A 115,590-nucleotide genomic window follows, 5' to 3' on the forward strand; every position below is an offset into this window, starting at 1 on the left:
TTTAACGTTATATATAATGCTGCTATCACATGTTTTCAATTACATATTTCACTTCATTCTTGGAATTTCTTTTTAAAATGTATTTCACATCCCACAACATTTATACATGTGAAATAGGGCTATGGTTGAACAGTATAAGCCCCCAGCACAAGAATCCAAACAGGCAGTTAAAATGCCAACGCTTGCAATAATTAAACTTAGTTTGACTATTATTAATCATAATTATTTATTTGTTGTAGTAAAACCATAAGACCAATAGATTCATTAAAGTCTCACCATAATTTAATTATGGTATTTGTAGTAAAACTGATGTATTACAAATTAATCATGCAAGCAAACAAGTTTTTTTTACAGTTTTCATTTTTAATTAAAGTTGGACAGGATAAAGAAAAAACTGATTTAACAACAGATTCACAAAGTTAGAACAAATATTTACACATAGATAAAAATACATATTTACAATTATACAAAATCATCATAAGATCTTTAAACACAATAGCACATATATTCCGAAAATGTTTAATAAAAGAAAAATAAAACAGAAAGAACACACGCTAAAATGTCCCACAAATATAAACAACTGGTCGCACAGAACTTGAAGTGTATCCTGCATGCTTGCACATCCAAACCATTCCTATATTACAAATGTCAAAGCTTCCGTCAATGTACTTCCATTAGTGTGGTTTGTATTATCCGTACAATTAGTCTCTGGATTGGTATGATCAGAAGTCTCGGAGTCTGTTTTCTCTGTAAACCGGGTGTCCATGTCTTCATTGTGACTGATGTTAGACACCATGAAATCAGACTCCCCCTGGGAAGGGATCATAAGGCTAGTCGTGCTGGATTCTGGACCAATGCTGGAGTGTGAAAGGCCAGTGTTAGTTTGAGCGACAGACTCAGCACAGTATGCATTTGCATGGTCCTGTGTGTCCGTAGAGTCAGAGTATCCTGCCAGTTCTCTTCTCAGATTCTGTGCACTGTCCATGTATCTCTTACATAGTTCTGCATCAGGCATGTGGTAGGCATGGATCTCTGCCAGTTTCATGTAGATGATGTACAGCGAACTCAGGCTTTCTTTGTCCTCCAGAGCTGCTGCCAGGGCCAAGTGGAAGTAGCCCATGGCATCAAACGGATCCTGATGCAAAAATACCAATGAACATTCTTTGATATGTATCTGTACAGCAGATGCTATCAAATAGAATTGTGTCTTTAAACAGTCGCTTTGATTTAAAACATGTGCTCTGCTGTTTTTTTCATTCAAAAGGCACTGATGTGTCTCAGACTTATGTAGAAATATAAGTTTATTATTTTTAATATGTAAAATGGATAATTATCCATGCACGGAAAGGCTCTCACCTTTAATTTGTATAGGGTCAGATCAGCCAGTCTACAGTACACTTTAACATTGTACCGAACATCAATGGCATGTTCCAGTGCAATGGGGCAGAGTGAAAGAGACTTCAGGTAGTAGTTTTCAGCCATCTCATACTTCCCTAAAGAGAAGTACACTGATGCAAGACGATGGAAGGACACTCTCTCATTCAGAGGCACATCTGTAATAAACAAACATAGCACTTATAGCGAGCTGTGGAAATGACATTTCCACATACATTTATGCTCAACTTGGAGAAATGAAGAAAGGAAAATGAAAGGGGTCGTGTGACATGGCTAAAACTAATATTATTGTTTGTTTCTGATGTAATGCATGTGTGTATACACGATTAAGGTAAAACACTGTATTTTCCTCTCTGAAACGTGCAGATTTTTACGAAGCTCATCGCTGTGCTGTGATTGGCCAGTTAACCAGTGCGTAGTGATAAACTGAATACTGTAAGCGTGTGACGGAAACTAACACCTCTTACCATATTTGGACCATCAGATTCCAAAGCAACTGTGCTGACAGGTACGCTCACCTTACTTGCACATATATTTGGGTGGTCTTAGTCAAATCATACCACGAGTTTACCAGTTTTTTATGGGGGTGCGGCTACACGAGGCGCTTCAGGCAGGTCTGGGTGAGCATTCGCTTTTAGATGGAATGCATCCTTTGTTTCGACACTTACATTTTTGCAATTTTACTTGTCTAATACATGCATGGGCAACTTATAACACACCAAAGACACAGAAAAAACACGTTTTTGCACCGTATAACCCCTTTCAAATAATGTTAAATGTATTCAATGTTAAGATAACAGTGATTGTTCACTCAAAAAAAAAAATCTGTCCTCATTTACTCAACCTCTTGTCATGTGAAGCCTGTTATGTCTTCTGGAAAACACAAAAGAAGATATTTAAAGAATGTTGTTAACTGGCTCCTATTAACTTGCATTGGTTTTGTGTCTATAATATAGTAGTGAATGTGGGCCAGCGCTGATCGGTTACCAACATTCTCAAAATATCTTCTTTATTGTTTTGCAGAAGGAAGAAAGTCAGACAGGTTTCTAATGACAAGAGGGTGAGTAAATGATGACAGGATTTAACATTTTGGCTGAACAATCACTTTAAATGTTGAAATTAGTTTGACAGCAGGACCGTGCCCACGATGGAGCCTCAACAACCTCTCGAGGGGCATTGAGATGACTTAAAATTATTTAAAATACAAAGGATATATGGATTAGTGTCTTATCAGTCATCTTATCATATATGCCAAGCTCTGGAATATGTTTGGGTAAAAATTGTGCAGGGGCCTGCAAATATTGCTATGGACAATAGGGGGAGATTTGTCGAAAAAGAGCTTCAGTCCTGTAAAGGAAATGTGCCTCCAGCAGGGGGAGAAAGAGACCAAGGTAACGTCACAATTACACACACAGGCACATTTAAAATAATAGTTCACTTTCAAAATGAAAATTCTGTCATCATTAACCCATCCTCTTGTCATTACAATCCTGTACTACTTTGTTTCTTCCGCAGAACACAAAAAAATATATTTTGAAGAATGTTGTTAACTAGCCCTCACTTGCATAGGTTTTGTGTCTATACAATAAAAGTAAATAGGGGCCTTTGCTGTTCTGTTATTAATATAGCTTCTTTAGTGTTCTGCAGAAGAATAAAGTCATACAGGTTTGAAATGACAAGAGGACAACATTTTCACTTTGAAGGTGACCTACTCCTTTAATTTGTCTTGTCATTCATAGATTAAACATACTCAATATATATTAGCTTTAGACTCCCATAACATCCTTACAAAAACTCATATTCAAGAAAATGTAAAATTATATTTGTTTATAAATAATTTTACTGTAAACCAAGGAGTTGAAGTGTAACAGGTCTTACCAGTGGTGGTGCTGACCTGAACTGCGAGTGTGGCGTATTGCAGAGCCTCTTCATACTGTTTGTGTTTCATTAGAAGTTCTGTGAGTTTACACAACAGCCTGAACTCCGAGTGCACATCATTAATACTGCGGGCAAACGGCAGACTCCCATCCTTGTTTAAAAAAAGTACATCAACTTTTAAGCTGAATAAAACCATACTTAGTTACACAGTACACATTTCCATAACTCAACTCCATCATCATTTATTTAAAAGAGGGATTATTAACGTGATTTAGAGTTATGTGTATCCTAATAATATCTGTTGTGAAATCAAGGTGAAGCATACCCTGAAAAAAGGTAGAGCAGCTAGGCGGTTTCTGTGTCCCTTGAAAAACACATCTCCCGCCTCCTCATAAATGCTCATAGCAAAGCATGGATCATTCATCTTCAGGGCTGTCTTTACTGCTGCCTGTAAACATTTGTTTATGGAGAAAACGGTTATCAAAACAGCAGATAATATATATGATAATGTAATAGTTTTACTTTAAGGATTACCAATAATGATTCATATAAAGATTAGTCTTTCCATATTACTGTTCAGATATGTAAAATGATAATGCTGAACAATAATTAACATCTGTCCTATTTTACCTGAAGGTACATGTCAGCCAGCTCATCCTCATGGATCAGATAGTAGATACGGCCCACCTGCAGCCACGTCTCAGACTCTTCCTGTCTTTTCCCCAGATCTATGGAGATCCTTAAGCTTTGCTTTGAGTAATCAAGAGACTTCCTTGAAGACCTACAATGGTTTTTCTACATTACAATCGTGGAAATACCAACTGGCCCATTTGCAATGTGTAACACTCAAACACTAAAAAGTATACAGTCATAATGCACTTGTGCCGCTTACGTTATGTGTAATGTACAGTGTAGCTCTTACTTCTCTGTGTTTAATGAGAGATAGAGGGTGCTGAGCATCTCCAGATATTCTCCTTCTAGTTTTTTGTTTTTTAGAGTTCTGCATAGCCCCACACAATGCTCATAGTAAACAATACACTGTCCGTATAGCAGCAAGTCAGCATAATGACGACTTAGAACATTTGCCACAACCATCTGACCTGCAGGTGAAATATTTTTATTATTATTCACATTACCAGAATTAAAGGTGTCATGAATTAAGAAATACATTTGAATATGAGCTTACATTAAATATATTTTAAATGAAACCTTATCGTATTCAATCATAAGTCTGAGAACTGAAGTTGTCCTTGTTACTGAAATTACAATTTTTATTGACACCAGGCCCAGCGAACAGCATGTCCTGGAATGAACCTATCAATGTCGTCACCACCTTGACAGAAGATTATCATTGACGACTTCTCTAGCCCCGCCCACTGGTTCGCGATTGGCTTAAGCCATGAACACATAGTGCAGACTCCCACATTTGTGATGATTGACAAACTGGTAACCATAGCGACATATTTTTCAGCTAAAGTTTTGTTTTGATCGTCAGTTTAAACTAAACCGCTGATACGCTGATTTGCAGTGTTGCCATTTTAAGCTTGTTGTTTGGTTGTAGATCACAAAAGCGCGGCTCTTAGGTCTTAATAAACGGTCAGTAGCAGATTTTGAGATTTTTTGTAAAAAAATATAAACTATTTGATTTTTAAGGTTATCTTTCATCTTGTCTTTATTTTCTTCTTTTTTCTGTGAAGATCTGGCAAGCCTATCACTTTAGCGAAGGGCTCTCGAGAGCGGCTAGCCCCGTGTCATATGTGCAAAAGTGAGGACTTATTTTACTGTTATTTTTATTTAGACCGACCAAGCAACAAACATGAAAAATATTGTGCACCTCCTGGTTGTGGAAGAACACAGTCGCTTCCTTCGGATTCTGATATTAGGAATGCGTGGTTGAAGTTTATTTTTAAAGACGTTCTGGCATTATTTAGGAATTATGTAGGTGACATCCCGCAAGTAACTCTTTCCCTGCCACTGACCAGATTTAAAACATTGACTTAATGAGTACACCAGGATCAACTTTCATAATGCAACTCCAGAATATGTTCCTAAAAATACAAGCAGAATTTTTTTTTATCTTGTTATACTCACTGTGCAAATTTTTGGCATTAATGGCAATAAGTAGACCCATCTCATAGCACAGCCTGACTTCCTGACTCCCTCCTCTGTCCTTGAAGCTCCTGCCCAGCCACAGAAGAGTCTGGACGTGCTCCTCGTCCGTGGGGCTCTCTGAGAGAAACTGGTAGAGTTGTAGGGAATTTAGCAGAAAACATTCTGCCAGGGTAGAAGCCCCTACAGACAGACACAAGCAACCCATGTTAGCCAGGGCCAGCGCTTCATTCCTCTTGTTCCCATTCTCTCTGGAAATCTGCAAGGCGCAATGGAAGTTTTTGGCACCCTCTTGAACTCTTCCCTGTTTGCGGAAGCACAGGGCTAGGAGGTTGTAGACCACCCCACGCTGTGCCGGACTGTCTGTTTCATTCAAAGAGTTGAGCAATGGATACAGGGTGGACTGGGCTTTTTCGGGTTCCTCCGTTAGAACCAAAAGCCAGGCCAGTAGTATAGATGCCTCAAAGCCCTCCTCCTCATTTATTTTCCTCCCCGCCCGGGCCGCCTGGTGGGCAAAAGGCACAGCTTTTTCTAGAGCTCCATGCTGCTGGTAAACACCAGCCAGGCAAATGCAAAGATATCTTTGAGTCTTCAGATCTTTCCCTTGGCTAGCTATGGACAAGGCCTGCTGAAGGTAAACCACAACCTGTGCAGGAGGCACTGAGGTATTTTCCTTCCAGTGGGGATTGAGTCTGGCTGAGTTTTTAATAAAGAGTTCAATTTTCTGGAATGCATCGTCCAATGAATGTTCTTGTTCTGAGTCCAGGCTTATAGAGGCTAGTGTAAGATAGGGCAAATATTTTTTATGATACAGCCTGCACAGCATCCAGTTAAGATCAACTGGGGCAATAGGTCTCTCTTCATCAGCAGACAAAGTGATGGTAAGAAACTGAAGTCTCTCAACGAACGGCAAAGCATCCTCTACTTTCCTCAGGCGAAGAAAGAGTGACACGCAGAGGTAGCATGTCCGAGCTTCAAGGTACTTGTCCTTTTCGATTATGGCTTTGTGCATGATAGGATTGAGGAGCTCAAACTCATCCGCGGAGCAGAAGTTGTGGCATGGAAGACACAGGATCAGTGCACTGGCCTTCTCCAGGGTTAATCGCAACTTGTCCATCATCTTCTGTTTCAGATAAACAGCGGTGAGATTGATGTACAGGGCAATCAAAAGTGGTTCATCATCAAAACCATTAACAGGCACTTTCAATGCCTCTTCAAAATATACTCGCGCCTGGGAAAATTTCAGCTTCTTGGCGGAGAGCCTGCCTAGGAGGAAGCAGGCTCGCCGATGGGCCCACAGCATCCTGCCTTTCTTAGCTACTTCTCGCAAGTTTTCCAAATGCTGAAGAACCTCGTCCTCTGAAAGACCACTGAAGACAGCGTCCAGGAAAGAGTATCGGAGGTCATAAAGAGTCTCCAATGAGTCCTGAAAATGTTCCAGGTTTAGGAAGGTCAGGATTGGGTCAGCCATCTCTGCTTCATCAGCCTCCCAGATACCCTCATCCATGAAAGTTAGAGGATCTTCCTCATATTCATCCATCTCTCGGAAGGTGTCCTCCAGGCTAAACGGGAGCACTTCGGCATCTCTCTCGAGATGATCCCGAGAGGCGTAGAATGACGGCCGTGGAGAAGAGTTGTAGGGAGTTGTGTCACTCTTTTCTGATATGGTACTCTTTCTTGGATTTTCTACTGGTGTTTTCTGCTCTGTAGGTTACACAGTAAAGATGAAAATTTTGATTACTACACAATTGTTTAGTAGAAATTACATAAGATAAATTGTTAAGACATTTATAGGAGCAGATAAAAGTCCATATTTACTTGGTGACATGTTCATATTTTTGACGAACAATCCCTTTTGAAATGGCTTACCTGACTTTGGATGGTTTCTAATATAAGTGAAATCAGAGTCATCCAGTCTGTCTGCAATATAAAAAGTAAAGTTATAAACATTATCAACAAATGACAATAACATCATTGTGTCCAAATCTAAGGGTATCTCCCAGAGAGGCAATGGATCATCTCTTACCTAATCTGTACACAGTGCTTATGTCAGAGTAGAAGAGATTCCCCATCACATCAGACTGGCAGGACTCAAAGCACGGGTTAAGTTTACACAGTGCTGCCCTTTCCTCCTCACTCAGAAAGACCAATTGTCCATTGCTGTGAGAGTCCAACAAAAGCAACATTATCAACCACATGACTCTCATTCGAATCTCTTCATCACATCATCACATAACTTCAGCAAGCCCCGCCTTCCAATTCCTGCATCGCCACCAGCTAGACAGAGGCACATTCAGCAAAGGTCAACAGAATAAAACAGTGTTTGCCGGCTGGATGCTTTCATCTGATATGTCAGGGTCGCTGAGAGACACGTCAGATAAATAGTTTTACAAAACATAGATGTTGAGCACACAAATCTGTAAATATTAAAAAATTTCATTAACTGTTTACTTACAGAGGTTTTATATTCTCCGGTTTTACATGGGCCAAGTGAACAAAGCCCATCTCTCCACTGGTGAGTTGTTTTCCTATAAATATGTTCACAGAATGGAAAAGAAATCCCTCGATCTTGATAATGTCGCCCTGGTGTAAATGCAGCTCATCTTTAACCACCGGGTAATGGTCCACTATTGCCACACACGTCCCCACCACTAAAAGGAAGGTAAAAGAAAGCACACATTTATTGTTACACCAAAAGTTGTTTGTGATTTAAATAGAAAGGTTGTGTTTAGGAATGCGTATCAAGAACCTCACCAATAGAATGATCAAAGAGGCTTTCTGTAACCGAGATCCCTCCTGCATTGCCTGGATACTTCTTAAGAAACCACCTACAGAACAAACACACTTTTTGTATTGCCAACCCATATAATTTTATGTTCAAACATAGTAGAATAAAAATATTTCGAGCAAAGTAGTGACCAGTCAATTGACCCTCGGCGTGGAGTTTGATTGACAGGCGACGGATCAATCATAACAGCGATATTATGCACCCCCTGTTGCTATTCGCCAGTTTGTCCGATAATCAAACCAAACAGTTGAACTGGCTGCACATTATCCGGTTTTAAAAAGTCCTTCGCGATTGTTGCAGGCCGTCACACCGTAAAACAATGATCCCAGCTAAAAATGAATCTTAGTTGTCATAATGTACAACAATAAAGACTTCTTGAAACAGACTCATACAAGAAGACTTGTCCAGAGTTTTCCCTTACAAACTGATCCTACATGATCCGTGCAAAATTTTGTTAACTTAATTCCAAGTCACTTTCACATCCTAAATATACACCTCAAATGCATTTTTCTGGCTGAAAGTACACGTAATTTTTTCCTGAAATGATTATTTCACGATATATACTATTCAGTGTAGTGGGAGCGCTTTGGCTGATGTTGGACATAGCAAAAGGGGGGCAGCATTGCAAAGGGTTAGTTGAGTACACATTGTACATTGTAAGAATGTGTATTAGGATGCCAGTTTGACTTACTGATAAAATGGATAAGGGAGAGGTTGCGTATCATGCAGGGGCACTTGACCATGTTTGCCTGTGGACAGCTGTGTTCCTTCCCACATGGGCTCTTGACCAATGTCTTTCACCATGATCAGATCATTCCTCGTGTAAGTCAGCTCATCTTCATCCTCTCTGCAATCACTGTTGCCTAAAGCCTTGGCACAGAATGTTCCTGCAAACAGTTATGAGACCATTCAACTGCTTTCATATTCACTATCTGTTCTTATTTCATATCTCTCTGTTGGCTTCTTTCTAATCGCAATCACCATTTATTCTGTCTAAAACAGATTTCTCCTTAACTCATGTTTTCTTTTAAATGAAGTGTAAAAAGCTCATTGTGGATTCTTAAGGTTCTGAAAGTGATATACAGTTAATAAAACAAATGTTTTCATATGTCAAGGATTAGCCGAACAGTGTCTTCCATAAATTGATGTTATTTTTTTTACAGGGATTACACAATCCTGGGACTAATGCCAGATAACTTTATCATTACTGTTTTGAATAAATCCTACAATCATGAAAAGCCAGTCTTTGATATGAATGAAGTTGTTGAATGATTCACGGAAGACAGATATTTCATATGCAAACAAAATTCAAGGCAATGTTGTGTCTACAAACAGAAAAAGATCTTTGAAAACAATGAGTCGGCAGTCACATTTTTATCCTATATTGTTTCCTAATGTGACCTCTAAATAGAATACAGAGCAGTCTTTGCAGTCTTTCAATAGTGGACTTAAGAGCCGAAGAACAACATGTAAATCTGTCCTTGTAGTTGCTGTCTGGTTAGAAGGAAAGTTCACCCAAAAATGACGTTCTGTCATCATTAACTCACCCTTAAAGTGATAATTTACCCAAAAATCACAATCATGTCATTATTTACTCACCTTTGAGTTGTTCCTAATCTGTATAAATGTCTTTGTTATTATGAACACAGAGAAAGATATTTGGAAGAATGATTATAACCAGACAGATTTTGCCGTCCATTGACTACCGTAGTAGGAAAAAATACAATGGTAGTCAAAGGTGCCCCAGAACTGTTTCCTGTTCTTCATTCCTCAAAATGTATTATTTTGTGTTCAACATAACAAAAAAATAAAAAAGTATTTCTTAAAACTGTTGGAGTCAATGGGAGGGAAAATCTGTCTGGTTATAATCATTCTTCTTAATATCTTTCTCTGGGTTCTTAAGAACTAAGACATGTATACATACTTAGAACAACTTGAAGGGGAGTAAACGATGACACAATTTTCATTTTGGGGTGAACTATCCCTTTAAAGGCGATGTTATTGATTCTTAATCGCCTGCGAGATGCGATAAGTCCTTACCTTCCTGTGTCAGGAGTCCGAGGTAAATAGTAGCTAAGTGATCCTCATCCACTGTCACACAGATCTCCACATCACAGAGCAACACAGGGTCCAGCCACAATAACTGGTCACACAGAAAGTTCTCAAGACATCTTGCCACGTATCCTGAATTACAATAGAGCAACCATTATATTCCATCAGATTCACAAAAACCTGTTTCATTATATGTATTGATACTAACCTAGTTTCAAATAAGTAGAGAACTTCCAGATCTCTTCAATGGTCTTGAAAGTGATGACAAAGCTGTCCTTCTCAGCATGAACAGACACCAGTCGTGCAGAAAGATCCTGTGTGCGGCATCAACAATCACCATGATTGAATAAAGACTGAAATAATCGATAGTAACAAGTTCATCAATGGTGCCAGTGGATGATTCCTGAGGATACTTCAGTGTCTGACCTTGAACAGATGTGCGACGTCCTGGCTGCTGCTTTCTACAACCCTGAGTCTGGTGCGTAACGCCTCCTGAAGCTTAACATCCGGCTGGACACTAGATCGTCGCCTACCGCTGAATAATAAAACGAGATCTCCAAGACAAAAATAGGAGCTGAGTTAAGTATACATCACAAATCCAGATCCATCTATCCATCACATTAAAACTAACATTTACTGTATGCTCTTGTGGCGTAGGGTGTGATACTTCTCAAAATATGGCAACAAGATTTTTTTACAGTAGCAGCAATGACCGCATGGCTAAAAACATACCATTAGAGAAGAGATTAGACTAAGTGTACACATTAAAGGAAGTCTGGCATTAGTCAATAGGGTGTGCTTAATGAGTGTAGCCATTAAAGGCCATTATAGAGAAGGCCGCCATCGTTTCCACACAGGTCTGCGAATACCTGGAGAAAAACGCTCTCCTGAAGATATGGTGCTGCTTCCGCTCAATGCCTCCTTCCTACTCCAGTTACTCCCTCTGCCTTCAGCCTCCACCTCTGCCTCCGCTTCCTCATCTCCAAATGGCAAAACAAAGGAAACTGGGGTCAAACACAATTTTTTGGAGTGCATGTGGTCGGTTTGTAGTTCCGTAATTTGAATAGAACCTCAGAACCACCTGTTATTTATTCCGGTCACACTAACATAACTCATAAAAAACCTTAGCCTATGGCAAATTAGAGAGTTAAGGATTATTAAGGATACTTGATGTGTGTTCCTTCCATGTTAATATAGTTTTACTATTCAAAACATGATATTGATACAATTAGCATGTTTCTTAATAATATAATCAGGGATACATTTACAATCTCTTAAGCCTCGGCTCATAAACAGGAAGTGCAGACCATATCATAATGGGTCTATAAATATCAGCCTGAATGCTTAAATAATAGCCCCTTTCTCATTTCCGGATAGTTATGACTTTCCCAGCTTTGTCCATTGAAAGGAAAGGATGTTCCAAACAGTTTCTTAGTACAACATTTATGTAGCTCAACATTTTATAAGTTGATAAAAACCTTTATGATATTAGAAGGTAATCTATAGTCTAATATACTAAAACAGTAGAACTTTACAATAAGGTTCAGCATTAGTGACATTACAGTATGTTAATAACCAAAACCTTACTGTAAAGCGCCATAACTAAAACTTTGTGATTGTCTCACGGTTTACTCAAGAAGTCATCTTACCAGCTGTCATGATGTCATTGGGTGGAAAGAGCTCACTGACGGCTGCTAAAGTGTATGGAGGGTCATTCCATAAGGCATCAAGCTCAGCAGGTGATATCGCTATTGAAAGGGAGTGGGATGTTAAGGGATTGTTATTAAATTAACTACATGAGAAATAAGCAGAAGCTTTTAGGGTAAATGTGGAATCGGTCTGACGACGAACCGGAGGAACATGTCATTACCTGAACGGAGAACGAGACATAATAACAGCCCTCATGCCGGCATAACACAGACTGAAATGTGAAAGAACAATGTGCGCATGCAAACAATGACAAACACGTTGGCCCTCATAAGAATCGTCCTGAAACCTTGCTTGACTTCATCGACGTGCAGTATTGGAAATACTCAGGGACCATCAAATTAATACAATCTATCCATTTGCTATTTATTAGTTAACAGCTTAATAGTATATTATCTAAAATCATACAACCAAAAATAATATGTATCATAACTCACACGACAACAAAAACAACAACAACAACAACAGTACAAATTTGGTCACAACAGGCGATCAGAACAGAGACAAAAACACACAAACCATCACACAAGGGAGGTGCACATCCAGCATTACCTTCATGGATAAATCTATTACCCATGACTGATAGAAACACTGTGATGTCTCCCTGTCAAAGTTACTCTTTCTTCTCATGGCACAAATCTATGAAAGCCAGGATGAGACCAACCTGAAAACAAGAAGCAGTTTCTGAGGCACGGAACAGGACAACAGCAGCATGCCATGATGTGTACAGCCAGCTTCAATAGTGCCCGCTAGAAGACAGATCCACTTTAACTCCATGGACCGTTATTGATGGAGTCGCTCATCTCCCTCTCTCTCCCTCTCTGTCTTCCTATCCATCTTCCCCTTGCCTTGTACATAAAACGCACGCTCTCTAAACTTCCATCAATATCATTCTCTCTCTTCCTGTCTGCGTCCGCTCCGCGGATGAGTGGAGCACTCTGTGCTGCTAGCATGTTTGTGTGGGTTTGTCAGTGCCTCTCTGTGCCAGGGCTTTTCTGGAAAGCGAGAGCAGCAGCATTCTCGCATTGCTGACATACGGACACAACAGGCCCAGTGAGAAACTTGCTCACAATAACAAATAAACATGTTGGAGTTGAATAAACCGGTGCTTAACTCTACTCTGACTTGAGGTTTGTTCTCTTTTGTTGTACTAGCATAAGTATCTTGCCATCATCACTTCTTTTCTACGTCATTTTCCATCAGTGGGAAGTTGGTAAGTTACAGTAAATTCTTAAAATGCAGCCTTTCATCTCTTTAAAAAAAGGTGCTACAAAAGGTTCTTCATAGCGATGCAATAAAACAACCATTTTTGGTTCACCAAGGGTCTTAAAAGAACCATTTCCTTCTTACTTTTTATAATATATAAAACGTTATAGGATGGTACAAAAAAGTGAAACAGAAAGGTTCTTCGGATGGTAAAGGTTCTTTCTGGAACCATTCAGCCAAAAATGGTTATTTTATGCCATATGCATCTATGGCATCGTAGAGTATCTTTTAAAATTCATAATACATTTTTTTGCCTTTAAAAGTCATTTCACCTTAAAATTGTTTGTGAAGCCAAGTTCAATGTAAAGTAATAGTTCATCCAAAAATTGTAATTCTGTCATGCATTTATTCACCCTTATGTCATTTCAAACTTGTATGACTTTCTTTATGTAGAACACAAAAGAAGATATTTTGAAGAAAGTTTGTAACCGAACAGCACTGGCCCCAATTCACTTCTATTGTATGGACACAAACCAATGCGCAAAGTGGGTGCCAGGTAACATTTTTTTTAAATATCTTCTTTTGTGTTCTACGGAAAAAAGAAAGCCATACGACTTTTGAAATGACTAGAGGGTATTTCAGCACAGAATTTTCATTTTTGGGTGAACTATCTTTAAAGCAGCTAAGAATGCGTTTAATTCCCTGGGAATGCATGAAGTGAAAAAAAGTAGATGTATATGCAACACATGAAGTTTTATGGAAAAATATCCAAATGAGTATGATGTAAAATATTTTGCACATTCAAATCATATTCATAAATCCTTATAGTGTGTTAAATAGTCTCTCCTTGTCTAAAACCCCACTGAATGTGTTTCCCTGTCTTAAGTGCATAAAGAGGATCCTTATCTCTACAGAATAATGCTGATCATCTCAGAGTTCGGTACAGAGAGGACTCAGTCAGATTCTAATTCAATTTGTGATGATCCCATGAGTCTGAACAGCTGTAAACAGCAAGGAGGCATTTCTCAGCACAGCTCCTTAACACTCACAGCATCTCTCTTCATATTCAACTCAAATTTAAACGCATTTTCTTCATTATCTCACATCAGATAATATTTTACAGTGGGAACACCAGACCATACAGTGCTACTGCAAAGACTACCAAAGTACATCTTCAGAGAGCAGATACCAACATTAATAACTTTATTCAATAAAGTCATATTTTAAGAATATTCTTAAGGACAACACAGCCTCATGAAATGTCCTTATGGCTCATAAATTTAACGGAGAAGTAGAGCATTTTTTTTGTAGGTTACTGGCTCAGTGTGTGTGGCTGTCAGTGAAAAGAACAGGGAAACGTGTAACACGAGTAAGGGCTATTGACTCTAAGTTTAGAACGACTCCCTCCAGAGCCCAAGCTGTGCCCGCTGTTGCTATTAATTAAATAGGGTGAATAACAAGTTCTCAAACCCAGTCAGTAATAAAGCTTTTGGCAGTAAGAGGAAGTAAATAATCAACAGTTTGAGAGAAACACAAAGAGATAGAAAAGAAGACAACCATCTCAAGTTCAAAAAGTAAATGTACTGTTTGTCAAACAACTTGACCTTCTTTTACAGAAACTGTAAAATATATTTATGGAACAATTTCGACTAATCACACAGTTACACACACACAAACACTATATTCTAACCAAAACACATTTGCCTTTGAGAGAGTGAGGGCATACCTCTGTCCCGTTGACTCCCGACTGTGAGCTCGCACCTCTGTCACTCTGTGTTCTGAGGAGTTGGTGACACTGACTGGTCACACCGACTCAAACTAACTGTCATTATCCCGTGTAAAACTCCTGTAAGAGAGAGAATACACCAGAAGGTGTGTGTATGAACTTGTGTGTGTATGCCCTTGTGGCATGTGTTTAGAGCTTTCGCTTAGGGAAGTATGTTAACTCCTCCCCAAATGATATGGTTCTTTCTCTCCCTCTCTCCCTCACTCTGAGTCTAGCCCTCTTACCCCCGTCCTGTTAAACTCTGGGTCAGGTCAGCAGGGTGTTGGAAAACCATCAAAGCAGAGTAGAAACAACCAGTCAATGGCTCAGCCAATCTTACTTGGTCATAAGGAGTCATGAATGCAAGTCATTTCTTTGAACATGTGCAAAAATGGAAGGAATGTTTTCCTTTGACAGATCGCACTGTAATCCATCTGGTAAGACTTGTTTTTCATGCATCATAAGAAAACGCAACTAGAGTCACTATCAAACTCAATACAGGGCGTGAGATACGCCCTCTTGCTCACATTCCAAGGGTGCCTTAGACACAATATCCAGACTCGTGTTTGTGCATTCCCATCATTCACTCGGTACAGATAGCAATAAGGATTTTAAATCTTCTTTAATTGATTATTTATTTTTCCAAGAACCTCCAGTGCTTCATCATCAAAAGTGCAGATAACAGACTGAGGAGCCTTGGGTCAGCTCATTTCTTGAGTTTACCTTAGTTAAATATAAACCAGAACAGACTATTGTTGTGCTACTAAATTCACCTTGAGAGCAAATGTTACTACAGTGTTGCTAATTCCTGACACACAGGGCTCAGATGATCTGGGTTAATAGCATTACACATAGTCTATACATTGTACTGATCTTCACTACACTTTTGATTTGTTTTCTTTTGTGCTTCTCATTTACTGACTTTTATACATGTAATGATTTAAATTATAATTACATTGTATAATTTAATGTTTAATAAATTAATTTTGGTTTAACTTTACAAACGGTGTGGTCTCCCTTATATCATTGCTACTGTGAGCCAGGTAGTCGTGACAATTTTAAAACAAATAATAAGAGAAAATCATGATGTATGCTGTTGGAGCCATCTGGTTATGTGTCTTAAAGGTGGACCTTTAATGGTTACAGTTTTAACCTAGAGTATGTTGGCTATATGTCCGCATAAATATTCCAATCTGTATCTCTTTGTACTATTATTATTCAAAAGGTCTTTATGACATTTTGTTTTTATGTAGCGAAACCTAATAAACTGCCTATAAAGCTTGGCTTGTAAGTTACTGTATCCTGGGGCAGTGCACGCAGGGGAGGCAGTACAAGAGAACATTCCGGTACCCCTTTGCACCGATGCCCTTAGGAAGAGCAACTTCCTGTTGTTGTGGACTCTGTCATATTTCAACACAATGGTATATCCAATGCCTCTGACTAGCTGCTCGGCCCTCTGCATCCGTTGAAAACACTCATTCATGGTACAGAGTGCACTTCAGTAAAGATTTACAAACGTCGTAAAATCAAAGCTTAGCTTATAAAATTCTGTGACTAACTATACCACGGATGAATAGTCTTTCGAAAGTCACTGTTCATAAGTGAAATCACAACTATTTATTATAGCAACTATGTGCTGGATATAGTGTGGTGATAAAGATTATATCCAATCATTTAGTAGAATGGCCCTGTTTCAAGATTAAACTGTGATTAAAAATATTATTATGTGTTCCACATATTCTATGTAAAAACAGGCCCCCCACTAAAATTCAAGTGTCCTGGGACAAATGTAGCCCCAGTTGCCATACACCATCAGTTTAAAGATACGTCTACTTTAGGCATCTAGTCTCATCACAGGGCCTGGTTACCTCCACCAACCGGAGTTGGCCCTGGTTACATGAGGAGTATTCATATCACACAGATAGTAGGTGTCGACTTTTGCAGCTGACGAGAGAGAAAGACTGTCTATTCCCAATAAAATGCTGATGCTATGACAGGCAGAAGAATGCTGACTGTCTGCGCTGTCTATCTCATACACTAACCTTATGGCCCTGTCAAAATATCCGACTGTGTCAGGCTGAAAGCACTGCATGGTCAGGCAAAGAGAAAAGGCAGAAAAAAGACATAGAGAGACAGAAAGAGGAAGAAATGAAGAACGCAAGTGGCGTCTGTCACATCCCTCCATTGTGCTGTTTCCTCTTGGCTTTTGTTTCTGTATACACATGACAGTAATGGAAAAGTAAAATGCACAGCCTTTGGGATAGAACACAGAAAACACTAATAGACTTCCTGTTGAATCCTATTAAGACTGTCTCTCTCTTCAAAAGCACAGGACCCTGTTTTTCTTTATGGAGCACATATGGGTCTATGAATTTATGTTGTGCAGAACAAAGTATAAACAGGCGAATGTGGTCTAATACATTTCTAATAAGCACTGGCATTAAGTTATTCATACTTATGTATTACTGGGCATAATAAAATAAAATTTTCAGAAAGAGGTGATTACATGTCAGGTTAGTATGTACAAGGTTGAGATTCAATCTTCTGTGGTGTGTAATGAAACAGCGCCTACTAGTGTACGTTTAAAGTAAAACACATGAAAATTGAAAAACTGTTCCACCTATGTGGAATGATCTACCTGCTGCTACAAGATCTGCAGATTCTGTAGCCATCTTTAACTAATGTCTGAAAACGCATCTCTTCCGACAACATCTGACTTATCTGTTCTGACTCTATTTTCTTCTATACTTCTATAAAAAAATGAATGAATGACTGGTTCTGTATACTGTGTTAGGTTATATGAGTCTTCTTTTTTTGATTGCACTTATGCTTTTGTTGTACTTATGCTATCCCAATTGCTTCTACCCTTCAGAGACTGTCATTGAAACGAATACAGTATCAAATCATTGATGAAAAACTGGGATGTGATAGTAATTTGGTTATAAGTGTGTTAATAATAAGGTCAGTGAACATATCCTTCATATCTTTCTAACATGGACGTCTAGATCAAAAGACTATACACGATAAGCTGTTTTAGAAAAATAAAACTAACAGAAAATCAAAGCAGAATCGACTTTACTTTTTATCTCAAGTCCATGGCTTGTTAGGTAAACAATACAATAAGATTATTAACTTAATCTATGACAGGCTGGCAATAATAACTAAGTCTATGTACCGTGCAATGACCAAACATGTATAAATACATGAAAAGAGTGCATCTAACATCGTCTCACCCCGAAAAACGCCATCCTTTAACACAATCGTTAAATCCTAAATGTTTTGAGATACTTTAATCATTTTTAGATTTTGGTTGAAGCCCATCTTCAAATCTTACAAAGCATGTTGTGATGACGCAATAAAATCAAAATGACACTAAGATATAATTGGCTGGGTATGGATACCTCTTACAATTATTAAATAAGAATAAATAACTTAAATAGAGATTTAAAAGTATTTTAAGCTAAATTACATGCATATGTATGCAAACATTATTATTTGACCTCATTTTATAACGTTTAAAAAAAGCTTTCGAGGCAAAATATTTTATTACGACATATTTATAACTAAATAAACACGGGATTTGTTCCTGTAACAGTTAAATATAAATATTTTGAATATATGAAATTAATCTTGCTGTCGAACACGTCCCTAAACTAATCTAATTATGTTTGTTACAATGTGTTTATATTGACTCCGCGTCAGAGGGCGCTATATATCCACCTATGTCATATTCTGCAAAAACCCAACCCTATCCATCAACTTTCGCCCTCCGTGACCCAGTATCCCACCTGCTCTGCGACCGAGCGACGCGACAAGAATAGATAATGTGCACTCGAAGAAGGTTTCTGAAATGTAAGCAGCATGGGTTATAAAGGACTCGCACCGGTTCCACGCGACGCGAGCGGTGTGGATGGGGTGTGAGGAAACACGCTTCACGGCTCTGCCTGACGTCACCCCAGCAGCGAGCGCGTCCATAGATGTGACAGTACAGTGACAGCGCCTCGTCCACTGTACACTGACTGTCTCAGGCATACACACGAGATACAGCAGCAGAAGAGCAGGAATGTGACCGGGCAACATTCCGCGTTATTTACAATTCGCCGTCCGCCCTATACTGATCCAACATTACACGGGGTGCAGGACTTTAAACGCTGCGTCCACTGGGAAAAAACACCGTTCATATTATTAACCAGGTGTTCAATGCCCTCCTGAGGTCCGAGGATCGTATTGGCATATTTTCATTTTGTGTTATTTATTTCTTCAGTTATTTTCTCCACTCGACTGTGACTTCAAACTGGGGTTCAATAACTGGGGATTTTACTGGTGGAACAATAGACGGTCGCCGATATCTGGATCATAAATTGTATTGTTGGATTATTGTGTCTCCAACATGAACACGAGTGGTGAGTAAATTCTTTCCTTGGTCTACGTTCAACGACTAAATCAGTACAAAATAAAAAATAAATAAAGCAAACCCATTTTGACCTTGTGAAATAATAACCATTTGGGGGTTGACTGACCTGCCCTAAAGACATTCTCAAAGAATCGGGTATTTAAAATAATAATAGTAACAAAACTTACATTCACACTACACTGTTGTTCTTTGATCTGTATTTTGTTCGACTTTTGGTCATTTTTGAAGTTGCAATGATGTGTCAGGGGGATACTTGACCGTTTTGCTCAGGTTTAACTGTGGGAAATGACTCTTGACAAAATGTTGAGATGTTATCTCATTAGGAAGCATATTTCTTCTGATTGTTCAGTCCATGTTTTTAGTGCCAGTTAAGTCAGATATTGGATACGTTCATTAACTTTTACATGTAATGTGATTTTGACTGATGGATGAAGTTACATCGTGTTGTTGTCCAGATTTCCGTAGGCTTGTGCGCTTCTGTCAGCTGATGTTGCAAACGCATGACCGCTTACAATGATCCTTTCATTGGGAAAGTTCAGAAGGAGCTAAGAATACATCCAAATAAACCACGGATAGATCATGAATTACTTCATTCCTTTTGTACATCAAAACATTTCCTTTGTTTGTTGTACCATCTTAGCAAAGCCTTCTTGGTGTATGACATCTTGAAAATTCAAAACAGTTTTGCAGGAAGCTGTTAAATTGTATTTTCAGTTGGTGAGCAGGTCTCAGATCCACAGCTCTCCTCGGAGTTCAGGGTTCACAGCTTCAGGCACTGCTCAAAGCACCGGCCGCTCTGATAAAACAGTATCACATTGGCTGATTGAGCTTGCCATACTCTTTCAAAGCCATTTGCTTGTCAGCTGGGGACAGGGTTGCTACCAGCCTACTACCGTATGGAGGGCGAGGGTTTTCAGATGCACACAGATGGCAAGAGAATGAGCGGTCAGCCAGGCTCTGTCTTGTGGCAAGGAAAGCACTAATTGGAACGTTTCCAATAAATGAACAGACATGCCTAGTCCACAAGGGACTTGGGACCTTTTATTCCCTGCTTTACAGACCATGCACAGATAGTTTACAACATCATCAAACATTTTGTGCACTTTTCTCATGAGCATGAATGCTGCAAGAATAGTGCAAAATTGCTTTTTCACATTTGATTTAGTTCAGTATTTCTCAGTTCTCATTCTTTAGTGAGGAGCCATAAACAAATTACATGAATGACATCAACTCCCAACTACCGAGCAGACACATGGCATTTGGATGGAGCTGCAGCCATGCACAGTGCAGTGTTGTACGCTACATTGGGCATGATGTAGCCTTGAGCCAATGAAAACACAGAGCAATTACACAGAGGTCACTCAGTCTCTCTTTATTTACTCTTTCCTGCATTTCTTGTGGTCAGCTGGCTTTATCGGCCCTCCACTTTTAACAACGCAAGGTTGTGGGTTCGATCCCAGGGGATTGCAAGTACCTATGTAAAATGTATAGGATGAAGCAATGTAAGTCGCTTTGGATAAAAGCGTCTGCCAAATGCCTAAATGTAAATGTAAATGTGAGTAGCAGAACTCCGCTGTAATTTGGAAATATTATTCTTGCTGCTCTTTTCCATAAAACATATAATTGTATGTATTTTTATAATGAGGAAAAGGCTTTAAAAGTAATATTGGAGAAAATAAAATACCTTTGTTTCCCCCATGGTTTTTTCACCATTTATTCATCAATGGATGACTTGATCATCGCGTGGCTGCTGATATTAGATTAACTTCTTCTAATTCCATTAATATCTTTACACTAATTTCTGGGTTTTCTTTTTTCATGTAAAGCTGTTTTGAAACCATTTAAAATTGTAAAAAGTGCTATATAAATAAACCTGACTTGACTTGACAACAACTTGTAACTTAGATATGTTAAAAATGACCAACTTCTGGGAATATATATGGCTGAACTTACTGAAGCTGAATTACACAAAACATGTCTAGGGAGCTCATCAGATGATCAAGCCATCAAACACATGTCTTGAAGTTTAACTGAAATCCCAAATCATTAACCCTGAGAGCACACCAGAGGCCAGCGCGGGTCCTTGAGGCCCTCAGACCTCATTCTAAGTGACCGTGGGTTTGGCTTGTTTGAGTGATCATCTTCCTGACAGGGTCATTTCAGCTCCTGTTCCTCTTATGTAACAATAAACATTTATCATTTTTGGATAGGTTCTCAAGAGGCTCAGTTCTTTTCAGATAGTTTAAACTAAATAGATCAATGACTTTGGAATGTTTTTATTAGTCGGCTAACCTTGAACACATAAATATTGATTAACGTCAATCATTTTATGTTCAGTACAATATTCCAAATACGTTGGATTCTGCAGCATTATATTTTAGATGAAATACCAATGAAGTGAGCAACTACCATCACCAAAAATCTCTTAACTTTTTATATCTTCTATCACAACATATTTCTGACACAGATTTTAGTCCTACCTCTACAAAAAGCCGTAGATCTCTGATTTCCGATAATTGGAAATGCTGCAAGTAACTACAGCTCACCCAAAATGTTCAGACTTTTTAGATAACTGAAAAGCTGTTTCCTAGTTTTTCTGAATACTGTGCTTTTGAAGTTAAAGATGTGGGGGTGTTACTTAGAATTAATTGTATCACCGGATTTAAACATCTTCACCCGCCGCTGATTATTGTGTAGGATACGTGGACTCTGTCTGGCCACAACGTATTTACACCTCACTTCTGCTCAGCTGTAGAGGAATTGAGATCAGCCCTGTCACCTCCACTCTCCCACAATCCTCTGTGACACTAATCCCCAAGAGGCTCCACCGCTTAGGGGAAGAAATAGCTGAGACCCCTTAGCTCCATTGGTTATCACCTTACACCTTGGGCCAGATGTTACAGGACATTTGCTTAATAAATAGAAATCTTTTTGTCTTTGTACATGCAACATTCTATTTTATTATATATCTTTTTAAAATATGCAATATACTGTAAGTATATACAGTACCATTCAAAAGTTAGGGAACACTTACTTTATTTAGAGTTTCCACCTTTTGGAATAATAGTAAAAACATCAAAATTGTGTCTTGTAGGTCTTGTAGCTGTGGGGATTGTGTTGTGACTAAAAGCTTCTAAAGAAATTAAAACTATTTTAGATTGTCGCATCTTCAAATTAGCCACCCTTTTACAAAAATTTGCTTTCATGCCAAAATCATAAGCATATTAAATAAAGATTATGTTCCATGAAAATATTATGTAAAATTCCTACTGTATATATAACATAACTTAATTTTTGTGAGTGGATGGAGCACAATCGCTAACAAAAATGGCTGGAAAGAGGTCCACAAACTTCGCCCGCTGCTGCCCGCTCTTTGGGAAGTACCCACTCAAGTTTGGTGTCTATGTAAGGCTTAGAATTTCCGCTTTTTGGGTTCATCTACTCTCCAAAACATCATTATAGCTGTAAGCCTAAAGAGATCAATAAAAAAACAAGTTTCTTCTCAGCAACTGGCTGCTATAGCACCTCTGCTCTGATGGACAACTTTAAAAAGGCGATTTTCTCAATATTTGGAATTTTTGGCACCCTCAGATGCCAGATTTCAAAAGTATCTTAGCCATATATTGTCCTAGCCTAACAAATTCATTTATTCAGCTTTCATGTTCAGGGTCACAAATGTCTTTTTTCTTAATCTGATAGATTGTCAACATGCTGTGTATCTAAACCATTGCCAATTTAGAAAAAAACAGTCAATCAGTCAAAATGTCTGTTCTTAGTAGAAAGTCTCATTTGTTAAAACTTTTATTAACAAAGCATAAGATGTATCCATCTGATTTAGGTGCCGTTTAAAACTTTAATCCTAAAAGGGTGTGTGTGTTTTCTCCCTTGATCTCTGTACATATGTTCTGGCAGGGATTACACAGTCTCTGTTTACACCTCGCCAGAGGGCCCACTCTTTACTGAGCTTCTTACATAGACGCCCGAAAATGACAGATGAATGAATCCTGAAAGACGTATTGTCTTTTAATAACATGTAGTTTATTCTCTTTTCAGCTGTCACTTCTGTTTATTTGTTCATCATTCATATGCGGAAGCTTATAGAGCCCTGCCAATCTTTCAGGCACAAAGAAAAGTCAAGCTTTACCATACATTCTCCTGGTTGTGATATACCGAAACGAACGGCTTTGTACGTTTTTTTTGTTTTTGTTGCTGTTATCTGCTTTTAACAGCATCATGACTATGCAACACTCGAGTCTGTACTGACAAAAGCCATGGACTTAGAATGTCTCTCAGAGCTGAGGGCCACACACAGGATTCAGAAACCAGCGCTGGCAGTTGGCCAGGGAGCATTTAGCTCTGCCAAAGGAATAAGTGCTTACAATATTACCAGTGTGAGATTGAGCTACTAGAGGAGGCATAACAGCATTAATGGATCATTGGGTCTCATTCACTAAGCATGTGTACGCACAAATGTGTGTGTCAAACCTGCTTACGAACGTTTTCACGAACAAATCATGATTCACCAAAACTATCGTACTAAAATGTATTATAAATATAAGAAAATAGATAGGAACAGCTGAAAGCACACGTATGTATCTTCGGAAAATAGTTAAATACTTCTATATATATATATATATATACTTATTAAATAACATATACAGTATATATTAATATATAGGTGTATTTAATTTTAAAATTATTTCATCATTGTGACAAGCAGAGTGGGACGAGGGCCATGCGGGAACGGCGCAAGGCCGGTGAGCTGTGTGCTGCACCGGTCTTGCATCTCTCACGGAGGAGCTACGGAAGCATAAAAGGAGGAGCGACGGGAGTGAAGGATGAGAGAGAACCAGACCTGGATTTTATGTTATGTTTTATTATGTTTGTGTGGCCGGCAGTCGACCATGATCGCTGTTGGCCCTTCCTTTGTTTGGTTGTTAGTTTATTTTATGTATACTTTGTTCCGTCTCCTTCTTCCTTACTTGGAACTGTGTTACAATCATATACAGCAGGGGTCTTCAACCGGGGGTCCGCGGCCCCTAGGGGGTCCCCGGTGGAACTGTTAGGGGTGCTCTATTTACTGTTTACTATCAGGCAACTTTTTGGTGAAAAATGTAAAGCAAGGGTGCAGAAATAAAACTCAGGAATTTACCTGTTACAGCCGTGACAATGCTGATCCAAGAGAAAGACAACGGAGCTCAGAATAATAAAATAGTGGTGAGTTCTTCAACACAGAGAAGCGGAAGAAAATAAATTGTGTGTTCGAACCCAGGGGATTGCACATACTTAGAAACAAATGTATAGGATAATGCAATGTAAGTCGCTTTGGACTGCATCAGCCAAATTCATAAATATAAATGCATAATAGAGCTAATATAATGTCTTAACATAATATTGTTTCTGACAATAAGGGTTTTCTATTTAAATTGCTTTGTTTACACATTTAGTATAAGGGGGTCCCTGTTCCATGCATCTCTCATCTAAGGGTTCCTTTGCCCGAAAAGCGTTAAAGACCCCTGATATACAGTGAAAAGTAAAGTAAAAAACGCTGTGTTAGACTATAGCTCGAGCTGTGAGGCTTCTCTGAATAACTGCGCTTTTGCAGCCAGCTAACGAGAACTCTGTAGACTGCGTGTCTGTATAAAAGGTGTTTTATTGTGTATGAACTGATGTTGAGGACAGCGCACTTGGAATTACTTGCGAGAGCACGTCCGTAGACAGCGTCAAATGGGGTTGCCTGGAGTATCTTAATGGAAAAGTTCACCTCAAAATCAAAATAGAGTTTTTATAACCATGATGTCTATGAGGAGGCCTGGAAATCTCCCAGAATGTCACCTAAAATAACTTTATTTGTTGTCCGAAGACGTCAGGAGATCTAAAAACATGTTGAACGTCGTGTGGGTGAGTAAAACATAACTAAATTAAGTTTTTGAGGTGAACTTTTCCTTTAAGTGAAGGCAGGTGGTTAAGGAAAGGTTATGAAGAGATATACTGGGAGTGTTTTATGCAAATGACTAACTCGTGCACACGGACGCTCATTTGAAATACTCCAAATTCACTAACATAAGGACAGGGTTAAGAACAAATTTATGTACGAAACGCACGGGTTGTGAATTATTATTCGTGAGAAGTTCAATGTGCCTATACATCTGAAAAATCTACACAGTTATTAGTGAATGAGACCCATTGTTTTTCAGCTGTGGATGAATAAAAGTCAATGAAATGCTCTATTCTAGTCGGCTGACAATATGTGAATGATTTCGACGTACAAGACACTTTTGTATCACATTGTATGGTCTGAGGGAGGCCTCAGGGCTGTAAAAACTTCTGTTTTACAGCCCTAATATGCAATGAGTTTAAGGTATGGATATCTGGATTGTTCAGGTGGGGGCATTTTGACAGTCCTGATTTATTCTTCCATTAAGTAAACAAGTTTCCTTGACATTCCTGCTAATTCCTGCACACAAAAGTGCTTCATTTTGCTTCCTGACTGATTCACTGATTACATTTGTCTTTTCCAACACCCACATTAAAACTCATTCAAATCCATTATGCTTTTTATTGTTTTTCCTGGTATTTCCTGGCTTCCGTCTCACCTTCTTTCCCATGTACTGTAGATGTGGGTAAACAATGCTGATAATCTTGATTTCATGCCTGGCAATTCTAACGTGCTGCCAGAATTGTAGCTAAAACAATGGAGATTAGGGTAGGAGCATTGTGCCCTTGCTGTTTTATACATTATCCCCCAGTTAAATCCGTTTAGACGAAAGCGAGCACAACACTTGCTACAGTGATTGCACAGTAATTGATTCATTCACAGAGTGTTTGAATGCTTGTTATGAATCTTTAATAGGAGGGCAATTGGCATAGCCATCTGTGTTAAAAAACCTAGTGAGCTGCCTTGCTGTCTACATAGCCAGCACATATGGTCATATACTGTAGCTACAGTATAGCTTTCAGCCCTTCATGAATATGATTATTATGATTTTTTTACAGTTTCACAATGCACACAACCGTTACGATCCTCCGCAAGTTTAATGCATGTGACCCAGTTTGTAAAATCCAGGCTAAAGTCTCAAAATGTAATGAAACTTTTATTTGATGCAAAAATGTAATTAAACCTTTATTTTAACCATTCATTTCACAATCCGATTGTTAAATAGTGAATTAAGGAATACTGTTTAGGGATCCAAGAATCCACTTGTTTCAAGTGAGGCAACTATTTAAATGGTCGTTAATGTTCACTTTTTTATCATATCACACATTTACACAAAAGTGTTATAAACTCACTGTGTAAAAATACTCAGGCTTAGCAATTGGATGATTTATATATTGTCAGTATTAAAGATATCAAGGTGAGAGTTTCACAGAATGTTCTTTGCATTGTGTATAACAATTTTATGGTGCGTTTTTGCCTTCACAGTTCCTTACCAGCAAAGCTCGTGCAGCAGTGAACGGAGCTCTGGACCAATCCGCTGCTATCGCTGCCGGGAAGTTTGCAAAGGGGAGGTGGTACGAGTGCAGAATATCCACTTCCACATCAAATGCTTCACCTGCCAAAGTAAGAGCCCATTCCTCAAGTGCCCTTTATTGGTTAAATTGTTGAACCAGTTTAGACCAGCATGAATTTCCACTGAAAACATGACATGCAGATGTGAGCTCCTAGGCTGTAAGACACAATTTTGGGATATTTTTGGAATTGGTTCAGATATCCATGTGGTGATAGCACTTCATTAAGAAACAAAGAAGTGCTCTCTGACCTAAACGCAGTTTGGCATCAGTGCTCTTGAGTAGTGCAGTTATGCTTTAAAGATCTTGGACGTACTCCTGGGAATATCTGGATGTCTGAGGTCAGGACCTGTTGCGTAATGAGATCCTCTGCCCTGACATCATCAAAACCTTATCTCAGCGTTGTGTCACGACAGTGCCCTCGATTATCATTGACATTTGTGGCATTGAGAAATAAAAATGTCAAATGAATGTGAATATGATTAAATTACCTGCAGATATGGGTTGGTTTAATATTTGAATTCTTTGTCTTTAAAAGTTCAAGAAGAATTTATTTGTGCTTTTACTTCCTTGCTTACAACTGGTGTTTTCACATGGCTCTTGCGTTGCTTTTAAAGGGTTGCTGTGGTAACTATGGAGGGGCACCCGGCCCCTGGTTGGTGGTTATTCTCAGCCACACTATCAGCCAATCAGAGTTCTTAAAAAAGCAAACCCTAGGGCGTAGTTGGCGGGGAGGGGGGGTAAAGGGGGCTCCTAGACAGAAAGGTTGAGATCGAAAAGCCTCCCGCCTCCATGATGACATCACGAGTTGCCTCGGACCACGTGAAGTTACTCGGAACAATATCGATCCTTCTCCCACTCGAACGCGCCTGCGCCCGCTAACCCTCAGCTGCCCTTATCTCCCCTGAAAATTGCCTCAAGCTATAATGTACTTCAACTCAAACTAAACATAACCCCTAATCTCACACTGTATATTATTGTGTCCAAGCGTGTTTCCCGTACGCTATGTGTGTAGGATTTCCAGCAACAATCAATCCGCACCCACAGCTCATTTTTTCAGCATGAAACAACGCTGTTGCATTGTGACGCTTTGTTTATAGTCCCTCTCTTTGAAACTCTGGTGACTGACAGCTCGGCTCCCGTGCATGCTGCGCTTTGTTTGGATGAGAGAACGGAGCGTTCGGATGAGAGGAGAGGCCGTGGGGCTTTGAGGCCCAGTTAATTGGATGAAGGGGCTGTATTTGTGGGGTTTTCCACAGGAATCCCCAGCTCCCTCAGTATGTATAATCAAAGGTCAGTGCATGCGATAGTAAACACGCTTAATTTAGTGTATGTAGCAGATTTATATAAAGCAATTGATCCCTGTGCCCATTGTGTTTTTGTTGGTTTGTTTTGTTTTTACGTTTGTTACCACTTCCTTGTGTTGATCCGAGTTGCACTTTAAGTGCAAAAGGCAATAAACTTGTAAAGGAATTTTTTACTGCATCGGGTGACACTTGACAACATGCATTTGAAACCCAAAGGTGATGCCTTTGCCATAATACTGTATAGTTAAAGGTAGGGTGGGTGATACTGTCCAGAATTTTTTTTGTCATGTTGGTTGGAAATCTCTTTACATCCTGATAGCAATCAAGAAGTACAGTGGTCAAATAATACTTTTATAATTATATATTGTCTGTGAAAGGCATAGGATCAAAAACTGGACATGTGTAAAATTGGTCAAGTGTACATTAAGGGGCCAACGCACTTTGCATACCACTGCGCACCCTGTTTAGGCAGATATCATACGTCATCAGTGCGCTCATGTCCTCTGTATGACATATCGCTTATTGCTCCCTAAACTCTTTATAAGTCGCTTTGGATAAAAGCGTCTGCTAAATGACTAAATGTAAATGTAAAGAGTGTCAGTGTAGGGAGAAAGATGGACAATCAGCAACAATCAAACTTTCCTTTGGAACCGACAACGAGTAAATCTACAAAACGAAAGTGCGTTTTTCAAAATGCAGTGATGAAGAAACGTCTGGATCATGAAAGCAGAAAAACTGGAATTAACATCGGTTCAGCTTTTACATGATTGAGACAGCTCCGGCAGGCAAAGGGTCTGAAAGACGATACCATGGTTGCTCTCTTTCTTTTGGACAGGTATGTACATGCTTTGAGAAGAATTTAATGGGTTTAGTTTGTAATTCGTTACGTGGATTTATGAAATACATGTGTTTGGAGGAGGCGTGGCTTTGGAGGGAGACTCCATAGAGGGTGGGATTATAATTTCAGTGCTAGCAGGCTAAAGTTAGTACCCTTCCAGATCAACCACCCCACCTTTAATTGAAACAGCCAGCACTGCTTCACACAGGATAAAGCATGTCGGCCAAGGTCACGTAGATACGCTGAAACTAAAGCAGCTTCTTTAGGGAGTGTTAAACATGCTCTGGCCATAAGAAGAGGCTGATGTTGTACATACAGTACAGGTATAATGAGAGAACCAGCTGTTTACAAGGACACACCAGTTGTGAGTTTGTGTAAAGAGGAGGCAGCATGGCATTGTATGACTCTCATCACTGGTGCATCCATCTTGTGTACACAATTACACATGGACATAATTGTTCTATTTTTATCATCCTGTTGTGTACAGTCTGAATGCAAACACACATACATGCGGTTTTGTGTATGCACATACAGTATTTTCACAACAGGCACAAGGGGAAGTTTTATTTGCTTCTGCACTGCCAATATGGGCATCTTGTTAGATGTGCAGGCACATAAAATTCATTAAAGCTAAATTTGGTTTTGCCTGTTTTTATCTTTAAAAAAGTCTGATTGATGATTGCTCTGTGAGAAATGAAACTGCGTTCCTGCCGATTATCAGAGATATGCGGTGACCCCAAAATGTGTTGAATAGCTTTAGCCACACATGCTTTGGCATTTGAATAAGAAAGCTCTCATTTTTTGGTTAAGGTTGACACTTGCTTTAATGTTTTATTTTGTAGTCCTATAACACACAGTCTTAAGTGTCAAAAATACTACTGGGGTCACTGCTATAGAGAAATATGCAAGTTTTCGATCAAATTACTTATACTGCATTGCTTAAATTCATAAACTTCATAAAGCTTTTTATTTATTAGTAATAGATGTTTATATTCCGAATGACCTGTTAAATAAATGTAATGGTTTATATACTGTATATAATGTTTAGTTAGTTTTTTATATAACAGCTCACAAGGCAAAAAGACATTTCAAAGACATGTGTATGAATTATCCCATCATCTATTTTTTGAAGGAAGAAGTACAGCACGTGATCAATTGCTATAGTCCCAAAGCTGAATTTTAACCAAAAGTGTGAGGTATTTGAGTTGTCTGAAAGTTTGTCATAGAGCAATAAAGCCTTCACTTACACTTGTCCATCTGTTGACCGACAGACAGGTGCAAGCACCATCTATGAACTTAAAGACTGGATAGGATAGTTCACCCAAAATGAATTACTGAATTTCTTCCCCTCAAGTTATTCCAAACCTTTATACATTTCTTAGTTTGGTTAAACACAAAGAAAGATATTTGGAGGAATGTTAGCAACTGACATTTCTGGGACACCATTGACTACCATAGTAGAAATAATTATTCTCAAATGTTTTGTTCTGTTGAACACAAAATAAAATATTTTGAAGAATTTAGAAAAACAAACAGTTCTGAGGCACCTATGTGAAACATTGAAGTGTAGTGAATGGTGGCCAAGTTGTGTTTGGATACAAGCATTCTTTCAAATATCTTTCATCAGAACAAAGAAATGTCTAACGCTCCCTTTAACTTAAACTTATCTATGTATATGAACAAAACTGAAACAGGTGCATCTGGACCAATGTTGTTCACATCGTGTAAAATGGTCTGTATATACAGAGACTATACAGTATCTCTACAATAAATTATTTATGGATTCAGTTTCTGGCTGAAATTAGCTATAATTTAAATGTCTGGGTACTTGTATTTTAACACAAAGCTTTGGCTGCTAAGGATTTGTAACAGTCAGCAAATTTCACTCAGAGCTGTCATGAAGTCATGAACGATTAGTTTACTTTACAAATCAAATAATGCAGCTCAGCACCGCTTTTTCTTAACAGAAGTGACAGCTCATTAGGATATGTGTCACAATACTACCATTTTCATAGAGATGGGCCTTAATTAGGTGTGTGAAATGTTTTTGTCTCCAGACATATTCAGATTCTATTTCTATTGTATTTGGACAAGTCAGTATTAAAATGAAAACAAAAACGCCTGATTAAAGTATTCTGTTTTGTTCTATAGCAGTCTTTACATTTGTTCTGGTTGAATAAGTAACAATTCAGTCATGTTCTCTGATTGTTGATCCAAAAACGGCTTATATGGTAGAAAAACGTTTTTCGGTAAATAGAGAGGCGGTGCTCTGAACCCTTGACGGCTTTAGGTCTCTACAATAAAGCAACCGTGATAAAGATAATAACAGGGGTCATTAGATGTACTGTGTGGAGTGGAGTCCCTTCTATTCCTGAGCTGTCAGCCAGTGGAGGAGGAAGACTGAACAGGATGGGAGCTTCTCGTAGCTATGGCAACGTATGCCCGTCCAATCATTAAGCACATGCTATAGTTGCTGGGGAGACATTCTCCCACAGACAGAATTTGTCTGCCCGAAGATCTGGATGAGATCATGGTTTAATCTACTGCATTTCAACCCAATGGACCCCCAGCGGAAAATATCTGTCACTTGCAATGATGTTAAACAGATGATTTGCATATAATCATTAAGTTGAGTCTTATAATTGCAGAATTGGCTTTTGTTCGACCAAAACCCAGCTTGTACAATGACTTAGCTTTGTAGGTTTAAATCATTTATTTCAGAGAGGTCAAAATCTTGGATTTGAGGAATTTAATCATGTACCGTAAGCACTGTTAGACATTTTTCTGACAAATTACTATGTACTAAGACACATCTTGGAGAGAAACATTATAGACGGTTATATCTGACATAGTGTTTGGTCATCATTCTGGCTATATAAAAAATATTTTTATGAAAATTCTTTTAAATTAATATTGTTTTGGATATTAATTGTGCAGTTACTAAATTAAATGAAACTGCTCAACAGTTACTGATTATTTGCAGACGTCTACCGGAAGTTAAGTTTGGGCCACATAACGGTTGTTTATGTTGTTGCCGCTGAAACCGTCTATATCTTTCAGTTGAAATAAGTATTAAGAGTTAAAGAAGAAGAAAAACTGTGTAGCAGAGTTTGTCAAATGCTAAAGAATTTTTTAACAAAACAATATTTGCTCTATTGACATGTTTGCATTACAGGTGCACCAGTGGCCCTCTTGAAGTGTGTTTGAGAATGTTATACTGTAGCAGTGGTTATGGTAATCTGGTTGATGCATTGTTAAAACATCATTTCCAATCAAAATCGTCTTTATAAATTTCTACAAATTTTTAAACCAGTCACATTATGCCGCAGATAACAAAAATATTATTAGTGCATCTTCAACTGAACTCTTATTGAATCTTAAAGCTCTGCTTTATTTAATTGTCACCAACACATGCAACTTGTCATTGTTGTCATTCTCCTGATTTCTTACTATTACTCTCTGACGATCCGACAGACTCCACAAAAGACCATCTGGTTGCTCAGTGGAGGGCTGTTCAGGGCCCTAAGGGGACTAATGACTTCCTCTTCTCTCACTGCACACTTATTGCATCTATCACTCAGTCAAAACAGCACATTAATTACAGTTGATGAGTTTCCATTAACACCAGTGAAGAGAAAGAGTAGCGTCACGGTAGGTAGAGAGGGGCACAGACAGGTGTAGAGAGAAAGATGAGGGGACCACTGTAGCGTGTCTCTGGAGCCAAAGCCTCTGCACAAGCCATTTAAATGAACTGGAGAATAGATCATGATGCTGGTTATCTTGTGGGCTAGATGATAAATGAATGAATTTTCTTTTTTTTTTTTTTAAATCAGAAATCGCATACTATAACAGTATGTACGGATTTAAATTAAGTATCCACCTATCGACTGGTAAAACAGTATGTTCTTTATAGTTTGTGTGGGGGTAGTATAAATTGATTTCAGACGTACTTCATCCGCCACTTTTGATGTGACCCATATGCTCTTTGACCTATGACGTATTAACATCAACCTGTACCAAGGCATCGGTACAAACACAATTTAAAGAAATTCATTAATCTGTGCTTACATTTAAAAATCAGACACCCGCTTTGAAGCTATTTTTATTTGATTAATATTTGAAATTTGACTGTTGCTCAGCTCCTGTGGCATCATGGGATAGAGAAGTGTCCATCCCATCCACACTCGCAAATCTCTGAGGAAGCAGTAGACCTCCGGGTATTTCTCGCCTACTGTTTTGTGCAGACTGAGGTTTCGGCCACACTGTATATTCATGACCCATACTTTTTTTCCCTACTATGTTGTATGGAAGTAGTCTATTTCGGAGGCAAGAAAGAAAGAAAGAAAGAAAGAAAGAAAGAAAGTCGTACAGGTTTGAAAAGACACAAGGGTGAGTAAATGATGACAGAATCACTTTAAGACTAAATAAAAAATTCAAACCAACAGAATCCCATTTAAACATGAAATAATGTAAAAATGAAGAACAAAGAAAAGTAATGATGGAAAGTTTAAGTAGATATATTGAACTTTTGTTCTTTAGTATTATTTTCTTTTTAAATTACAGAAATACTTTACATGGTCATAGACTGCAGTATATGTTTCATTTTTAATATATCTGCAAAGTCTACTTAAACTATAATATTTCAGCTTTAGGATGTGCTATAATAACAGCGCAGACTGACTTTTGGCTTAGAGAACTAGCCGAGTCACAGTGTCAAAGAAAGAGGCAGAAAGTTTAAGATAGAGAAGTTTGACTATCTCTATTTGCTCTTCCTCCGCTAGCTCAAGCAGAATTGAAGAAAAAAGACGATAAATGTAACTGTACCCCTTGCTGAGACGGAAAGAGAATCTTTAAAGAAAGAGGCTGAGGACAAACTAAAGGAATACTAAAGATGGGGAAGTGAGTAGGGCTATATTGAGGGGTGTTAGGGTTTTGGGAAGTCCTGAAGAAGAGAATTTTAATTGCATCTGTTGGCTTCTGATAAAGACATAATCAGCCAACCTCCCGCTGGTCCCTAATCACTTCTGTTTTAATGACCTCGGTAGTGAGCAGCAAATGCCTCCACACACAAAGAAAGAGAGAGAGGCTCATATACAGCTTCTGTGTAATTCTCTGAACAAGCAGGTTTGCTTGAGGAGTTGGACATTATTGGAGGGCAGTGGTGGAGTAGGTGGGTGAAAGTAAAAGTGGAAACTGACCTGAAAATGGTTCATGGCATATCTACTGAATTCAAGTAAATTCACAAAGTTTATTTTAAAATGCTTTGTTTGCTTAGTTTGGTAAACTACAGTTTTGGGGGTGGGTGGTGTTGTTCATGTTATATTATTAAATTATGTTTATTATAGTCTTGCTTGTTTAGGTCATAATATGAAAGTTTTATGTTTATTGACTGGTGTTGTTTTGGAATCTTAAGTCTTTAATTTTGATCTAATGTCTATTGTGGCAAGACACGTCTCTGTGGTAATTGCTTCTTGAATTTTGTACATTTATTTCTGTTTGTAAACAGTTTTTAAAAACTGGATAGTGAACTGTTAAATTATGGCACAGCTGCCATATTGTAGGGTTAAATGTGCTCCCCATGTGGTCCCAATGTTAGAAAGCGTACAGTGGTTTACAGCAAGCCATCAAATCCCTTTGTGAATTTTCACCAGCCCGAACCGACACACCCTTCCCCAGAACATGCTTGCTGTGAACTTGAAGAAATCCCACAGCAAGTTTCTTGACTATAGACATTACTGATAACTGTTATTAGTTTTATTGAGAAGGTATGTTTTCATTGCATGAAGACGTTCTTTACATGTTTCCCTAAAGTGACAGCAACACAAAAAAGAAGTCTCTCACCTCAGGCAGTTTGTATGGGACCCTGCTGTCTCTAGGGCAACCACGGAAGGTTTAGGTTTCCTATGGCAACTGTGTTGAGAGGGACGTCCCCTTTCAATCTCTCAGCCAATGAACGGTCATTTTGAGAACCTTTTATCAGGACAGAAATGTTTTTTATTAATTACACGACCAGTCCATTTTAAACCAATTCTTAGAACCAATCAATTTCAGTAAATCATAAACCATTAACTTAATTATATTTTTGCTGAAATTGTTGTTGTGCTCCTATGGAGAAGGGGGGGAGGTGTGTATCTTTAAAGTTGTGCTTCAGAAAATATTTTACACAACAAGGCATCTGCATTTTTCTTTTTTTAAAGGTGCTGTGTGTAATTTTTTAGTGGTTCTATTGACAGAAATGCAAGGTATAGTAATATAAAAATCTATTTCTTCATGAGGTCACCTTACATACACAAGGCGAAGAGTTAACATAATGAAGCATTATTTTTTATTACCTTATAATGAGCTATTTCTATCTACATACAACATGGGTCCCCTTATATGGAATTCACCATGTTTTTTCTACAGTTGCCCTAAAAAGACAAACTGCTCTACAGATCGCGTTTTGTAAGTACGTTATCTCCTTTGGTAAAGAAGCGAAAAAAACAACGACATCTTAGCGCTGTGTCAGCCAAAGTAGTGCTTCGAAAGTGAGGGGTGAGGGATGAAGTGAGCCGTTGGTTGCAATTTGCAATGTCACCGCTAGATGCCACTAAATTTCATAGACTGGATCTTAAATGTTGTTTATCTAGCTTTAAATATTTTTTTAACTTGCATGAAACTATGAGGGATATTTTCCCAATCCCTAATTTTTAAATAAGTTGATGTCCAATAGGATTTTTGAATTGCAACATTTAGTCCCTCCGCATGATTGTACACATAGAAGGACTCATGTGTCTGAAATGCTGTGTCAAAGCACAATCCAAGAAATTCACGAGAACTTAATTGTGTGGCCTATCAGCGACTTTTCAGGGACCAGCAGTGACCCATTCATCTTTCTCAAGAGCCTCTCTTATAAACTGATCATACAGAGTATTGAAACGCTTCAATTTATTCTTTATTCCAGTGGAGCTCAGGATTATTACACTGTGGTAAGGGACACAGAAAGCAGCCACAGCTACAAAACAAAGTGTGTGCCCTCTGGGTCTCCTTTCGTGCGGTCTGTCCCTTTTAGCCTCTGCTGTCTGTCTGAACGTCCTGCAGTACCACACAGTTCAGCACTCGTGTTGATTCACTGCAGAGCTGTCAGTCTAAAAAACTCTACCAACTAGAGCAAAGTCAGGATAATGAGTTCTAGTTTCACCAAACAGCAACTACTTCAATTTTATTCAGAACAGTTTGTGCTCGAAATGGGGATAATTGGCAGTGTTGGGAAATACAAATATAAGCTTTTTAACAGCAACTTTTTTTTTGGTTGCCTGATAATAGCTGTTCTGATTATTTAGCAGTTTAGTGTGAAAAAAACACTGGAGTTTATTATTTTTGTTCCATTGTATTGTGCACGCAGCAGCATTACGGCTGTTAGTTAATATACTCTTCTGAAATCTGTCTCACACTGTAGCATTGTACGTCTGAATCATTCTCTTCAATTGTGAATAAGACAGTGATTCAAGTCCCTGAGTCCCGTGTGGCTTTATGTTTATGGGATAATAATACTTTATGCTGCATTTTTATGTTTTGTCACTTCTTTAGGAAAATTAAATTGTACAGTAGGTGATGAAATTTTAAACTTTATCGTGGAGTATTTATATATATTTAACAAAGATATGACCTACATAGAGCTTCAAATTTAGTTATCTTAGCTAATGACTTAAAGGGGTGATTTAACGTTGTTTCGTGATTTCTTTACAATGTTTAACATGCTAGCTTTTCATGCTTAACATAGTCAACTTGTCAAAAAACGAGTTGGACGTATTACATAGTATTTCTGTGCTAGATAAACTCCAGCAAGGTTCGTATAGGTTTCGGAAAGTTTTTTTCAAACATAAAAAAATGTTACGTAACAACTTTTCTTAGTCCCTTATTGGGCAATTCTCTTGTGACAGTGAGAGAAGTTGAAGTGTGTTTGTTTGTTCGCGGCATTTCAGTGATGGATGTTCCCTTTCTGTCGGTCTCTCGACGTTGTGTCGAGAACGACAGATGGGGTTCGCCCTTGAGAACCAATCAACTCTGACTACTATAGAAAAGGCCAATGAAATTTGGCGAATGCAATTTGCATGCCGGGCTCCGCCCCCGGAAATCCGGTATAAAAGGAGGCCGGCGTGCAGCATTCACTTACCTTTTGTTCTTCAGAGCCATCGCTCATGAGTACAACTCAGGATTCAATCCTCTACAACTACACGCTGGTGCTACGACATGTTACAGCGGATCGTCCCTTCCTGCAGCGACCTTCCCCTGGGCGTCTCGGCGGTTCCGGAGGTGTTAGAGATTTTTTCTAAAAGTCCTTTTCAGGACTGACTGAGCATTCTCCAGCGCGGCATGTCCCGCTGTTCTCTTGGGTGCGGCACCCTCATCGAGGAGGGGGATGGACACGATCGCTGCATTAGGTGTCTGGGCGTCCAGCACACTGAAGCAGCGTTCGTTGACACATCTGCCTGCACTGCGGGCAGATTGTCATTCAGAAGTTGCGGTCACGGGTGGCTGTCTTCCTACGGGAACCAGCCACCATTTCGTCTGCTACCCGGGCTGTGACATCTGTGGCTACGGCCCCGATGACCACCCACGTTAGCAGCGTTAGTGATACGGGGAACTCTGCGAACGTAAACCCGCCAGCCAAGTGCTCACGGGCCGATCGCACCCCGATTCGCTCTTCTGAACGTTCCCCAACCGGCGGTGGCATACCGTCCGGATCCTCACGCACACACTCGGAAACGATGTGTGACGTAGATGAGATGTCGCTCGCAGCATCGGAGGGAGACTGGCATCCGACTCTGCCGAATCCAAACTCCACCCCCAGCGGTCGAGTTCAGGAGGAAGCAGAAGTGATGTCATCCGTGCTAACCCGGGGATGCGTGGTTCCCGAGGTCGGTGCGCGGTGCAAACCGCGCCCACCCCGGGTGCCATGTTTTTCCCGGAGGTGCATGAGGAGCTGTGTAAAACTTGGAACGCTCCACTCACGGACCGTTCCAGTGAAACCAGCTCCGGCTCCCTTACTTCCCTCGATGGTGAGGCAGCCAAGGACTGCGTCGAGATCCCCCGGGTGGAACGTCCGCCTGCGGTGCACCTGTGCCGCGGACGGCTACCACCTGGGGGGGGATCGACCACTCCTACCGTCCAAAACACGTAAGACTTCGGCATCACTGGTGTCGAAAGCTTGCGATGTTGCGGGCCAGGCTGCCTCCTCTCTCTATGCCTTGGCCATCCTGCAGGTCCGCCAGGCCAGGGCGTTGAGAGGGCTCCACGAGGGTAAGGCCGACCCGGGTATAATGCAGGATCTCCGTGCCACCGCTGACAGCGCTCTACGGGCGACTAAGGCGGCGGCACGGGCCCTGGGTCGGACGATGTCCACGGTAGTGGTCCAGGAGAGACACCCCCGGCTATACCTTGTGCAGAAGAGTGACAGCAAGGAAGTCCGCTTTCTTGATGCACTCATCTCGCAGGGTGGGTTGTTGGTAACACCGTCGAGGACTGCGCTCAGCAGTTTTTTGACGGCGAAGCAGACAGTGGCAATTAACCACATTTTTTTCACGCCGCGACTCGGCCGCCTACAGGCCTCCGAGATCTCACGTGACGTCTGCTTCCCTGCAACCCAGGACCCTTTCGGCATCGGCTCCGGTTCCTGTGCCCCCACAGGCGGCACCCCGGAAGCAGAGGTCGAGGGGGAAACCTACACCCCGTCAGCAACCTCCTCGCGAGAAGGGACACTGACGGGAAGACCCCAGGGAGAACAACATCGGGCCCGAACCTTCACAGCCACGGCTCTGATCGGTCGGTACGGGACGACTCCTGCCTCGTCACCAAAGCCGGGCCCTTGTTAGGGCTTGGCGCCCACTTACTCACTGAGTTTTCTGTTCTCCCCGGGTTTACTTGCAGCCGATCGCACACTCCACTGGACTGTGCTCGGCGAACCGACCTCACACCCTGGCGAGGCGTGAGGTCGTACACATACGACAGCCGTCACCACTCTCAAACCGACAGTGCGTGCCGTTGTCCCGCCAGGCAGGTAAGCAGGCGGAGCAAAAACCTTCCCTCCGGGGACTCCCCGCGACATGGTTAGCTCCGCCAGCCGACGAACCACCCCCCGTGGGAATGATGAAGCAGACCGTCCCCTTGGTCACCCTGTCACAGTCCCTGGGAGCTCGAGAGCTGCCCACACTGTCTCGCTGGCTAATGAGGGCGGTCCGTCTTGGTTACTCGATCCAGTTCGCCAGAGACTCACCCAAGTTTCGGGGCATCATCTCTCCCTCTGTCAGAGGCAGGGACGCCTCCGTACTTCGGGTAGAGGTCACCACCCTTCTGGCAAAACAGGCATCGAGTTCGTCCCTCAAAACCAAGATGTTCAGTGGGTCACCACCCGCACTTCATCGTTCCCAAGAAAGACGGCGGGTTGCCCCCAAAGGCTGCGTACCCTGAACAGAGCACCTTCACAAGCTGCCATTCAGGGTGCTCACACAGAGGCGCGTCCTGACATCTATGAGGTGTCAGGATTGGTTCGTGGCAATCGACCTGAAGGACGCTTACTTTCATGTCTCGATCCTCCTCGACACCGGCCGTTCCCACGGTTCGCGTGCGAGAGGCGGGCATATCAGTACAGAGTCCTCCCTTTCGGTCTGTCCCTGACCGCCCTTTCTCCCTGAGAGGAGGAAGGCGAGCGGGTACTAAACTATCTCAGCGACTGGCCTATCTTGGCACACTCGCGAGATCTGTTATGTACACAAAGGGACCTGGTGCTCCGGCACCTAGGTCGATTGGGACTCCAGGTCAACCAAGAGAGGGGCAAGCTCTCCCCAGTGCAGAGCGTCCTCTTTCTCGGTATGGAACTCAACTCTGTCACCATGTCGGCACACCTGTCCGCAGTTGTGCCCAACCAGTGTTGAACTGTCTGAAATGAACATTTTAGGCAGACAGCGGTCCCCCTGAAACAATTCAGAGGCTCCTGGGACACATGGCGTCCTCGCGGGCTAATACCCCTCGAGTTGATGCACATGACACCGCTCCAACACTGGTTTCAGAGTCGAGTTCCGAGGAGAGCGTGGCACACCGGCAGCAGGCGCATGGTGATGCCGCCCTGCTGCCGACGCACCATAACCCCTAGTCTTTATGACTTTTTCGACGGACTCAGGTCCCTCTGAGCAGGTTATGAGGCAGGTCGTGGTGACGACTGAAGTCTCCCTGCAGGGGTGCGGTGTAGTGTGCAACGGGCACGCAGGTGGGGTGTTGGACGAACCCCCGCCTGCGCTGGCATATCAATTGCCAAGAGTTGTGGGCTATGCTACTTGCACTGAGCAGGCTACGGCCTCTCGTGCGAGACATACACGTGCTGTTCCGAGGACAGCACTATAGCTGTAGCGAATACAGATCGTCAGGGTGGCGTTCGCACACAGCAGCTAAACACAACTTGCTCGACGCCTCCTCCGGTGGAGTCAACAGGTGACTCGTTCCCTGCAGGCCACACACCCCGGGCAAACTGAACTAGACAGCCGACGTGCTTTCTCGCCAGTTTATGCCTCGTGGAGAGTGGCGACTCCACCCCCGTGCAGTCCAGCTCATTTGGAGGCTGTTCGGGTAGGCCCAGGTAAAACCTGTTCACCTCCCGTAACACCACCATTTGCCCGCTTGATAGTCCCTGCCCTCGGCACGGATATCCTTGCGCACAGCTGGCCGCGGGATGGGCGGAAGCACACCTTCCCCCCCCAGGAGCCTTCTTGTACAGACTCTGTGCAAGGTCAGGGAGCAGGAGCACCAAGTGTTATTGGTTACACCACACCGGTCTAACCGCACTTGGCCTCAGAGCCGATGCTCTGGATAGCGACTCCCCCTGAACCATTCCCCTGACAGAGGACCTGCTCTCTCAGGGGAAGGACACGTTCTGGCATCCCAGATCAGACCTCTGGAACACCCATGTCTGGTCTCTAGACGGGACGAGAAGATCCTAAGATGGCTACTCCCCCTATACGGCTGAGACCATCACCCAGGCTAGGGCCCCATCTACTAGGCGGTTACACGCCTCTAGACGGTGCCTCTTCTCGTCCTGGTGTCTTTCTCAACGAGAAAGACCCACTGAGGTGCTTGATCAGGATTGTGTTCCCCTCCTCACGAGACTGGAGACTAACATCTCCCTTCCACACTGAAAGTGTATGTAGTCGCTATTGCCACTCATCACGACTCAGTCGGTGGAAAGTTTCTAGGGCAACACGACCTGGTCACCAGGTTCCTAAGCAGCGAGAGGGCGGAATCCGCCTCATCTCCGCTCCATACCCTCTTGGGACCCTAAGTGGTCCTGGGGAGCCTCAGGGCCCCCCAAAGAGCCCCTCGGAGGTTCCGATCTTCCTCATAGAGTAAGACGGCCCTCCTGACGGCGCTCACTTCCTTCAAGAGGGTAGGGGACCACCGAGCATCCTCCGTGTCCCTGGATTGCCTTAAACTCGGCCCTGGAAACTCTCACGTTATCTTGAGACCCAGGCCCGGATGCGTGCCCAAGAAGTTCCCACTACTCCCTCCGGGGCCAAGTGGTGAACTTGCAGGCGCTCCCCATAGGGGAGGAAGACCCAACCCGATTAGTGTTGTGTCCAGTACGTACTGGACCGCACGCAGAGCTCTGAAGCTCTGACCAGCTCCGTGTCTGTTGGAGGACAGCAGAAGGGGAAGGCTGTCTCCAAACAGAGGCTGGCGCACTGGGTCGTGGACGCCGTTACGACGGCATTCCGATCTCAGAATCTCCCATGCCCATTGGCAGTGAGGGCTCACTCCACACGGAGTTTAGCCACCTCCTGGACACTGGCAGAAGCGCCTCTCTAGCAGACATCTGTAGAGCTGCGGGTTGGGCTATGCCCAAACACCTTCGCAAGGGTTAACAACCTTCGCGTAAACCCGGTGTCAGCCCACGTCCTGCGTGGCGACATGTAGGACTGGCATCCGGGGGGGCGTATGCCTGCGAAAGCACCTTTCCACCCTCTAACAGGTTGGGTCAGTGTGCTATTTACCTTTTCTTCTTACCCGAACACATCGCTAAGAAACTGGTACCTCACCAGCCTCCCTTCTTACCCAGACACTGGTTAAGAATAGGCATTCCATCCATCACCAAACAAGCACCCCCTGGGGGCTGGCTGGGCAGAGCAGCCTTCCCCCTTAGGCCGGGATACCATGTGAGCTATCACAGATAGCTCTAACCGGACCTAGTGCTACCGGACGTCTGTAACACCCCCTCCGTGGGCTGTTCCGTCTGATGTATCCTCATGAGAATGGTTCCCACTCCTGGTAACCCATGAGCTTCCCCAGGTGGGCCTCCACCTCGCGGTTAACTACTCAGTCCGCACGTTCCATGCGTTCTCCTCCAAGGACGAGACCATACCTATATCCACCATATTCCTCCCCACGGGTAGGAGGTGGCCTCTGTAGCGCTTCTCTGATTAAGAGTCGCGCTTACCCGGTGTAAACTGATCTGGACGGCCTCTCGCCTATAGAGAGCTAAGGCCCCGTCCGTGAAAGTTACCGGTCAGGGCTGTACCCATCTTTCTCCAAGAAAGCTCTGGAACCCCCCGACCACCACACTGGAAGGTTACAGTCTCACGAAAGCTTCGAGATGACACGCCCAGGCTTGTTACCGTCGCTTCGCTAGAGATTGTGACGCGATACAGCGTTGTGGCGTTTTCCATAGGCAACCCCATCTGTCGTTCTCGACACAACGTCGAGAGACCGACAGAAAGGGAACGTCTTGGTTACGTATGTAACCTCAGTTCCCTGATGGAGGGAACGAGACGTTGTGTCCCTTATGCCACGAACACGTATCGTATTCTGCTGCAGTTTGAGAGGTCTCAGGCTCTTCAGAACAAAGGTAAGTGAATGCTGCACGCCGGCCTCCTTTTATACCGGATTTCCGGGGGCGGAGCCCGGCATGCAAATTGCATTCGCCAAATTTCATTGGCCTTTTCTATAGTAGTCAGAGTTGATTGGTTCTCAAGGGCGAACCCCATCTGTCGTTCTCGACACAACGTCTCGTTCCCTCCATCAGGGAACTGAGGTTACATACGTAACCAAGACGTTATATAAACGATGGATATAATGCTGGATTTGCAGATTGTTTGAAACTGATAGATGGCGCAGTCCCTGAGCTAAAAGATGCCGGACATGAACCGCACGGTAAGTGAAACTAAGTCATATGTCTGTGTTTTGTTGGCGATCCGCACGTATGTGCATAATGTAAACAACACAAACTTATAGTGAATCAACAGTTATGTAGGGATAATGCGATGATGTATTGTGTGCTCGTGATTTTGTTCTTCCCCCGCACACCCCCAGGAGGTCGTCTGTTTTCAGATATAATCGTACAGCTGTATCTATCTTTTATAAATGTGATCAAACTAAATACTCTTTGAAGATACGAAGTATGCAATACTACTCTATAGGTACTCAAGATTAATATGAGATTGGCAGAAACAACGCATTTAACCGAACCTTTAAAATGAATAAAATATTAAAATATGACTATTGTTAAAATGTCCATTGTATGAAATTCAGCAGCACCTAGCAGTCTGGTTGTGTACTCCACCCCTCCCTTTTGAAGCACTACGGTGGCTGATACACACAGAGATGTTGTACGTTTTCACTTCTTTGCTGAAGGAGATGATGTATTTCTGTAGAGCAGTTTTTCAGTTTAGGGCTACTGTAGAAAGAACAAATTCCATGTAAAGGGTCCCCCGGTTTATGTAGATAGAAATAGCTCATTCTAAGGTAATAAAAACATGATGCTTCATTATGTAAGGTCTTTATACACTTCTGAAGACATAGTTGTTATTATTATATTGCATTTTTGTCAAAAGTGCCTACAAATAATTAGACATTGGACATTCAATGTAGCTTCACTTCGAACTTCTTCGAATAGCATTTTTGTCACAGTACTATAGTTTTGCAGTACTACCGTTTTGGTTTTCAGTATTAGGAGTTTAGTCTTGAGGTAAAATGTTAATGCTCTCTGTCTCTGTTGGTTATTTGAACTTTAAAGATTTCTTCCCATTAAGCTTCAAATGTCAGTGCTCTCCCTTTTATTGCAGGGTTTCAATCCAGTTGGACCATTTGAACCAACATGCCATTGTGTTGTGGTTGTCTGAAATGTAGCGGCCAGGCACAGTGTCTATCACACACATGCATAGCAGGGCTATAATTTCTCTGCACATGTGGTTACACTGCCAAAGACTTCAGAATTCTGTAAAAATCCCAGTTCTGCAGAAGCCGCTGCCACAAGATCTCTTACCAGTGCTAATGTCTGCAGACAACACAAGGCTGTTATGCTTAATTTTTTGGTATATCTTATGATGTTTTATGGTTCTCTTTTCACAGATTCCTTCTGAGATTCAGTTTTTGTGCTATATTTGAATTGTAGGTCATCAGGTTATAGAATCCAGAAAAATAAACAGAGAAACAGTAGAAACCTGCTATACTTTAGCTTGTGGAAAATATTCTTATCACTTTGGTGCTCTTGCTGTTTTAAAATTTGAGTTTTAATAGAATTAGCATCAGTACCACTGGAACATGTTTTTTAAAACAAAACAACCTGGGGTCACCAAGTTACTCTGTATCTAATGGTTTGAGTTTATACACTCAGTAAATGGTAAATGAACTGTATTTTTCCTGGCCACTGGGAGTTTTCAATGGCTTTAAAGACACTTTTGTTTAAAATCCTTGTGGCCTACATTACAAGACAACTTAAATGACTCTCACATGACTTATAAGGGTACAGCACGTGAATTTTTTAAAATAATCATGATTTACAGTGACACATTTTGGAAAAGGCAATCATTGCCAAATCTGCCATCCAATAACAGCTGTCAGTACAAGGATGATGGATGCCGTGGGCTGTGAGATGTTTTTGTGTGTGTGTATGCGTGCGTGCATGTGTGTGAGATGCAGTAACAGTAAGCCATTTTGGTCCAGCTGAGATTAGGAAGATTTTTCAGCATGCTTGTGATCTTCAGCACTGATGTGGTAACACGGTCATATCTGCATAGAGCTGTATCACATCACACTCTGGGTTTAGTTTGTTAGAGAGTTAGTACTAGCACCGGTCTTCATGAGAGGTTTTTAACCTTTTTTTTTTTAAAGTTGTTATCCACATGTGTCATACTGTACATATGGCTTCATTATAAAATCAGTCTATATTTAATTGGTCAAATGTATTATTGTGTATACTGTACCTGTTTGCTAAACATTTTTAAAATAATTTTGTATTTTATTTGGGTGACATCTTGTAACCTGTTTTTATTGTCTTGATGCCTTTGTTAGAAGTATGTGCTACCCCATGCAAGGCATAACATGTCTTTGGCTTGTAATTATATTGGAGTGACTCTAATGCTGTTGTCTTGTTTTTGTCAGATTCTTAGTTACTTTCAATGCAGTAATGTTGATAATTTTAACCAATACAGTCACTTCCAGTAAGTGAGCACATCAGCAAGGAGCCAATCAGAAAGTCTATACCTCAGATTTATCTCTTCAAGATGAGTTTATCTCTTCTGTATTTTTATAAACGCTAAACTTTTTAAATTATTCTTATTATTTTTTATAATTTTTTTATTTTATTTTATTTTTTTATAATCTCACACATATTCTCTTTAAACCACAGAACTACAGAATCTCTTTAGAAAACTACAAATATTGCTAAATGCTAAATTTTGTAAAATATTGTTTGATGTATGTTGCTTTTAATTCAGTAAATAATTTAACAGCGTTTTTGTTTTTTCAAGGTCATTGGATATGTGCTGGATTTATGTTGCTGTTATGCATTAGATCATATTGCATATTGTTTGAGTTTTGTGTGAGTGTGAGTTTTAACAGAATTTGCCTCACATTTTGACTGAAGATACCGCAATAACTGTAATGAATCTGTTCTGAAAGATCCATTTTTAATTTCTTATATGTGTTGTGTGATGATACAGGGCTCTAGACTGCGACCAGATGGTCGCATTTTGCCACTATTTTTCCGGTGCGACTGCAAAACTGGGCAATATATAATTTTTACTCATTATAAATGTAATGCACAGTAACGTTAGATTGTTCAAGCAACACATCCAGTCACTCTTTTTCACCTCCCCTCCTTCAGTCATTTGTTTATCTATCAGTCCCCCTGCCCCAAAAAGCCGCAGGTGTGAGTCGCATTCAATTCTATATTGATGAAGTGGTAGGACTGAAAAGCGCTCACAAACATAACTGACATAACATTAAATACTGTCATTTGTGAGTCGATATTGATAAATGCCCAACATACTATAAATATCGATGCAGGCAGCTTTAATGAAGAAAAATCACAAAATTACTTAAGGTCTCTCATGTTGTTTGAGATATGCTCCCAGAGAGTCAATGCGCAAGATACTAAACTGAGGCCTCTTTCACGTCTTCTTAGTCTGACACGATCATATGAACACAAAATTACTTCAAAAAATCCCCTTTTAGCGAGTATCCTTGTAAAAGTAATACGTTTCATCAACATAAACAGTTGGGAAATGCATGCGTCACAGTATTTAGATAAGTATATCGGTATAGGCCGCAGCACGATAAAGATCTGTGTACTCCTCATATGAGTTGTTCCCAATAAAGAAAAAAAAGAGCATACAATAATTAAGTTGTTAAAGATATGTGTTAAATATGGTAAAGTCTTGTTTATGTGTGAGAGTTTATGTATAAACAATAATGATTTGTATTTATTAATGCATTAAACACGTTTGAATGTAGTTTTATTGTTTATTTTTTCTTGCCTCTGGTGCTACCAAATTTGGGACTGGTGCCACCAACAGTATGACTTTGTAGCACCAGTGCCGCCTCTCTCAAGTGTTAGTCTAGAGCACTGTGTTAGTAAGACTAAATCTTTCAAACAGTCCATAAGTTTAAACTCTGCTTCTGCAGCTGTTGTTTATCTCACAACAATACACAATACATAGCGCTTCTACAGTGTTCTCTGCACATTTATCTTGGAGAAAAGTGTTTTATCATCATAAAAATACATGTGTCTCTTGTACTTCCAGTCTGTGGTTGTGACTTGGCACATTCCGGATTCTTCCAGAAGGGCGGCGAGTACATCTGTACAGCAGACTACCAGCGGCTATATGGCACGAAGTGTGATAGCTGTGGGGAATTTATCTCAGGAGAGGTGGTCTCCGCTCTGGGACGCACATATCATCCGCAGTGTTTCGTCTGCAGAGTGTGCAGGTGAGTCCTGTAGATAAACTATCACTATGCATTAAAAGTGATAAACCGCATGGTAAGTGAAACTAAGTCATATGTCTGTGTTTTGTTGGCGATCAGTTCTTTTCAAAAACAACTGGCATCCAGTTCCAAAGCCAATTTGACTTGCATTCTGCGCATGGCTCAAGTTGACCTCCTATCTTCTTCCTCAGCCCTCCTCTTCTCTTCCTTTCCCTCCTTCTGTTCTTCTCTCCTCGAGTGTAGACCTAGAGATCAATACAGTGAAAATAAAGCAGATCTGAGCAGGAATGTAACATGAGTCAAGGCGGAAGAAAGATGTGGTTCACGGCTCAAAATATGCTATAATGGCCAGAAAGGAAGCAGAGAAAGGAAGAAGACGTGTAAATCGAGAAGCCGTCGATGCAAGCGGTGAATATTTGCCTCACAGTGAGAAGTGGGGAGTTGAAGTTAAGAGGCAGAAGGGAAAAGCACATTCAATGTATACTGCATGCCGGGCCTGTTCTCACACTGACAGGCAAGCAAATGAGATGAACTCTCAAACATCCCTGCAGGGAGACATTATCTATCTGCCCAACACTAAAACCCCATACCGTATGAATCCAATTGCCTTTGGTAGCAAAACGTTGAAAATGTGATATTTTGGTACATTTACTGCTTTATTTTAGCTGGCTGCTTGCGTTAGTTAACCTTTACTCTCTCTAACTATGCTTAGCGTGCTTTTTTTAGTTTGGCCTGAGCCTGTGAAGAACGTTTCGCAGGGTTGTTGTGGATTTGACGGAGAGCTGTGAATATAGGTGCTAAAAAGTTATGCTTTCTGTGCGTTTTTGGCGGTATTCAGATCTACAGGAAATTAGTTCCCCTCCTCTTGTACCCCATAAGTTCACAGAGAGAGAAGTGCCTCCTGATGTAGGAAGGAGGAAACATTTTTTAGCAGGACCGGGATGGCTTTGGGCTGCATTGCCAGTTGGGCAACCGAAGGGCCCAGTGGATGGATCTTGGCAGGAGTAAAAATGTTTTGGTCTGACCAAGAAGTAAACCGTCAACATGATACTATATTGTTACATTTAATATTTAGGCCATCTGTGTGTAAAACAAGCTCTTGTGGGCTATTATCCCTGTAGTGCTGCCAGTGATCATTCACTGTTCTTGAATTACATTCAGGCCCTATGACTGAATAGTTTCCTATTACTCATATTTGTAATGCATTGACTATTTTGTGCATCTTTAATGGGCCAAAACAAAATAAGGCAAGGAGGCAGACCAACCATCTGTAAAATAATAGCAAAGTATGTCAGATGTTGTCCCACATTACAGGTGAAGCGAAACACTTTTAAGATCTCTTATGGCATTATGACTTACTATGATAAGTGGAATGGAAATGGATGTTTATCTTACAGGTAAAATAGCCAAGTCACATGTTTTTCATCACTGAATATGTATGCAGATGAGATGGACCACATTTTTTGAGTGATGAGATTCACCATTAACTTCAGATTTTGTTCTTTATTTAAAATATATTGTAGAAAAATAACCGTAACCAACTGCTTTGATGATTTTAATTTTCTGCTATTTGGGTATGGGATAAAACATAACAAATAAAAGTATTTTTAGTATTTCTAAAATTTTTTCTATTTTATATATTTTTCACTACAACTTAATGCATAAAAAATTATATTTTTCTATATTTTTATAATTTTGTATATTTCTCACAACATTCCCAAGTGCCTTGGTTTAATGTTTTTATGAGTTTTTTTATACATTTTAGCGACATTTTGAGAAATAAAGAGAACAAGGGAAATTTTGTGAAAAAGCAGTTTCCATTTAACACGAAAACTGTAAATTTTTAAAGAGCAGGAAAAGCTGACAATGCTGTGTGCGTGTCTTGGGGGAGTGTACTGTAGCGGTAATGCCAAGGTCACATAGAGAATGCATGGGAAGAAACGCACTACATCATGCCCACGCGGTTTTCACATACAAATATAGAATGAAGTAGGTTGTGTAAAAGTGCAATCAAATACAGAGAATGAAAATGTAGAAGATTGTAAAAGCATCAAATCAGAAGATCCAACTCTCATCTGAAACGCTGGATAACTAAAGGAATTATTCTACTTATGTGTCACACACTGGGCTGTATAAATGCCTCTGTTGTCTGCCCACCTACCCTGTCATCTTTCGCTCTCAATTCAAAAGAAATCTTTCTGTGTGGTCTTAATATTGGAGGAGGCTGTCGTGCCATTCTCAACATAGTTCAGTGAATAGTTGAATGTGTTGGTGTGTGTTTATGTGTTATACAGTGGCACCGTTTTAGGGTATCAGCAAAGTCACTGTGTGATAATAATCAGGAGGAGACAGTATTTTAACCAAAAAATGATACACTTCACCTATTCGTATTAAAAGTAGCACTTTAATTTTCATTTCCGTTATAGTTATGGATTAAAACTGCACAAATGTTAATAGTATCGGTGCAACAGAGGTCTCTGTTTTATCTCTTTTTAAAATAGCAGTCTAGTAATCTTGTAATGCGGCAGAGCTGATGTTCGTCTAAGGTCATGGTTCACTATAAATGGATTGTTTTATAATTGCTGCATTAGTAGAGGAACAGTCTACTGTAATAGGATTTGTCTTATTGTGTTGAAGCTTCCAGTCAGTCTGATAACTGTGAAGATAAAGCAGCAGTGTGAACACATAGGATTTTGCTGGCTGCCGTCAGACATGTGGGCAGACACATGCATTGTCTACAGAAGATAAATGAGAAACATTTATTAAGAATCTTGTCTTTTTTCAAAGCACAACATGGGGTTGCAAGTTGCACATGTCTGGTTAGGGGGTCGTTTTAGTTAGGGGCAGAAATAGTGACTGCCGACTGTGCGGAAAACACCAGCCTAAATTAGACTGGGTTTATGTTAAGAGAGTCTTTCTGGCTGACCATGAATCTATTGCTAGTTTAGCTAGTTAAAAAACATGTTGTCCTTTCTTGACCCACATTACTTAAAGCTCCACTCTGCTTTTAGTAAATCCTTATTTAGAGTAGTTGGTTATCTCCATGCTTATCAATGATCAATGAGGTTTTTATTAGAGATATTGATAAATATGAGTAAAATATAAATCAAAAAGTTTTGATTGTTGTCTGTCTATCTGTTTGTCTTTCTCTAGGAAACCTTTTCCAATTGGGGACAGAGTGACATTCAGTGGGAAAGACTGTGTCTGCCAGCATTGCTCTCTTAAGCTGGTTAATAGCAATGAGCCAGTCAAAATCCACGGGCCCAGCCGTAAGTCCCACCCCCTCATCAAAACCTTTCATTTGTTTTTATGTGAACATGACTTGTCTTTCACATTTCCCTTAATAGAGACAACATATTACAATGTCTACCATGTGCGTGTGCGGGTGTGTGCATAATGTATAATACAAGATAAAAGAAGAAAATATTTTCATATTGGTTCACTCTGTATTCTTGACTTGGCTTTTTCACAAAACATTTTACTGCGAAGAAATGCTTCCACTGAATCGGTCATTCCTTTTTTGTGTGCATGCATGCATATCGTTTATATAATTACTTTTGTATAGTGCTTGAATGTATCCACGTGGCTCTATTGACCTGCATGTCTCTGAGGGGAGAGAGCAGACACCGTTCAGCTGAAGAGACTGTGTTTAGTGTCTGGGTAAACACAGGATCCTGCTTTGGTGTTTATATTAAGGCCAGAGGTGAAAGCTGTGTTTGGTTTTTGGTAACAGGTCAAGTGTGTGTGCGTGTCATATATCACATGATTTTCTTATCTTCGATTGTAGATATTTTTAAGACCAACAGATTAGAGGCACTTGATTTTCTTAAGAAGTACTGTGCTGTATATTCTTATATATAGGCTACATTGTATTCTATGTTATCATTACAACAATTAAACAATTTTAAATAAACCTACTATTGACAGAAGGCCTACACTCCAATATAATAACAATGCACACTATTTTAGGAAGAACAAAAATTTAAATAATTTGTTTAGGTGACCTTCTTGAGTCACATTTATTGAATTATTTTGCTAGCAGGTCAATTACCCCAAAATGTTCTGAATGTCAATAATATGTCTGGTCAACTATGTTAGTCATGTCATCTATGTGACCCTTTCTCAACAGTTACAATTTAAAGCATATTTTAAATGACTTTTCGGGTCTAAAACCGTGTGGAAAACGCGAGCCGCGCCTCTTCCTCTCTGCGAATGACCAGCGGCACTCCCAAAAATGTAACTACTTCCATCTCGATGCAGCCCTGACGCGCCTAGAAAAATGTGCGTGCCGCACCAGATGCGCGTCATCCCCTATGGCCGCATTTACACTGCAGTTCTTGATGCTCAATTCCGTTTTTGTGACTATATCCGATTGTTTCACGTCCTGCTTACATCTTCTTTTAAAGTGACACATATCCAATATCTGCATTTTCACTGCACATGGCGAAACAAACCGAGGTAGACGTATGCCTACTGACCAAAAAACAACAGCTTATTTAAAAGCTTTTCATACAGAGATCTCGGAAAATTAACTTATAATGTGTCCCAGGATTTGTCCCCAAGTGCGCCTTCACACATGAAGACACTTGATGAGGAACTGTTATATAATGTCATGTGCAGATTTTTTAATCGTGAATGTAGGGCTTTCAAGGTGAAGGAATTTCCATTGGTGTGTTTTTAGAGCTCAATTGTGCGGTTTGCTTTTACTGCCGGTTTCATTTTATATTTAAAATAAGCTATATTGTTTGGGTTATTATTATGTAGCATGTATAGTTGTTTTTTATTGTACTTAAATACCCTTTACTTATATATTTATTGGTAAATGCAGAACAATGACAATAAGAAGGAAAAGAATGATAGGTTCTGAGAAAAGATTAAAATAATTTATATGACGTATAAAAAAATGTGAGCTCAAAAATGACTAAATCGTTATTGTTTTTTAAAGTCCGAAAAAGTTTATTATCATTAAGATTTTTTGAACAAGCTCATGCAGACCAACGAAAAACCGCTTAATAAAGCAGACTGCATAAAATTTTACGAAGACAACATAGATACTTAGGTTGGTGTATCATCATAATATTCATTCATTGTTTATAATGTTTTTGTTAAGGAAAAAATCATTAAATGTTCGGTCAAGTGTAGTCTGTTAAAACTAAAGCGGGTGTCTCCAGAGAAACCCGAGCTTCTACATTGCTTGGAACAGATAATTGTTTTAAAGGTTGCTGAGCGATCAAGTTTTTTAAAGCGATTTGTATTTTTGTTTTTAATTCAACTTGATTAATTTCAAACTCTCAAACTGCATTTAAGCAGACAACGCTATTCTTCTCGCTCTGTACAACTCACAATGACGGTTGAATATCCGATCTGTCTGCTTACATGGCAGACGCAACTGCACGTATCCGATTCATATCAGATTTATTTCCATATATGATTGAGGCCTGAAATCGATCTGAAAATATCGGAATATCGGTGCTTTTTTACTGCTTACACTGTCATGGGTCATATTCGATCATATTCGATTCGATCTTATTGGTGGAAAAATTGGAATTGGGTCACTTGATACATGAGGTGTAAATGCGGCCTATTTGCGTGTGCCTGTCGCTACATTTAAAGTAACAAATATGCTTGCATAAAAGATGCGAAATGTGAATCGGACCTTTATAGTGTAATGTATACCTCCATGTCTTGCTCTATAATAAATCATAATTTTTACAAATGGTACAGTAAATGAAAATAATACATACAAACACAAAACGTTGGATAGAGGAAGCAAAATCATTTGACTATTACTTCTGATGTATACAGTATATATGATTTCAACACCAACAACATAAACAAACATTATGTGGCCCAAACTTAACTTCCGTAGTTTTAATTTCATACAATAAATATACAATAAAAATTATTATAAATTAATATCAATGTAATAAATTGTTATATTACATACCACTAGCCAGACCGATAACCAATCACAAACTGGAAGTTTAGTTTGGGTAGTCGTGTGTGTCTTATGTAAGTGTCATTCACCTACAACATGCCTCCTGTTCTGTCACAGTCAAGGAAAGAGACACCCCAGACTTGGTGAAAATAAGAATAGACAAGCTTACACCTCCATCTGTCTCTGTCTAAGGATTGACTGGATTTATATGGAAGGTGAACTGAAGAAGTTCATGTCAGGGCGCAAGTACTAAACATGAGCATCTCCCAAATAAAGACAAATGATGTACGGACCTGTCAGTGCTCAAAAACTCAATTTTGTATGTGTGTGTGTTCATTTCGGAATTTCTGAGGAAGACTCACAGCTGAACCTCACCTTCATATCGGAGTTATTATTACTATTGATTTTCCAGGCATGTGTTTAATAAACCTGTCAAATCCTACTAGGACGTAGGAAAGACTTTTAAATCTTAAGTTCATTATGTAACCTCTCATCTTTGCTTTATTGCTCTTCCTAGACTGTGCAGGTTGTAAGGAGGAAATCAAACAGGGGCAGTCTCTCCTGGCGTTAGAGAAACAATGGCACGTCAGTTGCTTCAGGTGTCAGACATGCGGCATGGTGCTGACCGGCGAGTACATAAGCAAGTGAGTGCCACTACCTTCTACACTAACACCACATATTTTGTCACACAAAGCAGCTTGTTTCTCAAGTTCAAAACCACAATTATATTACCAGTAACTTTGGCATCTTATAATCATGGTCTGGTTTGATCATTTAAAGTGTTTTAATTACTTGCATGCATTTATATTGTCAGCACAATCTCAGCGTGATATTTTTAGATGTTCCCAGGAGTTTCACACCCAATTTACTGAGTTTATTTTTAGCATTACAATAGAAGTTTATTCATGCGTGTTTTATTTGCAAACAGAGATGGCGTTCCTTACTGTGAGTCAGACTACCACGCCCAGTTCGGGATTAAGTGTGAAACGTGTGACAGATACATTAGTGGACGAGTGTTGGAGGTGAGTATACAGCTCTGCATCTCAATGTTATATTCTAGATGTCAGCGAGGCAGGAGCTGTTGTGTGATGGGAGGGTCATAACATAGGAGCGCAAAACTCAATGATTGGCAGTAACTGTGGATTTTTGTTCCCCCTAGCAGTAATAACAATTGCGGCCAAATGGGTTTTAAACATTACCTTCATCTGCCCTTGTTCAGACAAACAGGCGGTCCTGTCCTAAACAAACAGTATTGGTTTAACCAATGTTAAGTCCTGCCAAGTAATGCTGTTCGAATGAACAAATTTCAGTTCTTTTTTGTGTCCTGTGTGGGGCAGAAATGACACACATCATCTTTAAATAAAAACACTGGACCCTTACCAAATAAGAAGTAAAGTATACTTTAGTTGTTCTTTTTGTTAATCGACTTGTCTTTCATTGTCATGAGTAGACATTACCACACACAGAAATCGACTGAATAGACAGCGTTTGAGTTTAGTAACACTTGAAACAAACATGAATTTTATCCATCAGCTGGCCCAGGCAGCAAGCTTCTGCTATAAAAAGATCAAGGGCTAACTACAGTATGAAGAGAAGCCCAGAGAGACGGCGAATAAAACAACCGTTTGAAGCAACTGCTCTCAGAAATACATGATCATCTCTGTCTTGAAACACTTTTACCATTTATGGCTAACAGACTGCAAAAAAGACACATTTGAGAAACGAGTAAAGGAGAGTGCACAGAATGAATACACAAGTGGATTAGGACCCTGTTGAAAAAAACAGCAAATGCTGTGTTAAGAATGTTTTGATGCTGGTTTGACCAGCTTAAACCGGCTAAGGACCAGCACATAACCAACTTAAACCAGTACATGGCCAGCTTAAACCAGCACAAACCAGAAAACCAGCATCAAAACATACCAAACCAGTTTTTTCCAACAGGGGGAAATGGAACGTAGCGAAAGGGGTATCATTATGCTATTGCATACTGGTATGGTTATCAAAAGATTTAAGCATAATGTCCTATCTCACGAAGAAAAATAACCATAAATATAATTATAAAGTTGGAGTTTTTGTAAATCCAAGGAAATAGTGCCCTACACACAATAACTTTGATAAAGGTTAAGAGGAACAAAATGATAATTTTTGTCTAAAATACATTCAAATTTAAAGGGCTCCCACATTTATAGAGTAAAACTGCATCATGTTAACCCAGAATAAACAACATTATCATTCATTCGTGTGGACGTGAATATGGTTATTGTTATAGGCCTAGTTATCTTTATACAGTAGTTACAGTTCACCTTCAATTGACTTTAGTCAGATAAAGTTCAGACTCAAAAGTCAGGCAGTGAGGGTTTATGTATGTGTTTAAAGTAATAGTTCACCCAAAAATAATTATTATTCACTCACCCCTAAATTCTTCCAATCCAAACCTGTATAATGTGTGCTTGTTATGTATAACACAAAAAAACATATTTAAAGAATGTTAAAAACTAAACAGTTCTGGGGCAACATCAACTTCTATTGTAGATTTTTTTCTTTGTATAGTATTCAAGAGCGCCCCTGAATTGTTTGGTTACAAACATACTTTCGATTATTTTTGTTCGGCAGAACAATGAAATGAATACAGGCCTGGAACAACTTTAAGGTTACTAAATAATTACAGAATTTACATTTTGGGGTGAACAATTCCTTGCACAGAAATGTGAATTCAGCACATCTAAAGTTTCCGGTTCACCTGTTTGACAGTAAAAGCCCTAAACCTTTGTGCAGGCTGTTCAAATCCTTCACCACTAGATGTTAAAGCCCTTTACCGAGAGAAAGAAAGATTAAACTAATGAAGGATCAGTGGGTTGTCCTGCCCAGCTTTTAGTTTGCCTCCATAATCTCTCTTCCTTCAGAGGAATGGCCTAATATCCTTCGCTCTGACACTTCATAAGCAAAATGGTTGTTTTGGCAGTGTACCCCTGTGGCACCCTTCCTTTTGTTGACTTGCTGTTTTCTTTCACATCACTGAACTGGGCATTGGAGTCATGGAGTTAAAGAGAGAGAATCTGTGCTATTATGTGACGGTCGCAGGGGAAGAGAAACATGATGAGGTAGTTTACATACAAATAAGAAGGGAGATAATTTGCCAGCAGAGAGTTCCAAAGCTGATGAAGCTGATGAAGCTTAATGCTAATGCAAAGCGTTGCACACAAGCTCACTAGTTCCTGTTTGTGGGTTTGCTCTTTTCCCAGTCTGAGTGGCTGGTGTAAGGAGCTCCGTGTACCAGCCAGAGCTCAAGTTGGGTTATTTATAGCTAGTGGGACACAGGCTGATTTATCTTTATCCTGCCTGTTTGATTTGCACTCATTCCCCATGAGAGACACCTAGTGATATAGCATGCCTCCGAGCACAAGAAACTGACAGCTCTCTGATTCTTGGACCAGTGACAGCATGCACTGTTTTTCTAACTTGCATATCGGCCTTCTCTTGCCATAACTCATCTACAGTTTAGCCATCAAGGGCATATAAGCATTCTATCAAAATCTATTCGGCTGGCCCACGCATCTTGTCTTTTACACTGAAAACCTGAATTTTGAAGTTAGTAAATACTCAGTTTGAGTTAACTTGTTCCCTCAGTTTTATTAAGTAATGGGATCTCCCAAAACTTTACTGTAATTTTAAGTGAAGCTCATGTAGATTGTTCAACTTTAGTTGTTAAGTCGAAAAGATATTTAAAAGAACGCTTGAAACCAAACAGTTCTTGGCCACCATTGACTACCATAGTTGGAAAAATTGCTTTATTATGTTTTTTGTTCTGTTGAACACCAAATACAAATTGAAGAATGTAGGAAAGCAAACAGCAGCTATCTTTTGACTACCATTGTAATTTTTCCCATGATTGTCAATGGTGGCTAAGACCAGTTATGTTACGAGCATTCTTCCAAATATCTTTCTCGGTGTTCACAGATTTGGAACAACTCAAGGGTGAGTAAATGAAGACAGAACTTTATCCCTCTTTGTATTTTGAAAGTTCCTTTCAAGTTAAAATGTTGTATACATTTTGTATAGGATTTTTAATTTAGTAATTTTAGTACAAGTAAAATTACATGGGGAAAGTCCCTAAAATTTGTACCTCCTACATTTCTGTAAAAATAATCCATGTTGGTTGAGAGATTGCACAGATTCATGCATACACTTGGCAGTAACTTTTTCACACTGCTTTTCTTCCCACTCTGTTATTTTCTAGTTGTCATGAAATTCATTGTATCCCATTATTATGCCATCGCCACAATTTTTAAGAATTTCTGATTCTGATTTTATATTCTTCCCTTTCTTAGACTACTACATAAACAGTAGAGTTGTGAAATGTTACTAGTGATCTTCAGTTCCTTCAACAAGCTGTTATTATTTAAACTGACCCGGTGGAATAGCTCCCTCAATTACTGATTCCTGGCAGTAAAGGATCTCTGTAAGCTTTAAATGTACGTTCAGCGGCCGAGAGAGTCATTAAATGAGTCTGTGGAGCTCAAATGAGTCCTGAGCGGCCTTAAAAAAAGCAGTAAAGTGAAAGCGTTCTGTTGGTTAATATGGAGTACGTTGTTGAGAGGAGCTATATGTTTGCCGCTTTTAATGCACTTGTGATAATGAGTTTAACAGCTGGAACACTTTTGTGCTTGTTTGGGTTGTTTTAAAATCTCAAGAGGATCTTTTGACACTTTCTTATCATCTGGATGTCAATTCCCTGTTCTCTCTTTTATTGCCCAGGCTGGAGGTAAGCACTACCACCCCACCTGTGCCCGTTGCGCTCGGTGTCAGATGATGTTTACAGAAGGAGAGGAGATGTACCTCACAGGTGAGAAAAGGATGCAATGCTTATGGGATCTGAACCTGTGAGAGAACTTACAACACACAGAAAATATTGACCGGCATCAGTTTTGTTACTTCACATGTGGAGACTTCACCTTTTTTTGGATTTCAAATATTAATGTTTCTCGTCAAATTCCTTAAAATGATAGTTCACCCTCCCAAAAATGAAAATTCTGTCATCATTTACTTACCCTCTTGTCATTTCAAACCTGTATGACTTTCTTCTGCAGAAGGCAAAATAAGATATTTTCAAGAATGTTGTTAAAGGAGTCATATGACACGGCTAAAACGAATATAATTGTTGTTTTAGATGTAAGATCATGATTTAAGGGTTAAAAACGCTGTATTTCCACATACCGTGCACGTTTGTATCTCCTCTTTGACCCGCCTCTCTGAAACACGGAGATTTTAAAAAAAGCTAATCTCTCTGAAAAGCGAGGTGTGCTATGATTGGTCAGTTAACCAGTGCGTAGAGATTGGTCGAAGACTGCAAGCGTGTGACGGAAATGTAACGCTTCTTACTATATTTGGAACATCAGGTTCCAAAGCAATTGTACTGACTTCTGTATACATTTAGGCGTGTGATGGTACACATTAGGTACACCACAGGTCCTGCTGTGTGTTAGTCAACTCATACCACGAACTGAAGTGGATTTGTGGTGGTGTGGTCACAGGGGGCGTTTCAGGCAGATCTTGGTGAGCATTCGCTTTTAGATAGAAAGCATTTTTTGTTTCGACTCTTAAATTTTTGCAATTTTTCGTGTCTAATACATGCATGGGCAACTTATAACACACCAAAGACACAGAAAAACACGTGTTCGCGCCATATGACCCCTTTAAATGGCACCCATTGACTTTTGTGTACATACAATAGAATTTAATGGGTGCCAGCACTGTTCGGTTACCAACTTTCTTCAAATATATTTTGACTTCTCCGGAAGTACGGAAGACAAACTTGTTTGAACTGACAAGTTCTTCATTTTCTGAAGTGATTTTTCAATTTTGGGTGAAGCATCTCTTTAAGCTCTCTCTCATCCAAAAAGACTGATGTATTACTGAGATCTCTTTTAGGATTTCTTTAAGGCTGTGAGTTTGACTTTTGCGCAGCAGTAAATTAGTTGATAAAAGACCTCTTTGAGAGTTTTCCATGACGGTCCTTCAACAATTATCTCTGTTTCCGGAACATTACGAACAATGTGCAAGATTCATGTGGGAGATAAAGGCTTTAGTGGAAAGGTTTAATGAATTGATGTTGTTCTTCAAAGACTTCTGCACAGAGGCTCATCTAGATCGGGCTTAATGGTCCATTCAGTGGATTCCCCATGTGATGGTACACATTAGGATGCACCACAGGTCCTGCTGTGTGTTTGTCTGTTCACATTTGGTGGTGTGAAGACAGTTGTGTGAAAGGTTAGCGAACATGCCTCATGGTACAGTAAATGCAGTTAAGAGTCAGCAGTGCTTACCGTCAGTACTTAGCCATTATCATCATGTATAGAGAGAGTAAAACAGGGATTCGGAAGAAGAAGCAGAGAGAGCAAGATAGAAAGAGAGAGATTAAAAGAAATCCATCTATTTGAAATCGAAATTCCACGGTTAAATGGATGAACTCTGATCTTTTATTCTCCAAGAGTATTTACATTTCTTTAACAGCTGTAGTTATTCATTTCATTCTAAACCTCACTTGAGAGCTCAAGAGATATTATATAAGAAGTTAAAAACACAGTCCTTCTTTCTTTTCTCAAACCGTGTAAAAAAAATAGACACTTGACTTACATGTATATGGTTAAATTTATTTATACAATATCATGCAGTACAGTAGCTTCTGAACATTCCTCTCTCTGTTTGCTTCTGTCTCTCAGGTTCAGAAGTGTGGCATCCTTTGTGCAAACAGGCATCTCGAACAGAGAGGAAACTCAGAGTAAGTGTTTTGCTTCAACAGTGCTCGGACTGAATGTTAAATGCCTTCTGATTTTGTTTTTCCTTGTTTATTTTGTTGTACAGCTCAGGCGCACATCAGAAACCTCCATTTCTCCTCCGGGCTCCAGCATTAGTTCACCCAGCAGGGTCATCTGTGTAAGTAGCAATAACTGTCCAGCCTAATGTGAGCAAGAAGTTAAAGTGAAATTACCCATGTTACGTAACCTTCATCTTAATGTGGATTTGGCTGGAATTGATACAGATTAAGAAGAGATGCACACGCAGAAATGTTAATGTAAACTTCTCCTTTGAGTGATGGCTTTATGAATACATTTACATGTAGATAGAAGATGAAGGTAATAACACCCATCTTGATATTGACAATTCTAATCAAAGACTTCATCAAATCACCATAAAAACATACCACGTACCTCACCATCCCAAGATGCATCACTCACATTCTTTAATTTATTGGGTTATTCATAACATGCGCAATGTGTGTGTGTGTGTTCTGTAGTGGTGCAGTCATTAACATCTTGTGTAGAAGTAAAGGTTGCCCATATGTGTAACCTTTGTGCCGTGTGCGATTGATGCATGCAGAACGCAGTGTAAGCATCTGTGCTGTCAGGTCCATACACTGCTGAAGGTCAAGCGTGAGAGTTTTGCGGCACACATCATGTGTGTACTACAATATTCTTGTGTGAGATGAGAATGCAAATACATTCATTTACATTTATGCAATTTATGTTTTTACTTTTAGTGCATTCACGCTATATGGTTTTCATTTGTGTGTTTGTGTGTGTGTGTTCCTTGAGAATCGAACCCACAATTTTTGCACTGCTAACACAATGTTCTACCGAGTGAGTTTCAAGAACAATTACATTGCCCCATGGTTAATAAATCCAACAACCCGGCAGAGTCAAAGTTGATAAAGTTAATGAAGGAAATGGATGGAAAAACGAAAGTCAAAAAAAGAAAACATTTAAAATGTGTGCTTCCTTGGTCAAAGGGAAAGTTCACCCAAAAATGTATATTCTTTCTTTATTTACTCACCTATTAAACCAACAATTCATGGCCACCATTAACTACCATAGTCGGAAGAATCACAATCGTAGTCAAAAGTGCCCTAGAACTGTTTGGTTACAAGCATTTTTCCAAATATCTTTCTCTGTGTTCATCAGAACAAAGACATTTATACAGATTTGGAACAACTTTTTGGGTGAACTGTTCCTTTCAAGTTGTATATGGTAGTGAAGAATCCTTAGATTTTTGCGCTACAACAAAGATCGTTTTTATAAACTCACCAAAATAGACCCAAGAGACCATTTGGTATATTGCACATTGTATTTATGAGCACAGTTTCATTTTTTGCCAGTGCACAAGCTCTGCCGAGGGCTCATTCGCACACTTAATAGCCCCATTGATGTTGTCGTTTGTCATCACGGCTGTTCTGCTCATTGTGTTTGACGTGCGCGAGTGTGTGTATTTGTCCTTCTCCTCAGGCCAAAATGGAGGACGAGATCCTTGATTACAAAGACTTGGCAGCGCTGCCTAAAGTTAAAGCCATTTATGAAGTGCAGAGGCCGGACCTCTGGTCCTATGAGCCCAGTCACAGATACTGCTCCGATGACAGGCTAGAGCGACTCAGCTATGGGGAGGTACTGCTCTAGCGGGCCGCTTCTAGAACCACTAGCATGTCTTCCCCCATCCCTGGATCTTCTGGCCTGGTCCTAGCTGAGTTTAGCATAGCTTTGCATTATCTGTTTCGTCTGTGGGCTGGATGTATGTTTTTGTTTGCTGTAATAAACTGAATGTGTGTTTTCCCAACAATTAATACTGAATTTGAGCACTTTTGCTTGAGGTTTCCTGCTTTTGTCTGCTTTTAGAAACCTCTCATGCTGGCATTAATGCAATGTTGTCTAATTCCCTCTTGCTTAGAAAGTGTATGATGGTAATTTGAGGCAAGAGGAGGTGGGCATTGTAAGCCTCTTTCATCCTGTTCCTTTCACCTTTCCTCACATATCATGGAGAATGATAGCTAAGTTGAAGATTTATTTCTGATTTTGTGTTATTTTGATTCTCCCCATCCTTTTTATCTCCACAGTCCCTTGGCACACTCTCCCCTTATTCTCAGGTAAAACATGTGGCTCAAAACTTTTTTATTTTTAGCTTGCTCACGGGTGTTTGCTAATATTGGGTTTATGGTTAAGGTAGTGTAATTTAATTACAAATATCACTTCAGATACTGTTTTTTCTTACTATTTATGTTATTGTTGCAGTATTGGCAAGCTTTCATATTTATATTCAAAAATTGTTATGCAGATTTTCTTAATAGCAACTGTGATACAATGTTCCGATTACTGTCATACAGACAACAGTAGACATCATTTATGTACACTTTTTTGATATGGTTAAAATATCATATTGATTAGTATTGACTAGTAAAATATTATAACTTGCCTTTTTTAATATTTGAAATTAAATATGCATATTTGCTTAATAGCAACATAAATGTGACATTCCACATATTACAGCTAGAACTGCGCTGTACTGTAGATCTCGGATAAATATGTATATATTTGATTTTGCTATGTAATATATCAAACCGATTGTTTTCGATGTTCTTGTATTTTGTAATAATACCATATATTGTATACATTTCATGAATATTTTAATTTTTTGCCTCTACTTCTGTTCCATGTATTTTCTATAAATTTGCCTTGACACAATGCAATATTGTGAAATGCACTATAGAAATACACTTGAGTTAAAAACAAAAAAAAATGCCTACTGTCTTGAAAAAGTAAAATTAAAATACAAGTGTATTTCTTCATTTATGTTTGGTCTGCAAGGTCATATTCAGAGCAATTCATTATTGAGCAAGTTATAAATAATGATATTGTCTATGTGGACAGGACATGTATGAAAGTATGGATGTGAGGTTGAGAAGATCGTCCAGTCCAGGATACATAGACTCACCCACCTACAGCAGACAGGGCATGTCTCCCATCATGCCTCGCTCTCCACAGCACTACTACAGATACGGTGAGTTCCTGCTACCTTGCTTTTGACAGTCACATAGATTAAACACTCTTTGTCCAAGAACTATACTGAATATATAATACATTACACTGTATTTTAAATGAGATTTTGACATGTTTTGACCTTTAACTAGTATCTTAAATATTTTCCCTTGCTTTCTACCAACAGTTAAAGGGACAGTTCACCCAAAAATAAAATAAAAATTATGTCATCATTGAATCACCCTCATACCATTTGAAAAAAATTGTGTGTCTTCTGCTCAACACAAAATAGGATATTTCGAGAAACATGTTATTTTGTGTCCACACAATTGAAATCAATGGGGACCATTGTTCTTTGGCTACCAACATTCTTCAAAATATCTTCTTTTGTGTTCTTCTGAAGAAAGTCATACAGGTTTGTAATTATTTTTTTATTTTTGGATGAACTATCCCTTCAAAGAGTTGAACCTGCAAGTTCAACAGTTTCTCACAATAGTCACTTCTTTACTTATAACTATAGGCACGTATTTAGCAACACAAATAACCAATCGAAGCCCATTATTGTGAGGAATACTTGCTTGTTATTAGAGGGACTTGTCCCACCCATCCCACCCACATCCTGTGCACCCGTCTGTCTGGCACAGTATGTTTTTTCTCTGTTTTGAAATGCATACTGTCCCTGCCTGGCTAATTGCTGTCCATTGACATGAAGATCACTGTTGTGTTGACTGAAAGTCAGGAAGTGTGCACTCATGTTCTGTTACTGTCATTGGCTTGGGGCTTGATGCAGGCACTGAGAGTGGCAGAAGTTCACCCTATTACAATCAGCTAGATGCCCGGTCCAGCACGCCCACCACAAACCAAGCTCCCAAGCATTTCCATGTGCCAGGTAGGCCATGCCTAGACGTTCACTTCATCAGCTGCTTTCATCTCTTTCATACTCACTCAGCAGTGTATTTAAATATAAATGAGAATCGTTTATGTCACATAAAGACTCTCTGACGTCTCTATAACTGCTGAATCTGTCTATACTATACACCTGTAGTATGTCGTCTTACCCTCACACTCTCCTCCACCTTGTTTTTAAGGTCCCCGGAAACCTGAACAAGAAGTTCAATAAAGCATTTCCTGCCCCCCACCCTCGACATTTTACTGTCTTCTGCCTTTCACTGACATCTTCTCCATGTTTAATTTGTAATGTCTTCCTTTCTTCTCAGCCACAGGGGAGCCCAACATCTACAGGAAGCCTCCCATCTATAAGAGACATGGTATAGTGTGCTCGGCTCGGCCCGACTCGGCCTGTTTCCGTTCACGCTCAGTCTTGCGGCTGTGTGGGCCCATGGGAAAGATGTGTCTGATTGGTTTTGTTGTTCTCCATGGGTGTCCCTCAAGCAAATCTTCTCGTCACCTTCTAGACTAAAGACACATTGACTTTCAGAGTAGCGAGCCAATGATAAAGAACAGAGGCTCAGGATTTTGTGGGCATACACAGAATATCTCGGCTGCGTGTTTTAGTTAAAGGGATAGTCTTGTCAACATGAATTCACCCGTGGTTCAAAACCTGTATATTATTTCTTCTGTGGAACACAAAAAGATGATATTTTGAGAAATGTCCATACAGTTGAAGTCAGTGGGCGCCATTGTTGTTTGGTTACCAGCGCTCTTCAAAATATGTTCTCTGCAGAAAGAAAGTCAAACAAGTTTGCATTGACATGAGGGTGAAATGATCAAATAAATTTCATTTTTGGCTGAACTATCCCTTTTAAGTTATATCGTGACATAACAGATAACGGATAACAAGTACTCTCGTCTCCTCGGTCTAATGATCAGACTTGCGTCCTGCTTTTAGTTCCTTGCATGACGGAAGACTGCAGAACTGGCACGACCCTCATCCTGCCTGCCACAGGAGGGTGATGAAAAAAGGATGAGGCTTGCTGAGGCATGATGAAAGCCTGCCATGCCCCCCTCTGCTTTAGATTGACTGAGACATGGCTGCATTAGATGCCACAGAAACCCCCCCACTGAATGCTAAGTTAAGCTCTAACCCGATAGAAAAACTGCTGTTAGCAGGCAAACCGGTTTAAGCATGCAGTAGGCAGGTGTGAAAGTGTCTAAAATGCATTTTTATGCACTGTAGGGTCACAGCTTTACCCATGTAGGGAGCGGCCAAACATGCTTGTGTTAGCGAAAACACAACAGGTGCGTTTGAACTGAAAGCGGCAAATGTTTCAGTGTAGTAAAAATTCCACAAGAGGTGAAGCTATATGGCCGAGTACATAGTGCACAGTTTAAGTGTTTGTAATTTATGACACATCTATGTTACACTTGGTGGTTGACATTCAGACTAGCCAGTGTAACTGTATATATGTAATGTTTATCATATGATTTAATAGTTGGTAGTTTATGTTTTAACTGTCTCTGTATTCCTGAATTTGTGATCCCACACCTTTGTGAATTTATTAATGTATCGCTCCTACATACCATCACTTCTGACCTTGTTATCTCAATAATAACATTAGTACATCTTTGCTTCTTTACTGCATGTCTGTGTGTGTGCTTATGTGTATATTCTATATGTATGTGCATTACAGGCTTGTGTCATTTTTCAAAGGTATTAATGAGTTTTATTAGACTTGAGTACCGCCGTGGTGCACACTGTGCGATTTTAAATCCTTGTTGCTTGTAACACTACACAAACATGATCCCAGATAAAAGCCATGCCCCGCGGTGTATGTAGATAGAAATAGCTCATTCTAAGGTAATAAAAACATAACGCTTCATTATTTAAGGTCTTTTTAGACCTCTGAAGACATTGTTATGTATATGATATTGCATTTCTGTAAATAGATCCTCCAAAAATGTGTACATTGGACTTTTAAAAATTGACATATTCATGAAGACTCATCCTGAGTTATTATGTATAGGTTGACTTATGAGAAGCCACATTACAGGAATGTGTCTTAAATTTTTGACACTGTCAGAATTTTATCATAGGAACAGTTTGATTGCATTAGTCAAACTGCAGATTTTATCCTAGCGTCATAAGGTTTTTTCATAATACTCAAAATTAGTCTCAGACGACCAAATCGTTGCCAAAACCGCACTGTGTGCACACGGCTTAACATTGACAACTGAACCATTTTTCATGGATAACAAATAAAAAGAATAACTAATTTGTAGGCCTAGATTGAATATATATATATTTTAAATATAGTAAGGCGTGTTAAATAGAGCTTATAGTACCACATAGTATGGACATTTTGGTATCTGTAAACATAATCAAATCCTTTGGAAGGGGTGAAATCTGTAGTAGTTTGTAAATGACGGTTTGATTCTGTAGAAAACTGCTAAACTTAATTAGAAAAGATAATATACTGTACAACCTGAGAGATTTATGTGTAAGAAAGAGATTAATTCCTTTCTGTACTGAAGTTTTGCACAGAGCAGCACTAAAGTGTAGATTCATTTACTGGAGGGATCAGATACTTGCTCATTTCATTAAGTGTGATCTCTGAGAAACGTTAGAGTCGTCTCTGCCAACTTTTGGGCTCGGTTTAAAATGCGGGCAGGATGATGTGAAAACTTGTTATGGTAATGCGCACCACATGACCTGCTATAGAGGAAAACACACATAAACAATAACTGCAGCAGATGTTCTTCGTTGGGGGTTTCAAAGGTGAACAATATTAAAAGAGTAGTACACCAATAGTGAAATATGTCCCCTGAACATGCAGTTTGTTAATATCACAAGCCGGTAATGAGCACCTTACAGAAAATATTTTGCTACCCATATGGTTGATGTGTATGTGTGAATGTCTAGCTATGTTTGTGTAGTATAAAGACATACTATGAAAGCACGCCGGTTGCTTTCCTGCCATGTGGGTACAAAAAGATCTCACTGAAAACTTTTTGGGATGCAAATATTTTCTCCCTTATTGTTTTCTCCCTCTTTTTTCCCCCTATTCCCTTAAATACAATTATCACTGCTGTCCTCGGTCACTTTTCACTCTGTAAGTATTCTCTCTCCCTGTGCACTTGCTCATCTGTCTGGTTGGGTTTTGTGTTTGTTCACTCTGATTTCACCCAAGTTTGTTTTTGTTTTTAATACTGTGACGTTTTTCTCTAAGGTGGTGTGTTGTTTATATTGTGTGAGGTCTCTGCTTCCGTATTTTTGTAGAATGTTATGTGTGGATTGGAATAAACTTCAGTAAATGCAATACATGCAGATTTTAGCAGAATATATCTCCATCTGCAACGTTTCTAAGAATGCAAGACTTTCATAAATGTACTATTTTATTCTTTGCATAATGCTTTATAATGAGTGTTGATTGGTTGAACCTTGTGTTGAAGTCATTTCCTGCTTTGGCCTGTTGTGTGTGGGCAATGTACTGTAGTTGTTTGTACACTTCTGTGTTCTTTCTTCTATAATCTGCTTGTGTGCTGTTATAACTTACAAATGTAAATTTCACTCACAGTGAACGTTCTCTCCACAGACAATTACTGCAATCCAGCAACTAAGAGCAAAACCAGTGAGGACATCCTTCAGTCCTCCAAGTTCTCAACAACATACTCGCCTGAACACTACCAGCACTCAGATTACTACCATAACACCAGCTCTCCAAAATGTAGGTGACAAATGTATTTATAACACAACATTTAAGTGAAATAAAACTGGTTTTACAAGTAATTTCAATTTAAAACAGTATTTCAACTGTTTTTTACTTACTTAGACATTTTTTCAGTTGTTCCATGTGTACATGTAGGATGTACTTGAAATGTCTTCGAGTTCAAGGTCTTGCATGTTGGTCATGTGCCAAACACATTCAGCAGACACAGGGTAAAACACAATGGCGGTCCACTTATTACATTATTTGGCTATCAACATGCTACATTTTGCATTTATATAGAAATAAAAGAAAGTTCATTGGGACAATGGATGCAAGAATTTGTGAGGCGCGATGATTGACAGGTCATGAAAGCGAAGGAGAGCTTTTGTTAATAAAAGTTTCATATCTTCGTTTAGTATAGGAAGTGTTGTCCTTGTTTTATTGTTGTATTTTCATTTAAAATAATAATAAACCGCAAACTGTGTTTGAAGTAAGGGGAAAAGTAGTAATGCTGTATTAATGTAAACAAGTAATAGAATTACTGATTGTTAATTTAACTAAAGTTCGATTATGGGAATTTGGCTAATTTTACATCCCTAGTTCGATGTTTTAAAGTACTGTGATTGTATTTGAAAGTTCAAGGCATTACAGTGAAATTGCAGTGTAGTAAAAAATGTAATTGAATATTTACTGAATAACGTCATGGAGCTTCTTGCCATTCGTTTGAACTGTCCATACATGAATGCAAGTAAAAGTCCTGATTGTGGAAACAGTTGGTTTGACTTGCATACATAGTTGGTATGCCATAATTATACTGTACAGTAAACTTATTCCATTTCAAAAGCATTTCACTTTCCTTTTGAGCTGTTCTGTGCCTCTAAAAATTCTAAATGTTTTCACATATTTGATGTTGTGACTTTTTATTTGAGTGTTTTCAGAATAAATTTTGCCCCATGTGGTGTGCAAAAGAGGATTCATGTTTACATTTTGATGAAAGACTGCATATATATTTTACATTGAATATTTTCCCCCGCTGCCAGGGCTGTTTATTGTGTAATATGCTTGTGTGTCTCTTTAGAAGCTTGATCCAAATCTGATTGATGCTTCATAAAGACATTTCTCTGTCATTCCCTTTCTCGGTTTCTCTCTCTGGCTCAGCTTTACGTGCTCCCAGGAGAAGATATTCTTCAGGTGGAGAAGAGGATGGCTGGAGTCACGGTCTTCAAAGAGTAAGACTCTGAAACAGTTTCTCTTTAGTTTCGCATCTCTTTATCTGGCGTTTGGTCTGTAATTAAAGCTTACAGGAAAAACAGCGTGCGCAGATTTTATTATCAGAGATCAGCTATCAAGTTATAACACATTAATCTGCTCAGAGACTCACAGACAATTTAACAAACAGTATCCAGGTTCTGGATTCAAATCATACATTCAGAAAAGAGGTTAATTGGGGTTATTTATAGATCCTAAGGGATGTTTATCCAACTTTCAATATGTTTAGAAGTGAAAAGTGTTTTGCATTAAAGGCAAAAAATGACTATATGACTATACACTGAAGAACTTTGCAATTTATACGAAGTTTACTCTTTTATTTCTACAGAATTTTCACACATTTTTAAAACACTGCAAAAACTTCAAATTACGGTACAAAACTGCAAATTTATGGTTAGAAATGTACAGATGCACAAGCGAAATGTACATGCGAAACATGCTATTTTAATTTACAAAAATGTTTTTTCATTTACTTTACTATTTTTACATTTTATTATTATTTTGTATTTATTTTATTATTTTATTTATTATTTTAAGTGAATATCAATTTTTATATTCTACATTAAAATAATTCTGGGAATAATTCCAATAACTAAAGCTATAAAAGGTTAGGATGTTATGTTATTCTGAGGTCTTCAAAGGTTCTTTATATAACATTTAGTTTTTATGTAATACCTTTTAGGCGCTCCAAATATGAATATAATACAATTCATTTGTTCTTTGTATTTAGAAAATGTTTTGATGTTCAATTAAGAGTCGTTATATGAATTAATAACACTCAGAAAGTTAAGAAATATAAATTCAATCTTAAGTATTGATATCGGCCAATATCACTCTGAATAATCGTAGCGTGGAGAAATTTAGTATCGGTGTATCTCTAATAAAAAGCAAGAGCCATCTTCTATAATATATTCTTTAAAGACACTTCATCCTAATTTCTCTATATTCTTACATTTGCATCTCCCATGTCAGATTCAGGGTGGTATCGGTAGGTTGATCCTGAAGGAAGAGATGAAAGCCCGCTCTGGTTCCTATGACAACGACCCCTGGGGCAGCACGCAGAACTCCCGCAGCGGCAGCAGGGAGATGTTGCACAGCATGGGCCACAACAACACTGTTAACGGCTGTAAGTGCTCCACCAGAGAGCTGATGTACAACCACACATCACAGACAACCGTTGGGTGCATCTGCGTGTTTGGAGGGGATCGCTGTAATGTCATCGATAGCATCATACTTCAATTCGGCTTAATTGTCGGTCACCGTTTTTAAAGGCAAATCTGTGGCTTGTGTTTGTGTAAGACCCCCGTTTTCCCTTCCCACAATCCCCTCTGGGGCAGAGTGTGACGGCAACAGGTGCGGTGTGGTTGAGACTGCGGGCAGTATGGGAGTTGGTTCAGTGGGCTTTAGTATGTCATTATTCAATGCGAGGCATTATGATCGATGAAGAGGTGGCACCGAGCCATTTCATTAAGACAGTGGAGCTCTGGAACGCTTTAAAGTAAAGACAGCCTGGACTCTACAGAGTGACACAGGACGCATATATGCTGAAACGGTAGTGTTACATCGGCGGGGATATTCTGAGGAGTGCAGACTCAGCATAATAAAACACTATTACAACTCTAAGGCAGATGCAGCGCTATACGCCTCTCTGTCTCCTGCATTCATTTTTCTTATACTCTTGCTTATTGTCAAAAAGATGACGTAATTTCTTTCCCACTCTTGGCACCACACAGAAAAGTCCTGCTCTAAACTTACACCATTGGTTAAAGCGGATTTATGTCACTCTTGTGATTTGATTTTGTTGAAATTCAACAGACACTGGAATGGAAAGGCCACAATACATCTAGAAATGCTGATGAAATAAAAGTTTGAATGGTGTCTAATTTTTATCCACAGCTGTATAATGTAAATGTTAAAGGGGTCATATGGAGCGAATACATGTTTTTTTGTGTCTTTGGTGTGTTATAATTTGCCCATGCATGTATTAGACACGTAAAATTGCTCAAATTAAAGTGTGGGAACAAAAGATGCATTCTATCTAAAAGCGAATGCTCACCCAGACCTGCCTGAATCGCCATGTGTAACCACACCCCCACACATCTACGTCAGTCTGGGACGTTCCAAATATGGTAAGAGGCGTTACATATCCGTCACACGCTTTCCAAAAACACTTCGACCAATCCCTACGCATTGGTTAACTGGCCAATCATAGCACACCTCGCTTTTCAGAGGGATGAGCCTTGCAAAAACTCTGCATGTTTCAGAGAGGCGGAGCAAAGAGGAGATACAAACATGCACAGTATGTGGAAACTACAGTTGTTCCTTAAATCGTGTATACACATTGCATTACATCTCAAACAAACAAAAATTTTCATTTTAGACGTGTCATATGACCCCTTTAGGCCAATGTTGTTATGTCTGGCCAAGTCTGAACTTCATATTGTCATTTGCTTGTCAGTCAGCCTTTCACTCCATGTATGATGTGTGGTCCTTTCTTCTCCCATTTTACATCTTTGCCCTCTCTCATCACGTGCATGTGAGCAGGCTGCTCTCCTTAATTCTATTTCTATGTATCTCATGGGGAAGTTCACAAAGCATCTGGAATTTTCCCTTCAGCCTACGCCCTTCTTTCGAGTTCCCTGTTTCCATACATGGAAACGGCTCCACTATTCCTATATTTCCCTCCCTCATATTCCTCGCTACAGATCTCAACGCCTGGTGCAGCCCAAGCTGTCGTCCCTTACCCTCTTCTGTTCATGCTTTTTTAGCTATTACTACACATCACATGAAATAAATGAAGGTGAGAGGGAGTGAGAACGAAATGAGAAGATTGAAAGTGGCATTGTAGGGTTCTTTTTTTTATACAGCAAAGATAATACACTGGAACACAGAGGTGACGTCATGTGGAACGAAAGGTTACACACTAGCTGCTGATAATAAACCCCTAGCGCACGAATGATGGATTGTGGAAGGTAGCAGAGATAAAAAAAGCATTAACCTGAAATTAGGGAATTAGTATGTTCATCATGTTCTTGTATAGCCAGAAGGAGGTGATGAAAGAGTAATGTTAATGCCTTTTGCAGACATATTAGGCTTTACCTTTTCTCTTGTTTATTGACTGGGAATTGAACCCATGACCTTAAAGTCATCAGCACCATGCTCTACCAGATGAGCAAGAAAAACAATTATAGGAATAGAGTTTGTATTTTTACAAGGATGATGGGATATAAAGGGAAGAGAGACATCACAAGCATTTTCTTTTCTAACTATATTAAATTGAATGTTTAATTTATAGTTGTCATATATTGCATGGGTGACATCTCAATTAAAATACCAAAAATACACATTAAGTGATGCTAAGGAAGATAAGAGGTGTGTTGGATTTGCGGTACATACTCGAGCACATCTCTGTTCAGCTTTATTTGTAAATTTGACTTTTAAAGGAATTTAAAGGAAATTAAAGCCTTTTGTTTTGTTGATTTGTGAGAGGGCTTCATTTGCATCCATAACTTGCCTCTTGTTCCCTTCGGCTTTCTCCTTTTCTTTCTTTTCCCTTTTGGGTGCCAATCATGACCTTTCATCAGTCTATTTCAGTGTTTTGATGTGAAATGACCAAATTATCACTGTTGCGCAGTTTGCTCTCCATTCTGTTTGTTTACAGTTTTAGGACTTTTTAAACAGTTTATTCAGCAGCCCCAGAGCTTAGGGGTCCAAGCTGATGTCAGACAATTGAAGCAATCAACACTATGATGCACATTATACTTTGTTTAAAGGGAAATATGTTTTTTTAAGAATGCACAGAAAGCCGATTTGTCCTAGTTTACAGCTACATTCACTTGTTTAACCCAAATAACAATCTGTTTTTATCAACACATTATTAAGTTTATATGGTTCTTTCTGTGTTTCATTTCAGCTCCTCTGACAAATTTTGCAGCTGATGGTGAGTGGCTTTTAAACTATGTCACCTGTGCAAAAAGAGGTGTGACTTTGGAAAAAGAGTGTTACCATTAAAAGCAGGATCGCATTTTGGATTTCATCATTCTGTCAGGGATTTAAACTGAGGGATGGAATTAAATGTTTAAGATTAATTGTAGGAGTGATTGTAGTATTAAATTATCACTTGAGGTCTAAGAAAACTGCTGAGTTGCAGGGTTCCTGTAACCCAAATGAGTAATCACTCCATATTTTTGGTAACGCTTTTAATTCCAGTGTGAATGTGTTAGGTTACTTCGGATTGAAGTGTCTGCTAAATAACAAATGACCAATAAATATTTGCATTGTAGCCAACATAGATTGTAGCCTGGTGAGTGGCGCCCTCTACTGTCTAATAATAGATAATACTCTCAATTTTAGGCTGTACTTACACAGAAAATTAAATAAATGTGTTTGTTTTAACTTTTTAGAACTGTTATTGTAACTTTCATTTCTGTTGTTTTTATTTGAAGACTACATATCAAAGTCAGCTTCTTTACCAGGATATGGCCGGAATGGATTGCACAGGGTAATGTACTATTTATGTTACTTTACTTAAAATATGAAATATTTGGCTCATTTATTCTGTTTATTTTATAATGAACTACTTGTATGAATTTCAATGGAAGGACAGAGCTGGAAATCAACTGGAGATTTTGATTTAACTATCCATTATTTATTTGCTGGTGTGTTTGTTTTCCAGCCACAAAGTGCCGACTACTATCAGTATGACAGTGGCAGTGAAGTCGACTGGGGAATCAGAGGTAAATGAAGGTTATTGATTTTATTAGTATTCATTTGACCCTTTTTCTTACACTGACTGAGTTTTCTTTCTTTTCCAGCAGAGTACAAGGTAAGCGGGCTGGTTTAACAAGAGTCTTAAAGAGAGACTGTAAATGCTTTATACAGAAACACCAGTGAAACTGTGCAACTTCAGAGGAAATCCCCACATTCACTGTATGTCAATCTAATGAACCCAGATGGGTCAAAGCAACGTCCTGCTGGTCAAAGCATGTATAAACATGACCACGGAGAATTCACTGCTTCCAGGTCATAAGGGCACTGTGTAATTTCCCATCTGACCCTTAATGGGTCAGGAACTACATAAAGGCCTGGAGGTATGAAGGGTCAGGGGTTTGTTTGACCTCTTTGCTCATGGTTGGACGAGAAGTGTCTTGTTCTTGGGTGACATTTCCTGTCTCTGTCACAGCTACTGTGCTAGTGGGTTTGAACCACAGTAAAGTAATTTCCTGTCACTTCTGTGGTTGAGAGAAAAGGGTGGTCCGTTAATGCACTGCACACAGAAGAGTGTTTAACTTTACATACTAAGATATGAAACTATTGTTTTAGTTTACATTTACATTTAGGCATTTGGCAGACGCCAAAGCGACTTACATTGCTTTATCTTATACATTTTACATAGCTATTTGCAATCCCCTGGGATCGAACCGACGCAATGCTCATACCACTGAGCTTAAGGATAGCTGTTATAAGTTAACAGGCTAAATAAATAAAATGCCTTCAAATGCTTTAGCAATGTTCTGTTACATACAGCTGAAAAACTATTCATTTCATGTTCAAGTTTCTTTTATTTGAAAGATACAAGCATGTACTTTAATCAGCACTTTAAATGCGTATTTTTGGAGAAAAGTATCATCATTTCAACACAATTTTATTGATGCTGCCCATACATTTGCAATTACAACAATATAGGCCTATTCAATAAGACAATCTAAGTTAGGCGGCTAAATAACTTTACTGTGTCTTTGTGACATACTTATTTCATTAGAAATAAATGTAAACTTCCACGCTGCATTTTAACATCCACAGGTCTATCCATATGAGGCGCTTATTGTGACCACAAGGGGGCGCAACAGGTTGCCAAAAGAAGTTGATCGGACCAGATTGGAGGTAAATCAGAGGATTTAGTATATTCCTTTCATAACAGAGATTGTGAAGGTGTCTTTAAATACAATTTTAATTGTGATCTACTCATTGATAAGTTACCTTTCATTTTAGCGCCATCTTTCACCTGAGGAGTTCTTTCAGGTGTTTGGAATGACAATTGCTGAGTTTGACCGACTGGCACTGTGGAAGAGGAATGAGATGAAGAAACAAGCCAGGCTGTTCTAGCATTTCTTTCCCACACACACACAGAGAGACCCGAATACCTGTTCCAGTCAAACTAAACAAACACATCCCGAGTCTTAGACATACAGTCATGCCTGGACTGCACCAACAATTGGGCAACTGTCCCGTGCGAGGGGGAAAATAAAAGATCAGACAGACCATACGAAAGAAGGATCATTTTTAAGTTTTACACATTTCATATCTTCAGACATATTTTGTTACAAAAACAAGGAATCGGGAATTTGAAGGGATTTATATTGCCTTTTGTTCTGCGTTAATTTATACACCAGCAAAATGAGTGAACAGAATGTAGATAAAGTTATTACGAAAACATCGTTTTAGAGTGGGAGGATAGCCTGACATCATCCATTTAAAGCTGATCAATTACTTATTAGTACATTACAAGTACATTATGTAATATTTATTTGAAATCTTATAAAATAATATTTTTTCAGTCCTTTTATTTCACTCATGTAGACTCATGTTTTATTTTCACTACATAAGCTTGGACGGGGTAAAATCACAATTAAGCGATGATTTGCTCGACAATGAATACCAAAGTCTGTTATTTGTAATGTTAGCAGATGAAATTGAGCACTGTTTGGTGCTGTGCTTTGTTCAGGTCATTTCCAAGAAGTAATGAATACTGAATGTATACTTTTATCACTAAAAGACTTTAGGATTATTAGACTAAGTATGCTGAGACATACATTGGATATTGTGATGGTAGAAATACATATCTTTGACTTCAGTATGTTTGATACAGATGACTAAATGGATAAGAAATAAAGGTGCAATGCTTTTTTCTCCAAATGTTATGCTCTCAAAAAAAGATGTATTGTTAGGCTAGGGCAGTTCTTTTTCCTGTTTAGAATGGATTAGGAAATGCTGTGATCCCTTAAATGGGTTTATGATATTTTTGAGTTTTCATAAGGTGATTTCTGGGTTACATGATTTAATACCATTGATGCAGAGGTAGTAAATATAGGTTGTATGGACAATGACAGGGATGACATGTTCATAATCAGACAGAAATACACATCTGACTGCAACAAGTGACCATTAACAAACTGTAAGCTTCATTGGGACCTAACAGTAACTGTGGGTTTTTATTCCCTGGTAATATACTGACAGTGACATCCTCAGATTATTGTAGTTTTGTACCTCACTGACGAACAGGTGAACCATCATGTTATCTGCCTTTGTGTGTAGTGTTTACAACCTGTTTGCCCAATAGACTATGAAGTATTCTATTCATTTCCTAGTGAAGGAAGAGAGTTAAAGACCATATTTTTGATTCTCTCTTTTTTAATCGCTACGTTGCTAACTTTATTTATCTGTCAGTTTCAAAAGACGATGTACATCTTATATTGCAATAAAAGTTGGTTTTCTTGTGTACAGCTGTGCTTTATTTCTTTCACGTGTCGTCAGTATGAATGAAGGGAGTGGGACATTAAACCGGTCAGGGGCAGCGTTAGGACCCAGCGGCTCGTTGAAGGGAAGTCGGTGCAACTTCATTGAGGATCTTTCAACGCTGTAGCGTCTTGAGTGTCACTTAACTTTATGCATCCATGGGTGCAAATTTGAGGACGAGGCTTTTTCTTCGATTCTTCTGACATGGAAATAAATAGCAAACGTAAGTCAAACAAGTGCATGCTTAATTAATGGTGATAATTAATTAGAGAATTTTACGAAGTCAATTGTTACAAGGTGCCGCTAGTTATTGACGGCGAATGTGTAGGTAACGTCACGCGCATTGCCGAAGCTAGTCACGATAACGCTGAACAGATGACGACTAGTGCGTTTAACAAATGTTAATTTTGAACACAAATTGATACATGACATGCATTTAACATGCTCCTGTTGCACACAGACCATGTAAACCGTGTTTGGAAAGCGAGCGCAAATATCCAAACCCAACTTTTGGGTTTTGAACTGGCACCGGACCAAACACGTCGTTTGCATATCAGCTCCCGCTGCTGTGTCTTATCTTTTCCCCATATAGATGTGCTCCACACGATGAAACTCTGACTTCAAACAGCTGTTCTGTTTCTCATCATTGTGTTCCTGCGGGATTTACTGTTCCCATGTTGGTCTGCTTCACTCAGACCTTCAAAGGTCCCGCAGAAATGACACACCTGGAAAATAAGCCTGCTGTTGGTGGCGTAGTGATTCAGATACATGCAAGAAGATTTAGTTTTTAGTTGTGGACCTCTCAGATGTGTCTGTCTGCTTGTGTATGATAGATGAGGTCTTTCTTTATAAGGAGCAGAGTTCTAACAAGACAATGGTACTTTTATTCTGGTTAAAGTCCTACTGTTCGTGTAGTTGCAGTTTTGGCATTGTGTCTTTCCCACAGCCAGACGATGAGATGAGTCCTGCTGGTTTTCAGAGTATACCGGTTGCTTCTGGTCAGGCGGTGATCGAGAGAGAGAGAGAGAGAGAGAGAGCGAGAGAGAGAGACTGTGGTACATTCTGATACATTTCATCCCTCCGGCTCGGCTCCCACCAGAGTTAAAACCCCAGTCAACCACCAATAAAAGTCTGAGTTTACACAACAGATCAAAGATAAAAGGAAAGATTAGTGGGTCTCATGTTTGGGGCCTAATGTAAACGCCAAGTTAATGATTCCAAAAAAGCTAAAGAGTTTCATTGCAAAGACATTGATTATTGCAGAGGTAGAAGAGATACGAATGCTTGGTTGACACACTTTGGTTGTTACTGTATATATATTTGCTTCTCCTACTTTAGTTTGCTGTTAGTTATATTCTTAACATGCACACACTCGCTCATTGAGGAAATATGCATTTAATTTAATTCCTAGAGGGATCTGGATGTGTGTAGAGAATCATAAAACTTTACACACTTAAAAACAGATAACTACCCGCTAAATGTAATTATAGAGCAGAGAACCTCAGTTGGCATCAAACCGCATTTTGTGACTTCCATCTCTTTGACTTTTTCCTGAGATGCATCACTAAAACCAACATTGTTTAGTTTTGGCATCCCATCATTAGGTTTCCACGGGTGTGTTCCAGAACCACCTGCCTTGCGTTTGCAGAAGCCAAAGACTATTTCATCCAATTGCAGTTTACAAGATACAGCAAACAATTCTGATTGTCTCTCATTCTTAGAATAGGATTTTTTTTTAATGTCTAGCAGACATCCCCTTCAGAGCAAGCATGTTGTTTCTCTCTTTTTTTAAGGCATCTTCTGCATTTGATGGACTTTTGAAAATGGCATTTGCACAATGAACAGTATTGGCGTTTGGTTTAGTTTACTTGCTTAGATTGGGCACATTTTTGACTAGACACGTCATTTGCTCCAGGGTGAATCATTAATAGAACGGGACTGAGTATAGATAGTTGCTTTATTCGAAAACCTAGTGAATTGATTAGTTCACTATAATCCGTCATAAACACTTCTGATGCTAAATAAGCATCTTATTGATGTTTCACCCTAACTACAGCCTCGGGAAAAAAAGTCCATTCTGAATGTTCCTTTATTTGGCTTTTCTAGATGTATTGTGTCCAGTCCAGTGTCTATGGAAACAAGATCAAGAAGACTAAAAATTACCACGTTTGTGTTTGCAGTATTTTGTGTGGTTATGAGAGATTTCTTCTCAAGATGTGATGTCACTCGAGTTATGTGATATCTTCATGCTGAGATGCTGCCTTTAAAGGGTTTCAGATCAGTCACTGCCTTAAAAGTTTCTTAGTAACCTCACTAGGTTTTGGAACACAGCTAGTGTGTGAACATAGATAATCAGATGTTTTAAGCCAAAGAAGCAGGTAGGCGTGAAGGGGACTATACCTCTCCCCACTGACTCATTGATTCATTTATTTGGGAGACGGCACTAAACCATGTGCATTGTTTTATAATGTAAGCATGTGGAAGAGCTTAGGAGTGTCAAGAACAAAGATCACTTGTTCTGTAAATCGCATAATAAACATGAATCCAACATGAATTTACACTACTCGTCTCAATCCCGCTTCTAGAGTTATTGAGATCAGCTGCATGAATAGCAACAGTGTTTTTTAGTTCATCCAGGGTAGACATGCCCGGTCCGGCCTTGATTGATGTATGCCATGGTTGCATGTCAGCACGAAGTAACTTGTTCCCTCAGGCTTACGGGAATTCCACTCTTATGCTACTACGTGGATATGGGTGAGCTTTAATGCAATAACACAGCAGTCTGTCATCTGCCGACATGAACCTTATATCTGAAGAGGAAATGGGAGTTGTGGAATGCATTGTTTTGTGATTAAAGAAGTGAATTTCTTTCGAAACATCTTTGTTTGGTTTGACCATTTTATTATCCAGACTGCCTATTCGATCTCTTCAAACATCATCTGCCTTCTTGCCAACTCAATGACAACTCAACCAGCTGAAATGGACTAGACAATACACACCCACCAGACTCTCATGAACGTTGATAGAAACGTTTCACAAGGTCTGTGACAGTGTTTAAAGACTTTAACAAGTCTCCTTTGAGTTATAGTCGAGGATGTGCTCACTCGTTTCTATGGTACAGTTGTGGTGGTCTGAGGTTGCCACGGTGATGGCCTTAAATACTCTAGAGAAAGTTCTGCCCAACACATGGTGATTAGCTCCATCTGGTAGTTAAAAGCTGTGATGTAAGCTTTAAAAGATCTATAAACTTCAAACACCTACTGTAACCCCAGGTTGATCCAGGTGGGGTGTTTGTGTTATGTGTGCAGTATGTTTTTGTCACATTGTAAAAGTAGGCTGTGCATTCTGGATTCTGTGCTCCCAATGTATCTGAATAAGCATGCAGATCTTCATACAGGTGCAGATGGTGTTGGCGTGACAAGCTTGATTTATCTATCTGGTTACGAGAAAACGAATGTTCCTCAAAACTAAGTTAGTGTGTATCTGACTCGGAATCGTTGCTGACTTTGTACATTTATTGCCATTATGGATTTCAAACAAAAAGTTCACACAAACATAACATTCGGGTATCATTTATTCACCCTCATGTGGTGGAAAATCGTATAAAAATATATATTTTGAGAAATGTCTCTGTGGTTTTGTGTACATACAGTGGAAGTCAACGGGGGCCAAGGTTGTTTGGTTACCAACTTTCTTAATATCTTAAAAGGTTGGGAAGGAGGGTGAATAAATTATTTCAGAATTTAATATTTGCGTGAACTATCCCAATTTTCATTTTGGGGGGGACTGTTCCTTCAAGCGGAATTCAGGTGCAATGCAAACAAATCATTTTCTTTAGCCATGTGGTTATTTTGTTCATGTTTTTTTTTGCAATTTTGTTCACTTTGTTTGAAAGCATCTGCTTAATGTCTAAATGAAATGTATTTAATATTATTGCACAACTCATTTGAATGCTTGGTTCTGACTGGCCAGTCGTGACATTCCAAGGGTTGCTATTTTCAAATAACAACCGCTCAAAGCTAATAACAACCTGCAAATCAACTTGAGAGGGTTAGTTTAATATCACACAAACAATTATTATCAATATGTCTTTTTAATAACATATATGACATTATATCTACAAATGATTGAACCAATTTGACTGTTAACCAATGCGATGATTGCTAACAAAACACAGACATATGACTTAGTTTCACTTACCACTTGTGGTTCATGTCCGGCATCTTTTAACTCCATCTATCAGTTTCAAACGATCTGCAAATTCAGCGTTATATCTGCCATTTATATAACGTCTATCACAGAAATGCCGTGAACAAACAAACACACCCCAGCTTCTCTCACTGTCACAAGAGTAACGAGCTGCATCTGCAGGCCCGCAGACAGTGCAGCCAATCTTGATGGTAAGCGGGTCTTCCTATCACTGGTCGGTTGATGTGTGGGCGGGCTATTTCTTTTGCCTGGCTGTGGGCATGCTTTACCGGGAGAATTGCCCAGTAAGCAACTAAGAAAAGTTGTAACATAACGATTTGTCATGTTAAAAAAAACCTTTCCGAAACCTATACAAATCATGGGGGGAGTGTTTTGCCCACAGAAGTACTACATAATACGTAATTTTTTTTATATGTTGAGCATGAGAATCCAGCACGTTGAACATCGTAAAGAACTCGGAATGCATTAAACAGCGTTAAATCACCCATTTACGGATGTTTATATATTTTTACTAAAATCTAGACAATGATACTGATTCGGAAAATTATTTCTTAAACTATGATATTCATGCACTCAGTGCTCAAGCACATACCTCTTGGCTCTGTTCGTCCCTGTTAACGGTTGTGCCGAGGTCAGGGCTATGCCTTAACTCTAGCACGTCTTTTCTTTTTTCTAGCATAGGCAGATACACTCATTGCAATTAATATCCTCTCTATGAATATTCCCACACAAAGCTTCCAGTCTTTCAGCAGCCACAATATAGCCTGCACAGCCTTAACAGTGTCAGGGAAACACTGCAGCTCTTTACTATGAAAAAAATGAGTGCTGAGGGAAGGCATAGCTGCAGAGTGAAATCATGGGGGTTTTCGGGCGATAAGCAATATGAATTAGGTTGGCAGAACTGAAGGCATTCTTTGTCTTGGAGATGGGCTGACTCACCCTCTTCGTGCCATATTGCCGGGGGTTTGGTGTCTGGGTTGACACGCTGACCTTCACGACCTCACTGTATCAAAGTCGGTGCTGCATTCATGCACCCTGTTTCTGCTCCTGACCCCTGCAGCCTACCCCACTGTTCTGGGGACAGTGTGTTTTACTGTAGTGTTGTGTGTTCCACCACCTGGCTGACCTATTTCCAAACTGCTTCTCACTGTCAGTTCCAGATCTCAGAATGGCTCGAATGACCACAGATGGGCTGTTGGGGGATTTCCCTGTACTCTTACTCTCTGGCTGATGTTAAACAGGCACAGAACATAATAGATGGAGATTAGTAGGGCAGTAACTATTTTGTTAACCAATTTATTTATTTGATCATTTGTATAAACAAACCATGAAAATTACAGTCTATGTAATGTAGGGCTGTCAAACGATTAATCGCATCCAGAATAAACGTTTAGGTTTGCATAATATATGTCTGTGCACTGGGCATATTAATTTTGTATTTGTAAAAACATACACGTACATGAATGTATTTAAGAAAACTAATCTAATATAAAAAATAATAAACATTTATATATAATTTAGATTATTGGTAAATATAAATAATATATCTATTATATTTATATAATAAATGTATACATGTATGTTTATGTGTTTATAAATACAAAATGTATATGCACAGTACACAGACTTATGTAAACGCAAGCTTTTATTCTGGGTGTGATGAATCGCGATTAATCTTTTGACAGCCCTAAAATGTACTGTAAAATGTTGCACAACATAGAGCTGAATGAAATTAAAGAAAAATGTGATTACGTACTAATTGTATGATATGCGATACCATAATGCTTAAAGATGGCAAAAAATAATTTTGATTATATTAAAATATATAAAAAAATTGATAAAGCTAATATATGTTTCTCATTCTTTATGGTAAACAAAATAATCACTCTGTGTTGTCAGTCTGGAGTTTTATATTCACAACTTTTTTAATCAGTAAATCATTTTTTATTGCAAAATTCAAATTGCAATATGCACATTATCATTCTTATATATCTTGCAGCTCTAAAAAGTATGAAAGTTGTGGATAAAACTTGCGCAGTTTGTTTAGTGTTTAAACAAGGTGGTAGGATGAAAAGTTTTGCGATAGCACATACTTAGGTACCATAATTAATATCCCCTTCAGATTACGTGAATTTTGACTGTTATAATCATAGAAAATATGTACGGCCTGCCGCCTCTTCCTTACATTGTAACGAACCGAGCATAAAACGTCCAACAATGGGCTCTGACATGTTGGCAAAAACATCAGTTTGGAGCCTGGGCATGCGCAAAAGGAATCGTCAGTGGAGCCAGAGTCTGCGCAGTAGTGAGCATGAAGTGGAGGACTGTATCAAGGCCCCGCCCATATCCCCTGATGACTCAATCTTAAACAAGGAAATCATGGTACCATACTGCCAACGCTGGGAATTTGTGTAATCTGAAGAAGGCATACCAGAAACTGATGCAGTGGCTTTATTATTATTCACTCCTCTCTTCTGTCATGACCTTGTGCTGCTCCTGTTCACCAGATAGGAGATAGCGGTGAACGATTTTATATTGGTTTATAATTGAGTCACCTCTCCCACATCCACTTCTGAAGTGCTGTATCAGAGGAGAGAAACACCGTATGAAAGTGGCCATACTATTCATACTATTCTCTTAAAATTTTTAACATAAATTGTCCTTCTGAATATGTGTAGTTTTTAGTTCAATGATAGGAAGGGGTACAAGATTGTATTATTTAGTTATAAAGTGGATACAGTAAAGGTGATGCGTGTAATTGTTGAAGAAATTTGACATATATTTCTACGGACAAACTGCTCTACGGATAGCGTTTCGTAAATGGCAAAGACGCGAAAATGTACTTTACTTACAGTTGGATTTCATTTCACTTAAAATTCAGATTTTTTATTTATTCAACGTAAATTGTCCATTTTCCACCCTCTTTTTAACCCATACGGTTTTGCTTTTGTACCTTTTAGACATCTATATGTAAACAGCCTCGGTTGACATTTGCATAATGTCATTCATCAGGGTGGGAGAAATTACTGAATGGCCTTGATATGTTAATGTGGCTGGTGATATGTAAATGTAAACATGCTCTCTTTTTGCATCTTAGTTTTCATAAATCTTCTGAGTAAATTGGTAAGAGAGCGATTTACATAGTGGCAGTAGCTCAGGAACACAGTAAATTGATTGTTTTGCTTATAAATAAGCAAGAAAAAATTCATTTTCCATTATATGTTTTGCTTTTCTAAATTGGAGGTTTCAGGCTATACAGTAAAAAAACATACCGTACGTCAGGGTCTTGGCAAAGAAGACCCTTGGGCCACAACGAAAGGGAACCGAATGGGAGTGTCAACATAAAAGCTTCCTGCTCCCTACCGTGCCAGAATCTTGCCTTCAAAGCCTGTTAATGCTTAAACAGGTGAGTAGGAGTTTCAGGGACCATAACTCTGATGCTGTGTGTGGATACACAGAGCGCTGTGACCTGAGGGAGGCCTCGTCCTAATGGCCAACTCCCCCCTTATCCCTCAACCAGCAGCCAAGCCCCATCACTGAAGCAGGGGTCATTAACCACAGCGTTTCCCCCTCAAAGCACTGCGGCGTTAAAGATGGGCTCTTTCAGTATTTATTTTGTTTGGTGTATGAGCGCGCCTTGAAGTGTGCAAGATTGTTTTTCTTAAAGACGTTTGAACTGGTAGCTTGGGGGGCAGATGTTAATATCTCTGATATATGTAATTAGATTTTGACACAGCTGGTCAATAAACCAGAGTTTTATTGTTTTTGCTAGAAAAATACAATGGGGTTGAGATTGCTGAACGCTTAAAACAAGAGATGAGGGAATGAGAAAGAGGCTTGGTTTGTGTCTGCAACTGGAAAGCTTTATGACTGTGTGTGTGTGTGTGCTGCTTTATTTAATGATAACATAAAGCATGTTCTCATCTATCATAAAGCAGCGGGAGTGACATGTAATTTCCCTTTTCCACACAAATGTGCGCTAGCTTTAATACTGTATATGACTCAGATCTCAGAAAGAGAATTAAACGCTAAGCGTTTCCACATGTTCACCTGCCAACTGACGATCTAAATATGTGAAGTATTTAGTTCAATGATAAGAGAGGGACAAGATTTTATTATTTAGTTATAAAGTGGACACATTAAAGGTGATGTGTGTAATTTTTGAAGAAATTTGACATGTTGTTTATATAGTAGCCCTCAACGGACAAACTGCTCTACAGATAGCGTTTCGTAATTGGCAAAGAAGCGAAAATGTGACGACGTCTTTGTTATGTGTCAGCCCCCGTAGTGCTTCGAAAGGTAGAGGTGGAGTGAGTCGTTGGTTGCAATTCGCAACCTCACCACTAGATGCTGCTAAATTTCACACACCGGACCTTAAAGAAACATAATAAGGAAAGATTTGTGTTGTGTTCATGTGGGCCAGGCATACAGTATGAACATCACATACTGTATTTAATGCCAGCTTGGTGTGAGGTAAATTTTCATTTGAAATTGGATAATGTCAACGTTTATGTTTAGATTCAGAAAAGAAATGTTATGAGGAAATATGATTTCTAAGTAAATAGGAAGTTTTTAAGCTGGTGTGATGTGCAAATATTGTCTCACCATATGATTTAATGTCCCAATATTATGTTCTTTGCAGACTTGGGTCAGTCTGTGATCTAATTGAAATCATCTTTCAGTTGGGATCTTGTATCCCATAATGCTTTTCATCAGTGTGGCCCCTGCAGCACTCTGACACGCATGGGTGTGTTGCGTTCTGGTTTCAATTTGTTTTTGTTTGACTGCATATGTAGATACACTTTAGTATGTGTTGACAGATGTATATGGGACTGTACCATTTGATGAGTACGCTAACTGATGTCAACAGGCGCTGTAATTTGTGGCATACGCTCAAATATGTGCTTCCCACCACAGTGTCCCATCAGGCCAGAGGCCTCTGATGCAAACATCAATATTGCAAGGTGTCCAAACAAATGAGCTTTTGTGTTTGTTATCTCTCAGTGTAGGAATTCTGGTGTGACATCATCACTAAATGTGTGCATGAACCCGCTCCCTTCCCCCGTGGAGTTTTGGACATTGATGATCCAAGTATGCCTGGAATTCCGAGGGAGATTTTCATGGCTGAATGTAGTTAGTGATGAAGTCAGAACAATAATCCTCTACAATCTTCATTTGAGAACCATCATTCCGTCCAGATCAAGATAAGATTTTTGACTCATCACCTTCATGACTTGCATGATGTTCCTGATGTACTTCACGTCTGATGTTATGCATTCTAATGTTATGAATGTAAGACCTGGGGTCCTTATCCGCAAAGCATCTTTTCTGACTCACTTGTTATGTCCATCACGCAGAGATGCACGTCAGATGGGGCAAAGCAAACATCCTGATACAGCTCCAACATCTGTTGCTCCACAGGATGTCCACATTTGATGACAGTCGGTTGTTTTATGTTGGAGGGGTCTTCCCTGGTATTGACTTTGGGAGCTTTTAGCCTCTTTTATCATGTGGCAGAAGTGATGTGAGGTAAATAAATATGCTTGGAATCCTAAAATGAAGTCTGAGCCCCGCCCATAATGTCCTCAATTCTAACTGTGTGGGGGCGCGAGTGTGTCCTTGTTTTTATATACCTTAACCTGAATGCAAACCAACACATGGGGACTCGTGTCACCGTGGTGACCAAATTGAGGTCACCTTGGGGAAAAAAGCTTATAAATCTTACAGAATAATATTAAAAAAATTCAAAGTTTTCTACTATCTTTAGGTGTAGGGGTAGGAGATAAAATATGCTGTTTACAGTATAAAAATCCATACGCCTATGGACTGTCCCCAAGAAGATAATAAACCAACCGTGTGTGTGTGCTGGATGATATATTTATATCAGATTTGTTATTTTCAGTATGACAGTCATGGCTCTGTGTATGTCCTCGTGGACGTCTCTGGAGAGGTCAAAGGTCAAACTGCTCCACCACTTTATTGTCGTCTTTTGTAATTCGGCCAGACAGACGTCTGTGGAGTTCATTCAGACCCAGTACCATGTCAATGATTTGATCTAGGCCAACACAAAAGATTTATGTTTACAAGTGAAAAATTACTAAACTTTTATTTCGGGCCTGGAAAAAATACAGAAAAAAGTCTGTTGCCATTTTCATTCACAACTCCTTCCTGCTGGAACATTCTTCCTAACTCAGTCCAGTAAACCACATCTCTCACAACATGCGCATACTCGTGATGTCATCGTTTTCAGAAAGTTCCTTCTTGCAGTTTACATGAAAATCAAAAACGGAGGCATTTTCAAAAAGTTGCACTTTGAGACCCGTCTTCAGAAGTTTGCATTTTCTGTCCCCCAAAACGCCGTTTGACGCAAAGACGTATCCATTTTTTTGTGTTTTCAGTTGAAAACGGTCTCATCTAGACGGACCCTAAATGTAAATGTAAAGTAATTTAGTTATGCACTGAAAGACATTGATGCTTAGCAATGTTTCCTTTTATTATTTTTTGTTATACCTATTAAATACCATCTAGGACTATTTGTAAGAATAGTTGAATTATAAAAAAGAGAAAAAAAAGAAAATAATTAACCAATAATACCAATTAAAGGGAAGGTTTACACAAAAATAAAAAATCTTTCATTATTTACTCACCATCAAGTTCTGTTGAGCCCAAAGAAAGATATTTAGAAGAATGTTAGCTATTTTCAGTTCTGGGACATCATTGACTACCATAGTAGGAAATATTTAAATGGTTGTCAAAGATGCCCCACAACAGTTTGATTTCTAAATTCTTCAAAATCTCACATTTTGTGTTCAACAGAACAAAATAAAATATATAAAATGATTTTTCTACTATAATTTGTAAATGATCTCCCAGAACTGAAAATCACTAATATTCTTCCAAATATCTTTATTTATGTTCTACAGAACAAAGAAATGTTTACGGGTTTGATATATCTTGAGGGTAAATGACAGAATTTTCATTTTCGGGTTGACAATCCCTTTAAATGACAAGTAGGATCATTAGTTATATGAATTGAGTAATAAATAAGAGAAAGTATATTAAGAAATAATTTATTAATGCATTATTTGCACAAACCATCAATGTCTTGATAATATTGTCTTGAACATCACTTATCTCCAGTGCCAGGCTGTCTAGCAACATGATTGCAGAGTTTAACTACACAAACCTTCAGCGTCTCATCTGTCTCTCAAGCGTGAAAAAAACATGCCTCCAGAAGCAGTCAATAGTGAAATCGACAGGAAAATGGGTCCGCTTACAGCAACGAGGAGATCGGGCTGCTGATATCTCCTGAAAACCAAACTTCTGCCTTCCTGGACAAAAGTGTGTGTTTGTTAAAATAGGCGTGTGAGTGAGTGAGTGGGTTTTGAGATATTCAGCGTGTCGGATCATGCAGAGGGGTCTTAGGTTTTGCCTGTGGCTTTGAGATTTGTCAGTGGAAGCGTGTGCTGATATGCATCTGTGCATGCCAGCACCCGACTCCTCTCTGCATGGATGAAAACAATGAAGAGAACAAGACTCCCTCGTCTGTTCACTTCAGTACACCAGCAGATTTGCTCTTTTGTATTTAAATACATTCTCTAGGGGCACTATAACATCATGTAGGGGCAGATACACCCAGTTCCTACAGCTTTAAGAGATGTGTGGCTTTAGACAGTGCAGATAGATGGAGGTCAGCGAGTGTCTCATGATGATCATACGTCATAAACTGTGCTCAGATTTGTCAAGATGATAAAGCCTTAAGGTTGGAGTTTTCAATATGATCTCACACGTTTGTTATTAAATGTGCTAAATTGTTTTATTAAGCGTTGTTTTCTCTGTTACTGTTTGTCTGTAACTGTCGTGTAGTTCCTGGAATCTTGGAAGAAACAAGTTGACTTAAATCAAAAAAACGTTTGACATATTAATACGTACAGGATATAAACTCTATTTAAAGGGATAGTTCAATTAAAAATGAAACTTTTCATCATTTGCTCACACTCATTTTATTTCTAAACCTGTATGACTTTCTTCTTCAGAACACAAAAGTGGACACTGTATGGACACAAAACAACCAAGACATTTCTCAAAATATCTTCTTTTGTGTTATACAGAAGAAAGAGTCATATAAAGTTTTTAAATAATGAGGGTGGATAAATGATGTCCAGGTTTCTCCTATTAAATAGCGATGTCCAGGTTATAAAGTAGAATCTTAAAGCCTTATGTGTCAGAAATGTGCGATTGAAGCCGACTAAAAGCCTGTGAGAACAGTTGATCTCCCAGCTCTCCTCTCTGTTGGAGGAGGGATGTGTGTATTGACTCAGCGTCTGTCCCAGGTGTTATTGAATCTCTTCGGATTAGATCAGGACGAGGTGCCTCCCCTCCCTCACTACACACACACACACACACACACACACACCCATCACTGAGCACCCCACCCCTACAGATATTCCAACACACCAGAAAGGGAGGATAAATTCCCCTGTTATGCCCCAGTCACCTCCAGTCTGGGGAAAGAGAGTTAGAAATGTGAAGGAAATGCACCTTCACTGAGTCAGTTTATCAGCTGATTCTTTCACTGTGTAGTGAGGCTTTGTTTCTGGATAGCTGTTCAGATTGTCTGTAAGGAACAATTGTATGATTTTACACATTCAGTCGTCTCTGGAGTGGAGATGGTGGGCTTGACTGCCTCCTCAGCAGCTGTTTCTGGTAGGTGTTTCTCACTCTGTAAATCTTTTCCTTCATGGAAACTTAATTATTGTATTTTTGGAAGGTTTGTGTATTTATGAGAATGATTTCCATACTGGCTTATGTGAAAAATATTGGTTAGATTTAGTCTGTTGCAAATGTTGTCAGCTTCAATTTTAAAAACCTTCTTTGCATAAACTAGAATTGCAACTTATGTACTTTACGATTGTTGAAATGACGTCAAACTGATATTTTGATATCTGACAACTCCACTTTTAGATCATTTTTATAAGTTAATGGAAAAAAATATACACGAAAGCTAAAAAAAATGTAATTAAACGTATATAGCGTGATGTTTCGATCTTGCAGGCTCTTCATCAGATATCAGGTGTGCCGACTTTAAATACAGTATAATTTTCTGATATGTTTTTCTTTTTGGTCTAGCATCCACTTTAAGTTGATGTGTGTGCTTTTGCTTTGTTATAAACCAGTGCTACAAATCATTTTTAATGAGTGCTTAATTACAGAATTTTGTTTATTTTTAACAAAAGAAATAGGAAAGTTTTAAATGAAGGGTAGTAAATCCGATTACAGTGTTTTTCTCGAGTATTTCCTACTGTTGATGTATATCGCTTTAGGAACAAATTCATTTAGTAGCACTACACTTATAAAGTTAAGACCAAACGAGTTTTAACAGGTGTTTTGTTTGGCTGCGCTAACATAATGCACTTGTAAAAACAAAGGATTTTACTGAGGTGTTTGGTGATTTTTGTAGCTGGGAGCGTTGTGAATTGACTATACGTTACTATCTCTGCTAGGCAGCTTAAAGCTGTTCGGCTGCTCTTTTAATGAGGTGAGGAATGTTTCCTCGCCTAGCGGCTATGTGTGAGGTGCTGAGTGCTAAAGCGCTGGTGCAGTTCTGGGAAACCCGCCCCATTGTCCGTTTAAAACACAGCTTTCAACGCCAACCTTACATTCCTCAACATGGCTTTAGATTGCGTTGGAACAATACGAGCATCGGTGAAGGTCTTTCAAGTGAGCATGAAAGGAAAATAGATCATCACTGATTTGCTGGTGAGATCTCGCAGACCTCTTACGCAACGTTTGTCCTCCCAAAAGCAACTAACATCAAGAGAACCTGCAGGTGAACACGATTGGGCTTTGAGCGCCGGTGTGGATTTCTCTGCTGTTTTGATGTGATCAGAGAAGACCACATGTGTAGCTCTCGAGAGGGGAGTGGGCATGTAGCCTCGTGTTGTGCTTGGCTTTGGAAGTGACCCTCCACAGGTGCAGCTCAAGATAAAGAGAAGCTCAAATATGTTTGATCTCGTATCTCGGTAGGAATCATATACGCTCCGCTGTGCTGGTGTTGTTTTAAGTCTGTCCTAACTGCCCCCAGAAGACTTTCTGTTCATTAAGTTCTCTAAACGTTATTTGTAACTTCACCTGACTCTTGTGATCTTTAGGGGAAAACAACCTTAAAAAAAGGGCTGGTTGTATGAAATATGTTTGAACTTCTTTAAATCATTTGTATGAACATACTGTAAGTCTGTGAAAGTTTTATGTTTTTCCTTTTGATGATGGATTGTTTAATAAAAAAGGGTGTACTTGGTTTTTAACTTTAGTTATTTTCCAGACCTCGCTATGTTGATTAACAAGACAGATGTTTACTGACATCTATGCTACAGTATGTTGGTTTACCAAACAATCAACACCAAAACAGTATTTGCCAGCCTGGACCATAAAACATAAAAGGTTACCAAACACTTGAATGTGAGAAATAGGAGTGAGAATCGCATACTTTGAAAGTACCTTCCTGTATACCATTAAAACAGTATGTTCTTGTATATGTGGGGGTAGTATGAATACATTTCAGACATCCTGCATCCGCCATGTTTTATTGTCATGTGACCCGTACGCTCTTTGACCTCCGATGTATTGGCAACAACCTGAACATAGGCGTTGGTAAAATCGTGATTAAGTCCATCCAATGCATACTCACAAATCTCGGCGGAAGCAGTAGACCATCCGGGGATTTCTCGCCTTCTGTTTTTTGCATACTGAGGTTTTCGGACATCCTATTCATGACTCTAATTTTAGGCTTAGGTGATTCTGAATGCAGGGTCAGTTTCCAATATGATAGACGATACGTGCTTAACAGTTATGACTGTATGATGATACTTAACAAAAAGAAAAAAGGTAATTGAAATAACATTTTTTTTGATTTTCAGTGACATTTTGTTGTAGAATTAAAGTCACAAATACACATTTTAATGAAAAAATTTACGAAAGCTCAACTCTGAGAACTTTTTAAAGCTGTAAAAACTGAGTTCAACATAAAAAAACATTAAAACTATCTATGACACAAAATAGTATTAAACAGATGCCGTATCATAAAGTAATCACTAGCTGGGACTAATAAGTATAGTCTTCACCAAATAAACTTTGCATAGCTCTGGTCCTCAAACAGAGCGGCTGGTGACTCTCAAATAAGTTGCAAAATGGGCACTCGTAAAAAAAAAAACATTGTGCCACTTTGGTTTTCTAACCAGTCGAGTCTCCCGGAGGGGTTCATGTTAAGGGCAACACTCAGACGTTTGGTGATGACAGGGGCCTTGTGTCAACAAGTCTGAATGGAGAGGCTGAAACATTCAAACATACTCACTGGTGGGAGTGCCTGTAAGGCAGCCGGGGGCACGATGAGAGGAAGTGTGATGTTTTGCAATATATAGCCAAGTGTGACAGATTGAAGTAAAACAATGTGTGTTTTTTGTCAGAGCAGCAGTACGCTGATCCAAATTTGAGATGAGTATTTTGTGTGCATGTGGGTGTGAATGTCTTGTATTTGTGTGTGTTTGAGTGTTTGCGTTTCTGTGTGGCTTTTAAACTTCTCACCTTCCCCATGGATAGATGAAGAGCGTGAAGCTGACTCATTTTGACATGTCCTGGACCACAGCACATTCTGATTGAAGGCACATCCTTCATTACATTTTCTCAGGGGGATGTGAATAGGGTGTCGGCCATTTATGTATACAGTAACAGAGTGAAGAGCGGAAAAATAGGGAGAGACGTGCATAAGGAATCACTCTTGAACTATACTCTCACATATTGCTACATTATGTTTTGCCTCATCACATATATGCTCTGAATAGGGATTTTCCATTTTAAATCTGTATGACTTTCTTTCTTCTGCTAAATTTAAAAGAAGATATTTTGAAGAATGTCGCAGTGTTACCCAGTCACATAAAACCAATGCAAGTCAATGGGCACCACTGTTGTTCGGTTACGAGCATTTTCCAAATATCTTCTATTGAAAATATGTTTTTTGTAGAAGAAAGAAAGCAATTCGGTTTGATATTTTATTATAACATAATTTTCACTTTTTTAGAGTGAACTATCCCCGTAATTATTCATTAGCATTATAAATCTATAGCATTATATAGCTATAGTCACCAGCAGGAATATTATTGTTTTTCTTTTTTTTTGTCGCACTGAAGGATTGAATACATTAAAAACACGAATTGAATACATCTCATCAAGAAGCTGATCAATTAAATTAATGCGAGTCGTGACCTACCACACCTTTAAAATCAGTAAACCCACAGGCCCTGAAGTGGATACTCTGGCTCAGCTCAACCTCCATCCGAACCAGATTGTCCAGCTGTGTGATGTTCAGCTTCATTCCCATTCATTTTGTCTCTCTGTCTTTCCATTAAGCCTTCTGTTCATGATCACTGTGGTTGTAGTATCAGTTGGGAGGTGTTCACATGCCTGTGTCTTTCGACATCAGCATGACTCCTGCCCGGGTGCCCACCGCCCTCAGGTTGCTGTCGGACCCCCTTTAGTTTTTACTCGTCCCTCAAAACATACTCGCAGCATGGATCTTTTGTTACATATTTTTACTCTTTTACTTACAGCACATTACCCTAAACACATAGACTCAGCATAGTGCTGGGTCATTAGTAATGGGTTGTGGAAGAAAATACGGCATAGCTGTCTTGGAAAACTGTGTGCAATTTCACATACCTTCTTTATCTGCATCATCTACACAAAAGAGCCTGCATCCAGAATTCTACTTAAGAAGAGAGAGGGTTTTAAGATGTCAGACTGTGAATGTATTTTTTGGGACCTTCCTCTGCTCTCTGTGAGCTTGCTAGGTGGGATAGGAGGCTCTATATAGATCAAAGGTTACGCCTTTGTCTCTATGTGGGGGTTTTCGGTTTCCCTATCAGGACAGTGTTCATTCTTCAGAGACCTGGAATGGACCTCAAGTCTCAGCAGTGTTAAGGTCTGAGTCCCAAACCTGTTCCAATTTATAATCCCAGTGACCCGTTGTCATCCCCCACCCATAAATCATATTGTGCGCTGACATGTGTGTCCATTCTGATGACACCCTGTGGAATATAAAGTTACAAAGAACCGTGCATCAAGATCTTTTTGACTCCGTCATTCCAAGTATTGGCAAGCTTTTGAGAATCTGAAAAGGATAATTGATGATGTCATGGCTCCGTTCCACTCCGCTAAATTTCTTGACTGACACTGTTTTTGTTTGCTCAATGCTGAGATGGTCGTTCTAATTGATATGTTGTTATGACACGCTGTGTAGTCTGGTCTCTATCGACCTCTAACCCCAAACTTTGACTTTCAGAAATGGAGCTCTTGGTGACAGAGTTAAATGTGCTGCTGAGGCTGTTGGACCATGAGACCTTGAGCTCTGCTACAGAAGAAAAGAAAACTGCTGTAAAGAACCTGCTAAAGAGACTACAGCCATCAGGTAAACAATAAATTACAAGAAGAAAATACTTTCTTATGTTACCTGGTACATCTTGATATGTTTTCTGACTCCCGTTGCAGTCACTGGAAAAGACTACATGTACATGAACGCATCGGTGTACAGAAATGGAACCAGCTTTGTTGAGTCTCTTTTTGAAAAGTTTGGTAAGAGGATTTATTAGATGTACAGTACTGACCTCACTCCTCATCATTCTCTATTATTTCAAAAAATACGTCTCGTAAATGTTTTGCACATTTCTACAGATTGTGACCTCGGGGACTTAAAAGTCGAAATGGAGGATCAGAAGAAAGATCCAGAGGTAAAACACACCGACCACGGATGCTGTAAGCCGGTAAGAAATCTTCTCTCAGAGGATTTCCCATAATGCTCTGCTCCAAAGCGTTCTCTCTTAGACTAATATATGGTGCATTATTAACCTTGATGTCAATGTGCAATAAGTGCCGTGCTCTGTGACGGTGAGGTATAGCGGTAAGATTTATCATCCTGCAGTGAAACATCGTCTTTTCTCCAGGTGCATTGCAAATTCAGTGCCAGGCAGTCACATCACCATCAGTCCTTTACCGGGGTCCCCACAGAGTCATGATGCATTATTAAGAGAGAGTGCTCGCCCAGCAGTCAGGATGTTTTATAGTGTGCTTGTGTGTGCCGTTGATGTCACAATACTGCTCAATGGGCAATATCTGAGGCATTGTTAAGACATAAGCCGAGTGGCTTATTGGTTTTGATTGGATGCATTGGACGCTATCATTTGTTATTAGGGAAAATGAGCCACATAACTTTGTTTCTGCTGAATCGCTAATGTAAGTAGGAAATGATGTGATATGGCAGGCAGATGGAGAAAGTCATGGTGTGCGCCTTTTTTTGGACCAGGGCTTGGCAGACTCCCCTCCCCCTCTGCCCAACACACCCGTTCCGGAGGAATATTACGAAGAAGCTGTGCCACTCAGCCCTGGCAAGATGCCAGAGTATATCACCAGCCGCAGTGAGTCTTATTGCTGTATGTTCCCTGCTTGGGAATAGTTTATGGATTATATTCAATAAATAAATAAAAATAACTATAATAAATAAATTACGTTGTTGGACCGTATGGAGGATGCTCCACCATTGACTTTGATTCAGACAATTAATAACAAACTTGAAGAATTAGCAACATACTTTGTTTGCGAATACTACTATAAGATTGTGGGTTTGTTTTTCTTGTAAAATGGAAGTATCGGGAAGAAACATTTTGGAAGAGGGGATAATATTTATTAATATAATATTATATACAATATTAATATATGTTATAGTAATGCAGTTGTAATGAGTACATTAATGAATGATAATGTATATATTATGTCATATATAATTACTATAATAAGATTATAGATATTATAATTTAATTCATACAATACAATTAAATATTATTATTATTATTTGGAATTAATAAATGTTTTAGTGCATTTTTGGTATCCAAGCTTCTGTCTGGTCTCACACTTCTCATTTTACATGAATAGCTTCTTTATAATATATTTTTTCTACAACATAATTATTTCCAAAATATTGTTGCTAGACCCTGATTTTAGATAAGTCATGTGACAATGTACATCTCTCCTATTTATACAGGCAGCTCCAGCCCTCCTAACTCTATTGAAGATGGATATTACGAGGAAGCAGAAAACAATTACCCAACCACCCAGGTGAATGGGCGACGCAAAAGCTCCTGTAAGCGAGGATCTCTGACCCCCTAAAGCAAGTAATTTCCTCTTAGTCCTGTTAGTTACGTAATTCCTTATTAAGCCTATTAGTATGACATCACGTTTCACACAGATAATGACTCGGATGCCTTAAGCAGTTCCTATGAGTCATATGATGAGGAGGAGGAGGAAAAGAGCCAGCGATTGACACACCAGTGGCCATCAGAAGAAAACTCAATGGCCCCGGTGAGAGACTGCCATATTTGTGCCTTCCTTCTGAGGAAGAAACGTTTCGGCCAGTGGGCAAAACAGCTCACTGTCATCCGTGAGAACAAACTGCAGGTGAGCTGCCAAAAGCCCGAAGGTGGCGAACCGAGCTTTGTTATGGTTTAATATTGATTCAGGATTCATACGTAGAAACCTCTGATTCACTGTTTGTGCATCTGCTTTTACTTACAGTGCTACAAAAGCTCAAAAGACCAGTCGCCCTACACTGACATACCGCTCAGCTTGTGCACTGTCATCTACGTACCCAAAGACGGGCGGAGAAAGAAGCACGAGCTGCGTTTCTCTCTGCCCGGAGGAGAAGTGTTGGTCCTGGCTGTTCAGAGCAAGGAACAGGCTGAGAAATGGCTCCAAGTAAACACAGTTCTTTCTTCATACCGCTCATGACTCCACGCTTGATTATTTGTTATACCTCCACATAATGGCGCCAGAAATAATATTGCACAAGGTTTTTGTAAGGACCCCCTGTGTGATGAAAAATGTTTACATGTGTGGTGAAGCACAGATGTTTGAATGTCTTTGTGTCATTGCAGGTGGTGCGTGACGTTACATGTCAGGGAAATGTTTTGGACATCCCATCATCTCCCATGATTCCTAGGAAGATTGAACTGGATAAGGTGGGATCCCAGAACACTTTAACCCATGCTTTTTGTCATCATTAATGACATATAAAGTGTGCACATGATGGATTGGAGGACCATTTTGGGGATACAATTATTTATTACAAGGTCTCACTGCAACTTGAGTCAGAAAACAATCCCAGCATTACATCATTAGCTGAATATACTTTCCCTAAGAATACTTTGAACTAAAACTACTTTGAACTGTAGAGCAGCTTTTTGACTATGCTACTAAATGATAGAGGGCCTACTGTATTTAGATATTTTATAGTTCTCATTTATATATATAGTTATTCTATAGTATAGCACTTATACTATTCGTATAGTATAAGTTATATACCATGTGTCTTTTATTAAAAAAAATATGACAGGAAGACAGGAAGTGTTACAGTTGCAACTACTTTTGCTGGGGGCAAATGAAAAATAAATGATTATTAATCTAGTGTATGTGTGTATCAAATATTAAATGTGTCTATCAGGAAAACACATCATTAAATTAGTCAAATCATCAGTTGCTGGGTTGATAAAAAGGGTAAGATAAAAATGACATGTATTTCCCATGGCACCATGTCATGTATTTGAAGAACATTAGAATCAGAGACGTGTTGTGAAAAGTGTGGTTATGTGGTGTAATTATGAATTTGTATGTTACCCAAAAACGTAAAAGATTGCGCTCACAAAGCTTTTCTGGATCGGTTCCACATTTGTGGAATGTTCTGCCTGCTGCTACAAGATCAGCAGATTCTGTCGGCTGAAAACACATCTCTTCCATCTGCACCTGACTGATCATTTCTGATTTCTATATCTTTTCTACAATATAAAAAAAAATGGATAAAAGCGTCTGCTAAATGACTAAATGTAAATGTATGTATGTTTTAACGTGCGACATATATTGAGTTTTGCCCGACTGTGATGTTTTCCCTGTAGTGTCTGTCAGTAGAGAAGCAAACCTCAGATTCTGACAGCATGCCAAGTGGAGAAAGTGCACGTGACGGTCGGGAAAACGGTGAGATATCCAGTTTTACCCCACTGTTCTTCTCTCATTACACCTTTGCTTGTGGTGTTTTCTTAGGCAAGCATTACTTTCACTGTTCCTCATACTAGTGGATTCGATCAAACTTGGTGTTGGGCGCTGTTGACAAGGGACCGCATCGATTTCACATTCCTTTATCAAATGCGAGTGTGTCTTTCTATTCTTTTTGTGATTCATTCTCTCTCTATTTAAGCTTTATGACATCTAGCTTTTAAACAAGCAGAAAGTATTTAAGCAGGTTGTGGATTGTTTGTGTTAATCGTTTTTTGGCCACTGAAAGTCTAAGTCTTAATTTCTGCAGTTTCCTCACAGATGTGCTCAACATAACATATGCATCTCATTAAACTAACAGACTTGTGTGTGTGTTTACAGGTAAACCCAAGCGAGGTGCCCTATCAGAGCTCACAGGCACCGTGAGCCGAGCAGCAGGAAGAAAGATAACAAGAATTATTAGTTTCTCCAAAAGAAAACCTCCTTTACCAGGAGACGTCCGCGGCTCACTCGATCAGGACCCTCGATGCGGTAGGAATCCAGTTACTTTTCTCACATTACAATACCCGAGAATCTCTCCACCTGTTATTTTCAACTCGTCTTTCTTTGCCTTTGATCTCAGACAGCATGATGGAATAAATCTTTACACCATGAAATAGAGGACGGTGTCGTGTAATGATTGCTGTAATGCTTTGTGTGTGTGTGTGTCAGGTTATGTGGGTGTGCTATTAAATCGGTGCTGGAAAGAGCACTGGTGTCGTGTACGGGCCGGATCTCTTTATCTTTATCATGAGAAAGGAGAACAACGAGTCCATCACACCACTGTGGCACTGAAGGGCTGTGAAGTTGTTCCAGGCCTGGGGCCCAAACACCCCTTTGCCCTGAGAATACAGAGAGGAGGTGCAGAGGTGGCTGCTTTGGAGGTAATGAAGGCTTCATGTTGAGCTTGTACACAAATACTATTTTCTTGAAATGTCCTGTTGGATTGCCAAACTCAATCCATGTATCCATGTCAAAGTTAAAATAGAAGTTTTCTTCTACTGTAGCTTTAAATAATTGTCTAAATTAATCGATAGTTCACACAAAATTAATTATTTTGTCATCATTTATTGACCCTCATGTCATTTAAAACCTGTATATGGCTCTTCCTACTGTGGAACATAAGAGAAGATATTTTGCGAAATCTCTCGATTGTTTTTTGTCCATACGATGGACGTCAATGGGTTACAAGCAATGCACGCACATTATTATCTTCTTTTGTGTTCTGCAAACGACAAAACGTCATACAGGTTTGGAATGGCATGAGGGCGTGTAAATATGGATCATTTTTATTTCTTATATAATTTATTTCTTTATTCTTATACAATTTAATAAAGTTTAAAAAAATAATGGTCTTGGTACACTTTAGTGTAACTAAATTGCCTGTGACATGTTATTTTGTTTGTGTGTGTTGTTCTATAATCACATGTTTGGTCTTGTGTTTGTGTGGCAGGCGAGTTGCTCTGAAGAGATGGGTCGCTGGCTGGGGGTTCTGTTAGCAGAGACCGGTTCCTCCGCTGACCCCGAGTCCCTACATTATGACTATGTAGACGTGGAAACTATTGCCAACATCCGCACAGCTGCCCGTCACTCTTTCCTGTGAGTGTGGAGCGAAATGTTAAATGAGATCATCTTGGCGATGTCGTTTATTTTGTACTGACTGGTATTTCATGTTTCCTGTTTATCTAGATGGGTAACCTCAGCAGATTCAAGAACCTATGATGAAGTCCCTTTTGAAACCACAGAGGTTCGTGGTTACTGTATGAACCTAAGAAATTTGGTTTTGAATCAACAGAATGTTTTAATGGCTTTTGAGCATGTGTGAACTTAAGGCAAATATCCTAACTGTTCTAATACACACTAATGGAGAGCATAGCCATATTTCTTAGGTTCACTGTATCAACACCTTAGTTGACACCCTCTGTCCTAATATAGTGCTAATGTTTTGCACAATTCTTTCAGCGGGTTTTAAGCTTTGAAATGGTTGTCTGTATGAGTTTCCTTACATTCAGACACAACTCGTTTTAGAAAAGGGGGAGAGTAATATGTTTGTGCATCTGTGTGTGTGCCCCGACTGCTGTGTGAATGAAAGATGAGAAGTGTGTGATGAGTCTCGGGGGTTACAGCAGCTTTAGTCCTCGTGGCCTCTGGCCTCTGAGCTGCTTGTTAAACCCGTACTGAACCCTCAGATACCCACAGAGAATAAGGCAGTGCTGATGTGGGCACACAAAATACTATGGATTTTTTACATCCCACCAGGCCTCTATAAGAAACGAAAATATGTAGTGTGAATTCAGGTAAATTGGGATATTTTTGACCGTCACCTCAACCTTCAAAAAGTGTTATTTCCCCGTATATATATTGTATAGGATAGTGCAAAAAAGTATTTGATTTATATTAGGATAGACACTGTGTATATGTATATTTAAACTGATAAAATAAGACATTACATTCTGTTTCTAATTGTTTGGTTTTATTTCTTCAACAGAAAAATGACAGGCTAAGTGGAGTGACTCAAATAACACGTCACTCTTTCACCACCAGTGACACAGGAAAGCCCAGTCCACAAATCACCCTAAAACGCCACGGCTCCAGTGAGTCCTCGCAGTGCCGGGTGTACTTACAAGAAACACAGATGTGTTGTGTGTATCATTGTTTTCACGCACAGTCTTATGATCACGTGTGTTAAAGGGACAGTTCACCCAGAAATCAAATTCTGTCATCATTTTCTCAGCCTTGAGTTGTTTCAAATCTTTACAAATGTCTTTGTTCTGATGAACACCGAGAGATATTTGGGTGACAAATGCTGTTTACCAAACAGTTTTTGGCCATTATTGACAACCATAGTTGGAAAAAATGCTACATACATTTCTTTGTTTTGTTCACAAAAGATATTTCGAAGAATGTAGGAAAGCAAACCGTTCTGGGGCACTTTTGACTACCATTCTTTTACCGTTTTTTCCTAAAATGGAAGTCAATGGTGGCCAAGAACTGTTACAAGCATTCTTCCAAATATCTTTCTCCGTGTTCATCAGAGCAAATAAATGTATACAGATTTGGAAGAACTCGAGGATGAGTAAATCAAATTTTTATCAACATTTACTCACCGTCATATCCAAAATCATGACTAATTTTAAGTCATGCAAGTTTATCAAGCCAAGATCATCAGTGCTTGACAGATATGCACTGCACACTTTAGAAAGGAACAACCTTATAACCTTTATATTGTTGAATAAATATAGTTATTCATGTTATAAATAATTCCTTTTGTATTCCTTTTAAGAAAGATCACATTGTTTTTTTTTTTTAAACGCATTAAGGCGAGTTCATGAATTTTCAGTTTTGGGTGGACCTTTAATTGAAGCATCTGGTTCTTAGTATTTCACATCAAAAGTCAGTGAGAATACTGTTACCTGATCTTAACAATGCTTTTGGTGTGATTTTCGGCTCTCTCCATTTTAACACTTTTTCTCTCACTCATATGCTGCAGAAAACTGCTAAGAGCTTTGCCACCTTCCCACAGTCTTCTAGACTCTGACTTTTGACCTCTTCCTGACATTTCAGATGCAAATCAGTACGGGAGGTATGGGAAAACCCGGGCGCAGGAGGACGCACGCGGCTACTTGAAAGAGAAAGAAGACTTGGAGAAAGACATAGATGCCATCAGAAATGCACTGATCTCACTGCGGAAGAAAAAACGAGACGTCAAAGCAAAGATAAAGAGTGTAACAGGTGATAAAAATGAGATAATACAGTATCGTGCAGTCTGTATGGTAGATTGTTTACTCTACTTCCTTTTTTTACTGTTGTTTGCAAAGGAGATTCAATAAATTTAGATAACTGCAATCATAACATTTAGTTTGTTCTGTATTACCTACGGTTGCTTTGGTTTAAAAACATATGATCAAAATGTTGCTTTACAATTTTGCTTCTTGTTTTTACAACATTTTAATTGGAGATATTGCATAAACCAGACATGTTAAATGTAAGTGAATTTAAGTTAGGAAGATCCATGGGGTCAATACAACAAAACTAGCCTCTATTAAAAGCTCTTATAACATATGCAAACACAGTTATGTATGATATGATGGCAATATGTTGTGAGATGCTGGACATTTACAGTCATTGTAATACAATAAAGTAACATAAAACCGCACAAATTATATTAATCCTCCAAAGTCATTCATACATTTATTGGAAATAATAAACATAATTAATTCTTCCACATAAAATAGTTCATTATCTTAACTGTATGCAATTTAGTTTTACTAAGCAACACATATTTATGTGCCTTTCAAAACAGATTCGAAATAGCTTATTAAATGAGAAATAAAAGGCAAAACTATCCTTTTTAAGCTATCCACGACTTATTCATTTACACTTCTAAATAAACAAATTTGTGAATGTATTTGTGTAACTGTGTTGTAGATAAGCAGAAATTGGCATTAGAGAAGAATGTAGCGGAGTTGGAGGAGACCTGTCGAGTGAAAGAGCGGGAACGTGTGGATCTAGAGCTCAAGCTCACACAGGTGAAGGAGAACCTGAAAAAATCTCTGGCTGGTGGATCGCTGGGGACAGCTTCAGAATCTAAACCTACAAACAAGGTGCTGTAAACTTTTTATTGTTGAAAAAACAGTTAAAACAGTAGGCCTATTCACTCAAGTGCTACTTTCTTCTTTAGCAGGCTCAAAAGACTGAGTATATGGAGTCATTTCTGCCTGTAAACTGTTCCTCTGAAATGCGGAAGCGTCCCCCATCCATTTATGCATCCACCAAAGGAAACGTTATGCAGAAAGCCAAGGTAAAACACATCAGTATTCACATTACCCATTAATAACGCTGCAAACAAATGACAAAAAAACTAAAATCTTTGTGTGTTTTTAAACAGGAATGGGAGTCTAAGAAGAGTACTTAAGGAGATTTGAGCTGAAAGACATATCAAGCCTAACAAAAAAAACGTCTTGAAGTCCATTGATTGAGGTTACCATCATATGTATGACCTTATAATTGAGTTCCAGTGGCAAAGCAGCAGCTTCACTATAATCCAGTCAAATGATATGGGCTTTTCGAATGGTCTTGTGATGCCAGGACAATGGATAAAGTATGGAAAATAATAGCTTGTCAGGAAAAAGAGAGGTTGGTTTGGTTGTAAAGAAAGTTGAGAAGAATGTAGTATCCACTCTATAATGCATTCTGGTTGAAAGTCAGAATAACTGCTTTGTGTTTGTGCAAAGTTTTGTCTTTATATTCCTTTAGGATCATTTCAGCTCCTAACTTAATGGTGCTAACACTAGTGTACATGTGACAAATTGTAAAAATGTTTTCTAATCACTACAATATTCAGCCTTAAGGTATCTAATAGATACTTAACCAATCTTTTTTCACCTTTCAATGTGAGGTAACATTTGCACTTTAATGTCTTTAGACATGGAGATGGGTAAGGGAATATTCTTTTAATAAAGATTAAAAAGATGTGCAGTTGCGTTTGTTGGTTAAACAAGAACAATCACGCAAGCAGTAAAACATGACATGTGTAGAACATGCGCAAACAAAAACTGATGATACACCAAATAAAGTAAACCTCAAATAACATTAACCATCCCAAAAGCTTCAACGCAACATCAAAATTTCAACAATCAAAACTTTAATAACATCTTAAAACAATTCAAATAAAAAGTAAAGATAAAACATTCAGTATTCAGACTCTGGAGGAAATTCTACAGTCAGCTCGTCGATGGTCTGTAGAAAGGCTTCCATTTCATTTACAAATTCTGCTTCTACACAAAAGAGAATTAGGTTATTTTTACTAAATATTTTTTTGCAAACAACAAGACTCAAACCTATATATTTTAAACATTCAAGTAACCTTTGGGCATCTTTAGAGGTGAAAGTGGCAAGCATGGATCCACCAAAAGCAACTCATCCACAGGTAAGGCAGTCGGCCACGTCTGTTTTCTCAGACCAGCCAAAGAAAAACGACTGAGGTAGACTTCATCTGGTACGCCATACGTCTCAAACGCTACAAAGGGACCACAGCAAATTAATGTGGCGGTTCAGGTTAAGGCCAAAAGAGAAATGGCAGACAATGAAACTGCAGACAGACTCACCACTTGGATCATATGGGAAACACTTCTCGATCTCTGGATACTCTTCAGCAGCAGGCTGAGAAGACGGCTTACACTGAAACAAACACATAAAAATTGAGCTACAGATGACAAAGCTTGTTGCTTACGACGCTGTGATAGCTCACACAAAAATAAAAATTTCTGTCATTTGCTCACCCTCATTTAATTTCATACCTATATAAATAACTTCGTTCTGATGAACAAACATTTGAGAAAGACATGTTGAAGAATTTTTGCAATTTTTCAATCATGGTCTGCCATAGTAGGAAAAAATTGAATGGTAGTCAAAGGTGCCCCAGAACGGTTTGCGTTCCTAAATTCTTAAAACATCTCACTTCGTGCGATACAACAACTTTTCCTACCATGGTAGCAGGGTGAAAATTGCGAACATTCTTACAAATATCTTTCTATGGTGTTTAACAGAACAAATAAATGAATATAGGTTTGAAACAACCGGAGGGCGAGTAAATGACAGAATATTCATTTTTGTGTGAACTAACATTATCCCATTAAGAAATAAAGCAAGAACCAACCTTTGCTTCTGCAGGTTTAGCTTTGTCCTCTGCTTTAACAGAAGCTGCTGAGGTAGCAACAATCTTATTAACAACTCCCAGAGCTTTTCGGCTGGACAGCACAGGAGCACAAACACGAACTTTGCCAGTCAAAGGTGTTTTCAGGCACGGATCTAAAACGTACAAGAAACCAAAACCACAAACTGAATAAATATTGAATGTTAATGGCAACAGAGGTCCTGAAAACAACGAACCAGACTACCTGGACAATAGTTAAGGCAACTTGCACATTGACTGACCTGGAGCAGAGTGCAGTCTGTTCTGACGAGATTTCACAGCTGGAGTGGTCAGTCTGCCGTTCTCCTGATCCAGGTAAACCATGGTGTCCATGTTTATCGCTGTGAACAGACAAAACGTCAAATTTAGACGTTACACGTTACCTACCATCGTGTCGTTCTAAATACGCACCAACTTTTCTGTTACGTTAACACGAGTCGTGTAAATTACGAGGAATGAGACAAATAACGTAAAACAAGAGGATACAAATGGGAATTTCCAAATAATAAAGATTACGTTTTCGTTTTTATTGCGCAAAGTAAACATTCAAATGACAAGTGAAGAACTTGACTGACTATAGAGTCAGTTTATGAAACGTACTTATTTAACGTTACCATGTCGTGTTGAAAAACATGTCTCCCGAGTCTGTTGCTCGTAATTTAAATAATCAGTCAATTCGTTTAAATTAAACACGACTGTGTAGATAATGTATTGCGTGCTTACCGTTTTGCAGGTTTATTATTTCCCTCAAGCTTCTTTTATACCAGTAAAGTAAAACAGCAAAAATGACGTTTGTTTTGGTACCACGATTTCCCGGCTGTGTTTTAAAAGGCAACCTGCTTCCTGATTGGCTGAGGATTTCTTCTCTTTCACTTCGCGAGGCTCTTAGCGCAGCAGCGTCACCTTACGGTTTGAATGTATACAGCAGTTGTCCAAAAATACAGACAACCGATAAATTGATTGTACCTTGACGTCATTTCTTTTAACTAATGACATTTAATGTGGTCTGTTTACAACATCACTATAATGCATTACATTTTTTAATCGTTCACTAAATAACTTAACAAAGAAAAAACTTACAAAGCATTAGACCCCTCAATAAACAAGCAATGTCAAGGCAATTTTTCATGTGTCTTGTAGCAGTGTCCATATGTGTGTTCATGTCATTTTCACCTTCCTTGCTCTTAAGAAAATGCATCAATGTACCAGCGAGAAAGTCCAACTCAGCATTATGTGGCACTAAAATCGATTCTGTTATCAGCAGTCGTTTTACTTTTCAGTCATTGTGCAATGTTCATATTTGTGGAGATGAAAAGGTTGTGTTCCTCCTTTAGAATAGAAGGTAGTATAGCCAGTAGAAGACATTCACGATCAAAAATGCCATAGGGAAAAGTATGCGTGCGTGGCTGTCAATGTTGTGAGGATTCTCAACAGTCATCACGGATGCTGCCTTGCGGGACATTTGCTTCACAGAGGACAAGCCACACCCTTTCTCTTTCGTCTCTGCTTCAGGCTCATCTCCTTCACACATCACAGTCTGGTCCGTTGTTTCTTGCTCTGTGGTGACTTTTGGGTGCGTCTGTGGCTCTATCTTTTTGGGTGTTGAGGTGACCAGATAAGATGTGCCGTTTGACTCCTCAAATTCTTTCAGAAGTTCCTGTGAAAATGAATTTTACAAAAATGCAAATTATGAAAAACAACAGTTCTTATATGTTATTTTACATTATTAACGATATGCTTCTTACCCTTTGCACATCTATGATGGTTTGATGCTGCATGGTGCAAAAATGAGCACAGGCATATTCCAGCAGAGCTCCGAAGATGAAGGTGAAACAGATGCCGAGATAGACATCAATGGCTTTAATGAAACAGTTGGCATTGGGCAGTGAGGTCCTGGCACCCATCATTAATGTGGTCATCGTAAGAACGGTTGTCACCCCTGCGAAATGAACGGGTTATTTTGTTTATATTTGATCAATTTCATCTTGTAATATTTTATAGAGTACATTTTAGAAAGTCACTGACCGATGCAGGTGCGAGCTGGTACCGAGGATTGACTGATCCAGAAAGACACCCACGACAAAACCACAAGCAGCGTTGAGGGCACATAGGTCTCCAGAATGAAAAAGAGAACATTTCTGCGCAAAGCAAAGTGCAGCACCAGCTTTGGGTATAAACCTGCAACATATCCAGATGTTTACAAGTTATACCAAGACACTGTAACAGTAGGCTATTTCACTGCAGTTGCTGTAGCTCAACTGGTATATCATGGCACCTAGCAGCATCAAGGTCATGTATTTTTAATGCATTGTAAGTCACTTTGGATGCAGGGTCTACCAAATGTGCAAACATGGTTGGAAAGATATGTATAATGCAAAAATATATTCTTACCTGTTTCATACACAGCCTGAGATACAGTTGTATGGTAGCTCTCGACACTATACTGGGCCAGACGCAGTGTACCTAACCCCTTCACTGAGTCATTCCCTCGGGTCCAATAAAATTGCACATCTTGTATGTTATAGCCCCCTGAACACACACACACACATTCAAATGTTATAGTAAAGATTTTAAATATTTGTATTAGAAGTAAAACCACACAAAAATAAATTAGATTTGACAATAACAGTTTCACAGCAAAAAGCCTTACAGCTTTCTAATTGCAAGGTGCATTCTTGTCTATCCATTGGATACTTGGTGAGGTCCATGTTGCAGGCAATGGTTGCTGTTATACTGTGGAGAGGAGGAAGAATATCGATTAAAGCGTTTCATTGGAAAGGTTCCCCAGACACACATAGATTGCCTTTTCAGTCTCTGGTAAAGAAGCTGTAAATTTTCAGTCACTATACCGCAGAGCGTAGAGCACGGTTCCGTTGCTAAAGATCCGGATGAGTCTGTTTTCCACGGTGACATCGTGGAGGAATGAACGCTTAGAATCAGGGATAAACGTATCTGGGACCCACAGCAAGGAAACCAGCCTTCCGTCCAGACTTACACTTTCATTTCCAGGGAATACCAGCCGGGAATCTTGCCATCGTTGCCTTAGAAAAATGGTGGCTGTGTAGTCCTGTCAGTACGTGAACAGAATCCTATATTAGACTCTAAAAACAGGTGCAGGTGGTACAACAGGCTTCTCACACTGATGCCAGAAGAACCGTTTCTTCCTTATTTTTATAATGTAAAGCCCCTTCTTCCACAACAAAGCATTTGTTATGCGTGTGATAAAGGGATAGTACATCCAAAACTGAAAATTCTCACCGTTTTGTCATTTTGAACCTGTATGACTTTCTTCTGCCAAACACAAAAGAAGTTATTATGAAGAATGTTGGTAAGCAAACAATGGCGGTACCCGTTACTTCTGACACAAAACCAGTGCAAGTCAATAGTTACCGCTGTTGTTCAGTTACCAACATTCTTCAAAATATATTTGGGCTTCTGTAGATGGAAAAAGTCATACAGGTTTGAAATGACAAGAGGGTGAATAATTGATGAGAATTTGACCTTTAATGGTTCTTTATGGACTTGGACAGCCAAAAAAGGTTCTTCTATGGTATTGTGAAGCATCTTTTTAAAGAGTGTTTGAATGAAATAGCATTCTATGTATCTGACTAATCTTAAGAAAGAACGTTTTTAACCAATCAGTATAAAAGAAAAAGACACTGAGAGAACATTACCATGTTGATCTCAGAAATGGCATCAATACTGGCAATATCCAAACTCATTCCAATTTCAACAGGACCCACTGTTGAAACAGAGAAATTCATCCTTAATATTGTTTTTTACCCTATCTAATCTATATTTAACCAGGCATTTATAGTTTCTGAGTTTCAAGTTAGGCTTTACCATTAAAGTTTGGCCTCAAGTAGCGGTTATAGCCTTTCATCAGCTTTTGTATGGTGGGCTGAAGTTGAGAATCATTCCATTCTCCATAATGAAAGTCTTTTTCACTATGAGACAGAGAAATCATTGTGTTATCATTGTGAATGGTCCGTGATAGATTATTGCTGATAAAGCTTCAGATTCTCACTCTTACCCATTTGTAAACAACAGAAGGAAACATGTCCAGAACAGAAGATTGAACAGCATCGTGTGATAGGTCACCGGCAGCTGTGGAGAATTTTTGAGAAGCATTATTAAAATCTGTCTGTTGGCCTGGCCACCAATCCATCAACCATTCAAATGTTTTTTTGAGTCCTTAACCACAAGATGGCAGCAGGCCTCCCTCTCACAAAACTGCACCACCTATAGCCTCATGTGCATTTATTTACTTCCCAATCACTTTTTAACCAAGCCTTTGCTTTAGAAGGTTTTTGCCTTGCTGCAAGACACCAGCAATATGCACTGCAGTTATCATCACGGGACCTGTTCATGGAGCAGTCCATAATGAACGGATCTGGACCATTTTGCCACACATCAGCCCCCACCGTACACAATCCTTTCTCTCCTTTTCTCCCGCGCTCTCTTTTTCTCAATGACTAATTTTAGATTAGAGTGATCTTTCAAAATGTCACTGCCCTTCTATTCTTTAGTGAGTCACATAAAATAGACCTCTTGTGCCCTGCAGTGACACATGTATATAGTTGTGCAAATCTCAGATATCACATTTTAACACTAATGCGTCTGTTCTATGCATTGATTTTAAGTGCCACACAACAAATTGCTAAAACACTGCAAATGCATTGCGATAACATCATGAACGTAAACAACAGCTTTACATGTTGACCAATATATATTGTGAACAGGGCTATGCGAATAAACATGAATTTAAGATGACATGCATTTAATATAAAAAATTTATATTTTCCAGAACGTAGGCTTCTCTAAGCTTTACCTCTTATTAATATTCTTACTATCTTTCCTTCTACTCCCACTATTCAATTCTTTTGTTCTTCCTTTCCTCCTCAGCGCTCCATCCATGCCGCCAGCAGTTCTCCTGAACTAGTCCCTGTCACGCTGCATGACCATCACAATGACAGAAGTTACCTGTGAAGATCTGAGATGTGTCCTTCACTCTTCCTCTCGCTCTATTCGACTCCAGCTGTACCAGTAAATGAATCCAAGTTAAGGTTGTTCTCAATCCTCAATTAATGTTTTAATGTTGTCTTTTTCTCTCCGGTTTTCTGTTTTCTTTCATCCGAAGCTCTTATTGTCTAGCAAACAGCATCTCGTCACCATCCAAGCATGGCTTCCTCAACCTCATCTCTTTTCTATCATCTCCCGCTCTTCCTCCCCTATTCCCCCTCCCTTACACCAGAGACTCTTGCTCTATTTTATGCACACTCTCTCTCTCTTCCCCCCTCTCTCACACACAGACGCACAAACGTGTAAAACATCTCTGATAGTCTGTAGTTTTATAGATTAATCTACTTTATTGCTCGGATCGCTAAGTCAATGTCATTATTGAGGTTTATGACATGCCACCTTCTTCCAACCTGTCTCACTCGCTCGGTTTGTACGAACTACCCCCCCTACAATTTCAATCACAATGCTAATTTTCTTGGTGTTCCTGCGGTCCAAATTGACATTCCACCTGCTGCTTGCTCCGTTTCTTCTTCTATCGCACCGTCTTTCATCATTGTTATTGCCTATCGCTTGTTATTTCTACAGCATGTGCTACTTTTGAAGTTGCTGTGTCAATTTAATTTACACTTTATTCTCCATATCTAGTCAGAAACTATCTCTTTATCTCTCTCTGTGCATCTTGCTTATCCACACGTTATTTGACACTACTGTTCTGTCATCTTGCTGTCTTTATTATTTTCTTTCACAAAGCCAGTTATCAGCTTTTAGTGATCACCCGCAGTATTTATTCAGTTTAACTGTGAGAAATATAATACAGAAATTCACATACGTAAATTACCGAAATTTCCCTTGAAACTATACCTAAGAGAGAGCATTTATCATTTCACCACATTACTTTTTTTGCTATTTTGAATCAGTTCTCAGGTTTGCACATACACTGAACTGTCCTCATTACTTAGTCCACCCCTGACCAAGCCTTTTACCCTCAGCAACATAATTTTCTTTTCTGATGCCAATCCTGTCTTTTTCCCTTTTAATGCAAGACAGTGGTAGATGTAGGGTATGTGGTTGTGAAAGGTCCTGTTTTAATCATCCCCCCGTAGCTTGACCAGTTCTCCATAATCAAAGCAGACTCCTCTCAGCATCCTCAGGCTTTTAACCCACAACACTGCAAACCGACAATGATGCTGTATTCACACCGGTGGCTAAAGGAATGTTTAACAACATAGATGCTCACAGGTGATGTCTCAACAAGGGGATTTATGTAACCTCTGCTCTCCGGCTCTGGGGAAGCTTTGTTGTTTCCTTGGAGTTTTGATTACTGGTGCAAATAAGATCTGGTTTTACGTAAGAAAAGCATTTTCACTTTAAGCCATCATGGAGGAACCAGCATCAGTAATGACTTTGCAGGAGCTTCTTGCATGGCTCATCAAACAGTTTAAAAGCCTTTTATGAACAAATATCACCCCTGTGGTTGACAGAGACGTAACTTATGTCATGATCAGCGCCGTGGCCTTCACAACACATGTGAAATCACAAACGAATAGTACAGGCCAAAACTTCAAATATTTGGCTGAATAAAAACCAAATTCATTCCTTTATTCTAGTTGCAGAAAACAGCTTGTCTTACAAGTTAGTCTAAATGATTTAAGCAAGGGGATAGCTTCAGCAAATTTGCATTGCTGACGACACAATTATCTATTCAGCAGCTTCTTCTTTAGCTCAAACTATTGAAATCCTTTTAATATTCTTTTAATATTTAAAGCATAATAAATCGAAATTAGTTTTAAACGTAAATAATACTAAGTATATATTTTTTTATCGTAGTCGTTCAAAGTCATGTGTGCCTTCTAGTTTCTACCTCTGATGGTTTGCATATCGAAAGAGTACCAGCCTATAAATATATAGGATTACAGTTTGATGAGATGCTGACTTTTGATGCTCATATAGATTACAAAAAAATCAAACCAATGGTGGGTTTTCTTGTTTTGACCCAAAAATGTGTCTTAGAAAGTTTAGAAAGTTAGAAAGCAAATTATACAGAGTATATTATTACCTATTCTAGATTATGGTGATATTATCTAAATGCATGCATCCTTATAATTATTTAAAAAGTTGGATGGTATTTATCTTGCTATATTGCGATTTATTTCAAATACAAGCTCATGTACTCACCATTACTTGCTGTAGGACAGTGTAGGAAGTTCGTCTTTATATCGAAGAAGGAAAAATCACATGTTGTTGTATACGGTTTACTGTCATACTCCCAAATTATATTACAATCTTTTGTGTTTGCGTAGAAGTAACTTTTCAACCAGATCATCTGTTGGAAAACAACTAGAAATACCAGCGAGGCAGCGACACATTCACATCATGGAAAATCAACTTTCTCTTATTATGCTCCTTGGTTGTGGAGCGAATTTCAAACAGCTGTTAAATTAGATACTTTTCCTTCTTTGAATATTTTTGAGTGAACCTTGTTGTTCTTTTAATTAATCTATTTTTTAAGGTCATCTTGGCCAGGACTTCCTGGAAGAGGAGATATCTATTGATCTCAATAGGACATTCCTGGGAAAATAAAAGGGAAAAAAAATCTCTTTATTTCTTCAAGACTGGAGATAACTTCTGTAAGTCACATGAAAAGGAAGATTGGTTTTAATTGAAATCTGAAAAGTAAGACTGATTAGTCCTACCTAACTGCTAGTCAGTGAGACTCGTTGTTAAGACACAGTCTTTATAGCGGCTAATTGTATGCAACTGGTCCGTGATTTAGAGCAGGGCAAAGAACATTCTTTGTCTTTATATTTATTCACATAAATATAATTTTTCATTTTTATGCACATGTGTTATTAGATTTCCAAAGTAGGTCAGGACAGCAAAAAACGTATCCCACATTTCTTCTTTTGTTGATGTTAGACAAAATAGTAAATTAGACCAAAATTCAATGCACTTCACAAGTCCATAGAAATGCATTATTATTAAGTCTTTAGACCAACATCTTTCATAAGTTAAAGCGATGGACGTCTCACCTGAAAATAAATATTATGTTTTCATTTACACACTCCCAAATTGACTACATCAGGAAACATTACATTGCTTGAACCAAACAGTTCTTGGCCACCGCTGACTAGATAGGAAAAATTACAATGATTGTCAAAAGTGCCCCAGAACTGTTTGCTTTCATTCTTTAAAATATCTTTAATTTATAAAGCAATTTTTCCAACTATTGTAGTCAATGGTGGCCAAAAAATGTTTGGTTACAAGCATTCTTCCAAATATCTTTTTCTGGGTTCATCAGAACAAAGAAATGTACTCAGATTAAGAGAAAATGAAGACAGAATTTTCATTTTGGGTGAACTGTTCCTTTAAAGCTGGTAAACGGGTGGGTGACCTGGCAGCAAAAGTGCTTAGATCTAGATAATTTGCTCTACAGTATGTAAAATGCTGTCTGAGCCCGTGATTTATGTTTGAATCGAACCCGAGAGCCCGAGAGGTTTATGGCGGGCAGTCTACCACCAATCACAGCAATGAGCTGTTATTTCCTCTCTCTTCTGTTCCCCCCATCACCTCCAACACCTCTAGTCTCACCTTGAACCAGACAGTCTATAATTCACGTTGTCTTTATCTATCTCCTTTTGCTTTTTGTGAGGTTCTTCTCATGCTGCACAGTCTTGTAATTGTCAATTGTAATTTTATCCACTTATACATCACTTAGACAGTTTAATAATTACAGAGCCTTGCGTCAGTACGTTTTACAAATGAGATTTAAAATTAAATGTCCTCATATGTGCCTCATGCCCCTCATTCGTCATCACATGACAATTTTATGTGCAGCATTTAGATTTCCTCAGCAGTACCAGCCAACCATGTGGTCGACATTCAGGTTAGTGTAATATCTGCTAAAATCTTTATTTATTATGGCTTAATCTCTCTTGCTCTCTCTTTCTCTTTTGTTTCTCTTTGACCCTCTCACTAGTCTGGTGTTTAGCGAGGAAAGAGAGCATTTCTTGTCTCCATGCCAGAATCAGGGAAGATGAAGTCGGCGTAGCTGAGACGTGGCATTAGGTTTGGTTTATCCTAGGCTTATCGTAGAGTATGATGAACTAAATATCTTGTTTTTAGGATTTTTGTCATATTAAATCAGTTAAAAACATAAGATCATCAGCCGCATGAAATCATTTTCGAACGTAAGCAGAAGTTGGGACAGCAAATTCCAATTAATCTCATGATCTTCGGTGTGGCAGAAAGCAAAGAAAAGCATTTGAGAATCTTACTAATCCTCTTATCTGCTGACATTGTGTAGAAACAGACCTTTGACATCACTGTATTATTTAGTAAATGAATGTTTTTATGGAAATGTGATTTGTGGATCAGACACATTTACAACAGTCAAAACATTTACAGTAATCTTAAATTAAAACATCAAACCTCAGGCTACGCAAATCTCAAAAATGCGGCCGAATACCTGTACTGGCCAATTGGGATTCATCAAAGAAGTGTGGAGGAAATCCACCCTATGCCTTCAGTGACAAGAGACAAGTGGGATTTACAAGAGTCTAAACAAACAATCACTCCCCTTATTTTGTATTCCTCTCTTGTTTTTGTCCTCTGGACTAATATCTTCCACAAACAGGCAGGCTTGTCCTTTACATCCCTCTTGTCATTCCTATCATTCTTTATACATGCCTTCTGTCATAAATCTACATACGTCACATAACAAGATGAGCAGGCAGCTGGCTTAAGTAAAGGATGCGTATAAAGACTTGGTAAAATTCCTTGGAGTCCCTATAATTCCCAAAGTAAAGGATCTCAGAGAGAGGGAAAGAATGGAATGAATAAAACATCACTTGATAATGAGGTAAGGACACAAAGGGAATGGGAGATCCTAACATGAGTGTGTGGTAGGATGTAAAATCAGGCAGTATAGCTGGGAAGGATGAGAGCAGTTTTGGGAAGAGAATTGATACATTGCTAGGACAAGCATACTCCATGCACAATTTAATTGGCCGATTCTCCCTTCACAAAACAAAGCTTTTAATTCAAAAGGCCTGAACATTTTCTAAGACAGTTCGAAACAGATCACATGCTGGTGGCTACTGGGGAAGGAAAATATATTGATACACTCACAAATCAGAGATATATATCAGTATATAACGTTTTTAGTTTATTTTTTATTTTTTTAATTGTATATTTTTTCTTGATGTTCCAGCATTACTGCAACACCATGTCTACACCTGACTCGACTGGCACGATGCGAAGCGACAACGTCTTGTTCTTAATGGGTTTGTCATGTCGCATCGCATCCAGTGTGGACAAAATATTACATATTTAAATATATAAAATGTAATTGGTTTTAATGCATTCTATTGTATTTTATCGTATCGCGTCACTACGCGCCGTGCCAGTGTAGACGGTGTACGTGTTGATAATGCAAATAAAGCATTTTGGAGTTTCATTCGCAATTGAAAAACAAGACAACCATTATCATTTTTTAAAACACAAAGAGTTTTTTGTGTGATAAATTATTTTGAAATGTATTATCCACCGCCAATAATAAAAAAAAGACTTGATCTTAATCTAAAGTGTACCACCTTCGCACCCATGGCACTGCCCTTTCTCCCTTTTTGCTGTATTTTAATGCCCTAAAACATGTGTCTGCTTTATGACATACTGGCCCTTTCCTGTCCCTCAGGTACTGACCACAGCGAGGTCATTGAAGTAACAGTTACCTGGCAACCACAAGTAAAGGCGAAAAGAACGTTATTTCATCCATTTTGTTGACAGGTTAATCCATTATTTTTATCCCGGTAAAATCCTTCTAGGATTCTCTTGATGATTTTACAACTCTGATAACAGTTTTATAATGATTTTAGTTATTACATTTAAGTCAAATTGTTTAATTCATAACATTTTGGTGATCTATTATATTAACACTTTTTTAGTGTTAACTGTTCGCATAGAAAATAATGCAGTTAAGAAAACGATCACAGTTGATATTCAAATACACATGCACTTTTTTTATTTATGATTCTCAACCTTCAAATACAGATCCATTATTTCATTCCTTTGCTTGATAATTTATATGAATCTTAGTTAACATTATATCCAGCATACATGTATCACGTTGCATCCTGGAAAGCAATCATCCTCAACGTAAATCACCGCCAGTCGGTGTAAATGAGGGAGAGCCCGAGCGCGCGGCATAAATCTATATTT

At 39.2% G+C, this 115,590-nt stretch overlaps 5 protein-coding genes across 22 annotated transcripts; 2 read left to right on the forward strand and 3 right to left on the reverse strand.

Moving 5' to 3' along the window:
* Nucleotides 1–348: 348 nt before the first annotated feature.
* sh3tc2 (SH3 domain and tetratricopeptide repeats 2) lies at nucleotides 349–15,255 on the reverse strand. 7 transcript variants are annotated; one of them, XM_056769753.1, is made up of 20 exons: nucleotides 15,146–15,255; nucleotides 14,862–14,981; nucleotides 12,482–12,593; nucleotides 11,872–11,970; nucleotides 11,092–11,202; nucleotides 10,649–10,776; nucleotides 10,431–10,536; nucleotides 10,211–10,354; nucleotides 8,862–9,057; nucleotides 8,137–8,210; nucleotides 7,838–8,033; nucleotides 7,409–7,542; nucleotides 7,252–7,302; nucleotides 5,365–7,086; nucleotides 4,196–4,373; nucleotides 3,904–4,054; nucleotides 3,599–3,721; nucleotides 3,274–3,424; nucleotides 1,357–1,553; nucleotides 349–1,135 (listed from the first exon to the last, which is right to left on the reverse strand). In XM_056769753.1, exons 3-20 carry the CDS (start codon nucleotides 12,504–12,506, stop codon nucleotides 635–637), a joined length of 4,287 nt encoding a protein of 1,428 aa, XP_056625731.1. In that variant the 5' UTR covers nucleotides 12,507–12,593; nucleotides 14,862–14,981; nucleotides 15,146–15,255; the 3' UTR covers nucleotides 349–634. The 7 variants fall into 7 exon arrangements, with proteins under 7 accessions (XP_056625731.1, XP_056625733.1, XP_056625736.1 ...); XM_056769755.1 differs by lacking the exon at nucleotides 12,482–12,593 and having other exon boundaries at nucleotides 11,092–11,970; nucleotides 15,146–15,254; XM_056769758.1 differs by lacking the exons at nucleotides 12,482–12,593; nucleotides 15,146–15,255 and having other exon boundaries at nucleotides 14,862–15,091.
* A 3,435-nt stretch (nucleotides 15,256–18,690) lies between these two features.
* On the forward strand, nucleotides 18,691–76,310 carry ablim3 (actin binding LIM protein family, member 3). Of its 6 annotated transcripts, none has more exons than XM_056769560.1 (23): nucleotides 18,691–19,303; nucleotides 26,738–26,875; nucleotides 47,016–47,199; nucleotides 50,350–50,465; nucleotides 53,652–53,778; nucleotides 54,063–54,156; nucleotides 57,890–57,977; nucleotides 59,854–59,912; nucleotides 59,996–60,067; nucleotides 61,414–61,569; nucleotides 62,016–62,045; nucleotides 62,827–62,956; nucleotides 63,725–63,823; nucleotides 64,152–64,202; nucleotides 67,428–67,559; nucleotides 68,700–68,770; nucleotides 69,783–69,936; nucleotides 72,724–72,750; nucleotides 73,256–73,311; nucleotides 73,486–73,546; nucleotides 73,625–73,635; nucleotides 74,613–74,693; nucleotides 74,802–76,310. In XM_056769560.1, exons 1-23 carry the CDS (start codon nucleotides 19,291–19,293, stop codon nucleotides 74,913–74,915), a joined length of 2,064 nt encoding a protein of 687 aa, XP_056625538.1. In that variant the 5' UTR covers nucleotides 18,691–19,290; the 3' UTR covers nucleotides 74,916–76,310. The 6 variants fall into 6 exon arrangements, with proteins under 6 accessions (XP_056625538.1, XP_056625539.1, XP_056625540.1 ...); XM_056769561.1 differs by having other exon boundaries at nucleotides 67,446–67,559; XM_056769562.1 differs by lacking the exon at nucleotides 64,152–64,202.
* Nucleotides 76,311–76,414: 104 nt separating this feature from the next.
* On the forward strand, nucleotides 76,415–103,136 carry afap1l1a (actin filament associated protein 1-like 1a). Of its 6 annotated transcripts, none has more exons than XM_056769861.1 (19): nucleotides 76,415–76,548; nucleotides 93,868–93,993; nucleotides 94,074–94,157; nucleotides 94,257–94,345; nucleotides 94,843–94,996; nucleotides 95,620–95,718; nucleotides 95,824–96,032; nucleotides 96,150–96,329; nucleotides 96,509–96,592; nucleotides 97,523–97,601; nucleotides 98,001–98,150; nucleotides 98,331–98,542; nucleotides 99,112–99,257; nucleotides 99,348–99,405; nucleotides 100,147–100,300; nucleotides 101,223–101,390; nucleotides 102,087–102,262; nucleotides 102,340–102,459; nucleotides 102,547–103,136. In XM_056769861.1, exons 1-19 carry the CDS (start codon nucleotides 76,530–76,532, stop codon nucleotides 102,571–102,573), a joined length of 2,334 nt encoding a protein of 777 aa, XP_056625839.1. In that variant the 5' UTR covers nucleotides 76,415–76,529; the 3' UTR covers nucleotides 102,574–103,136. The 6 variants fall into 6 exon arrangements, with proteins under 6 accessions (XP_056625839.1, XP_056625837.1, XP_056625838.1 ...); XM_056769859.1 differs by lacking the exon at nucleotides 76,415–76,548 and adding an exon at nucleotides 89,012–89,240; XM_056769860.1 differs by lacking the exon at nucleotides 76,415–76,548 and adding an exon at nucleotides 89,012–89,240 and having other exon boundaries at nucleotides 102,343–102,459.
* pttg1 (PTTG1 regulator of sister chromatid separation, securin) lies at nucleotides 103,097–105,217 on the reverse strand. Its single transcript, XM_056769867.1, has 6 exons — nucleotides 105,076–105,217; nucleotides 104,595–104,693; nucleotides 104,317–104,468; nucleotides 103,766–103,838; nucleotides 103,525–103,677; nucleotides 103,097–103,435 (listed from the first exon to the last, which is right to left on the reverse strand). Exons 2-6 carry the CDS (start codon nucleotides 104,683–104,685, stop codon nucleotides 103,350–103,352), a joined length of 555 nt encoding a protein of 184 aa, XP_056625845.1. The 5' UTR covers nucleotides 104,686–104,693; nucleotides 105,076–105,217; the 3' UTR covers nucleotides 103,097–103,349.
* A 157-nt stretch (nucleotides 105,218–105,374) lies between these two features.
* gabrp (gamma-aminobutyric acid type A receptor subunit pi) lies at nucleotides 105,375–109,551 on the reverse strand. 2 transcript variants are annotated; one of them, XM_056769865.1, is made up of 10 exons: nucleotides 109,336–109,551; nucleotides 108,386–108,459; nucleotides 108,196–108,299; nucleotides 108,027–108,094; nucleotides 107,202–107,419; nucleotides 107,003–107,085; nucleotides 106,744–106,881; nucleotides 106,378–106,530; nucleotides 106,098–106,291; nucleotides 105,375–106,009 (listed from the first exon to the last, which is right to left on the reverse strand). In XM_056769865.1, exons 2-10 carry the CDS (start codon nucleotides 108,436–108,438, stop codon nucleotides 105,683–105,685), a joined length of 1,338 nt encoding a protein of 445 aa, XP_056625843.1. In that variant the 5' UTR covers nucleotides 108,439–108,459; nucleotides 109,336–109,551; the 3' UTR covers nucleotides 105,375–105,682. The 2 variants fall into 2 exon arrangements, with proteins under 2 accessions (XP_056625843.1, XP_056625844.1); XM_056769866.1 differs by lacking the exon at nucleotides 109,336–109,551 and adding an exon at nucleotides 109,184–109,300.
* Between the last annotated feature and the right edge of the window lie 6,039 nt (nucleotides 109,552–115,590).

Source organism: Triplophysa dalaica, chromosome 16, assembly GCF_015846415.1.
Source record: "Triplophysa dalaica isolate WHDGS20190420 chromosome 16, ASM1584641v1, whole genome shotgun sequence".
Taxonomy (NCBI): Eukaryota; Metazoa; Chordata; class Actinopteri; order Cypriniformes; family Nemacheilidae; genus Triplophysa; species Triplophysa dalaica.

Coding starts and splice junctions, on each gene's coding strand:
- gabrp (XM_056769865.1), bottom strand. CDS start 108,438: ATGCTGTTCAATCTTCTGTTCTGGACATGTTTCCTTCTGTTGTTTACA. Junction 108,095..108,195: donor CTTGAGGCCAAACTTTAATG/GTAAAGCCTAAC, acceptor CTGTTTCAACAG/TGGGTCCTGTTGAAATTGGA. Junction 107,086..107,201: donor ACCGTGCTCTACGCTCTGCG/GTATAGTGACTG, acceptor TCCTCTCCACAG/TATAACAGCAACCATTGCCT.
- pttg1 (XM_056769867.1), bottom strand. CDS start 104,685: ATGGACACCATGGTTTACCTGGATCAGGAGAACGGCAGACTGACCACT. Junction 103,839..104,316: donor CTAAACCTGCAGAAGCAAAG/GTTGGTTCTTGC, acceptor TGTTTGTTTCAG/TGTAAGCCGTCTTCTCAGCC. Junction 103,436..103,524: donor ACCTCTAAAGATGCCCAAAG/GTTACTTGAATG, acceptor TCTTTTGTGTAG/AAGCAGAATTTGTAAATGAA.
- afap1l1a (XM_056769859.1), top strand. CDS start 89,204: ATGGTGGGCTTGACTGCCTCCTCAGCAGCTGTTTCTG. Junction 94,997..95,619: donor AGAGTATATCACCAGCCGCA/GTGAGTCTTATT, acceptor CTATTTATACAG/GCAGCTCCAGCCCTCCTAAC. Junction 95,719..95,823: donor TGGGCGACGCAAAAGCTCCT/GTAAGCGAGGAT, acceptor CGTTTCACACAG/ATAATGACTCGGATGCCTTA.
- ablim3 (XM_056769560.1), top strand. Junction 63,824..64,151: donor CAAGCATTTCCATGTGCCAG/GTAGGCCATGCC, acceptor CTTTCTTCTCAG/CCACAGGGGAGCCCAACATC. Junction 74,694..74,801: donor TTGATCGGACCAGATTGGAG/GTAAATCAGAGG, acceptor CTTTCATTTTAG/CGCCATCTTTCACCTGAGGA.
- sh3tc2 (XM_056769752.1), bottom strand. CDS start 12,648: ATGGCATGCTGCTGTTGTCCTGTTCCGTGCCTCAGAAACTGCTTCTTG. Junction 10,355..10,430: donor CTCTACTTATTTGAAACTAG/GTTAGTATCAAT, acceptor ATTGTAATTCAG/GATACGTGGCAAGATGTCTT. Junction 1,554..3,273: donor TCAGGTCAGCACCACCACTG/GTAAGACCTGTT, acceptor TGTTTATTACAG/ATGTGCCTCTGAATGAGAGA.